The sequence below is a fragment of the Acartia tonsa genome, chromosome 6 (genome assembly GCF_053477335.1).
Source record: "Acartia tonsa isolate MP-2025a chromosome 6, ASM5347733v1, whole genome shotgun sequence".
NCBI lineage: Eukaryota > Metazoa > Arthropoda > Copepoda > Calanoida > Acartiidae > Acartia > Acartia tonsa.
Window position 1 is genome coordinate 41,307,748 of NC_137265.1, and position 121,479 is coordinate 41,429,226.

Consider the following 121,479-nt stretch of genomic DNA (forward strand, 5'->3'; position numbering starts at 1 on the left):
TTATACTAAAACATATTTTTTCTCACGTTTTTTCCCACACTTCCAAAAAATGAAATTCAATGAAAATTAAATGGTTCCCACACTAAAAAAAAGTTCTCACGGGTCCTAAAAATGAAATTAAATGAAAAACATATGTACCATTTAAATGAAAATTAAATGGTTCCCACGCTCAAAAAATTTTCACACGCTTGACATTCTTGAAAAAACCTAATTAATTGAATATTTAAACAAACTGAATATCGCGTTTTTTGCAATGGAATGAATTTTTTGTGAATAAATTTGGAATTAATATTTGTATCACTGTTATCACCAATTTTGATATTTTATCATCTTTATTCTGACATTTTGAGGAAAAGTCTTTTTCAGATTTTTTTTCTTGTTGGTGAAGATAAATCCATTCTGTTCCATTCCACAGTTTTTCTGAACTGTCAGTTTCATCTTGATTTGATATTTTACTTTTATTGTTAAATATAAATAAATATTCTATTGTAAAGATGATTGTTATTGGAATTGCTGACCAATAGTCCAAGTAATTAATTATTAAACTTGTTACAACTGTTCTGAATGTTGTTGATATCACATTCTTTACAAGTTCAGATGAATCATCACATATTTCATACACAGCTGTCAACAGCAATAACAAAGCTACTATAAAGGCTATTATGATAAGGAAACCAAAGCATGCACTTCTACCAAGTTTATCCTCAAAACATGATTTAAATTCTAAGCTGAGATCTACTCTTATTAAGAGAAATATTGTGCACATTATAAAGTAGCTTGTATGTAATATAACTTTGATATTATTCAGATAATCTAGACATTTCTGTAGTCTCAAGTTTTTTAGTTTTCCACATAGAACTGCAATATATAATATTGTTGGTACAATAGGAAACAAAACAAGAACCGCTACTCCATAGAAAATTTGTTTTAATCCATTATCAACATATTTTCTTATCTGTTCAGGAATCATCGAAAGACCAGATATCCATGGAAGTAAAATATATAGTACAGAGTGCATAGTTTTGAAATCACTATCAATATTTTGTTGAATTAACCACACACTCATTGTTATATGACAAAGAAGAAAAATGTTATAGGCAAAAATGTGCAGTAAAAATGTTTTTAAGTATGTTTGCTTTGAAACATGTCTAATACTTATATTATGTACTGTATGATCCATAATGTGTAAACTGTAATGGTCTCTCTTTGTTATTGTACTAAATAATTTGGATCAACCCTAGAGAAGTCTCAATATTAAGTAGAGAGAGAAAGATTCTTCACTTAAAAGAGCCTCCATTTTTCCAATATATAACAAGTGTAAACATATATTTCTGAAAGGATTTCCTTGAAGTTTCCTATTTATAAATACTAAATATATAAAAATTTATTTTAATATTTAAATATGATTTTTTATAAATCATTTTTTATTCTTTGATAGAAATATTTGAAAACATTTAATTACGATTTTTCATTAACTGTCAACATAATATGTAATGTGACATGGGGAAACATAGCACTGGGTGACAGATAATCCAAAGTTATAAAAGAAGTGTTAATCTTCAATTCTTCTTGATTTTCTTTGCCTAATAATATGGAACTATTTGAAAAATTTAACTAAAATGATAAAAAATGAAACATTACAGACAAACTAGGAAGTTAATTGTAAATCAGCCTTCATAAAAAGCAGGGCAATTATAAACAAAAAATTCTGCTAAAAATATATTTGTTTATGTTAAAATTTAGGATATTGGGTAATGGAGCAAATCATAATAAGTTTTTAATATCTTTGCAAGAAAGATTGCTTGAATCACATGTATCTGTAACTAAGTTGTTTTGAAAACATTTTCTAAAGAAAGATATTTTATGAATACAATTTTGGCTTATTTTAATAAAATTGATGAACCAATTTGAACCTCTACAAAATTTTTGTTTTACTGGGTATGAAGTTGAAGTTTGAATAAAAAAAAAATCTTTGTAAAATTTGCATCTACCAAATAATTCTATAGTGTGAGATGAATTTAAACAACAGTAATCAGTAGTAAATGAGTTTTTAGTTTTCATTCCAACATGCTTTAGAGTAAAGTTTTCATTTTTGATACCTATTACATCAGTGTCTATAAATTCACAGTGTTTATACAAAAAATGAATATCATCATCAATTTTTAAACATTTTCTTTGAATAATTTGGTTTCTATTATTTAAAAATATGTGGTCACATTCATCAGAATAATTTTTAGCAGTATTAATGACATTTACATTAGAACATTCTACTACTTGGGTAAGTCTAGCCAAATTTGGCTCAGCAAATGAAATATAAAGAAAATCATAATTTTCAAAATAATTTTTCAATTGAGTAACATTTACCTCTGAATTTGAATAAACAATATTTTCATAAGTTGGTAAAGGCGAACTAGATCTTAAATCTTTAATATGATCTATGATATATATTGAAAATTTTGAATGAGAATTTAGACAATTTGATAATTCCTCACAAAAGATAAGATCATTTTTTCCTATTGATTTTGCTTTCCCATTCCAATTTATATCAGATTTAGAAAATTTCATAATATTGTTAGTGTGTTTAAAGTCATATGTAATAGGAAATGTTTTATATTTCAAAACTATTGTATTATCTGATTCATTAGTTGAAAAGAGACACAAATTTTCTTTTGTATTTAATGATTTTGCATATCCAAATAAAAGCAATGGTAAAATGATAGTAAAAATTAAAATAATTTGTCTTAAGAAAAAAAACTTTTTATCAACACAAACTTGAATTAAAGAAATAACACCATACACAATAATAACAAAAACAACATTTTTAAACATAAAATTATCTAAAATTGTTGGTTCATAATTGAAAGTTAGATTAAAGTTGACCAAATAAAAGATAACACTAATGACAAACAATAAACTTATATTGCCAAAGAGTAATAGTTTAAAATTTAAAGTATTTACGTTAAATATTTGTATAAAACCATCCAAAACTGGAATTAGTTTGTTAACACTTCTACTTTCACTAGTTTGTTTTTTATCTACAATTTCACATGTATCATTATTTGCAAGTGTTACCCACTCAAGCCCACTCCAAACTATTCCATATGGTGAATCTGTAACTGTTTCAATATTTTTCTCAGAAGTATACAAAATAACTGTTTGGCCTGTAATGATTATAGTTGATGGAATGAATGACCAAAAGTCTAGGTAGGTAATAATCAATCCACAAGAAAGAGTTCTAAATATATTGCCAATTGCCATAATAATAAAGTTTTCACTCCAATTCTTTGAATTCAAAAGGTGAATAATTGTGTTGAGAATAAATCCAATGATAACAGATATTATTATTGGGTAAATAATACAAGCACTTCTGCCTAGATCATCAATCAAACATGTTCTTTGGCTTGCTGTTCCAATACCTCTTAAAATATTAAATACAATTGTCAAATTGTATAAAGAAGTGTGTATGATCACTCTATAATTATTAACAAATTGTATCTTAGAAATAATGTGTTGATTAGTTATAACTTCACTTAGAATTAATATGTTTAATGTGATTGATATGACAGGAGAAAAAATAAGACATACAACAATCACTATACAAATAGGAATTTTATTGTTAAAATAATCACTGAAAGTCCTGTGATATAACTCATTTATAACTAACAATCCAGATGATATCCATGGTATTAGAAATATGATACAGGAGTACAAAAATCCTCTTTCACTTGTGTTAAATTGCTGTATTAGAAAGATTCCTATAAATAAGTTCATAAAAAAGAAAATATTTTCTATTATTAAATGTATTATTAAGATATTCATAAATCTTTCCTTTGAAATATTACTTTCCATAATATTTTTATTTTCATTGATTACATTTTCTGTATTTGAAGACATGTTTTTCTCTGTATTACAGTTTAGGTTTGTGAATAATAATTCTGATATATAAAATGTGTATGTGCTGTGTTACCTTTGTCTAAATAGAGACTAAATATTTGGTAGAAAAGGAAAGATTCTTCAATATAAAAAGCCTCCATTTTCCACTCTAAAGATATTGAATACTCCCACTACAATATTTATAATTTTTTATTTATTTTGTATCCCACTTTCTCTTTACTATTTTTGTAATCAATTTTGTAAATTTTTACTTTAAACTTTTCTACTTTTATTAAAAGATACATATGTAGGTAAATTTACAGTAAAAATATTTATGATAGTTGTTTTAACAAATATGCCTAGTATTTTTTAAAATTATTTATATGATGTAAGATAGGTTTTGTTAAAATATATGAATATTCCTAATTTTTAAACTTTAAATATAGAAAATATGTAAAATAAACTTCTTCTATCAAAAATTTTATTTTTCTAATTATACAAAAAAGCTAATTTAGACTAAATAAGTTTTTTTTTATGTTTTTAGAATGTTTAATAATGTAAACAGAACAACCCACAAATGAAATAAAGAAGCAATTCTTAATATTAGCATTTTGAATAAGGATCTACTTAAAGGACGCCTGCAAGAAATACCATGCTTTAACTGCTGAAAGACTGCCACAAGTAGACCCTGTACCCCAAATTTAAAGCCTTCAGCTTCAATAACAAAAAATTTCAAAAAATTTCAAATAGCATATTATGTACAATGAAAATTTTGAAAGATTTCCAATGCTCATAAAACAAAACAATATTAAATTACCTCGCCTAGACACAAAATTATAACCTTACCTTTGTCAGAAATTTAGATTGCCAGTAACTGATTATATTTTTACAATAAAAACACCACATTTCATAGTCAAAATATATGAAAAAAATCTGATTTAAATTGCATTTGTAAACAAAAATCATAGCGGAAACAAAGGAAAAAACTAATACAAGCTCAGCTGTGATTGGTTGCTTAGCTGATTCAGTTTTCTGATTGGCTACAGTACACTTGGTACAACACAAGTTCAACTTAATTTTTTTTCTTGATTTTGACTATAAAAATGGGTATCTTTATTGTAAAAATATAATTAGTTACTGGCAACCTAAATTTATGACAAAAATATTTTGTTTCTAGGCCACATAGTTTAACATCAAAATTTCTAACATTAGCATTGAGATTCTTCCAAAATTTTTATTGTACATAAATGTCATTTTATAATGCCTAGAACTTTTTTGTTATATAAGCTGAAGGCTTCAAATTTGGGGTATTGGGTCTACTTGTGGCAGTCTTTCAGCAGTTAAAGCGTGATATTTCTAGCAGGCTTCCTTTAATGTAATCTTTTATTTGTTTTTGAAATACACTCAATAAATAATATTTGACATAGCCAAAAAATTTTAGAGTTCAGTAGGCACAGCTATATTCAGATCCCATTTTATTATCAAGCTCAGATGTAAATCATGCTTAATTTTAAAGAATTACGGAGTTAGCACAGTATGATAATGTTTCACTATAAAATTTAGCCGCAATCCAGGTATAATATTTAGAGAAAATCATTATTGACACAACCATAAATGTGGCAACAGTTTTTACCCCTTGTCTTCAGCATCTCATTGCTAAAAAAACTGATTTTAATCTGATAATTGTACATTATATTTCAGCAAAAGGCTGTTTATAATACGATGTGAGCTATGGACTTTAGTGCAAAAAAATTAATTTTAGTCTTCTATAAGACATAGAACTATAGAATCTAATTTAAACATAAGCTCTACTTTCTTAAAATATGAAATCTATAAGGCAATAGGGAACTCTATTATCTTTTAATTGATAATTCTTCCACCCCAAAAAATACTTCTGATTTCAAATAGTTATTTGTCAAATCTCTCATTTCCTTCTTAAAGGGCGAATATAGTTTCAATATGATATGAGCTTATATGAAAGGTGCCATTACATACTTTTAAAATATCTATGTTAAATTTAAAAAATCAAAAAAATCCTTAAGTAGATTTTGCAATTTTTGCTTTTACTTCAACATATGATAAATGAGAAAGTCAACAAAATCGTTTATTTTACCCCTTTACAAGACTTTTTTTGACTAGTTTTCTTAAGTTTAATTGATTATTACATTGGCATGCATCTTAATTGATAATTAAAGTGTTTATTTTTTTTATATTATATACTTTTTTATTGATTTTTTAAAAAGCATAAAATAATTTGCGTCAATTTGCGTCCGGAGTAATTACTAGGGTAAATAATACGTTTTAAAGTTGTTTTTTCTGTATAAAGATCAATGATTAATTCTTGATGATATAATTACCCTAGTACGCATTTTTCAACACACACACACAAACGCACCGATCGCCAGATTTTCTCCAGAAAAAAATATAAGAAAAAAAACACTATTCACCTATTATTTTTGTCCTCTTTAAATTAATTATAACAATTACCATATAATTTTCATACTTACATGAAATAAAATTTCTCCTGTAAAGGTTTTTTTTTTAAAATAAAATTCATATACTTTACACTTTGTTGGGGAATATTGTCAAGGAAGAAACAATCCACAATACAAAAAAATTAGATTGATAACTGGTTTCCACTTTTATTACGACTATCATTTAACGAAAGCTTTTTAATTCAACCTTAAACCGAAGCCTTGTGTGATGCTAGGGTGTTTGGAGTTCTTAGGGAACCACACTTATTACATAAATTTATCCTGAGAATGTTCAGGTTCTAAGCTATAACAGACTTATACATTTGGATATGTCAATATCTTAAAGTTACTTATAATCTATGGAATTGCACGTTTTTTTTGAGCCCATATTATATTCAACCTATATTCGCCCTTTAAAATTACTCATTAATTTCATAGACAAGCATTATAAACTAATACTGCTCAATAAAACAAACAAAATGTAAAGCATAATTTTTATGATAAAGTGTTAGTTACAGAGAAAGTGGATAGAAAAGTTTCAGAGAAATGTAGTGGAAAGTTGGAGGTTAATGTGAAGAATCTTTCTTTCTCAACCAAATATTTACACAAATATTGCATTCACTTACAGTTTAGTAACAAAGAGAGACCAGCACGGTGTACACAAAATGGAACATACAATCAGAAATGTAAATATTAGAAATGTTTCAAAGCAAACTTACTTAAAAACATTTCTGTTAAATGTTTTAATTCATAATATTTTTCTTCTGTGTAACCTTATCTTGGCTGTATGGATTTTTCAACAAAGCATTATTGGTGATGTTAAGATAATGCATTCTATTGTATACTTTTTACTGCCATGGATGCCTGGTCTGTTTATGATTCCTGTTCAAATAAAAAAATATATTGATGGTGGGCTAAAACAAATAATCTTTGGGATAACAGTTTTTACGTTGTTCCCTATCTTACCAACAATATTCTTCATTGCAGTTCTTTGTGGACAAATACAAAACTTGAGACTGCATAAAAGTCTAGATTATCTGAATAATATCAAAGTTATGTTACATACCAGCTACTTTATAATGTGCACAATATTTCTCTTAATAAGAGGAGTTCTCAGCTTAGAATATAAATCATGTTTTGAGGATAAACTTGGTAGAAGTGCATGCTCTGGTTTCCTTGTCATAATAACCTTTATATTGGCTTTGTTATTGCTATTGACAGCTGTGTATAAAATATGTGATGATTCATCTCAACTTATCAAGAATGTGATATCAACTATATTCAGAACAGTTGTGACAAGTTTGATGATTAATTATTTGGACTATTGGTCAGCAATTCCATTAATAATCATCTTTACAATAGAATATTTATTTGTATTCAACATTAAAAGTAAAATATTAAACCAAGATGAAACTGACAGTTCAGCTAAACTATGGAATGGAACAGAATGGATTTATCTTCAACAACAAGAAAATAATTGTGAAAGCAACAGAAAGTTAAAAGGCAATAATGACAAGGATGAAATATCAACACTAACTATAACAGTGATACAAATATTGATTCCTAATCTATTTACAAAGAATTCATTAAGTGTTATTGTTTTGAATTGTATTAACTTATTTGTTCTGCTTGTTATTTCTTACCTAGTTAATTTAAATCAAAACTTTAATTATGAATCAAATATTCTGAACAATCAAACCTTCAATATTTTGTCTTTGTTAATTTTCATCTATGGAGTTATTTCTTTAGTTTTAGAGCTTAATATATCAATCCCATGCTTATTAGATAATTTTAAATGTAATGTTATATTCATATCTATTTTTATATTGTTTATACCTGTTGTCATGTTTGTGTTAAATTTATCAAGCAAATCAACTGAACTTAACATTAGTGTTATTCAACAAAATAATGATATCTACAATGTTAAAACATTTTCCACAAAAATGATGAGTGAAAAATTTTTTGAAGATAACTTTATCTCTTTTGATAGTGAAAATATTCAGTGGAATCCAAACAATTTCATCAATATCAAAAACAGTTTAGTATTTTGTGAAAATTACATCAAATGTAACAATGATAATGCAAGGCTTGCCATTATTTTCAAAAATAAATCAAAGAATTTAAGATCTAGCTCACCACAAAACAAAGTAGAGCATAATACAATTTTACTTCAATCTAATTTTTCTTTTCAAGAATTAAAAACTGTTGTAGCAAGAGGATCAAGATTAATTGTATCCAAAAGTCCTCCTAATTTCAATATGCTCTCAAATGTTATTGATTGCAATTCTGACTTAGGAATTCAAATACGTGAAGTTGATTCATCTAATAAAGCTTGTAATCAATTATATATAGATGAAAAGAGTAACATTTACAAACATACCTGCTTAAAATTTGACAATGAAAATAAAATTCTAAAATATTCTATGAAATGCAATACTCTTCCTAATGATTTTTATTTGTTAAAGAATAAAACCAATATAAAGCAAAATTCAATTATATTCAAAAATAATTTAAAAAGCTTCTTTTGTTGTTTAAATGCAAGCCACTCTTTAACAATTTATGGTGACTGCAAAAATAATTATAAATATGAAAATAAGAGCAATCTTAATTTTATTCCAAATAGTAATTGCTATGGTCGCAATTTACAATTTAATTCTTTTGTGAAGGACAGAGACTGTGTTATTCAAATGTCATTTTTTGTTGTATGTACCAAAACAGATGCTTTATATAATGATTGTGATTTCAATAGTCTTTCTTGTTCTTATATCAATGTTTAACTATTAAACTATTTACACGTTTCAAGCTAATAAAGAATCTGAATTTGCCCCTTTTAGTAATTTTAGTCTTTAGACTGAGGAAAGCTTTTCTACAATTATGTCTGTAATTATTTAATATATATAGTCTGATAGACTTAGCCCCAATTATTTAAAAGTAAATAAAAGAGGGAGTTTATCATGTTTGTTTATTACTATAGGTGAAACGTTTATGACATCTCACAGGGGTTATGCATCTGTAAACAAGGACGACAACATCCATAAGTAGCGGAGCATAAAAAATCATCGATAAGAATACTAAAAAAGGATTTAAAGAGTGTTTGTTAGAATCAACAATAAATCACATAAACTTTTTTTATTTTCTAATATTTATATTTTGTTAATGTGTGAAAAACACGAAAGTAGCTAAAAAAACCTGCCTAAAAGCAGTCCGATCGCCATGAATGTTTCTACTTAATTCTGCTCCATATTGATAGGAATGTTGACAAGAAGTTTCATATTTAAATTTTAATGGAGCCGAGAAAATAACATTTTTCTCAAAATTTTTGAGACATACGGACATATCAAATTATAGAGTAGTTTAATGTTAAATTTATGTTAAGAATAAGGCATGGGAGAGGGGGGCAATTAACAAGCACTTTGAGGGAGCTCACCAAAAGTTCCCTTCTTCTCTTGCTAAAAAGTGTGTTAGTGGAACCCTAAAATAAGTTTTTTTGTTTGTCTGTTAAGATCTTGTTAACCACTCAACCAAATGAGTTCTCAATTTTAGGGATGCTTCATATAGATCTTGAGACTGGTTTTCGTAAATTTTCGCTCCTTTCCTCACCCCTGCAAATGCATAGAATTCAGTAGCTTTATGTATAAACAATTATAAAAGAATATGTCTGATGAAAATGACATTTTTTGATAAGACTGAAGGAACACGACACATGTTCAGGAAATTGCAAATTTCTTTGTTGGTCTTAAAATGTATTATCTAAAAGAATATCTTAAAAGAATACATATCTTCTATAATACAAAGTAGCTTGATGTCTGTCCGTCTGGGGCTATAGCACTTACACATCCAGCAAATTTACAGTTGATGTATTTTTGGCAAAATGTTTTCTTCCTTTTTCTCATGCCATAAATACATCCATCACTGGCAAATATACATCTAGATTACTTTATAAGAATATTTATTTACAACTAGATTTTTGTACAGTATGTATAGGTTTTAATTTTTTGCCCAATTTTAGTTACTCTCCCCCTATTTACTTCCCTTTTTTCTCAAGATGCTCCCTAAAAAACATCAATACTTCTTTCCTTTTCAGTTATAACAACAAAATGAACAACTTCGAGTTATATTGAATTATTGTTCTTTATTAGGTTTAGCTTTAAGCATTTTAAGTTTAAACAAATCAAGTTATGCTTTACTACATTATACGTTCTAAATTTTATTTAATTACAATTCAGTTAAATAAGACAAAAATCTTTGAGTATAGAAATAACTAAAGATAAAATAACAGATTCGATTGTTTCAATAAATAAAATACAAACATTCGATAAAATAAATCTTAATTAAAATAAAGTAGATATGACTAAGCCTTGTAAATTTGTAAAATAGGGTTGTTGTAAGATTAAGGTAAGGTGTAAGAAATGGATAAACAGTTTGGAAAACAAAAAGTTTCTATTATGTTCAGAGGAATATATAATAAATTAAAATATAACTATGCAGTGTATTTTTAACACAAGGAGTAATATTCATTGAATGTACATTATGCTTTTAAATAATCAGACCTATATAGCTGTTGCTTAAAATTAGTTTAGAATATGAAAGTAATTTAACTTTTATTTTTAAGAATCCATGGCTGATCGTCCCTAAAGATCTTGGTGGTGGTTATAGGCTATTTTCTTTGGGGGTGGGACACCCCCCCCCCCAGAAACAAAAAATCCCCCCCCCAATTTTTTTTTATTTTTTAAACAAATTTTTGCAAATTCGCGAAAATTTGCAATTCATTCGCTTTTTTCCGATAGGTATTGCGATTAATTCTCTTTTTTTTCCGCTGGGTAGATTATAGTAGATGTAATTATACCTCTTGGGGCGAAGCCGCTAGTATTTTATAAAGTAGTAATCTTTTTTTTCTGTGGCGAAGGATCACGCCACTCACGGACAGATAGACATCGTACTACTTGGTATTATATATATGATGTGAACAGAATGTATTATTATTACTGAAGGAAGCCATCTTTAAAAGTTTTAAGTTGAAGCCTGACCCGCAGCAAATCCTACTCCAGTTACTGGTATCTGATACACCTTAGGTATGCTATTCAAAAAAGGATTACAGTGTAAAGATACAAGAAAATAAAGGAAAGGACAATTGGCGAAAAGTTGATGTACCTCCAATGATGATTGACATGATTATCTCCAGATTCAAGTTATTGGTTGAAAAGTTAGGAAACTGCTAGTTTAAACCAACAAGTCGAGCATTAATAATAGTATCACAAATTTTTAGGCAAACAAATATTTTTGGTTACCAGTACAATTTACAATCCAATGTCCACTTCCTCATGGGTTAAATTTTATACAAAAATTTTATATAATACAAAAAAGAATGATGTCTATCCGTCCGTCCGTCTGTCAGTCCGTCCTATAAGATCTCGGTAACCAATAAAGCAATTGGATTCTACTCTTCAGGGAATATACCTACTTGTCCTGTGGGGGTTTTAGGCTATTTTCTTGGGGGTGGGACACCCCTAACTCCCCCCAAAGATGAAAAATACCCCCCCTAAAAAAATATTTTTCTTTCCTTTTTAAAACTAAAATTAAAATAGTGGGGTCGACTAACCCCCCCAAAAAAAAAAAAAGATTCTCCCTCATCAAAATAATTTTTTTTTATTTTATTTTTTCTTTTAAATCTAAAATACGAAAAAATAGGTTGATCAAAAATCTTGGGGCAAAGCCCCTAGAGGCTAGTGGCGAATACGCTAGTGTTCTAAAAAGGGTCAAGTGATGTACGTACCAAGCAGCCTCAATTTTTCTGAAATATATTTTCAGGAAAGAAAGAAATTGAAGATATTTATTTTAATGTGTTGATCACACCTCCCCCTACTGCAATATGGCTGTAAATCTGTCTTGAACTAATATTAAGCTTCCCTATTAATCTAAGAACCCTTTGGTCATTTGACTCTGAAATCTTACTTTATATGCAGACTTAAATCAAACTACTTTATTACCATATTAACAATCAACAAGCTGCATAAAACTTTGCTCAAATAAAGTTTAAAGGCTTATTTATCAGATAAAATTTTGTTGTTTACACAAATGTTTGAAGTGAATCCTGAAGATTAAAAAACTTATCCTAAGCTGAGCTACTTGTAGATGTTATTTTCCCTTTATGTTCATTGTACAAAAAAACTTATCAAAAATTTTTATATTGTTATTGTATTATCTAAAAGTATAATAGGCTAGTTACAGATTTACATGAAAAATGAGATAAATCACAAGTATTATCCATAATTACATCAGATTGGAAACATCTTGAAAAATAGGATATAGCCAAGATACAATTTTCATTGATTTGGTAAAATGAACTAGATCTAGATAATATTTTACATGGAAAATTATAAAATTGTGTATTAGGTAATTGAGTAAATAGATGGCTTTTATTTATACATTTACCATACATTTCAAGAGCATACGATTCATTTATACAACAAAAGTCATTTAATAAATTAATTGAAAATTTAAATTTGTTTAAGCTCAGAATTTTATTTTTTGACATGAACTTTACATTTTGATTTAAAGAAGAACATTTAGTTTTCATATTTATGATCTTATTTTTAACTTTAGCACATCTTGTTTGATGTATTTCATTGGTATCAGATAAAGAAGCTTGGTTACATAAGGTATTATTGAATTTAGAAGTTACATGAACTATTTCAAAATCATTACAATCAATAATATTTTGTAAAATATGAGAATCAGGATAGTTCTTTGAAATATAAACAATCTGAAAATTATTTAAATTATCTCTAAATTTATTAAAATCAATATTTGGATAAGCAAGAAGAATATTAGATTGATGTTTACTGTAAGGTGAACTTGATCTATAAATATTTTCATGCTTTTTAAAGTTGATAACAAGATTGGCTTGAGAATAATCACATTTACTGTTAATATCACATAAAACAAGCTGATTTCTTTTCCCATACTTAAACTCATTAATACTGATATCATTTGATTCAAATCTTGAAATATTTGCTAATTTATCAATCTTATGGCAATTATGAAGATAAATTTCAGTAATGTTTATTTGTATAGGAGTTACATATGAATCTAAAGTAAACAGATACATTTTTGGTGAAACATTTAAAAACATATTCACTGTCAATGATATTGGCAAAGCTGTAATTACAGTTAGTGTTGAAATTATCATAATAACATTAGAATTCCTAAGAATTTGTTTAAACCTTACAGAAATTAACAAAGAAACTATGCCAAATATAATCAAAATGGAAATGATTGTATCAAAGTTGGAATTATTAATTATATTTGGTTCATAATAAAATGATTCTGAAAAGTTTATTAAATAACTGATTACAAATAAAAGTATCAAATATGAAATATTACAAAGTATATTAGGTAAATTATCAAAGCTGTTTATTGAAAATGTATTTAGAATTGCCATTAACAAACTGTTCACTTCACTATGCATTGAAAAGTCTATTTTATCAGTTGATCTTATTTCCACAACATTTGAGTCATCTTGTTGTAGACTAATCCATTCAAGACCACTCCAGATAATTCCACCAGCTGCATCTGTTTCATCTCCACCTTTATTCATTTGTTTCTTAGAGTACATTTGTGTAGCTGCTGCTATTTGACAGCTAAGTATTATTGTCATAGGGATCACTGACCAAATATCAAGATATATCACAAGCAAGCTAACCACTGAAAATCTAAACAAATTCATTGTTACCAGAATAAAGATGTTCAAAGCATTATGTTCACAATTTTCTAGTCCAGTGATAATCATTAAGATAAATGAAAAGATGAATGAAATGACAATTGGGTAAATTAAACAAGCACTTCTACCAAGATTATCAATCAAACAGGTTGTCTCATCAACATCAATAACTTCTCTGGCTATTAGAAATAAAACTGTTACATTGTAAAGACTAGTATGAATTGTAGTTTGTATATTAGTCATTCTATCAATGTTATTATATACACTTGCTGCAGATTTGCACTTACATAATATCATTGTGTAAAGAATGCTGGACAGTAATGGTGATATTATACACAATATAGGAAAACTCACAAGTTTGGGCCACTTTTCTACAAATTTCAATAGTTTACTTTTAACATAAAACTCATTGATGATAATTGTTATGTTTGAAAGCCAGGGTAGAGATAGTAGCCACAATGAATATCCAAATCTTCTATCAAACACAGTGAATTGAGTAACTAAGTATACACCAAGTCCAATATTGAAGATTAGAAATATGTTACTTGTAATTAGTTTCACAGTCAATGCGTAAAGAAATTTTTCTTTTGATAATATACTTCCATCTAAATAAATATTTTCTACAGTTTGTTTCTGTTTCTGCTCTATACTGTGTTTGTCAGACATTGTGTACAATGTAACTGAGAAAGGACTATTCCTTTGCAAAATATTGAAGAGAAAATCTAAATTTCCAGTTGAGAGAGAAAGATTCTTCACACAGCCTCCATTTTCCATTTCATTTCAACCTAATTTTATTTTACATTTTCTTTCCTTTCCCTAAAATTATTTCTGTATATAATAGATATATGATAAATGTATCTTTTAAACAGTAACAAATACCAAAGAATTATTTTACAAAAACCTATAGTTAAGATTTAACAACCAATTTCAGATTATATGTATAATTTTTAAAATAAATATAATAGTTGTAGAGAAATATTTGATTAAATATCTCTGACTTTTAGTTTAATTCATCCTAATAATAATGAATTAAGATATAAGAATTTTTCATCATTTAGGTGTTTTATACAAATGGTGTAAAAAAATGCCTCCTTTTTAAAAATTGAAATTGCAAAGCTTTTATTAAAAATGGAAAAATTATATCTATACCATTGGAATTTTTAAAAGATCTGGTTTATGGAAATATCAATACAATTTTTTGTACTATTCATTGTTAAGGCACTTCATTGAAGGTTGGAAAATACAAATTTATGTAAATCAAGAAGAGTTTCATCTTGTGCCCAGTTCACAAACAACTTTTATTTGTAGGTCAACCTAAACAAGTACAACTAACAAATACCTATAGAATTGGTCAACCTAAAGCTTCTTTAGGTCACCTAAAATTTCCTATGTCTTTTGTAAACTAGGCTTTGGACAGTTTTTCTCAGTTTAACCTCAGTAGCATTTGAGTTTTCACTTTTTTATTTATTTGTCCTACATCCATCTTACAAAATGAATAATATATTTAAATGATAGAACAATGTACAAAAAGATTTAATTTAATGCAAATCTTTTAGAACTATTTAGAATAATAAATATTATCATAAATAACTCCTGATGGAAGATTCCCCTTAGTTTTTTAATTGATCATCTTGAACATGAAATGAACACCCAAAGATATTAAGTTAAGTAACATCTAACAGACAACCTTTTAAATTGTATTATCAATACTTAAAAAGAAGGAAATTAGCAAGGTACTTAAACTTTAAATTAAACTTAATTTGGTTAGCACCAACCTTTTGGATTGGCTTTATGTGTCAATTGCACTTTTTACTTTCATTATTTTACAAACATATTTAATTTTTTTGTAAAATTAAACTTTGTAACTATCTTTAATCAGGCTAATAAGGTAAAAAATCTTACATTTACATATTTACTTAGTTAGGAATAAAAATAGTTAAGTGGTTGCATAAATCTAAAAATAATTACATAGAGCAGTTTGAAGAAAATAAAGTTTAATAATTTTTTTACATTGCCCAATAGGAATTAACACAAAGCATTTATTCACTTTTGGTTTTAAAGTTTTCTTGATGAATCATTTACAAAAATAATCATACGAAAGACTCTAGTATTATACTGTGAAGAAGGGGACATTCTAGATTAAACTTATTTCTTTTTAAGTAATTCTCATATTTTGGGGTCAGGGTTATCATTGGTCTATACAAAGTAATTAAAACTTTTTCATAATGATAAATTTTTTATCATTATTTATTATTCATTGTTCACTAACCCATCCCTTGAGGTCTGTAAGTGGAACATATCTGTATCAAATGCTTTACAAAATCAAAAATTGTAGGAAATTTTTACAATGCTTTATTTTCTTTGCTTATCATGATTTGAATGAAATATATTAAAGCAAAGGTTTGTCTAGGGAGCATTTAAAAAAGTTTTATTATTTGTGAATTGAAAAACCTTACATACAGTGTAAATATTTGAAAATTACAAACTTAATGTAGATTAAAACATTTTTAGGATAAGATAAGAGTTAAAAGTTTGGGAAAAGTGTTGGAAAATGGAGGCTGTGTGAAGAATCTTTCTTTCTCAACTGGAAATGTAGTTTCTCTCTTAAATATTTTGCAAAGGAAGAGTCCTTTCTCAGTTACATTGTACACAATGTCTGACAAACAAAGTATAGAACAGAAACAGAAAAAAACTGTAGAAAATATGTATTTAGATGGAAGTATATTATCAAAAGAAAAATTTCTTTACACATTAACTGTGAAATTAATTTTAAGTAACATATTTCTACTTTTCAATATTGGACTCGGTGTATACTTAGTTACTCAATTCACTGTGTTTGATAGAAGATTTGGATATTCATTGTGGCTACTATCTCTACCCTGGCTTTCAAACATAACAATTATCATCAATGAGTTTTATGTTGAAAGTAAACTATTGAAATTTGTAGAAAAGTGGCCCAAACTTGTGAGTTTTCCTATAGTGAGCATAATATCACCATTACTGTCTAGCATTCTATACACAATGATATTGTGTAAGTGCAAATCTACAGCAAATGTATTAAAAAATATTGATAGAATGACTAATATACAAACTATAATACATACTAGTCTTTATAACATAACAGTTATATTTCTAATTGCCAGAGAAGTTATTGATGTTGATGAGACAACTTGTTTGATTGATAATCTTGGAAGAAGTGCTTGTTTAATTTACCCAACTGTCTTCTCATTTATCTTTTCATTTATCTTAAATATTATTACTGAACTAGAAAATTGTGAACTTAATGCTTTGAACATCTTTATTCTGGTAACAATGAATTTGTTTAGATCTGTAGTGGTTACCTTGCTTGTGATATATCTTGATATATGGTCAGTGATTCCAATGACAATAATACTTAGCTGTCAAGTAGCAGCAGCTACTCACACATTCTCTAAGAAAAAAGTGAATAAAGATGGAGATGAAACAGATGCAGGTGATGGAATTATCTGGAGTGGTCTTGAATGGATTAGTCTACAACAAGATGACTCAAATGATGTAGTAGAAACAAGTTTAACTGATAAAAGAGACTTTTCACACAGTGAAATAAACAGTTTGATATTTGCTATTTTAAATATATTCTCAATATACAGCTTTGATAATACATCTAATATACTTTGTAATATTTCATATTTAATACTTTTATTTGTAATCAGTTATTTAATCAACTTTTCAGAATCATTCTATTATGAACCAAATATAATTGATAATTCCAACTTCAATATAATCATTTCCATTCTTGTTATATTTGGCATAGTTTCTTTGGCAGTTATTGTAAACTTGAAACAAACTCTTGGGAATTCTAATGTTATTATGATAATTTCAACACTTATTGTAATCATAGCTTTGCCAATATCATTAACAGTGAATAGGTCTTTAAATGATTCTCCAAATGTGTATCTGTTTTCTATGGATTCTTCTGTGACTCTAATACAAATCAATATTACTCAAATTCAACTTCATAATAGACTTAATATTAATGAATTAGCAAATCTTTCAAGATTTGAATCAAGTGATATAAGTATCAATGAGTTTAAGTATGGAAAAAGAAATCAGCTTGTTTTATGTGATATTAGCAGTAAATGTGATTACCCTCAAGCTAATCTTGTTATTAACTTTAAAAATCATGAAAATATTTATAGATCAAGTTCACCTTACAGTGAAGATCAATATAATATACTTTTTGCTTATCCAAATATTGATTTTAATATATTTAGAAATTATGTAAATAATTTTAAGTATGTTTATATTTCAAAGTATTATCCTAATTATAATGTTTTGGAAAGTATCATTGAATGTAATGATTTTAATATTGTTTATATGACATCAAATCATGATATTAACCATTGTAACCAAGCATATTTTTCAGAAGCAAACGAAATATATCAAACCAGATGTGTCAAAATTGATGATGAACTAGTAAAAATTAGATCTAAATGTTCTACCCTACATAAAAATGTCCTATTTAAATCAGAAAATAAAAGATTGAAGTTAAACAAAATGAAGTTTTCAAATTTTGATTCAAACAGTTTTTGTTGCATTAATTCTTCTCATGTTTTTGAATTACTTGGTGATTGCAGTTTGAACTTTTTATCAGTTTATTTAGATAATTTAAATTTTCTTAGAACTTTGCCATGTAGTGTTTTGTCTGAAGTAAAAACATTTATGAAACTTACTTATAATTGTATTTTATCAACCTACTATTTTTCAAGATGTTTTCAACCTAATGTAATTTTGGACAATACATGTGATGTTTCTAGTTTCGCATGTAAATCAGTTACAAGTCTATTTTAGTAATTGTAATTAATAAAATATATACATTTATTCTTTGTAGTTAAACTTTTTTAACCAACAAGAACGAAAATATCCTAATGTACCACATCTAAAAAGATCTTAATCCTTCTGTTGCTGCTCATGAACGTATTTTAATACATCTACATGCTGTACAGTAAACTAAACCTCTTGGAGCACCTAAGGAATGGGTCATGGGGATATCAATACTCCACTTTCAATTATAGCTTGAAAAGAGATAGTAAATAGTTGTTTTCTATGGACGATATATATTTGGAGGGTTGATATACCCTCCTTCATATAAGTTAAAAAAAACTTCCTTTACTCATAAGAAGCTTACTGTAAAGGAGAACTATATCGGTTAAACAATTGCGAAGCTTTTATGACAGATATACACACAGACAAATGTAGATTTCCTGTCATTTTTATATCAGTCTTGCTATATGTATGCGATTTTGCTAAAAAACTCTGCATTAGATCGATCATTTTCTAATTCAGAAAAGTTTGAATTTGATCCATGTATGGTTATAGGCAGATCCTGAAATCATCTGTGGATCTATTTTGTGGTTTCAATCTGTACCAGTAGTTACTGTAATCTTTAGCTACAGAAAAAAACCTTATTTTCTTTTTATAAAAAAGTATATTTATGTATTTTTTAGAAAATAATTTTAAGTTTCTTAAGCGGAGTTGGGAGTTTGCTGAAGAAATTTGGCTGTTTGCTGTTCCGCTAAATAATTTTCCCAATCCATTAATTTAACACAAATGCTCTTTTTCTTTGGTTGGGTTAAATTCAGTATTTTGAAGTCCTTATAGATTTTTTGGTTTAGTAGCAAAATCTATTCCATTTTACTTGAGAAAATGTAGTATACAAAACGATTGATATTAAAAAAGTATAGAAAAAAAGAAGATATTTTGTAGGTTTGACTTCGGCATAGCATTTGACGAAAACGACATTTTACCTTCTCTTCCTTCTTCACAAAGGGAAAGATGAAAAGGGGAAGGGGGCTATTCATTGTTTAAGAAAGATTCTTCATCTAACATTTTGGCCTCGCCCTTCTCTCTCTTATATTGTACATACGGATGTATTTTACTATGACTTATCATGCATTATATTGCAGCAAATTTACATGCAATAAAGTAATTAGATGTCTGACTTGAATGGACATGACATTATCCTGGTTGGTCAATCTAGGAAACTATTTCAGAGCATTTTTAATTCAATATGTATCTGTTCATTTATATCTCTTAAATGTTCAAAATAATCTTTTCTTCTTATCCATAAATATATCACCTTCGCATAAGAGATAAGGCATGGCATGTTAGTAATTTTAATTCTAAAATCAATGCTTGAAAATGAAAAGGTTTTCTGGAAAAAATTACTTTTACTTTTTTTATATTTCTGTTGAACAGAAACAAATATTTTTTCTAATAGCAAAGCTTTCCACAACCAACTCTTTTTGTCAGTTAGTCCGTAATTTATGGAGTGATTGATTTTAGTCTGTTGATATATGGGATAGATACCAGTATAATTACCTCGAAAATAAATATATCTATTTATTTGTTGGTCCGTTAGTTTAACTCTGATTAGTAAGGCTAATATGAATGGATATGTTTATTCTCGGATCTTGTAAAGATTCTCATGACCAATGAGCAACTACTCAGTGAGTTATTAAATATTTGTTTAATCTGTCAATTACCGTCTATAGTATTAGTTTTGCTACTTATGGATGTTGTCATCCTTTTTTCTTGTTTGCCTTTAAACTAAACTAAAATATAAAACTGAAAATTGGCATTTATTCCATATAAATCTTTATTACATATCTTCCCTAAACATTTTATAACACAGAATGAATCAAATCACACGAATATCTATTTAAATTACAATTGTTTACTACAAAAGAATCATAACAATTAGTCACATAGGATGTTTTTAAAATACACATCTTATTTAACAGTTTTAACATGGTAAATCTTCTGAATAATCCCATGGTTAAGCAATTTGATGAGGAGTAAAAATTAAGATTTGAAAATTTGCTAGATAAAGATAAATTTTTTAATTTACAGGTTCCAAATGATTCAATAATTAAAGATGAATTTAAACAACAATTATCATTAGTAATATCATTTTCAAACATAATGACCTGCTTTTTTAACTTTTTGTCTTTTACATAAAAATCTATATCATTTTCAATAGTGTCACAATCTACTATAACTCTTTTAGATACTTTATTTACATTTACACAAATAATCTGCTTTAAACTTTCATTTATATAAAACTTATCATTACAGATAGGATTTTCCGGTAAATCTAAATGAATACTTTTACTGCTAGAACATTTTAAAACATGTTTTAGTGTTTCAATAGTAGGATAGTTTCTAGAAATAATCAAATGTCCACTATTCTCAATACTTTCCTTTAAAACATTTTCATTTAATTTTTTTTCATCAACAAATATAACATTATTATTTAGTGTGTCTTTAGGAGAACTTGATCTCAAACTATGTTCTTGTTTTACAATGTTAAATATGATTGAATCTTTAAGATTTTCATATTTTGTCAGATCTTTACAAAATATTAATTTTGCTTTTGACTGATGTATAAGATTATCAGTCCATAAAATTTCTCTTTTTGATAACTCAAGAACAATAGGAATATTTTCTAGATTATATTCTGATAAAAGCTGAACAGAAAATATATGAACATTGTTGGTATTATTAAAGTTTTCAATTGTAAATAGATAAATTGTTGAGGTTGAGTTTTTAAAAGCCAGTAAGCATAGTAGAATTGGAAAATACATAAAAATTAGAAAACTAAACATAATTTGACAACATTTTTTGACTTTAATCTTATTACAAAACCATATTAAAATATTTGACAATAATCCAGTTATGAGCAATGAAGTTATTAGATAATTAAATACTTTGTTATTTAAAATACTAAACTCATAATTAAACATAATATCACAATTAATCAAATACAAGATAACAAACAAAACTAAAACTAAAATAAGATTTAAAATAATGGCAATTGATTTATCCTGAGGTAAAATCATTTGAAGTACAACTTTAACAATGAAATTATCAGAAGGCTTCTCATTATTAAAAGTTGACATGTTATTTTGACAATTTTCTTGCTCTGGTTGAACTAGAACCCATTCGTTTGCAACCCACATGAGTCCATATTTAGCATCGATATCATCCTTATCATTATCACATTTCCCTTTAGAATTATAACTTAATGCTATTGTAACTAATAGCATTATTGATATTGGAATGCTTGACCAATAATCAAGATAGCTCACTGTAACTGCATAAGATGTTATTCTGAATATAAGATTTGTTGTATATATTAGCAGATTGTCAGTTCCGGAATAGTCACAGGAAGATTTAATTTTAAGAATAAAGCTGATAATGAAAGTAATTCCAACTGGATAAATAATACAAGCACTTCTGCCTAGATCATCTACTATGCAAGTGTTATCAAACTTCAACATTCCTCTGATGGTTACAAAAACTATCACTATGCAAAATATGATTGAGTGTAGCAAAACTTTAATATGTGTTAATTTTAGAAGATTTTTCACAATTGCTGGATTTTTCACTTTGCCCAACAACACCAGTAAGTGTATTAATATACTTATAACAGGAAACAGTATGAAAAAAATAGTTATGACAATGAGCTTAAATATTGCATTCTTTTCAGGTAGGATTTGATTTAATATCTTCCTATTAACAAGGAAAATTGATGGTATCCAAGGCAGGACCAGAATTAGTACAGCGTACAAGAATTTGGGGCTTCCAGTTGTATTTTCCAACAATAAAAGACTCCCAAGCAATAGATTTAGGAATATGAATACACTTTCTAACACAACATGAATCACAAATGTTTTAATGTAATAGATTTTATATTCTAATCTGTTGTCTTTAACATTTGAATCTGAATTTAAATGCATTTTTGCTTATATCAGATTTAACTTCTAATAGTTAGTCTTTGTGTACAAAATAGTAACTTTGCTTTTGTCTCAACTAGCAATATTCCTCTCTTTGTACAGAGAGAAACTAAAAATATTTGGTTGAGAAAGAAAGATTCTTCACAAAAACCTCCAAATTTCCACTCAAAGATTATATATAATTCTTTTCTGGGTTAAATCAACCTTAAACAGAATTTTACTATTTTTTTTGCCTAGGTAAGATTTTGAAATCTGAAAGAATTAGTAGTTTTAAACTTTAAGCTTTCATTTGATCATGATTTGGGGATATTTTATCAAAACTAAATATTTACAAATTCCATGATTTATAGAGAAAGAAGTAAAATTCTAGATTATCAAAACAATCTAATGATATGTCAAAAAAGGATATTTAAACTATGATCAAAAACATTCAACTTATACAACATGATAGTTTCTTCTTCATTGGTTCTTTGGCAATAATTTTTCAAAGTGTCAGGTTATTTTGGATAAATTGTTTTTTTTTTGGTGCTTGCATTCTTGTTTTTCAATTTTGAAATATTAAAAAATTTATCTTTTAAAAAGTTTAATATTTGCATATAAAAAGTAAAAAATATCGGCTAGTGAGAGTCATTTAAAGTTTCCTGGAGATCTGGAAGATACAAAACTGTGGCTTCAACGAGGATGAGGATTTTCAAAATCGAATTCCTCTTATTTTCATGAACTCTAAAACCATATTTATTGTATCAAATACAAATTATTTTATTTTATTATGTTCAAAATTACCAACTTTGGTTTTAATTGTCCATGTATTTGTTTGAACTTTTTGCTTAATATATACTCAAGTCAAATTAGTGTTGTGTAAAATTAATTTTTTAATTTATGATTACTGTAAATAAATTGAGAAAAAGTAATAAGTATATATTATTCATTGAAGTCTGTATGTTCATAAATAAATGGCAAAATGCAAAGGGCAAAGCCTTGAAATGGCTTCAGTATAAACGTGGATATTATGAAAAATTGTCGTCAATTTAGGTTGCTAACATTGACATCACTTATTAGTCAGTTCGTTCATCCATTAGGATGGGAGGGAATGGGGTAAAGAGGATTGATGAGGGGGGATCGTTTTTTTAGCCAGCTACAAGTTTACAATCCATTATCCTTGAGTTTTTAGTTTGGAATCACCTCCTTAGCACAATTTATCCATCTACCTGTACGCTATTAAGATTCCGTCCAATAATTTTATTTTAATGTATGACATAAGCTAATTAAATTTCTTGATCTTTGAAATCTTCATACTTGTTCCATTTGTTCAAATGTCTATCCCTCTTTTAGGAAGACAAATTTTGTTTCACTTCTCGAGTAACTATCAAAATCTTCTTGAGTACCTATTCTTAAATCTCTGTTCTATTAATTCCCATAGATTTAAACATCGCCTCACTGTAATAAGCCTTTTTAAGAAAGATTTTATAGTGAATCAATGGATATTTTACACCATAGAAACCACTTTTTTGATATTATCTTTAGGTAGCACCGCCCGTTTTTTGGTGTTCGATTAAAACAGTGCATTTTTAAAAATGAATGAATTGATTTTGCTAATTATTTTAAGTTAACTTTTGCATTTATAGCTAGTTTGGGGATAAAAGTGATGTAGAATAATTATTTAGTCTCTGTTTGCAATTGCCCAAGCCCCAACCCCCCTCCCTTTTCCAATCTTATTGTTTTAACATATGAAGATAGGTATACAGAATTAAAAGACCACCTTTATATACTAACTAAAAAAATAGAAGCCTAATTCAGAGTAGAATTAATTTATCTAAATGTGGCCTATCCCTATAACCCTGTATTGAAGTAAACATTTATGGACACACTGAAAAATGGACTCAGCAGGATTTATATCTCTCAAGTAACTATTTCAGGGTGACCAACTTACAAATTTGTCCAGGGATGCCAAACTTAAGAATAGTTAGGTTTCATATATATCTCAAACAACAAGATCAGGGTTAACAATTTACAAATTTATTCAAGGATGCCAACAAAAAGAATAGTAATATATTTCTCTCAAATAAGAAATTCAGGGAGACCAACTTATTAATTTGTTCAGGGATGTCAACTTTAAGATTAATAAAGATTTATATCTCTCAAGCAACAATTTCAGGGTGACCAATATATAAATTTGTTTATGGATGCCAAAACTAAATAATCAGAAATTATATATTTAATCAATAATATCAGGGTGACTAACGTCTAAATTTGAGTTTTCCATCTAATTTCAAATTTAAGTCTTGCATAGATTTAAGAGGCTATTTGCTGCCCATCCCTCCTAATCGAATTTTACAGATTCCCGATATGCCAGGGGCGCAGTCGCTAGTGTGAAAAATTACAATTCGGCAACTATGTATATCTGAAAATTTTAGGGTGGAAAACATCCTTACAATTTACAAGAGACAGAAAAAAACAAAAGAGTGAGAGAGAAAGCAGGGAGAGAAGGAACAATAGGATGTTTATTACAATAGTCCCCAAAGTTTCTTTTATTCGTTGACTCAACAACCTTGAGGACTTATATTGAATTTGGATTAGTTAGTTAGTTCATTAAGTTAGGTGTCCAAATGTTTAAACCACAGTTGTAATCTACAATAGAGGTAATTTTGTGAATCATCATTAGAGATAAACATCAATTTATCGGCCATTATCCTATCCCTTTAGATCCCTGGAGAGAGAGAGAGTAAGAGAAAGGAAAAAGCAAGTAAGAAAGATAGAAGGAGACATAAGTAGCTATTAACAGGAATAAAGGAAAATTAAAAGAATTAAAAATTACGTTGGTTCGGTATGTCCGTTATTTACGAATAGTTATTTATTTAGGCCTGTTAAAGTTGTCCTATGTATTTCAAACTTTCCATGACGATTTCTGTAAAATATCAGAAAACGTAGCAACACTATAAACAGAAAGTTTGTATGTTCGTTTTTCAGCTTTTAAAAAAATTGTTTTAGTGAGTTTATTACAAAACTCCTTTTTTGGGAATTTTGTTTCCTACCGGACGTTTATGATAAAAGCGAAGGATTTCTCTAAAATCAGGTCTTAGAATGAAAGTTTGTTCATGAACGTCTGATTTGTTGAGCTTAGCTTTTATGAATGTTGTCAACCTTGTTTAGATATATTTCATTGATTATCAAACCATTTAAATAGCCTATTCAAAATCTACATTATCGTTTGATTTTGATATATTCTTTTATCTATAATAAACTTTTCTCTGACCCCCTGTTAAGAGATAAGATCGACAGGGGAGAAGAAAATTGGATGTTACTACATTACTGCTAATTAAAAAATATATATTAAATAGCGTAAAATAGTATTGGCGTGCATTGTGTAGCAAAACCTTGTAAATAGTTTAGAATTTTTGAAAGATATGAAAAACTTTGTGTTTTAAAAGAATAAAACATGGTTGAACTTGCCATAGTTAACTTCTTTTTTACTATTTTATGTGGTCACCTTAAATTGATTTTTAGTTGAAGTGGTGCATACAAACCAAAATATTTAAAGTAACAGGGTTGGGGGGGGGGGGGGGGGGGGTTAAGATTGATCAACAACCTTGGGAGGTTATAGGTAAAGGTATCCCCCTCTAAAACAGTTTAAACCTTTTCAGGGACCTAAAAGAAGCTTTATAGTAAAGGAGATCCATGTTGGTCCAGTGGTTAGCGAGATCTTTTGCTACATACATTCAGACACACAAGTAAACATTCTGTTAATTTTATATTAGGATAAAATAAAAAAAATCCTATTATATAAAGAAGTAAGCTAATATGTCTGTAGCGAAGGATCTCGCTAGCCGCTGCTGACCCAAAATGGGTCTCCTTTACAGTGAAGCTTCTTATAGGCCCTGAGATTGTTTTAGGCTATTTTCTGACCTTCCATATTTCTTCGAATATAGAACCCTAAGATGATAGGGGCGCAGTAGCTAGTATAAAATAAAATATTAAATTCTAGAGTAGCTTTTTTTCTGATAAAATTTATTAGTATGTATTTGTTTTGTAAATGTATAATCTGTAAAAATCTGCTTTCTATTCATGGTGTGGGATCCTTGAAGCAAAATTCCATTTAAGAAAAGGACGATTACATCGAATAGCAGCGAAGCTAATTAAAAACAACAAGCTAGCATAAATTTCTAGTATGACCTCTTTATTCAGTATCAAAAGCACAATAGTCAAAAATTTGGGAAGTGTTTTCTAACACACGAAAAATTACATAAATTAAGGCAGGATTTTTTACAACTTGTCCTTGAAAAATAATAAAATATTCAATCCTTTTTTAATTTTAGTAAACGAAAAGATGGTTTGTTGTTATCAATGCACATCTCAATTGAAATCGCCTTTTAAGCTCCACTCAACCCCTAATCAAAATTGAAATATTTTTAGATACATCTATACGATCGTGGTCAGGTTTTGTACTTTTTTTTAGAGAGGTAGATGATTTTAAATTGAAAGTTATACTCCAAAGTTTCATAAACAGGTTATCTCATTCGTTTGCTTAAAATCATTGGGGATTTTTCATCACATCTTGGTTAGATTGTTCTCGCTATTAGTGACATAACTTTTTTCTATGATTTAAATTGTACATCTATTTGTTGTAAATTGCCTTATCCCTATAGATCTAAAGTTATTTTGCAAGGAGCAACAGTTGTAAGTGAACTAATAGGGAAACAAGGATGACAACATCCATAAGTAGCGAAGAACAAAAATCATAGATGGGAATACGTACAAGTAGATTTAAAGGGTATTTATTATAATCAAGAATAGATTTATTGGATAGAATAAACACGAAACCTTGTTTTATTTTGTATGATGACGATGGTCAAAGTAAATTACATTAAAGATGCACATAACAATGGGGAAAATTATTTTGATCCTGATATCCCAAAAAAGTTGGATAAAAAAAACAAAGATATGAGAAAATATGTAAAACATATAAAAATAGCCAAAAACCTGATAAAAGGCAATCTGGCCGCTATGGTTGTTTTCTTAAAACGACAGAAAATTAAATTTTTATATCCTTAACTTAAAAAATTTGGAAAATCGGACCATATACACTGAAGATATGGAGAAAAATGTGAAAAATATAAAAATAGCCTAAAACCTGCTAAAAAGGCAGTCTGGCCGTCATGGTTGTTTTCTTTAAAAGACGGGAAATTTAATTTTGATATAAATAATAGAAAAAATTTTGAAAATCGGACCATAAACACTGAAAATATGGAGAAAAATGTGAAAAATATAAAAATAGCCTAAAACCTGCTAAAAAGGCTGTCTGGCCTTCATCGTTGTTTTCTTTAAACGACGGGAAATTTAATTTTGATATCTATAACTAAAAAAATTTTGAAAATCGGACCATAAACACTGAAGATATGGAGAAAAATGTGAAAAATATAAAAATAGCCTAAAACCTGCTAAAAAGCGGTCCGACCGCCAATGATGTTTTATAGTCAATTGTGCTCCTTAATGATGGGAATGTTGTTAAAAAATTTCAGCATTCTATCTTTTATAGGAGCTGAGTAAATCCCATTTCCCCCATAGCGTTACGGACTGACGGACTGACGGACGGACATAGTGAATTATAGAGTAGCTTCGCTACTAAAAAGATAAGTTTAGGTCCTCCCCTGATTTGCTTGTGTTCTTTTAATCTCAGGGAGTAAGGGAGGGGACAATGGGCAATTAATTCAATTTAAGAGGGTTCGCTGAAAAGCAATGAAAACAAGATTTATCAAGAAAATTTTACCAAAATTGTAAAGGGATCATGGTAACATAATTAAGAACAAAATTAGTTCTAAGAAAAAAATCATTTACTTGAAAACTAAATTATCAACACATCACAATGTAGTAAACATTCTTTACAACTACCTCAACCCTTCTGATATATTTATAACCGACCCCTAAACTCAAGCAGTTCTTAGATTATTTAATACATAAATATCACAGTAGAGTTTCTATACATGAAAAGACATTTTCTTGGGAAAAAATATTTGTTAAAACCAGCGATAAATAACAAACTTTTCTGTCTGCATATTCAAAACTAGCTCAGCTAGTTAGCGGGGCATTGATGCGCAAGTCCCCAAAATCAGTAAGAATCCGCTGTATTCGTGCACATTCCCTTTGAGCCAGTCCCCAAAGTCTGAGACTCCTTAAAAATTGAATATTCGATCCATTGTCCCCTCCCTTACTCCCTGTTTTAATCTACAACTGAAATTTCTGGTTGGGGGTTTGTTACCCCCCTCCCCCCCCCAGCCCTATCACGATGCACCTTAGTTTTATGTAGCTAGGGAGGGAACATTGGACTGTAAATTTGTTACCCAATGTTTTATAACAACGTTATACTATTTGTATTTGTTAGCTCAAAACTTTAATTTAATTTTGATTGGTTTGTTCCTCAAAAATAATGTCTAAACTCAACAACAAAAAATTTGAATTATCTTAGGGGATAGATTTGTTTATCAGCATTGTGGATGTATTTTATCAATCTATGGTCTATTGTCTTATCCACTAAGATCCCTAAATATAGCTAAGGAGTGGTGTGCTCTCAATATTTCAAGGATTTGCATAAATTTAGCTTAACACATATGGTGTGACTTTAAATCAACACAATTATAACATTTCGAAATAGATTTGAAGATGATAAATGAAAATTTTTTTAAATGTAAAATAGATAGTTTTCAGATAACATTAAATTAATATAAAACCCACCACCTTCGCACCCCCCCCCCCCCCCCCCAACAGATAAAAAGGGGTGTAGTCCTTTTCGTGACATCGCCTTTTAAGTATTTTCATAGTAGCTTTTGATAGGTTATGTTAGGTGATTTCCCCGCAGGGTTAAGCAATGAGCCCCACAGGGTTAATGACCCCCGCATGAACTAAAAGTAGGAGAAAAACTACTGTGAAAATACGTCTAAGCACCCCTTAAGATGCGTTGTTACTAAAGGGATTAAACCCAAAAAAGCATTAAAGGTTATAGAATAAAGAAAGTTCTGTCCTTGGGAAGCTTGATCAATAATATTAGGGATAGTGTTAATTCTACCCATCACTGTGATTTTAATTGCTAAAATATACCCCAGTCTTTGAATTTTGCAACAGTGCTCAAATAAATCTGCAAATAGAATCATTTTATAAATTGACACCAATTTTTTGTTTCAGAATGAAAAACAAAATTCTCATCAGCCTTTCTTCTGATTTACAATTTTTATTTTTGTCACTAAGTAATATTTTTTTTAATGTAATTTTTGCGAAATTTTTTATAGATCTGATTTTTTGATAATATGAAATGGCACCAAATCTTCCAGGAACAGAGAAGACCATAGTTTATAAATAAATTAAACTCCTTCGTTTTGAACAATATTTAGGTACAGATAATAATTGGTTGAAAGGTTAATTTATCATCCATTATCCTATCCCTGTGTCCTTGAAATTTGCAGGTTCGTGTCTGTGCTCAATTTGGTTCTGGTGAAAAAGTGTAATTTTCTGCCATCATTACAGACTAGGCCAGATTCATACAGATAGAAAATTAGATAGACATATATAATACTGGTAGATAGATAGAGATAGCAAATTATTTAGAAATACAATAAATTGGTAGAGAGATACTGATAGAGATTAGATTTATACAGGTAGAAAATTTGATAGAAAGATACATGTATAAGCTTATAGGTAGACAGAACAAATGAAAGACCTTCAAATAAAATTCAGAAATATAAAATGTTATGTAAAATATTAAAAAATAAAGTTTTTGATAATAAAAATAAAATTAAACAAAAAAATATACCTGTTACCTTCGAAGATTCAAAACATTTTAAATCTAAAAGTTTATTTTTTTTTTTAAAATCTGTATTTAAGAAATATTTTTTTAGTCGCACCCTGTAGAATTAGATGTATAGATAAACAAGAACAACTCTGGTCGATTGCAGCGACTTTAAGAGTATATAAGAAATAGCTAAATAGTATAAATTTGTTGTTTTTGCAACACATAGAGCTATCCGTTACAGGCATCGACAAATGATCCCAAATGTAAAGTGGCCTCGCTCCATAAAAAAAAATTGGAGCTATCCGTTTCGCTGTACGTACAGATTGATAACCCTTAGTGTAGAGTGGATTCACTGTTTAAACTACTTTCACTGCATGGAGTTATACGTTACACTTTACAATGGAATGAAAGACATTAAATGTAGAGTGGATTCGCTGGTAAAAAAGTGTAAATTTGTTGCATGATTGCAAGCTCAAGCGAAGCCTACACTTTTTTTACATTTTCCTAATAACTTGATTTTGTCCATCTATTTTACCCATGTAAAACTAAAACAACAATTTATTTAGGCTTTTTTTGAATAGATTATGGCCTTGTTCAGTAACGAAACTTCTCTACGTATAACTTAAGTCTGATAAAACTCTTCTTTTCCTTCCTTCTTTACTCGCCTGTTTTTCAGTTGACACAAAAATGGCATAAAACCTGCCAAAAACAACACGAAACTTACCTTTTAATTGATGGACGTTTCAGTTATCTTTATTAATCATATTTTATTATGAAGGATAAAAAATCACGGTTTATTTAATGGGGGGTCAAAATGGTACTTCTAGAAAATGGGCATTTTTTTCTGCCTTTTTCTTCGCAAAGTGCAAAATTTTTATGTTTTGCAGAGAATCGTTCTGTCGGCATTGGCAGGGATGGATATTCTGAAGATAATTGAATAGATAAAGAATTAAATTCCGTTAGATATGATTATGACAACTCTTTCAGCGTCAAAACATTCATTTTACTGTTATTATCAAGTGTCTGCCATAGTTGCAGTAGGTTCTATTTATTAAAATCGAACAAGGATGCCAACATCCATAAGAAGCATAGCACAAAAAATCATGGATTGACAAACGGATAAATTATAGAGCAAGCAAATGTTCAGAGGTCATAAGAAACAGAGAAAAGGAAAGTGAAAGAAGTTAATAATAATAGAAGATAGAAAATCACGAAACCTTCATAAAGAAATATTTATAAGTCATTTGTTGCATGGCCGATGGGCCGACAGACTTGGTAAGTTGTACACTGGATGTTTTGGAAAGATGTATCTTAACAAAAACAAAAAAATTAGCAATTTAACTTTGGTAGAAGCCGAGAAAATAACATTTTTCCCATAGCCTTACGGACTGACGGACAGATAGACAAAGAGTATTATGCAGTAGCTTCGCTACTATCAAGACAAATATCTCATAAAATTTATGCTTATCCATATCTCTTTCTCTGAGTTGTGTGAGTTTAGACCTTTCTAGATGTATATCTAGCTCAGGGATATAGGGGATATGACAATACAAGATTTTATATATTTCTAGAAATATATCTAGTACAGGGATATAATGGATATGACAATACAAGATTTATATATTTCTAGATGTATATCTAGTACAGGGATATAATGGATATGACAATACAAGATTTTATATATTTCTAGATGTATATCTAGCTCAGGAATATAGGGGATATGACAATACAAGATTTTATATATTTCTAGATGTATATCTAGTACAGGGATATAATGGATATGACAATACAAGATTTATATATTTCTAGATGTATATCTAGTACAGGGATATAATGGATATGACAATACAAGATTTTATATATTTCTAGATGTATATCTAGCTCAGGAATATAGGGGATATGATAATACAAGATTTTATATATTTCTAGATGTATATCTAGTACAGGGATATAATGGATATGACAATACAAGATTTTATATATTTCTAGATGTATATCTAGTACAGGGATATAATGGATATGACAATACAAGATTTTATATATTTCTAGATGTATATCTAGTACAGGGATATAATGGATATGACAATACAAGATTTATATATTTCTAGATGTATATCTAGTACAGGGATATAATGGATATGACAATACAAGATTTTATATATTTCTAGATGTATATCTAGTACAGGGATATAATGGATATGACAATACAAGATTTATATATTTCTAGATGTATATCTAGTACAGGGATATAATGGATATGACAATACAAGATTTTATATATTTCTAGATGTATATCTAGTACAGGGATATAATGGATATGACAATACAAGATTTTATATATTTCTAGATGTATATCTAGTACAGGGATATAATGGATATGACAATACAAGATTTTATATATTTCTAGATGTATATCTAGCTCAGGAATATAGGGGATATGATAATACAAGATTTTATATATTTCTAGATGTATATCTAGTACAGGGATATAATGGATATGACAATACAAGATTTTATATATTTCTAGATGTATATCTAGTACAGGGATATAATGGATATGACAATACAAGATTTTATATATTTCTAGATGTATATCTAGTACAGGGATATAATGGATATGACAATACAAGATTTATATATTTCTAGATGTATATCTAGTACAGGGATATAATGGATATGACAATACAAGATTTTATATATTTCTAGATGTATATCTAGTACAGGGATATAATGGATATGACAATACAAGATTTATATATTTCTAGATGTATATCTAGTACAGGGATATAATGGATATGACAATACAAGATTTTATATATTTCTAGATGTATATCTAGTACAGGGATATAATGGATATGACAATACAAGATTTTATATATTTCTAGATGTATATCTAGTACAGGAATATAGGGGATATGACAATACAAGATTTTATATATTTCTAGATGTATATCTAGTACAGGGATATAATGGATATGACAATACAAGATTTATATATTTCTAGATGTATATCTAGCTCAGGAATATAGGGGATATGACAATACAAGATTTTATATATTTCTAGATGTATATCTAGCTCAGGGATAAAGGACAATGCAAGATAGATCTATTTACAGGAAACAAAATGTAGATGTTTCTAATTTACAATTTTTGAATTATCGGTTTAAGATGTGTCGACTGATTTTTTTTATATTTATTTGATCAAAAGTAATTTTGAAATAATTGAACTTTCAGTTACTTCTCTATAAATCCAAGAATCACACCAACCCCAATCTTTCTCCACACAATTAAAAAAAATAAGAAGAAAAAAAATCAATTTGATATTTAAAAACACCTACAAAAAATCTCTTTATATCTAGTAAAATCTTATCATTAAAAAATATATTTTCATGTATGAGACAAACTATGAAGCTAAAAATTGTAATTTTTATTTGAAAAGTTTTTTTTATAAATTCAAAATGTTTGATTTTTTTTTACTCTGTAATATTTGTGTTTTTTTTCTATCCAGGAATAATCGAATAAATAAAAGATATAACAGGAATGCCAACATCCATAAGCAAGAATCTACACAAAATATCTATTTTTGATATTTAATGTCTTAATGTTTATTACAGACCGCCCAACAGGTTATTTAGTCATAGAGTAGAGTTATTGTTTAGCAGAATCAACACAAAAAAATAAGTCTTCTATCTAAGATAGAAGCGGCAAAAATAAATTTTTCAAGGTCCTTTTTTAGAAGGTCTAGATATCAAATTGAAATGATAGGTCTACATGCCTTAGCCCCATATAAAAGTTCCCCTAACGGCCTCTAGGGACGTACCCGTTAGAAGATTTTAAAAGCTAAAGACGAAGCACCATGTTCTTAACACTTTAATGTTTCTATCATTTATACAGACATGATCTTGTTTATCGAAAAAATTTGATTTGAAAAATTATTTGTATTAGTTACAATTTGTTTGTAATTTTAAAATTTGCTGAAACTTAAATATTATAAGGAGCAAAGATATTCTGAAAGTCAAACTGTGTTTAGGTTTGTGAAAATGCACTTTAACGGTGTTTTATTTCAGATTCACATACAAAGGCCTATTAATTCTTGAAGTATTTTGATGACATATTATTTAGCTCATATCTCTGACTATAAAAATGAAGAAGGAGGGGGACATTGAACTGTAAATTTTTCTGGCACCCAAGGTTTGAAACACGTTTTTTGATTAGTTGACTGGATCTTTGACTGGTTGGTTCGAACTACTAGTATTGTCCAAGCGATAATCCAAGACCGTTAATTTGAACTGAAACTATTGCTCTAATACCCAAGGATATTAGTTGAAGTAATACCGAATGGACAACCAATTCTTTGTTTTCACGACCCTTTTCTGGAAGTCCTAACTGTACATGGTATTGAGTTGCGAGTGATTACGGACAAAGGCATTCCCCCGAATCTAACAATTAATGTCACGTGCCGGACAAAGTAGCAGTGGGTACCATTTTATACCTATCCCCGACGGCGTGTGGGTTTCACTTATTTCATCTGGCATAATAACTATCAGATGATAAAAATTCATAAGGTTAAATTTTAATGTAAGATCTTTCCTACTATGGACATATTCTTCCTCATTTGTTATTTATTTAAAGTTTTCAATAATTATTTAGAAAGTTATAAAGAAGGTGTATCAACTATTTTTTTTATAGCTAGCCGGTTCTTTTAGTAAGTAGTAGATGTAAAATTTTTCATAGAATTCAGATATGCAATCGGTTTTTTTGTAGACCTCTTATTTTTTAAGTAATTTAAGTTTAAAAAAAAAAAAATTAAGTCGATTTTAAGGTACTAAAATGCAACAAAAAAAAGAAAGAAAATGGTCATTATGAACAAAAATAGTAAGATCTTTAATTTGACACCTTACTTTTTCAATTCTGTCAGGTAATTATTGAAAAAATCGATTTTTTTTAACCCACGAGAATAAAGACTTTGAACTTAATTTTATTATTTCACAAATAAAAAAATATGGGTTCATATATACCTTCAGAATCAGAAAAATATTACGAATCCATTGTAAGCAAAATTGAAAAAAAAAGTTTACAATATAGTATATAAACTACAATAAAAGGAATTATATGAAAATATCATATTATATTGTACAGGCAACGTCTTAATTCTTCAATTGAGTATAAAAATGGGAAGGGGGTAAAGAGGGGGTAAAGAGGGGGTAAAAAAGGGAAGACAATAGTGTTGTCTGAACAAAAAAAATAATTGGCCATTTCTTTAATTTTTTAATTTTTTAATTTTTTTCAATTTTGCTTACAATGGATTCGTAATATTTTTCTGATTCTGAAGGTATATATGAACCCATGTTTTTTATGTCTGTTTGAGAAAATATTTAGGTCTAAAGTTTTTATTATACCGAGGTTAAAAAAATAGATTTTTTCAATAATTACTCAACAGAATTTTAAAAGTAAGGTGTCAAATTAAAGATCTTACTATTTTTGTTCTTACTGGCCATTTTCTTCTTTTATTTTGTTGCGTTTTAGTACCTTAAAACCGACTTAATTATTTTTTTAAAAAACTTAAATTACTTAAAAAATAAGAGGTCTACAAAAAAACCGATTGCATATCTGAATTCTATGAAAAATTTTACATCTACTACTTACTAAAAGAACCGGCTAGCTATAAAAAAAAAAGTTGATACAACTTCTTTAAAGGAATTAAGTTTCAATTGTGTAAATATAAACAAATTTTTGTAGGGTTAGTATGGTTTTACTGTATGAAATACAAAAATGTTGACTTTAAATAAATGGAACAGAGGAATGGGGGAAGAAAGGAATTCCATCAACTTCTTGGTCTAGATCCATTTAAACTAAAGAAGATTAAAGGGACTGTGAACGTAAATTTTTCTCATCTTAATATCAAATCTTAACATTATCTCATTCATAATAGAGCAAAACGCGCTTTTGTTTGCTTAAAAAACGGCTTTTCCGACGATTTTTATAAGGTACAGGGAAAGGAAGAAATTTTCCGTATTATATAAAATGTGCATTAAATTGCTTTTTTCTCCCATTATAGCGAAAATTAAAATTTTTCACATAGTTCTTGATTTTTCCTAACGGTTAAGCTGACTTTTAACATAATCCTTGCTTTAAACCAATGTATAGTTACTTAGAAATTGATAAAATAAGCAATATTTTTTATTGAAAACCAAATACAATAACAAATCTAGAAACAGGTTATTTATTAGTATTCAATTAACTTTAGATGGCCTGTCTCTCGCCCACCTTTAATTACAAAGAAGGTGTATCAACTTTTTTTTTTATAGCTAGCCGGTTCTTTTAGTAAGTAGTAGATGTAAAATTTTTCATAGAATTCAGATATGCAATCGGTTTTTTTGTAGACCTCTTATTTTTTAAGTAATTTAAGTTTTTAAAAAAAATAATTAAGTCGGTTTTAAGGTACTAAAACGCAACAAAATAAAAGAAGAAAATGGCCAGTAAGAACAAAAATAGTAAGATTTTAATTTGACACCTTACTTTTAAAATTCTGTTGAGTAATTATTGAAAAAATCTATTTTTTTAACCTCGGTTTAATAAAAACTTTAGACCTAAATATTTTCTCAAACAGACATAAAAAACATGGGTTCATATATACCTTTAGAATCAGAAAAATATTACGAATCCATTGTAAGCAAAATTGAAAAAAAGTAAAAAAATATAAAAATAAAAAAAAAGCCAATTGTATTTTTTGTTCTGGCAACACTATCGTCTTCCCTTTTTTACCCCCTCTTTACCCCCTCTATACCCCCTTCCCATTTTTATACTCAATTGAAGAGTTAAGACGTTGCCTGTACAATATAATATGATATTTTCATATAATTCCTTTTATTGTAGTTTATATACTATATTGTAAACTTTTTTTTTCAATTTTGCTTACAATGGATTCGTAATATTTTTCTGATTCTAAAGGTATATATGAACCCATATTTTTTTACATGTGAAATGATAAAATTGAGTTCAAAGTTTTTATTCTCGTGGGTTTAAAAAAATCGATTTTTTCAATAATTACCTGACAGAATTGAAAAAGTAAGGTGTCAAATTAAAGATCTTACTATTTTTGTTCATAATGGCCATTTTCTTTCTTTTTTTTGTTGCATTTTAGTACCTTAAAATCGACTTAATTTTTTTTTTTTTAAACTTAAATTACTTAAAAAATAAGAGGTCTACAAAAAAACCGATTGCATATCTGAATTCTATGAAAAATTTTACATCTACTACTTACTAAAAGAACCGGCTAGCTATAAAAAAAAAAGTTGATACAACTTCTTTGTAAATAATAAAGACACAATATTTCTTTATTAACAGTCTGATAAAAGTGTAAACTGATTCTCCAAAGTGGGTTATTTATTGTCCAACACAATAAAAAAGGATATTATTATTTTAAATAACCTATGAAATTCAACCCTTTGTAGACAGTGAGGTATTTTTTTGTCAATAATACGAATTTAAAATAGGTCTTCATTACCTAATTACTACGTTATAAAAAAAACTAATTGGCAATTTTATATCATAAAATAAATCCTTAACAATAAGTAAATTGTTTCAACTATATATGACAAGTTAAATATCCCTACAAACATTATAAGAAACAAAAACGTTTAGATTTTCCATGTTTTTTTCCTTTTTCCATCCCAAAATACCATAAAATCAAGGCATTAATCCTGGATATTTTTGTTAATAGGACGTTTTTGGTTGATCAGTGTAGTGAAATGTGCTTAGAAAATGTTAAGATTTGATAATCAGATGAGAAATTTTTACGTTCACACTCCCTTTAATGGATGTGGAATATACGTGGATATTATGACAGGGTAAAAATTGTCGTCCATTTAAGAATTGATAAATCCCCTGTCATTTATTGGTTATATCGTTCATCCTGTAGGAGGGAAGGGGTTGGGGTAAATGGGTGAATGAAGTGATATATATTTTAGCCAGCTACAAGCTTCACCCTGTTAGAATACATGGTAATCTGGTGTAAGATCCAAGTAATAATTATTCCACTATAATTTATTTGAAATGTAATCATCGACTTTTTGTATCATTCCTAATACTAACTTTATGGCTCGCTTTGATCATAATTAAAACAATATTACAAGGTGGGTTAGCCGCTAATTTTTAAGTTTGGTCGCTAGATTATTAGCTGCTAGAAAGCGAATCAGAGAATGGGATTTAAGAACATCAGACTTAATGTAATATTTATATAGATTTTAAGCTTATAAATAATGTGTAAATATAAGAAAGTTTGCAAAAAATATTCAATATTTCAATAAAACTTTATGAAATTCTTTTTAGATAAGTATACCTCTTAACATAAATCAAAAAGAATTTTAGAAAACTAATTTGATTATTTTATATTTTTTTGACTCTGGGAATTCAAATAGTTCAGAGTTTTTGTCGTCTTTAACATAGCATTTGAAATTTAGCTGCTGTTTAAGATTTAAAAAGTTTGATAAAAAGTTATCAGTTATCAAAATCCTAGCCTTAAACAACAAAAACCTTACTACTTTCTGTAATAGGATAAAGATTTTTTTTTGTTTGAAGCTTAATATCTCAATAATTACTCAACTGATTAGGTTTTCTATTTCAGGTAAGCTTCATATTGGTTCTGTGATGGTTTTAGGCTATTACATTTTCAGAATTAAGCCTTGGGATGGTTTGAAGTTATTTTTTAGCCTCTAGGAATGCAGGACCCCTAGATATTAATAGAATGTGTTAGATAACAGTAACAAGCCCTTTTCACTCCATAGGGGTAGCATAGGCCGCTGACTATTTGTCAGTGTTTCTGTAACAATAAGGCTTTTTTTTTATAGATATGGGATAGGGTTGTCTGCCCTAAGCCCATTGATTGCGGTGTAAAGCGTCCATATGCCCATCAGACAACCAACCCTTTGATTGCACGACCTTTGTCTGAGAAGTCCTAACTGTGCATGGTAGTGAGTTGCGCCTGTTTTGGGCCAAGGCATTCCCCCTACTCTTACTATTTGTGTCACGCACCTGACATAGCGGAAGTAGGAACCATTTTTTACGTCTGTAGTTATGACGCGGTGTCGGACCGAGATTCGAACCTATCACCTTCCCGACGACGACGATGTGTTAGATAGATAGATGAATATTTTTTTTATTCTAGATAAATAGTTATTTAGATGATAGATAGATAGATAGATAAATAGCTCGGTAGAGATGTATTTGTAATATTGGGAAGCAGTTCTTTAAACAATAAAGATAGTTATCTTAAGTTTATAGGTGTCCACTTTTTCTAACCAATTTCTAGAAAAGAATTAATGAAGAATTACAAAAATTTTATTTTCCCAACCCCCATATACTATATCTTCTTTATCATTAGGTAGAGTGTAAACTTATTTTTTGAAAGGGGAGGGGGGGATTTATCCTACCTTCCCAGAGTCATATTTCTTTGGGGGTTTCTGCTACTTGGCTGTCTTAATATTCACAACACTATTGGTCGATTTTCAATGACCCAATTGAGAGTCGGCACAAGGACACTATTATGTGAAGTTATTTAACCCTTTCTCCCTCTAGTGTTTTTCTATAATGACGGACATACTTTTTTTATATTCAAAACACAAAAGCTTATTTTGCTTAAGTGTATCTCATCCCTTTCCATACTTTGAATAGACAAAGCAATAGTCTAAATCAAAATTTAATGCGAAAAGGGATAAATATAGGAAAAGAGTTCAGCTATGAAACAGAAGTTATAAATCCTATTATAAAATATACATTTTATTTGTTTGTACTTAAATATCTCGTTAATCACCGAACCGATTAATTAAGTTCTCCATTTTAGGGATGCTCCACCTATGTATTAGGATTGTTACTGGCTATTTTATCTTTTGAGTATAATTAGTAAATGCACAATGGATAGTCAACATATTTTTTTTGTTTTGAATTGTTAAGGTCCAAGTTTTAGTCGTCCAAGCTTAATTGAGTTTGAATTTGAAAGGGGAAATAGTTATTTCTCGCATCGTATTATAAACGGCTTTCCGCGGATATAGAATGCTGAAGTTTTTTAGCCCCCAGGTGCCGTAGGCACGGGCTAAAAAACTGGTTTTAATCTTATGATTGTACATTTTTATATTTGTAGAAAGCTGGATATAATACGATGCTAGACATAGTTTTTTCGTATGGATGAGAACCGGTTCCTATTCACCGGATTCGAATGAATACGAGAAAAGGTTATTCCCAGGCACCCCTTGTAAAGGTTTTTTATTTTAAGGTTTTCAAATAAGTACAAAATCAAATTAATGAGTGTTTTTGCAACTAAAAAATGCAGACAAAAAGAAATTTAAAAAGATATAATATTTGTTTTTACATATACCCCTGAAAAGACCACCTTAACTTCAGATTTAGCTCTTCTATAATAAACCTAATATATATCAGGAAGGAAGGGGATATTGGACGGTAAATTACACTGGTACAACACTCTATATTATTCGTTGGAACGGGAGCTTTGTGTATTTATAGTATTGATTGGTTCAAACTAGTATTGTATAAACTATTCAACCAATAATTTTAATCTATATGAAGGGCAATTATGTCATCATTAGGGATGTACACAAATTTATCGTCCATTGTCTTATCCCTAAAGATCCCTTAATATATGGATAGGTATGTATTAGTGATTCAGGGATAGACCAATGAATTATAAATTAATCCCCCCCCCCTCCCCACAGTTACAATGAGTTAAATCTGCGTTTGGTAGAATGTCATCTTAGGGGAGAAGAAAAATTTTAATATTTTTATATTGCTATTATCCTTTTCCTCCCTGCTTATGTAAACAAAAGAATGTTAAAACAGTAGCTTTGAAACCAACATAATCTTTTTATTAGTGGAGCTACTCAATAAAAATTCGTGTCCGTCTGGCTGTCTGTCGGTCGGTTATGATAGTCTTGCCAGATTTTTATTAGAAGTTTAGATAATTCCATTAATTATAAAGGATAAAAGACAATGGACGGTATATTACCAATAATGATAAACCAACTAACCCATTTTGTATATTACTCATTTGGTTAAAACTTTTAGTGCTAGTTTGAACCAACCAATCAAAATTTAATAAAAGAACACAAAGTTTAAAGCCAACGAACATCTTTGTAAAACCTTGGGTACCAATAAAGAATACAGACTAATGCCTTCTTCTTGAAATTAAAAAGTCCACTCAAATTAAGGCAATTAAATTAAGATAAGATTAACAACTTTAGAAAACAACAGTCCACTCAACCTCTCTACTGTAACATGTCAGTGTCTGAAATTAATTGATAAGAAAAGTAGGTTAGAATCAGTATTCTCAATTGCCTACTATAAAATAAAGGCTATAAGTAAACAGCGACATCTCAAGCTCCCCATGGTAATGTTGAAATCAGTAGATAGAACTAGATTAGAATCAATAAACAACAGTCTTCTCTTTTTCCCAACTTTTAAATAAAGACTATGTGCCAAAAGTAAACAACAGTCAGCCCAAGCTATTTATAGTAAAATATCCTTATCTGAAATCAGTAAACTAAAATTAGTAAACAACAGTATTTTCAATTGCCCAACTTTAAAATATAGTCTATGCGACACAAGTAAACAACAGACATCTCAAGCTACACACTGTAATTATCCATGTCTGAAATCAGTAGATTAGAATCAGTAAATAACAGTCTGTTTTACTGCCCAACTATAATATAATCACAGACAAACAACAGACGGCTCAAGCTCCCCATTTTAAAATTTCTATATCAAAATCAGTAGATTAGAATCATTATACAACAGTCTGTTCCACTGCCGATCTATAAAATAAACACAGTAAATAAAGTCAACAACAGTTAACCCAAGCTCGTCACTATAAAATGTCCATATCTGAAATCGTGACTCGTGCAACCTTAAGGCAACTCATCTTAAAACATAGACAAAGTATAACTTAGGTTTCAAGATTAACTAGTTTTAATCGGCCGTTTCTCTCAAAGTGCCTACTAGAGCAGAGAATCCCTCTCCCCTAATTTTTTTTTCATTTTCGGGTTATCTGTGCTCGCAAGGCACTTTGAAGGGCAAGCACCATTTAATCTTAAAATCCTAGTATTATTCCAAACAACAAAAAATAAGATTAAGTTTAAAATAGTGAGTTAATAAAGCTTCGTTTTAATTGAAAATGTCCGATCCCGATGTAAGTCGATAGAATTTGTCTATGACTTATTACTGGTGGTTCTTCGCTTTAATTTATAAGGTTTGGAGAAATCAGGAATATAATTAATGGCAAAATAAGAAAAAATGTTTGCATATTAAAAACTGATTTAGTTATTTATCACATCGACAGATTTCCGTGGATATTAAAATAAGAAATTAAGATTTTAAAAAGTTTTGTTAGCCCCTAGTAGTAGCCCAAGATCTGGACTAACAAAACTGGTATTGATTTTCATGATTATTATTTTAATTTTCGTGGAAAATTGTATGGAATTTGATGCTATTGCTGATTTTTCAGAATGGCTGTGAACCGGTTCTAATCCATCTGACATTTATCTGTTTGGAGGCCATATTGGAAAACTGTTCACCAACCTCGCTCACTAATTTATGTCTACAATAATCTTTGGGATGATGTCGACTATATAACATTCTATTTAGGTAGTCATGACTGAAATCATATCGTGATTTCGTCACTCTATGGACATTATATCCCGTCTCACATTGATACAAAAACAGCTTTAAAAGTTAAAAGAGCTACAAATTCATTAATGTCTATAAAAACTGCATTTTTTTACAACCGTTAATAGTTAAAGACCCGATTGACATGTATAGAAATTTACAGAAAATATTGCTACAAAACTAAGATTTATTTATGTAGATGATAGCAATACCCTAATTCCCTGGTATAAATGGAGCCATGAAATAGTAAAATTCTTTTTATTATTTCCATAGTTAAAGGGATAGTACAATTGACGATAAATAAATACTCACACCAATCATATGTGTAAAATCATGCCTTTGGAACTTCTAAAATACATGGAGTAAGATTGATGTGGTGTATATTATAGTCTGTCTCTCCCTCTCTCCCTGATTGTTCAGAACTTTCTTTCTCTTTCTTTGCAAGCTTTTTTTATCATTCCCCAATATCATTTTATCAGGCACTTAGAGACAGGCACTTTTAAATTATAGACAATTAACCTGATGTCTATTTGTCTGAATGTATTGCAGATATGGTTTTTCTTTACAGTGAAGCTACTAATTCAAATTCAAGGAATCGCCCTTATAAAACTGTAAATAAAGGGTCGAATCCCCCCTACCCCCCTTCTGCAATTTGTCTTTAGAGGCTATTAGGGGCGTAACCGCTGGTAGCTATAAATTAAGGCATTGGAAATGGTACCTACTGCTGTTGAATTGTATGCATGATAATATAAATAATGAACATATTGGCTGGAGAACAGGTTCAACTCATATGTATCCCGATTTGGGACTTCCAGAAAAAATTATTTTCAGACGTTGTATTCAAAATCCTTTTTTTTTTAAGGTTTAATTCTATTAATTCATGCATTCTCGTAGGTGTAGGAGCTTCCCATTGAGTATAAAAGTTTGTTGAAAATATAAAGAATATATATATATTACCCTATTCTTTATCTCTGGTTTTTATGTAGTAATTTTATTCACGAAATCTATGTTCACACCTTTTCTTTGCTTCCTTTATTCTTTGTAATGGGGCTTATCTATAAGAAATGTTTGTCAGTGCATACTAATTTAGGTTAAAAAAATATGTCTCCTGTATTGCTTCGAAATCGATTAATATAATCGCTGGATTAGTTCTAAGCCATATCGTGTATCATATCGTTTTATATCCAGTTTAACGAATATGAATAGTTTTGTTAGACCGTGCCTTCAGCATCTTGGGGTTAACACAATTATTTTTAATCTTATAATTGTACATTTTTATATCCGCGGAAAGCGATAAATAACTATTTCAAACCTTTTCTTTAAGCTTCCTTTATTTTTTGTAGTGGAGCTTCTCTATATTAAGTGTCTGTCAGTACGTCTGTCTGTACTAATTTTCAGGGAGGTAGGCTGTTTATTACACTAGTCCCCAAAATTTTATAATAACATTTTCTTATAAATTGGCTTAACAACTATAAAGACTTTAGTGAATTTTGATTGGTTGGTTAATTAAGTTCAGTGTTCAAACGTTTCAACTATTGATTTCAATCTACAGAAGGGATAATTTGTGTATCATCATTCATTGGGGATATACAATATACATCAATTTATCGGCCATTGTATTATCCCTTTAGATCCCTGACTAATTTTGCTTTATAAATCTATATCCAGACCTTTGTATAGGCTTCCTTTTTCATTTTGTTCCTTAAGATATGTGAATTTAAAGTGTAACACTTTTTAGTAGCTAAGCTACTCTATAATTCACTTTGTCTGTCCGTCAGTCCGTCCATAACGCTATGGGGGAAATGAGATTTACTCAGCTCCTATAAAAAGATAGTATGCTGAATTTTTTTGACAACATTCCCATCATTAAGGAGCACAATTGATTACAACACATCAATGGCGGTCGGACGGCTTTTTAGCAGGTTTTAGGCTATTTTTTAATTTTCCACATTTTCCCCATATCTTTGGAGTTTATGGTCCGATTTTCAAAAATATTTCAGTTAAAGATATCAAAATTAAATTTTCCATCGTTTGGAGAAAACAACAATGACGGTCAGACTGCCTTTTTGCAGGTTTTTGGCTATTTTAATATTTTTTACATTTTCCCCCATGTCTTTGGTGTTTATGGTCCGATTTTCAAATTTTTTTCAGTTATAGATATCAAAATTAAATTTCCTGTCGTTTGAAGAAAACAACTATGAAGGTCAGACTGCCTTTTTGCAGGTTTTTTTGCTATATTATATTTTACATTTTCCCCTATTTCTTTTGTGTTTTTAGTCCGATTTTTAACATTTTTTCAGTTAAAGATATCAAAATTAAATTTCCCTTGTTTGAAGAAAACAACAATGACGGTCAGTCCCATCCACGAATTTTTGTGCTTCGCTACTTATAGATGTTGTCATCCTTGTTTTTAAATATCTATTTTTGGGAATACTCTACTTCATAATAATGTTGTGCCGTATCTGTTTAATGTATATTTATTAGTTTTAGAAAGTGGTCGTCCTTGTTTTTAATAGAACCATAATTTCCCTAGAATGATGACAAACATATTGAGATTGTGAAATTTCTTTTATACATTTCTTTTTCAAAAAAAAACTAAAAGGATGTAAACTATTCATAGCTTTAGAACAATACACAGTTTAGTTGCAAAAGAAAGAAACATTTTTAGTTTAAATGTCAAAATAGTTTTTTTTTATGTTTATTATTCTATTAATTGGAGGCCTTATCCTATTTCATAGTATTTTTTTTGTCTGTAGATAAAGATTTTTTTAAAACCGCTACCCCTCTACACAATTTTATTTTACTTTTAAAAAAATCTAAATTAAAAAAATGGGTTTTGGGATTCAACTCACCTCTCTTCAAGTGCCCCCTAAGGCCTCTAGGGGCAAAGGCGTTAGTATTTTATAAATTAGTTTTGTCTGTAGCTTAAGATTTTGATGAAAACATTAAGGTCTTCATTTCAGGGAAGCTTCACAATTATCTTGGGTTGGCTCTAGGCTTTTTTTTTATTTTAGTCTTTATTCATGGTTTGGTATAAAGCTATTTTAGGTGTCTCATTTTTATTAAAAGTAGTGACATAATTTTTTACTAAAAGACATGATATTATTTTGTTTACTCAAAGCCATGACATGATTTTATTTACTCAAAGCCATGACATAATTTTATTTACTAAAAGCCATTACATAATTTTGAGAATAATTCAATGACTCTATATTATAAAACTGTGATGTTTTCCTGACAGTTTAATTAACTCTCATTTCATTTATTAACAGCAACAAGATCAAATATTCCCAAAGCAATATAATGTAATATGATCGATTAAAACTATTGAATACATATATCCTTTTACCTATTGGAAAAGTTTCTTGATTTTGTATAATTATGATTCAAACATGTTTATTGTTTATTTACCCTGAGAGGTTTTGTTGACTTTTTTCTATCAAGGGGCATGGTCCTCCATATTAATATAAAAATTATATATTACCATTGTTTGGTAAAAAGATTCATATAATCATGATTAAAATAGTCTTTTTTACATGGAGAAGTATCATAGATTTCCTTATTGATTGGTTTCCTGTGCCCATATTCTTTGTTTTGTCCTTGTTGGCAATACAATTCTAGAGTAGCATTGCTTGTTAAAAAGTTTTATGATTTAAATCTAAATAGTCTTATTTTTCTGGAGAGGTTTTGTTGAATATTTTAATGTTTGTTTTTAAGTTTCTCTATCCCTTGTCTATATTCCTTTAACAGGATATAATCGTTCCTGTTAATATTGAAACTATAGACCAGCATGGTTTGATAAAAAGTTTCATGATTTTGTGTAAATATGATCCAAATATGCTTATTTACGTGGAGAGGTTTTGTTGAATTTCTTAATGTTTGTTTTTCAGTTTCCCAGTTGTCTGTTTATATTCAATAGGACATAATCATCAGTATTAATATCAGAATTATCATTATCATTTATTATCAAAATTATGGTATGAGAATGGTTTGATTTTAAAATTTCGTGTAATCATGTTCAAAATAGGCTTATTTTACATGGAGAGGTTTTGTTGATTTTCTTAAAGTTTGTTTTTAAGTTTCATTATCCCTTGTCTATATTCGTTTAACCAGACATAATCGTTCCTGGTAATATTGAAAATCTAGAGCAGCATGGTTTGATAAAAAGTTTCATGATTTTGTGTAAATATGATCCAAATATGATTATTTACGTGGAGAGGTTTTGTTGAATTTCTTAAAGTTTGTTTTTAAGTTTCTCTATCCCTTGTCCATATTCGTTTAACCAGACAAAATCGTTCCTGTAAATATTGAAACTATAGAGCAGCATGGTTTGATAAAAAGTTTCATGATTTCGTGTAATTATGATCCAAATAACAAACTTTTAAGTTTCAACAACGAAGAATAGGATTTGTATGTAGACAAAAAATTTGTAAATTTTATAATAAAATAGGTATATCAGACATGAGGGGCCGAAGGCCCTGGCTTACAAATTTGGGATTAATTTCATAGTTTTTAATTTGATATTCTTGGAAAATTGCCTGTAATACAATGCTATACATGATTTTTTAGTATGTCTAAGAACCGATTCTAATCCAGCGGATATTGATAGGTTTTGAAGCCAAACTGGAATAACCATTTGTATTACGTTTTAATCTTATACTGTTTTAAATTTAAAACAGTATAACTAACCAAGTTGAAATACATTAATTGTTAGTGCTCGAAGCGCACAGAAATATTTAAAGTAAATAGAAACCACTTACTTATTCCTATATTTGTGACTCCTTTACACCCTTTTTTCCTTTCAATCAAAAACTTTACATTGTTTTATTTTATATCAACTAAACAATATTTTTACAAGGAACGAAGCTATTCTTTAAGCTTTAGGTGTACGTCTGTTAGAATCAAGTATTGCTTTCCCTCGTCCAAATTAACCAACCTGAAACCTTGCCTCTGGGATAATTTAGGCTATATCCCTGCAGGATTCTATTTCTATGGGTTCCCTAAACGCTTGCTTAACCTAACCAAATTTAAAAAGTATAAAAATTTAATTTTTTTCCCAAAAAACTATGTTTTTCGTTTTTATGCTATTTTAGCAAAACTACTAAATAAGATAGAGAGAAAAAAAGTAAAAATAAAGACAGTGAGAGAAAGAAAAATAAGAGAACATAAGAAATAGTATAAAAAAGAAAAGAAAAATAAGTAGAGAAAAAGAGAAAAGAAACTTAAGAAATATGATACAAAATAAGAAAATAAAGACAAAAGAAAAATAGAGATTTGATTTTTAATTAGAGAGATTAAAATATATAGAGAATATATACAGGAGAGAGGGAACAGTGGGCTGATAATTACATTAGTTCCCAAAGTTTATAACAACGATTTCCTATTAGTTGGCTCAATAACTTTGGGTACTTGTATAAAATTTGATAGGCTTGTTCACTAAGTTGAGTGTCCAAAAGTTTCAACCACTAATTGTAATCTAGAGAAGGAGTAATGTTGTGTATCACCATTGGGGATGTTATTTATTGGCCATTGTCTTATCCCTTTAGATCCCTGGTAGATATATAATATATATAGAGAGAAACAGATAGGGGAGATAAGAAAAACGATTTTGCGGCAAATAATTAGTCACAGGAATTTCTTTTAAGATTGTTGTTGTTAAAATGATTTATTTTTATAAAAAAAATCATACATAATGAAATAAGTAAAATACGAAATAAAAATTAGATATGTGTTAGTAGGTTAAGGGTTAGCTGTTATACATATAAAATATCAATAACTAACATAAAGGCTAACTACACAATTAAATTAATAATGTTTAAATTGGTTTGGTGTTTCAGTTTCAGTTTGATGGGGTTGGTTGGTTTGATTGATAGCAAGCAGTTTGGGCAGGAGTAGATTATGGAGTTGGGGGGTCCCAGTTTCAGCTTACTGGGCTCTTTTGGGGGTCTTACAAAATTGATGAAAAGTCAAAATCGTAAGGCAGTCCTATAATAATAAAGACTGCAAAGGTTCTTGTCAAAGATTTCTTAAAATTCACAAAAAGTGACCTGCCCCTTGACATATGCAGGTAAAAATAACCCCATGATATGGGGGAGAATGCACCAGAATAAAAGGGAAATGTATTTCCCTTATCGCACACAATAAATAGAATAGTAATAAAACACAGACATCACGCGGGAAAAAGAGGTAGAACAGGTGTAGCAGAAGGGGTGATGACAGGAGTTGGAGGGGAGGGAGGTAGGTGAAACTGTTGTTGATAAGGCGGGATTACTTGCGGCCATCTCGTCTCGGCTTGGTTTCAGATTTCAAAACAATATTTCCAGCACAAAAAATGGATATATAATAACCGAAAAAAACTTGAAGCGGGAAAAAAGTAGGCAGACAGAAAACTGATTCTTCTCCAGTGATGGTAGAAATCGTCTGTGTCCGAATACCAACAATATCTTCACAGCACCTATCGGAAAACAACGAAGATTTTGTTATCAAACAAATAACAAAGAATGTTGACACAAATAATGTGTGCAGCGGTTAGAGTAGCACACATGATGTGTGTTACCCGCCCCGCGTCCCAGCGCATACTGAAATTTCTTTTAAGATAAAAATCAAAACAGTTTGACGATTTGCTCAACATACATTTGTAAAAATTTCAGGGGTTTCAAGGGATAAGACAATGTGTGATGATTATATTAAAATCAACAAGCATTATAAACAAAATTACACTTACTGAAAAAAATATTAATGGAATACATTAGACGATGAAAGTTGGTACAACCCATAATAAAGATGTGTTAAAAGTCCCCAAAGTTTTAAAGCCAAATGAGAGGACTAATTAACAAATAATTTACGGTTTAATGTTCCCTTCTATATCATCAAAGAAATCTCCTAAGTCATAAAACTTTAATTCAATTAGCAACAATTAAAAATATAATATCCTTAGAAAAAGAATGTCGATAATTTAGCAAAAAAAAATAGTTGTTACAATCCTATCATAAAAAAATAGAAGTTTTTTTTTGTCTGAAGCTTAGGATTTCAATAACTACTAAACTGATTGGGTTCTCTATTTAAGTAAGCTTCACATATGTCCTGTAATAAATCTAGGCTATGGCTACCATGACCTGAATATCTTTATAATGCCAACAGTTTGGACAAGGCAAAAAGATAACATAAACTAGCGACAGAATTAAAAAATTAGCAACCATTCCGATTCCGTCTACTAAATATATTGTGTCAAAAGAAAGGTTGAAAAAAAAGCAGGCATACTCTTAAAACTCCTTATTTTCTTCTTTTAAGTAAAATTCTTGACCCCAGGATGTACAAAATGGGTCGGTAGTTACCCGCCATAATTTAAGGGTGCTCCATCACAACCGCGAAAAAATTACAACTTAACAAATAATTACGCAACTTTTACATTACTTAGTGTTGGACATTCACATTTATTGGCCTACAAACTTATTTATTATACCTTTATTATACAAACTTAAAAAGTCTTTTGGTTTTCACCAATAATTTTAGTTAACAGAAGGGGCAATTTTGTTTTTCATAATTAGTTGTGTGCATAAAGCTATACGTCCATTGTCTTTTCGCTTAAGACTCTGCGCCAGCATCATCTAGCAACTCTGTATATAAACAGGTAAGAAGGGGGCTGAAATGTAGTCTGAAACTATCTCAAGGCTTTAATCTAAAAATTAAATTAACAAAGACCATCCCAAGACAATATCTAAAAAATCTTTTAAAAAAAGGACTCAATCAGTTTGGTAGTTTTTGAAATCTAAGCATCAGACAAAAAAAATACATTTTATAATAGAAAATAAAATGCTTCTTAAAGTTAGAAACAGGTCCTTTTGCAGATTTGATTCAACCATTTTTGGGGTGTATTGTTTTCAAATGAAAAGGGCAACAAAATACTTTATAGGACACTCTAAAACTTATTTTAAAGTAGCGCAGCTACTCTACATTTGCTTGTTTGTGAATATGCCCGTCCGTCATAGACAAGTGTCGGTTGCTTAATATCATCATTTTACCTTTATTAATAATGTTGAAATTAAATTGTGTTCTTTTTTTTGTCTGCAGCTTAAGATTTCCACTAACTACTAAACCGATTGAGTTTTATATTTGGGAAATCTACACATTGTTCAATCCCCAGGGATGGTTTACGACTATTGTTCTGTCAATCCCTCTTTAAAAACAGATGCTAGGGGCGCAACCACCAGTTAGCAAATAGTAATACTTATGTTTTATAAACTTTAATGGGATTCTTTCTATATATTGAACCAATTCCTATAAATCCTAGCTACCCTAGGAGTTAGGGTTTCCTTAGACACTGGTATTAAGATTAATGTAAGACTGTAAGGAAATCCTTGGCTGGCCTAAGAAATTTTAAAGGCTTTTTCTCATTGTAAAATCGAAAAGTTAGGTAATGTCCTTTTAAGGCCCCCCGGAGGGTCATTTTTCTCAGGGGAAAAATTTCAACTATACAAAATTTTTTAGGAAGGTTGGGTTTGTTAAGGGTTAATAATTATAAAAGAGTCTTAGATTTTTATTTAAGATAGTAATATGAATTTATTAATTATCATTTCTTTATTATTTGAAATGTAAATTTAGTTATTATTATACATTTTGAAAATAAAATGAAAAGGAATTTATTTAGTTAGGTTTATTTTTTTTAAAGTTTTCTTATTGCTTAATGAACTTGATTTCCATTTTTAGTTAAGCTGATCTGCTCAGGGCATTTATAATAGACTTAACATAGTTAGAGACTCACTCTAAGATTTTCAGTGTATTAAAGGTGCTCTCTAATTCAGGTATGTCCTTACGTACGTGCATAAGATTTCGCGATTGCTTTAAATCCAAAACATATTTATCAGGTTATTGTTTCACCACTATTTACCAATGTTTCACAAAAGGTAGGTAAAATAGAAAAGTATTAAATCATCCCACTAGTATAAATATTATTTTTGTAGACATATTTTTGATTCTCACAGATTTTCTTCTGTTGTACTATCTCTAAAAAACTGAAGAACTAAATGGGGGATGAAAAATTGAGAAAAGAAGAATTTTGGAGGTGTTCAAATTTTTCCGCCAAAAGTTATGACAAAATTACAGTAAAAAATTCTAAAAGTAGTGCAGTTTTTACATTACTTCGTTCGAATAAATCAACTACGTCTCTCTTGTTTATTAATGGATTATTTATCCATATTCAGTGATACAATTCCTGCCAAATCTTGACAATTGTGACTGAAATTATTTCTTATATAAAATTAAAAACAGGAATTACTCAAAAAACTTACTGTGTGAACTTTACTGTTCTTTTTTAGATTGGCTTATTTTGCTTCACTTTTATTTATTCATTTATTACAGATCAAAATCATTGCTGTTTTAGTTTATTTTAAATTTTTGTTTTAATGTTTGAACGTCAAATTTTTGTCAAATTCTCATCTTTCAACGGTGACAGAAAGACTAAACACAGATTTTTGCAGGGATATCAAGGGATAAGACAATAAACTGATGCATGAACATGTCCAATTATGATTAACAAAATTACCTCATCTGTAGATTTAGATTATTGGTTGAAAAGTTTAAACACTGCTAGTAAAAAAACAAACAATCAAAATTCAATAAAAGTAACTAAAGTATAAGCTATAAATCATAAAATAGGTTTATAAAACTTTGGGTACCAGTATAATTTACAGTCTAGTTAAGCTATCAAAGACAAATTTTACATCCAAGGATGAGGAAAAGATTGATTTTATAACCCGAAACCCATCCCTGTATCTTGTGACATAGTTCTATCATGGACATTAGGGAGTCACAATGATATAATAAAAGATCAGAAAGAAAAATTTCAAAATAACTACTTATATATTTTCTTTAGCCCTTTTGACATTTAACTATGTGACTCCTAAACGCAATAAAAGAGTGAAATCGGGTACAAAAGTAAGAATAGTTATTTCTCGCATCGTATTATAAACGGCTTTCCGCGGATATAGAATGCACAATTATAATCTTATGATCGTACATTTTTATATTCGTAGAAAACTGGATATAATACGATGATAGACATAGTTTTTTCGTATGGATGAGAACCGGTTCCTATACACCGGATTCGAATGAATACGAGAAAAGGTAATTATTCTAGGTTCATATTAATTATTTCTACAACAATTTTTAGATCTTGATGTGATCAGGTGAAAAAAAAAATATCAAACCTCGGTTTTAAATCTAAATGTTTATTAGCAATCCTCACATCCCTGATATTTTTTAGCAAATTTACATTTTTGGCGGGAGAAGTTTGAATTAGCTCACAGCAGGGGTTTTACACAGAGGTTGGGGGCTGGAGAGTTATCTTTTCATCATTTTGATGGAGGGATGGGACATTGGATTATAAATTGCACTGGTACCCAAAGTTTTATTGCTTATTTGCTGATTCAAAAGCTTTAGGTTTTTTTGTTGATTTTTTTTTAAAAATATTTTTATCTAAATAAGGGATAATTTTGTTTTTCATCATTGTGGATCATCAATTTAATTATACCTTATTACCCCAAAGATGCACGCCAAACAGACAAAACAATTTATAGAGCAGCTTTACTACTTAAAATACAATATATTTTTGAATTTAATATAATTTATTTGTAAAAAAGGGGTCTGGTACAAAACTAACTATCTTTCTTCGTTGTAAAGTTCTAATAATTTCATTTTTAACAATATATGGTACATATAGAATTAAATCATCACAAAAAATTCTTATTCATTATTTTTCTCTTTTTAAAGAGAGATTATTTCAAGAGATCATTTTAAAGTTCCATATAATTTTTTTCTACAAATTCTAAATTTAACGCTGAACTGAATTGTATATGGCACGTAAATAATTTAATTACATTTTGCCGCTCAAATTAACCAATCACGTTAATCCTTTTTAACAGATCTTCCAATAAGATGCTTGTATTTTTACAAGAAGACACGTTATTGGTTCATTTCAGCGGCAGTTTAGAAATTCAAAGTTGTGTCTTCCACATGAAATGAAGATCCTATAGTCATTTATTTACAGAAAGTGCACAGTAAAAGTATGAAAGAATCCAAACCTAAACATGCTGTAATTTTCTAAAAAATGAATAAGACTAAGCCATTCTGGAATCTCTAAGTTACTCACGTTTTAATTTGATGATTATTATAGGGCACCAAAATATTATACATTTTACTTAGGACACAAAAGCAAAATATTGTAATAATATAGACTATTATGTAGAATGTTCTGCCTATTTTTACAATAATGTAGTTGGCCTGTTATTGTCAATAGGTAAATCTACTAAATAGGTTCAGAAAAGTAAAAATGTACATTTTCTTAGTGCCTAATGTTAATCATCTTTTAAACAACCATCATAGAGAGCAAAAAAGAATTAAGGGGTTTAGACGAAACAGTATTTTGTCATTGCAGTTGATTTATTGACAATTAATATCATTTGTTGAAGCTGGAATACTGTATTGACTTAAAATCTAAATATATGTCGACTAAATGGCATTTTTTTAAATGGTTAATATTAACATATCATCAATATCTGATATTTACGTCCAACATTATGTACGTCTTTTAGAAACCTAGATTTCCTATAATATGTAAAAAATTTAATAACAAAAAATAAATTGTAAGAGTTTTGTACTTCAATGTATGAACTTTCTATATAGTTTGGAAAAATACTTACAAAGAGCTAAATTTGGATGTATGGGAATTTTTTCATTATTTTTCGAGGATTTTTAAGGTAGGGGGTTTAGGGAAAAAAACCTTTAAATAAAATCTAAAATGGTCGATTGAAAAAAAGGATTTGTTAAAAAATTTGTTTCCCATTTGTAGCATTAAATCTAAACTTAGATATTAAATAGATATAAAAGTTACATATTTATTTAAATGTCTTAAATTTTCATTTATTTTTCCACTGTTTAAGTTAAAAGGAGAGGTAGTGAAAAAAAAGAAATTAACATAAAAAAGAAGAATAAAAAATGCCTCCTATTCATCCATCCATACATCCCCCTTTTTTCTATACATGGCACCAGAAATGAAATAGAGGAGTAAAACAAGGATGAAAAAGTTCATTGGTAATAAATCTATCTAAATACATAAAAAGGTAATAAGCCGTTTTCCTCAAAATGACTGTCGAGCACTAACCCCCACTTCTTATTATTTTGATGAAATTGAAATAAAAAGGAGGGGGGTTTAGTCTTTCCTGTTTGTGTATTACTTTAGAGGAGGTTGGATTAGATTATAAAGGAGACTAGGTAGCCCAACAGGGTCAAGCCCGCCTAATTTACACATATTCTATACTATTCAGAATCCTTACTGGGTAAATAAGTAAATTACAAAGAGAGAATAAGAATTATAGAGGTACTACAATCCTAAAAAGTGTAAATAGGTGGGGAAAGGTGTTAACCTAATCAAGGAAATTTAAATTAAATAACAACCAAACCTGTTATCTGTTAATTAAGTATTTTAGTTAAGTGTGCATGATAAGATTGTATTTAAAAGAATCACTTTGTTAATGATTAATATTGTAAAATAGACGCTTCTAACCCTGCAAACACTATAAACCCCACGAGGCCCAAAACTGATACACTGGTAGTTTTGTTAAAACACCAAGTCATTGTATTCAGGTTCTAAAGCCCATTCAAAGATGTTTCTACAAAGCCGTAGAAAATTTAAGCATATTGGCAGTTTATTTGTCAATGGCTATCAGAACTTATTACTACAGCATAACATAAAATCTTTAAAATAAAACTACCTACTATTCATATAATAAAATTTACCTCTCATCGTTAAACACTTACCTAACTTAACAATTTTATTTACTTCATAAGGAAATGTAAAACTTTGTATGTCTTAAACTAACGGAATCATTTTTAAGGAACACCCATAAATTTAAAACAGCTGTATCCAAAGATACTTTTGGTTTTTATATCACATGAGACTTTCAACCTATTTCAGTACAAATTTTTATGTCATGTTTGAAATTAAATAATTTTAAAACTAATCTTAAACTCATACAAAACGGTGTTAAATCAAAATTGCATACGTTTCCAAATGTTACAATAGCCAAGTATAACTCAATAGTAATTTATTAATTAAAAGTTACTACATTAAAAATTAAATCTAATAATGAATCCTATGTTAAGAATACTATATTGTAACAGCATATCTATAATATGTCAATTGTGACCACTTTTGCTATTGCAATAAAGTCGACATAATTTATTAAATTTTTTTGTCAGCAAAATAGTTCCAGTTGAACAATGAATTAAAAACTGTTTCGACTTTCTTTCTTTAAAACACATTTTGAATTAAAAATCAACAAAATATTAAATTTAGATAGGGGTAGAGTACAATTATATACATATCACTTTTATAAAGGGGTATATTACAATATTCATATCACTTTTAGGGTACACTCAGAAAGAATTTTCACATGCATAAACAAATAAGTTTTTTATTCACTTTTACGCTTCACCCGTAATTTTAAGGCAATTTTTGCTTTGTGTCGATGACGTCACGTGATCAAAAGATCGTTTTGTAGACGTCACAGTTGTCGACGTAATTATTGAAGTGTTGTTTATTGTCGACACAATTTTTCTTTGGTTGTTAGCTGGCCCACTAGAGCTGGTGTTAACCTGGATGATTATATGGTTACTAAACGGATGGAAAGGTATATTTTGATAGGAATGCTTTGTAGAAGAAAGATACATTAATTTTGAAGATAGATATTTATATATTTAAGATATTTATACTTCTAGAACTTTTAAAATTTTTCATATCTAGCCATTTAGTAACCATGCCTGTGAAATTGCCCGAATATTTGTAATCAGTCTTGTAATTGTGTCCTGGTCAATCTGACCGTTGTTGACCAGTGTCTGCTGGAGCCGGGTCAGTCCTGCCAGCCTGGTTCGAAGGTTCTCCGCCTGGCTCCGCTGGCTGAGGATCTCGGCGGCCAGCTGGCTGTTGCGGTTTATTAGTTCTGCCTTTTCTGTCTCACAGTCTGTAAAAAAGACTTTCTTGAAAAAATCCAATTAAGTACATATATTTTAGATTATAAAGAACATTAAGATTAAAGAAGGCAACAATGTAGAAACTGTAATGAAAGACTAGAGAGAAACTTCACTACTGAGTAGATATTGTATCAAGGAGATACGGAAAATGTCATGTGTGACGTCATAAAAATACGTCTAAAAAAGAAAGATGAAAAGAATAGTGGGAAAGGAAACCCCTAAAAATTAGATGGATTTAGACATAATTTTATGACGTCACACGTATCTCCTTTTATCAACTATCTTTGAGTTAGAATTTATAAAAAAAAAGAGTAGCTATGCTACTATAAAAAGATTATTACCTTGTTGATATTTCTTGTAGGACTGGACCATTGCCTCAATACCTGGCCACACAGGTACAGAACTTCCGCTGGAACAATCACCCTGAGATCCGGTGGACGCCGTAATGCGCCGTCTTTTACACGGCGGCGGCGGTGAACTGAACTGATAATCAGTGGAGTCAAGACTTTCCTCATAATCCTCGCGGATATTCAGCACAGGTACTTCGTCATCGCTTTCATTGATATGATCATTGGCAGCAGAATCTGTTGAATAACCGTTGACTTTAGCAAACATGGATGCATGCGGGTCGGTTCCAAAGACATCACTATCACCGTTCAGCATTGATAGTGCTGTACTAAGGGGGATGGTTAATTGAGAGTCTTCACTTTTAACATGATCTGACAATGATAAATTTGATGGGGAGTGTGCTAAATGTATTGATGAAGGTGCTGAAATTCGCGGTGAGGTTGAATGATGCAGTCGTAGATCAGGTACAGTTACAATGCTATCAGCTGACCACTGGTGTGAAGGTTGTGGCGGGAAAAATAATGGCAACGACGACATTTCAACGTTAGCTGATTCCATTTTTGGTTCTGGAAAAATATCCTCCTCTTTTGGTGGTAGCAGGGAAGGATGGAGGAAGGGAGCAGAATAGCGGCGTTTGGCACGAATAACAATTTCTTCAGCCACGGCCGAGCACTGTTTATAATACTGGTTAACAGTGGTCTGATCGCGGCCATGGTTGACTCTATTGTCCAGGACCGCTGACCAGATTATCTCATCTGCAGTCTTTTGTTCCTCGCTTTGCCGGCAGAGGCCCAGCGTGGACAGGTACATGCTTTTGGCAGGGCTGTCTGACAGAACTGCGGGTATCACAAAATCGCCATCCATATGGCTGGTCTGTAGGTCATCAGAATAGGATAGAATGGGGAGGGTGGAGGGGGAAGGGCAGCGGGGTTCTGTTGGAGGTGGCGGGGAGGGAGACCTGTCCCGAAGAAGTTCCTTGCGGCGCTCCAATTTGGCGATTTCAATATCTAAAACAAAAATCATGTTAGGAGTTGGGATATATAGATTTTAAAAAATTAGTATAAAATCTCTAAATTTATTTATATGACTTTAAGAAGTAAACTTTGTAATTTGAAGTCAATGCATTTAAGATACCCACTCATAAAAAAAGTTATTGCACACAAAACTACAAAAAAAAGGAACGATTTTGTCCAATAGTAACAAAGCTTTAAGAACAGATATAGTGGAATACTAAAAGTATAAGCAATCGAATCCTGAGAAATTGTTTATAAAAAAAATATTTTAGTATAGTTTTAAAACCAATTAATATCTGTGGATTAGAACCGGTTCTCAACCAAACTGAAAAATCATGCATCGTATCACAGACAATTTCCCACAAATATAAAGTAATAAAAATAAAGTTAATACCAGTTTTATTATCTCGGGGCTTTGGCACCTCAGAGCTCACAAAACTGGTTGTAATCTTATAATTTTTATAATCTGTAATACGATGCGATAAATATCTATTCCAAAATTTAGTGTATTTGCTTATGTTTAAAATTTGTTTGATTTTAAGAGCACTCCAGTTAATGATAAGATTTAATCTATTTAATTAGTCTAGTTTGAATCAGGGATAAAGGTTCAGGATAATTGTATTGATAATTTAGGGTTCTTGATTCTTAAGTGATTTTCCCTCTTTTGTTTACATAACACATTTTTACCCTAGGGAGCTATTAGCTAAAAAAATGAGACTAAGGCCAATGTCCTGCTATGTATGTTTTTGTTTTTGTTTAAGATCCATTATGATCTCTCTAATTAATGTACATATTGAGTTATCAATTTTAGGGATGCTTTTCTTAGCTACTGGGAATGTTTTACGCTGTTTTATCATCCTTATAATACAAAGTAGAACGATGTCTGTCTGTTTGTGTGTTTGTTTGTTTGTGTGTTTGTCTGTTTGTTTGTAGCGAAGGATCTCGCTAACCGCTGAGCCGATCGGGTTCTCCTTTATAAGGTTTATAACTATTTTCTCGGGGGGTGGGACACCCCCAACCCCCCAAAAGATGAAAAATAACCCCCCCCCAAAAAAATTTTCATTTTAAAACTAAAATTAAAATAGTGGGGTCGACTAACCCCTCCCCCCCCAAAAAAAAAAAAAAAATTACCCCCCCAAAAAATTTTTTTTTTTTAGTTTTTATTTTAAATCTAAAATACGAAAAATTGGTTTGATGAAACCTCTTGGGGCAAAGCCCCTAGCCGCTAGTCCTTATAATAAAGTAACAGGATGGCTGTTTGTTACTTGTTAGTCTGTACCGAAAGATCTCGCTTACTGCTGAACCGATCGGGTTCTCCTTTACAGTGTAGCTTCTCATAGGCCCCGGGAGGGTTTAAAACTGTTGGGGGATGGTACCACCACCCTTCCAAGAGAAATCATAAAAAAATGTTCTAAATGTTTGTAGACTTAAACGTTACATAGACAATTATTTCTCAAATCATATATTTGAAATAATAAAAAAAAACATTTAAAGTGCCACTAGAGGCCTTAAATAAAAGTCTTGGGATGGTTTTAGACTATCTTTCTATACCTTCCAATACAGAGTCTCTAGATGCTAGAGGCCTACAATATAATATTTTTCTTATTCCTATATCTCTGGCTCAAATAAACATACAATGTGTGAAAAGGAACCGGGATAAATATATTTCATTAGTGTTAAAAATCGGGGATGTATATTCCAAGAGACGGTAGAATATCTCCCCCCACCTTCACACAAGAATTTTACTAAAAACTGACAAAAACATTAGGGTTTTCAATTGCCAAGTTTCAAATTTAAATTACCTAGCCCAAATCTTTCATCCATGATTCTAATCTAGGATGGAAGGGGACAATGGGCTGTTTATTACACTAGTCCCCAAAGTTTTCTTATTCGTTGACTTCACAACTTTTATTGAATTTTAAATGGTTGGTTCATTAAATTGAGTGTCCCAACATTTCAAGCACTAATCTACAGAAAGGGTATCATCATTGGGGACCTACATCAATTTATCGGCCATTGTCTTATCCCTATAAAACCCTGATTATCATCTTTACCCTACTATCTATGAGAAATGAAAACTTATTTACATGAATAAACATTTCTTACTAATCAAGTAACCAAACTCGTTAAATACACCTCATTGAACTTTCCCTTTCTTGATTAAATGACCACAAAATAATGAAACCATAAAGGGTGGATTTAAAGCTACTTTATATCGTTATGTAACAGTTGAATTTCAGGGCATAAACGTCTAATTATGTATTGTTACATTAGGGTTGCAATGTGATTCTAGAAACCAACTTAAGTGGGGAATATTAGTGTGCACGCACTTCCGTATTTCGTCAAAACATATGAACTGCATATTATTACAACTGCGCAAAATCCCCCCCCCCCTCTTTTGCCCTAAAAATATTTTTAAGTTGATAACATTTGTCATTGTGTCTTTTTGCTATTATAAAACAAAGGTGGAAGCGGAGGTCTATGAACACCGGGGAATATCTATAAAACAGAACTTTGATTTTAGGTATATATATAGTGAAAGGTTTAGTTAAGACACCTTTACTTTTCAGGAAAGTTTCTTTATTTCCTTGACTTAGTTGGAGTTAAATATGAATACAATACCCAAAAAAGTTTTTTGTCTTGGTGAATTTAAGTATGGTTAAATAAAATAGGTTACGCCATAAATTAAGCAACAATAACATTTATATCCTTGAAAAAACCTTTTTTAAAACCTTGAATGAGTTGATAATGTATTATGGCTAAGGCTTATATCCCTTTCTTGTTGTTACCGATTCATATTATTTAATATTATATACAGGGTGAGTGTGGAAAATTATGTTGGTTCTTAAAATATAAATTATATTTATAAATAGAATTAAAAACCTTTTAAAAATTCTAATATTGCTTCAATAAAAGTATTTTTTTTTTGTAGATTATGTAATATTCCATTATAATTTTTTTAGTCCTCTATTCGATAAAAATCAAATGCTTTTTTGAGGTCTAAACTACATCAACTATCTTTGCGCTCTGTAATGTCTACAAGATAACTTTTATTATTTTAATTAACGACTGACTTACTTTTAAACCACCCTGTATGTAAAACATAAAAAAGACTATTATTACATTTTACATTTTAATGTAAAGGATTCCCCCAAGTAAATGAAATATTCATATCAGGGGCCATAATAAAAATAATTCTTTTGTGGTCATAGAATTTAAACATACAGCTTTAGCGTAAAATGTAATGATTTGCTACAGCGATCTAATGGGATAAAACAATAGCTGATAAATTGATGTATATCCCTAATGATTATACACAAAATTACCCTTCTGTAGATTACAATTAGTGGTTGAAACGTTTGGATACTTAACTAAATGAACCAAATAATTAAAAATTCAATAAATGTCCCCAAGATTGTTAAGCCAACGAATATAAAAAAAAAGTTATAAGACTTTGGAGACTAGTGTAATAAGTCAATCCATAATAACTTGTATTAACAACGTAAAAAAGTACCTACTTCTGCTAGTTGCGAATATGAATATTAAAAAACTTAAATCAAAAAAGTTTCTTTTAAAATAAAACAATTAAACACGTCTATTTAAAAAAATGATTTTTTGGGTTACATTGTTATGATCAAGCTTTTATAAAATTTGCAAAAGTGTAAAAACACTGTTACGGATGTCTTTTGGGAGGGGTGAAGCATTTTGTCTTAGGGATGGAACAAACGACGGAGGGGTGTAACGAAAGCAGGGAGGGAGGGGACATTGGACTGTAATCTACATTTCTTTATTTGTTTGGTCAAAACTTATAGTGTCCAAACTTTTAAACAAATAATTTTAATCTACATAAATGGTAATTTTGTTTATAAATATTGGGGTTATACATCAATATATTGTCCATTGTCTTATCCCTTAGAATCCCTGAACGGAAGTTTGGCGGGGAATTTGTTAAGAATAATAACAAGATAACAGGAACTACAGGGATAACAAACTTGAATTATTATCAATCTTAGATTTATCTTTGACCTTGTCGTCCTAGGAATGTTGTGATCTTTAAACTTTTTCCGCCAGTGAAAACTAACAAATCTAGAAACTTTCTTTGATGACTACATTTTTTATTTTAGGATTTTTGGAGGCAAAATTATTTTTCTCTAGGTGATGCTTTAATCCCTTGGCTAGTTTCAAATATAAGGACACAGACAGATTTTACTTATATTGATCAGTTATGTCGCAGCAATGGTGGAGTGTGGATCTAACCGACAATTTCCAATGAAAGCTGAGTTTTTTCAGTATTTCTTATGCAGTCAGCTCAAAGTTGATATGGGTTGAATACATGTATAAGAGCCCAGTGAAGCATAGAGTTGTGAGACTTTTTAAACCACCAAGAAGAAATTTCCACATACCAAAACCATTCAATGAACGTCAGCTTTAGTTAAAATGCTATCATTTTCTCAAAAAAATCCTTGTTTCCAACCTGAGAAGGGATTAAATATTCCCCTTACAGAAATACTCTACCTTCCCTTACACCCCTCAATCAGAGCCTACTCTCCTCCTCTCCAGCCTGACCTACGCGCAATTAAAGTTGGCGTGCAATTTGAAACCAAGCATCATAACACTACAACTCACACAATGGGTAAATCTTGGACATTTAAAATAAATTAGGTTGGAGATGACTAATTTATTTTGACATAACTCCTGATTTTTCAGTATGAATCTCTTGGTTACATCCATGCCAGGCGTCAGCCGTTTTTATTTATGGATGAAGGGTTTCTTAATTGAAACTTTGGCGTCTTGCTGTCGACGAGTTGCAGTTTCCTGACACCTTCCTCTTCAAATTTCAAGTCATGGTAATACTGCAGAAGAAATCAGCACCAAGAAGCAATGACATTTGTCTTTGTGGATTATGTATATAGTGTAAAAAGTGACAATAGTAAACTTCATTTGTCAGTGGATAAATATCTACAATAAATGAGGAAATTTGAATCTAGCTGCTAAAACTTTAACCTCTATCATCCAATAACTATTATATCATGATATTAACCATATTATAACCTATGTGTCATTATATTATATATGTTATAACATTATGTTGCTAATAATCTCATAACTAACTTATCATATTTATCGTTTTTGAACCTATCTAACTCACTGTGAGATTGTTAAACATTGTTCTTAATTTACTGTACTAATGATTATTTGCTATCTGTGTATCATTTTGTTAGTTAATTGTTTGTATTTTTTCTATTATTTTTTTCCATAAGTTGAATAAATCATTTTAACAACAACTTATATTGATCTACAACCCTTTCTTCCTCCAAATAATTAGAATCTACGAAAGAAAGAATTTTTTAAAGGATAAAACAATGACCGATAAATCAATGTACATTCCCATTGATAACACACAAAATTACTCCTTCTATTAGTTGTTGAAACGTTTGAACACTTAATGAATCAACCAATCAAAATTCAATTAAAGTTTCTATTGTTGTTAAGCCAACAAATAAGATAACATTATTGTAAAACCTTGGGGACTAGTGTAATAAACTGTCTAATGTCCCCCCCCCACCCTGGAATATTATAGTATTGGGGAGAGATTTATTTATCCTCCATTTTATTATCCCTGTATGAATCAATTTTTAGAGTATATATCACTCCTTGATTAGGAATGTTTAATGATTAGATTAGATAAGTGTTACGGGGGGGATTCTTATTTTTGAGTAGGGGGCGAAACATACTACGCCTTTAATACTTGAGAAATAGATAGATAGATAGATAGATGGATAGATAGATAGATAGATAGATAGATAGATAGATAGATAGATAGATAGATAGATAGATAGATAGATAGATAGATAAATAGATAGATAGATAGATAGATAGATAGATAGATAGATAGATAGATAGATAGATAGATAGATAGATAGATAGATAGATAGATAGATAGATAGATAGATAGATAGATAGATAGATAGATAGATAGATAGATAGATAGATAGATAGATAGATAGATAGATAGATAGATAGATAGATAGATAGATAGATAGATAGATAGATAGATAGATAGATAGATAGATAGATAGATAGATAGATAGATAGATAGATAGATAGATAGATAGATAGATAGATAGATAGATAGATAAATAGATAGATAGATAAATAGATAGATAGATAGATAGATAGATAGATAGATAGATAGATAGATAGATAAATAGATAGATAGATAGATAGATAGATAGATAGATAGATAGATAGATAGATAGATAGATAGATAGATAGATAGATAGATAGATAGATAGATAGATAGATAGATAGATAGATAGATAGATAGATAGATAGATAGATAGATAGATAGATAGATAGATAGATAGATAGATAGATAGATAGATAGATAGATAGATAAATAGATAGATAGATAAATAGATAGATAGATAGATAGATAGATAGATAGATAGATAGATAGATAGATAAATAGATAGATAGATAGATAGATAGATAGATAGATAGATAGATAGATAGATAGATAGATAGATAGATAGATAGATAGATAGATAGATAGATAGATAGATAGATAGATAGATAGATAGATAGATAGATAGATAGATAGATAGATAGATAGATAGATAGATAGATAGATAGATAGATAGATAGATAGATAGATAGATAGATAGATAGATAGATAGATAGATAGATAGATAGATAATGGATGGATGGATAGATTAATAGACAGATGATTTTATAGAAAGGTAGATTATTAAATAAAAAGGTAGATGGATATATGAACAAATAGATAGATTAAAGATAGATAGACAGAAAGCTAGATTGTTCGACTAGGGAAAAAATATGGATAGATAAAAAGATAGCAATTTAAAGGTTGGGGCAAAATAAATTTTCTTTTTATGGAATATCCCTGCCTTTCCTGGTGTGACAATGGTTAACGTATATTTTTACTCATTTCCAGAGGATTTCCTTTTTATCAATATTTGGACAAAAAATAAATGGAAAAAATCTGGGTTTGTCACTCACAGGGAAATATATCATGTAACATAATAAAATAACAGAATGTCTGTGTGTTTGTGTGTTTGTGCCAAAGGATCTCGTTAACCGCTGAACCGATATTGTTCTCCTTTACAGGGTAGCTTCTCATAGGTCCTGGGAAGGTTTATAACTACCACCATCCCAAGATAAATCGCCCCACCTTAAGTGCAAATAGAGGCATATCCGCTAGTGGGAAGGTTTATAACTATTTTGGGGGAGGGTACCACCACCATCCCAAGAGAAATCCTTAAGTGCCACTAGAGGGGTACATAAAGTATTAAGATGTCTATGGATATAAAAGTTTCTGACTGAGAAAGTTTGTCCAATAGGATCTCAAAAACAGCTTAACCTTAAGGCTTGTATTTTTATTGTATGTTGTAATATGTCAGTTATGGCTACTTTTTTTCGAAATTATAAAGTTGACATAAACCATTGATCTTCTACTTCGAAAATAAGCAGAGTAGTGGACTTGTAAGGCTTTAGGCTATTTTATTTCTTTTTCAAAATGCTTTTCCCTGTTCTTAGCGACACGTGTCATACTTATTATTCAAAGTTATCTATACAAGTAGGCTTGTAGTCTAAGATCTCTGTTTTTTTTTGGCAGATTTGTATAATAGGATATAAGGCATTCCCGAAAAGCAAAGCCATTATTAACATCTTAGATTAAATTGCATAGTTAGACATACAACTGCCTTGCTTTAAAAATATAAAAAAATGGCTTTTTGCTTTTCAGAGAAATTTTATTAGGTCATTTCTGGCTATTTTGTGATCCTCCCTTCTTGAGCAAAGCCTTTAAAACAATTTAGAATTCCTTAACCACAGCTAAAGTTTTATTTTCTTTCATATACAGAATTTGAGACTTTAGGCAAACAATGATCTAGAAAAAAACAGGGATAATAACATCCAAAGAAAGAGATTGGGTAACAGAGGAAATAATTAGGAGGATGGACAATCAGAAAAAGTTAATTTCAATTGACAGGCTCCCCATTTTAGAGAATCAATATAAATACGCGACAGAATTATTTTACAAACACTGGACAGACTGACAAACAAGTGCAATTGTAGAGAAGCTTTGCTACTACAAAGGGGACATTCTGGTCAATATGATGATATATTAATCAGGAATTTAGGGATAGGACAATGGGAGATAGATTAATCTTTTAGATCTGTTTATTTGAGAAGGATTTATTGAATTTAAGAAAAATGAGGTGTTAAATACCTTATCCCTGTAGATAAAGAGATAAAAAGTATTGTTAGTTTTCAAGGGAGTGTATAATCCCACATATTAATTTAGACCCCCCCCCCCCCGGCCCCCCATCCATATTTTTTTGTCAAGCCCTTCAACGCTACTAAACCTTTCCTAACCTAAAATAAAGCATGAGAAAAAAAAATTTCTTAAATCAACAATAAAAGATGTAGGGTTGGGAGTTATAGATGGTCCATTACCGACAAGAAGGAATTTAAGGGAGAAAGATAAAAGGATAAAGGGGAATTTTAACACAAGTGGGATTAGTTTTTATTTGCCCAATAATATAGAAATCGGATAAAAGATGGCGAATTTATGTTATTTCGATTTTTGATTTAGTTTATTTATCAATGTATTCAAAACCAATCCCAATTTCACCAGCCAATCAACGCTATTTATGCTATTTATAGATATAATAGTTTGAAACTTTAATGTCTAGACTCGAACCTAACACCAAGCTGACAAAAATCTAAGGACTTACCATTCTTTTTGCTGTGTGTGGTGAGGTTGAGGTAACCAAGGTACGACAGCTTCTCCCTCCTTGATGGCCCCATAATGATGTCAGCTGTTTGGATTTCTGGTGGAGTAGTAACCTCTTTGCACTCAGTTGATGGATTAATAGACTCTTTGCAATATTCTTGCATAGACTCTTTGGATCTTAAAGATTTAGTCTCTTTGCATAAATGTTGTTTTGACTTTTTGTATGATAAAGAGTTAATTTCTTTGCTCTCATCTTGAAAGTCATAAATTTCAGCACATTGTAATGGCTTTTTATCTTTGCTTGTTAAAGAAATTGACTCTTGCGGCTCATTTGTTACTTTCGGTGTTGAAGAGTTGGACTCTTTGCATATTTCAGGTACATCATTAGACTCTATGATTGATGACATATCTGACTCTATTTGTAATGTTGTGACCTCTTTGCATGGTGCATTATCAAGCTTCTGACGTTTGCTAGGTAATCCACTGGGCATACTTGATTCATCAGCTAATTGGCTGGTTTCTATATTTTCAGATAATGATTTTCTCTTTTCTTTACATCCTGTTGTTATTGACTTACTATTAATCTCTTTGGGCATATCATTGATCTCTGTGCTTTCAGAAGTTGTTGCTTTAATCTCATTTTGTTCTGCAGATATATCATTGCGCTCTTCACTTTTACTAGGAAGTTTTTTAATATCTTCTTGGTCTGAAGACACATCTGTGATCTCTTTGTCAGATTCATGTGAATTAATAATTTCTTTGCATTCTTCAACAGGCTGTTCAATCTCTTTAGTTTTAGCTTTTGGAGTATCATCAGCATTTTCAACATCAGTTTCATCAACAATAAGACATTTAATGCTAGTCTTGTCATCCAGGACTTTAGTATCAGGCTTTTCTGTGATGTCATTGTCATCATGACCTTTAGTATCAGGCTTTTCTGTGATGTCATTATCACTATGACCTTTAGTATCAGGCTTTTCTGTGGTGCCATTGTCATTAGGTTCTTTTGTATCAGGTTTTTCAATCTCGCACACAGGGTCAGGTATTAGGAGTCCTATTTTACAAAGTTCTTTAGATTTAATGTGACAATTTATAGTTGATTTTTTGTGTCAAATGTTAGCTAGTTAGCTATGTTGATATTTAAGAAATTTAATAACACAATAAAAATAAGAGCAGCTAGCTTGATGTTAGTATATGATAAACATGTGCCAATTGCCCATTTAATAAGCAGCTAATCAGATCACTATTATGTGAAGGATACATACTTGCAGATGTAGAACTAAATATACAGTTCTTTTTTTGGTATGATAACTTTTAATCAAGCAAATCTAAAACCCATATTATTGCACAATAGAATATTTGAGATCAAATATTTCTTATGTTTATTAGTAAATGATGTAACATTACAGCAGTAGTATAGCTTCAGCAAGAACAATACTGTTATTCTATAGAAATAAATGTTCCTAAGAACCACTAAACAAATAAACATATACCAAAGAGTTTGTTATCAAAAGTATGAAAATAAAACATAAAAAAGGAGAAAGGGATCTATCTACTATTTTGACAAGGAAATGGGATCTTACAAAAAGACCCCTCCTTCCCCTAAGAATAAGTATTGAATGTTAACTTTTGGAAAGAAAGCGAATGGAAAAGACAGGCTATGTCTGTTTTAAATGCAAATTCAACAGCTAATAGTTATTTATTGCATCGTATTAAAGGCAGCTTTCTGCGGATTTTAAAATGAAAATTTATAAGATTAAATCAAGTTTTGTTAGCTCTGAGTCTTGAGAAGCCGAAGGCCCGGCCAACAAAACTATTATTAATTTTAAGACTTTTAATTCAATATTTGACGAAAATTGTCTGTAATACGATGCTATGCATGAATTTCAGCATAGATGAAAACTGGTTCTAATCCAGCAGATATTTATCGATTTCGAAGCCATTCTGGAAAACAAATTAAAGAGGTGCAACGAAAAAAAGTTCGGTTAGACTAAAAAAAAATTATTTCATAAATACAAATTAGGGAATATATAGAAAAAAATAACTTGTTTAAGCGCATAACTTTTAATGCTAGATACTTTCTTGGACTGCAAGTATTAATCCTTAAATATACATACGCATACCAACGGCGTGCCCTCAATTTAGCAGATTTTTAAATATAAATTGTGTTTTTTATATTTACAAAATATGTTATAGCAAATACATAAAAATTCTTAATGATAGTCAGACAAAGGGGTAGATAGGGTCAATAAATGCTATCCTATCTATAATACAAAGTAGCTTGATGTCTATCCGTCTGTCTGTCCGTCTGAAGCCTAAGATCTCAGTAACTGCTGAACAAATTGGGCTCTACTCTTCTGGGTATATACCTACTGGTCATCTGGTGGTTTAAGGCTAGGAGGGTGGGACACCCCAACCCCCCTAAAAATAAAAAAATCCACATTTCCAAATTTTATTTTTTTTTTATTTTGTAAACAAAAACCAGTAATTGGGTTGGGGGAACCCCACTGCATCATGGGGCGAAGCCCCCATGACCCCCCCCCCAAAAAAAAAAAAAAAATTTCACCAAAAAGATTTCAGGGCTTTTTGTAACTTTTAAAAATTTACATCTTTAAAAAGTTGTTGCAATTATAGGTATTAAATAAAATTTACAGAGGAGAGATTTCAATTTTTGTGTATATGTGGTCCAATCAGTGGGACTATCGGAGCTTGCGCCGCATACAGGGTACTCGCTTATGCTCACCCCGTACGAGATATACGGTGAACAACCTGGGTTTAATTTTTACGAATTGAAGTTTTTGTGCATACGGCAAACAACCTGGGTTTAATTTTACCAAAGAGTAATTCGGCAAAGAATAACTTTTTTGAAAAAATAACTATAAATTTATTCTGGAGGGTTGACTTTCCATTACCTTATGGGGCGAAGCACCTAGAGGCTAGGGGCGAAGCCACTAGTTATATTTATAAAGTACTAAGGTTTATTGTTTAGTAGCTTAAGAATTAATTAACTGCTCAACTGATTGGGTTTTCCACTTTAATAAATGTTCAAATAGATTCTGAGATGGTTGTAGGCTATTTTTCTTCCTATAACATCACCTTTGATTACAGAGCCCTTTGATGCTTGGGGCGCAGCCGATATTTTTAAATCGAATAAAGACTTATTCTTGTGTTGCTGTAATCAGCAGTTCTGATTTTTTAGTAATGTGATTCATGTGCGTAAGTGAGTTCACATATTTACAAACATACATAAGCATATTATTGTAGCATACCAATGCTACAACCAAAAGAAAAATTTTTGAGTGGTTAGTTAGCCTGTGCATTACTTAAGATATCCAAAACGGCTGGAATAATAGGTTTACAATTTTTAGGGAAGCTTTGGATTGGTCATTGGCAAATTAAATTGATACAGCATCCTACCTAAACCCTTTAAAATAAAATTGCTTTATGCAAATGTTGCCGGCAACCAATGCAATGCTACAACCAAAAGAAAATTTTTGAGTGGTTAGTTAGCCTGTGCATTACTTAAGATATCGAAAACGGCTGGAATAATAGGTTTACAATTTTTAGGGAAGCTTTGTATTGGTCATTGGCAAATTTAATTGATACAGCATCCAACCTAAACCCTTTAAAATAAAATTGCTTTATGCATATGTTGCCGGCAACCAGGAAAGTCAAACATTGGTGGCTCAAGAAATATTTCTTGTAATGCTAGATCCAGGAACCTTGTAATAATCCCAAAAAGCAAGAAGCATTCGTTACTAGCAATATTTCACCATTTTTAAAAAAAATTTCTTAAAAGCCTATTCTATAGAGCTGTAACTTTGAGTCAAATATTTTCACAGCTTTGTTACTCTTAATAATATCTTTTGTTAAACACAATAAAATTGTGGACAATATATGTAAATTGACAAAATTTATGTACACATTTCAAATTGCCCAGTTAAACTTTATGCTGTTATTATATCAACATAAGAATATAAAAAAGTATAATTGTTGGTGTTGCACTTCATGTATAATGTTAATTTTTATAAATTTGTATATGCTGTATAAAACGCTAAATATTTCTTTGTTGTCTAAAAAGGCAGAGAACATTTTTGCGTTGACCCAAGCAAAAAGAATACTTAGGGAGTTCATACAATATATCTCATTTTTTACAATACCAATTCAAGAGGTCTTAAATGACAAGCAAAATGTTATTATAATTTTTAAACACAACTAAATTTTTAGATGCAGATGTACAATAAGATGCAGTAATAGTTATATATCTCATCGTATAATAGACAGCTTTCAGCGGATATTAAAATGGAAATTTATCAGAAATCCAGTTTTGTAAGACCTGAAGGGCTGAAGTCCAAAATTATCAAAATTGGTATTAACTTAATGATTTTTATTTTAATATTCGTGGAAAATTGTTTTTTTTTATACAGGATTTTTCAGTACAACTGAGAACCGGTTTTAATCCAGCGGTTATTAATCGGTTTTGAGGCCATACTGGAAAACAATTAGTTTTGTCTGAATAATGATTGTTTTGTAGAAACACTGGAATCGAGGACATGACAGTATTAAGATAGAATTTTGCATTTTTACAACAAAAAATTCAAGGTTTTTTAAAATCTAAAGTTGGTAAATAATTACTAATTTATTGCGTAATCTTAAGACAGGGTAGGCTACTAAAAAATGAGGTGGGGAAAGATTAATCTAAACCCCTCTCCCCCCTAAAAAATATTATGGAAAAACTACCAAGCTGAACAATTATCTATAATAAATAATCACCATTTTTGACACATACAAGTAAATTATCCTGGGAAGAAATAAAAAGGGCGCCACAGGAATTTTTAAAAGAGGGGAGGGGGGGGGGGGCGATCGGTGCGTTTTTCATTAAACTAGAATTTATATCACCTATTAGAAAAATTTAGTGTTAACCCCCCCCCCCCTCCACTCAAAAAAGTCCTTAAAAAGGAAATAAGGGGGGGGGGGGCATTCTCCTTTTATCCTCCCTATGGCAACGCCCATGCTAAATAATTTGCACACCTTGCTTAATGCTCAGTTTAAAATGCAAAAGACAGTTGCAAAATATGCCCCGGTTATCAAATTGTCATACTCCTTATCAGTTGATTCGCACCTAGCCTCTAATTCAGGGGAGGTCAGAAACTAGCCGGAAACCATTTCTTGCTTTCCTAAAAAGTACGATCAAATGAGGCAAGCATTTTCCGAGAACTGTAGCTTAAAAAAAACTTTATATCATATATAAAATTTCCTAGCCAGCTAAGAATCAATTGTTGATCAGTCCGTGTGTCTGTAACGCTAGTTCTCTTCAAATATTTCTGTCATTTCTAATATAGACGTCTAAACTGCCTTTAAATCTTGAAGAAATCAAATCATGAGCAAACTTTGTCTTTCACCTTGAAATTATTGGTTCGAAACACAGCATACAAATAAAACATTTTTTCCCAAATAAAGTTTTTACTATGGGGGATTTTCACGCCCTTTCTTGCAAATAACTAAAATTTTTCAGCTTCTGCCAAAAAAGGAGCAAAGTATATTTTTGCAGATAAAACAGTTTTTATTAGTATTTTAAATACATAAAACATATGTATATTTGAAAGCAGGGATTGGGGGAGGTGAAACGGGAAATATTTTGTGTTTTTGTTTCCCTCCTGATCGAATGGGGGGGGGGGGGGGGGTTGCATTGTAATGTAAATCACAGTGATTTTCCATATTTTTCCTATTCCTTGTCTGATCAAACTAGCTGTGTCCAAACTTTTAATCTACAGCAAGGGTAATATTGTTTATAATTTGGAATGTACATTAAAATATCGTCAATTGTCACAGAATTAAAATCATTACAGATAACACTGACACCCACCTACACACACACACACACACAAACACAGAATTAAAATCTCGACACAGATAACACTGACACCCACCCACATACACACACACACACAAAATTAAAATCTCTACACAGATAACACTGACACCCACCTACACACAAACCTTAATAGATGTTGTTGTTATAATTAAAGTATTGGTAAAGGTCCCATTATTGTTTTAGGCTATTTTATTGCAATCCTTCCCATAGGAGCTAGTTGCACAACCGCTTTTATGAAAATAAGACTCCAGTAATAATTTTCATAAGTATAACCAAATGGATGTAGAATATACGTAGATATTGTGACAGGGGAAAATATATCGTCAATTTAGCTTGTGATTTCCCCTTACATTTAATGGTCGGGCGGCTTATCCAGTAGGAGGGAAGGGGATGGGGTAAAGGAGATCGTTATTTTAGCCTGGTACATGGTTCCCTTAACTAGAAAACATGACAATCTGGTGTAAGATCCAAGTAATATATGTATATATTCATGAATAACCATAAGTCACATATTATAACCTTTTGAATTATGTGTCAACTTTATTCTTCGAGGTTTAACAGGGCTTACACAAAACACACACACACACATACTAACACCCACACACAGACAAACAGACAGACACGCGCTCATAAAATTTTTGCATTACTCTTTGCAAAGTTGTTTAAAGTTTATGTTGGGAGAATTTCAAATTACAAAATTTTAAACAGAATTAAGGGATTGGTAAATAGCGTTTAAAGTCAACAAGGATGATTACGTCCAAAATTTAGATAGTTGTTTATCGCATCATATTATAGACAGCTTTCCACGGATTTAAAAATGGAAAATTATAAGATTTAATGCTAGCCCCGAGGGAACGAAAGCCCGGACTAAGAAAATTGCTTTTAATTTTATGATTTTTGTTTTAATATTCAGGAAAATTTGTCTGTAATATAATGCTATACATGATTTTTCAGTATGGCTGAAAACCGGTTCTAATCCAGTGGATATTAATCGGTTTTGAAGCCATACTGGAAAGATTCGTACATTGATGCAATTCTAATGCTATTAAATTCTAGATAAACAACAATACATTTGATTGCAAGTCCTTTATTTGGAAGTCCTAGCCTGAAAGTGTTACATTTTAGACTAGGGCCGCCTTGGTCGATCCCAACCTCCCTGAAAAGTTTGTAAAATGTACAGGGTTGCCATGTGGCAATAAAAGTAAGTTGCCAATTTAAATCATCCTTAATATTTTTTTTTACAAATTTTCTAATTTTTTAAAGACCTAATAGAGACATTTTAACAGATTTAAATGATTTTCTTTCATCTCATTTTTGTTGACATCCTTGCTTATAAAATTACACACTCTCTAACTTTATATTCTCTCTCTCTCTCTCATCCTCTCTCTTTATTTCACCCTCTCTCTCTCACACATCCTTTTATACAAAATTCAGAAAATAAGTTTTAACTTTAAAAGAGGAGGTGTTCGTCCCATAAAAACAAAAGTAAAAAATTATCAGCAAAAAGACAATCCTTTTCTTTATTCTCGTGTAAAAAAATATTACAAGCTTTAATTGGTAAAGGTACCATACTGGATAAGACAATAGACGACAAATTTAAGTTAATCCTTAAAACCAAACATAAAACCAAATCAATACAAATTAACATTTATTTAAAGTCCCAAAGGTTTAAACCAAATATTAGTCAAAATCTATTAACTTCTAACCAAAAACCTTATAGAGTCCAAAAATCTTGATCTGCCTGTTCTATTCCTTTATCAGGTTAAACAATACTAGATAATTTTTTTTGGCTGTTTTAGAGAAACATAATGTTAGCAAAAGAGGTTATATCATGGAAAATAGGAAAAATAAAAATCCCCAATTATTCCAAATTTGTTTTACACGCTATTGATAACAATTGCAGCATGATAATTATACTATGTGATATTTTTTTCTTTTTAACTTCCAAAGATGAGACAAAACAGTACTTCTCAATGTACCATATAAATCAAAACCTTTGGATAGGACTCGAACTCGATTCCAAGTTATGATAATGGATTTTTATTACTTGGAACTTACACCAGATTATCATATAATATAACTTTTAGCTGGATAAAATAACGATCCCCCCATCCACCTACTTTACCATATACCCTTCATTCCAACTGGTTGAACAAACTGACCAATAAGTAAAGTCCATGGTAGCAACCTAAATTGACCATAATTTTCTCCTGTCATAATATCCACGTATATTTTATACCCATTGTTATATATTTTCGTTTATTCCTGATCTTTTATACAATCAGGTGAATCTGATGGGGTGTGCACAGAGTTTTTATACGGGGGGTGATGAGCAATTATATTAAAAATGGACCCCTAGAGATTTACATTGTGTAAAAAACACTCACATTTCAAAAAAAAATTTGGTAGCTATTAAGTATTCTTACTTATTTATTCTATTTTAATGGTGAAAACTCTTGTTGGTCAAATCTGTATTTGACCCCCCCCCCCCCCCGGCCCCCCCTGATAGTTATTGTTTCAGGGGTGTAAACACCCTCCTAAACCCCTTTTTGCACGCATCTGGTGCAAATTTAAAAGTAGGGGTTTGATGTTCGAGTATATTGGTTGTAGACCGAACAAAATTTTAATTAATTTTCTTGCTAATAAGATTTTTGAATAGCAGGAGGGAAGGGGTATTGGAATATGAATTATACTGAGCTGGATCTTTAAATCACTTTAGTGGTAAGCCAGATCGGGGTGAGCCAACTTTCCACCAATGAGAGCACAGCATTTTATGAAATGCCGTGCTGTGATTGGCTAAAATTCTGCTCACCCCGATCTGGCTCACCACTAAAATGATTTAAAAATCCAGCTCTGGTTCCTAAAGTTTTATAAACAAGCATTCTCCTTCTCTGGCTTAAAAACTTTTGTTATTTTTATTAGATATTGATTGGTTGGTTCAAATTATAAATTTACAGAATGTGGAGTTTTCTTTATCAACATTTGTGGTGTTAATCAATTTATCATTCATTGTCTTATCCCTTAAGATCCCAGGATATAAAAAACCTGTGAAAATTCTAGGTAAACTCTCATGTTTTATATCATTTGAGAGGTTGGTTATATAAGGGACTGATACATTTATCCTTAAAACTTATAAAGTAAAGTAGATGGATGTGTGTCTCATAAGATCTCTTTACCGGCTGGACCTTTAATAAAATTTTATCAATTTTTGGAAATGAGATTTTTCCGATAGCCTTTCAATGATATTTATTAAAAAAAGGGTTTTAGTCATATAAGTTTACATAGGATGATTAGAATTGGCTTACTTATAATTACTAAGAGTAGCGGTGCTACTTTCTTTTATGGAATTGTTTTCGCTACCCGTGGATAATATATTCTTTTAGAAATAGGCAAGTTCTAGAGTTGCTTTCATACAATTAGTCACATTTATATATTTGACTTAACTATGTTACATTAATACGTTGAGAAATTGTGGTGTACCTGTCCTCTAATCCAGGTTCAGGTACACATGGGCAATAACTTGTTGTGTATCTGTCTTCTAAAGGTATTCCTGGTTTACGAACACTAAAATAAGACCTTGTAGTGTACCTATCTTCTAGAACTAATCCTGGTTCAGGTACACTAAAACAAGACCTTTTGGTGTACCTATCTTCTACAGTTAATCCAAGTTTAGGTACACCAAAATAAGACCTTGTGGTGTACCTATCTTCTACAGTTAATCCAGGTTTAGGTACACTAAATTAAGACCTTATGGTGTACCTATCTTCTAGAGTTAATCCAGGTTTAGGTACACCAAAATAAGACCTTGTGGTGTACCTATCTTCTACAGTTAATCCAGGGTTAGGTACACCAAAATAAGACCTTGTGGTGTACCTATCTTCTACAGTTAATCCAGGTTTAGGTACACCACAATAAGACCTTGTGGTGTACCTATATTCTACAGTTAATCCAGGTTTAGGTACACCAAAATAAACCTTGTGATGTAAAAAAACTGTATTAAAACACTCTAGAACCAAGGTAGAGAGAGATAGGTAGTTTCCGTTTTAGAAAGGTTCACAACACAAAATTTAAATCAGGATTTAAAAATTAGATTTCAGCTCTTTCTGCTAGAGATATATCTTTTAGAAGATTATGTAATATATAAACAAATCATTAGGTAAAAAGAGCTTCAAAATAAAAAAATCAATAAGTAAAAATGGTAGGTACACATCTAAAAATCATTAGAAAAGAAAAAGACAGAATAAAGAAGGGAAAGTTTCAAACTTTTAACTTGTATAAAAAAAGGGGAAAAGAAAAGAAATTTAATTGAAAAAAAGTTTTTTTCATCACTTTCCATCTGAAATTTACATATTTTACTCCTAGATTCTTTTCTTGCCATTAATCAACTTTTTTTTAGAGGCAAAACTTGCTCTACAAGGTTTTACTTCCCTAAATCTAAGAAATAAAAATGGAGAAAAAAACGGTTTTGTAAGGTTTTGTCTAAAGAACTTTCCTGAAGTTGGACACAATGTCATTCCCTCCATGCACACAGCATCCTCAATTTTAGATGCATTACCGACCACACTTAAATCATGGCCGGAATCATCAGCTGATTCAGCCTTTCCCGCCAAATTTTCTGGCCCTAATGTCGTCGTTGATTCGGACAAACTATCCCGCTTGATGCTGCTGCCCTCAATCTTGGGCGTGATTGCTGATGTGCTGTGATCACTAGACATTGATTCATAATCACTATCTTGGTCTTCAACTTTGCCCCCAGTCTCGCCGCCCTCAGGCAGCTCTAATTTAGAGCATGTTTGGTAGGGCGGCAGGGAGTGGCTTGTTGAAGTTAGCGTAGATATGGCCAATGATCCTTTTAAATCACTTGCAACGGGTTTAGTATCAATTGGCGATGATACTAAAGAAACATTTATTAAAGTAGATATTGGCAATTCACTAGAAGCAGATCTTAACAATTCCGCTGAGCTAGATCTTATTGTATCAATTCGGGTTGATCTTAGCTCACTCACTTTTGTTGATTTTACAACAACATCTGTTGGTAACTTTACTTTGTTATTCACAGAAGACAAAACATTTGAGGATAGGTTTATCATAGAATTGCTACTGCTCACTACTAATGGTTGGAAAGTTGACGATATCACTATAGGTGCAGTTGACGGTGATGTCATTATTATTGAGGAAACTGCTGTTGACGTCACTGATACACTTGCCACAGAAACATTAGTGGGAGATTTACTGTTGGGCCTGGCTGCTATTGGGGAATAGCTGTCCTCAAAAGGCCGGACAAACAGACACTTTGGCGTGGAGCTACGCATTTGATTTGACTCTGGCTTATTATTAGGAGTGCCAGCAACTGATTTTATACTTGTCACTGGTAATGGCACTGATTTATTCACATTTGAAACACTAGATGTAACAAATCTAGGAGCACTTAAAGCACTAGTTGTATATACACTGGAAGCACTTGACAAAGTGCTTGATATCACGGAGGACGTTAATTTTGATGATGATAACATTGTTATTGGTTGAGAAGTGGATACAGAACTGAATCAATGAGGTTATTCAATATACTAGTTTAAATAAATCAAATTAATGCATTCTTATAACAGTAAATATAAGGCATGTTTTTATTGCCTCAAAATGCCAATGTAGCACTGAACTCCTTTTCATATTTTTTTTAAATATATTGACATTAAGGGGAGTGCCACTTTTTTTTAACACCTTCTGGGGTCCTAACCCTTCGAGGCTCAGCAGTACCCAAAATAACCTAACCTAATATAATAAGCTTAAAGATATTTTGTATCTGTAAGATTTGTAAAAGGAAATAACACAAACATAGAAATATGAAAGGGGAATGCTGCCAGACAATCTACCTGTACTATTTCAGTATCTTTTTTAGAAGAAAAATAATATAATTTATCATATTAAATAACCTTGACACTGGAGATGCTATCGAATATTTTGACAATGACGTTGTTGTTGCACTTTTAGATACAACTGTTGAGAGCGGCAACTTTGACACAACGGGTGATGGCAGCAAACTAGCCAGGCCTTGTGGGAATTGCTGCGGCTGCGATATTACATTTTTCTTAACTTCATGCACTACTTTGATTTCATCCGGATCTATAACATCAATTGGATCTTCTCGTGTGCCCGTTGACGAGTTTGGCGGGGTATTCAACTGCATACGTACCCCTGGTACTTTTAGATTGCTGCCAGCGGCTAGCCGCTGCTTGGCGGCCGATGAATTTTCTATATTTTGTTGGTGAGAGGTTGAATTGTACTGCGGAGATATAAAGCTGTTTCCAATAGTTGAGGGTGGGCGTATCTGACTCTGTGATACTACCAGCTGATGTGAGGGATGTTGTTGCAAGGGGGAGGAAACTGCGAGGGAGTGGGGAGGCAGGGGGAGCCGGCTGACCGCTGCCGCGTTGGCTGTCATGGCTGCATAGTGGTGCAGCTGGGCTAGGTACACTGCGTCCAGCTCACTTCTGAAATAGAAAAAAAATTAATAACAATAAAAAGTATCTGGATACCTGTCTTTGAGACCCTTAAAGATATCAACAACTACAGAAACATTAGGACAATTTCAGGGAAGCTTTATTTGTAAGATAAAAAAAAACTCTAGTAATTTGGCAACTATGGTCTTAAAAATGGGCGTGTGTATGTGTATGTATATATTCATTGAAATGTGCATAAATTTAGAGAAAAAGGGATAAGAAAAAAAGACCTAAACATTTTGTTTTTATTTTCTTTACTGCCAATAATTAAGAACTAACATATTTAAAATCTTTTTTAAAACGAATTATGATCATATTTCTTTTGATTAAGTTCTTCTACACGATAATTTGCTATTGGGATATGTGCTTCTTTGAAAGAAGTAGAAAATTTGTGGTCTTATAATATGTTTTCTTTTATTTGAGGGATGTCTATGCTCCCACTCGCTCCCCTCCCTCAAGGATAATTTTCGGCGTTCTTCCTAATATTGTATTAGAACCAAAAAGAACTTTCTTTTTAAACGTAATTTGTATGCTTATTTTATCTACGGTTAGGTTAAGTGAAAGAGCTCCGCAAGGAGTGTCATGTAGGGTGGTCAAGAACACAGTTTGAGTGCAAGCACCTACTTTTCCAATTTTTACTAAAGATTTACTTTTAACAAAAAAATACACATTTTTTTTTGGTTTTGGAAACCCTGTTCATGTTGTAAAATATGTATACATAAATTATTGTAATGCATTTAATAAGACTTTTTTATAGGTAGCCAACTCAAACATTTTATAAAAACAACCAATTTTGATGTTAGCTAAACATCTTTGCTGGCCATTTAAATTTTGATAAAAATATGTAACTTTTCTATATTTAGCTGAAAAAATCTTTTTATTAGGAGTAAAATTATTTTTTTGCTGTACCTAGTTGTACAAAAGCAAAAGAATGCTATAAGTTAGTTGATTTACAAAATTATACAATATTTTTAAAATGGTTATATAATATTCGTGGAAATGATGACAGGGGGAAAATTGTAGTCAATTTAAGTTGCTAACATGGACATCTCTAATTGGTCAGTTTGTTCATCCAGTAGGAGGGGAGTCGTTTTTTGTTAAGCTACACGTTTCACTTCAGTAGAGTACATGATAATAGCTGGTGCAATAATAAATCAATTATTTAAAAGAATGTAGTACTTTTGAATGGTTGAAAAGTTAAAACAAAAAATATCTTTTTCACATTATTGTAGGAACATTGTTAACTCCCTTAAAGGCCACCTTGGATAGCCTGATATCTAGTTGCCGAATGTGTACGCAGTTTCCTGAGTGTTTCCTCATCCTAGCTCAATATTTACTACTAGCTACAAATCTTCAAACTTCCCTTAAAAAAATCAAAATTTGAATGTGTAAACGATTTATACAATATACATTATAAATTTGAATTTTTTAAATTTTGATTTTTTTTTTTTGAAGTTTGAAGCTTTTTTAGCTAGTAGTAAATATTGAGCTAGGATGAGGAAACACTCAGGAAACTGCGTACACATTCGGCAACTAGATATCAGGCTATCCCACCTTGAGTTTTGGTGTTCATAAAAAAAAGAAAGAAAAAAATGAAAATAAATTGATTTTAAAATTCTGTATTTTTAAAAATACCAATTACCTATTCATTTAATGACAATTACTGCGAGCTTTCGTAACCAATACTACCTAACCTAACCTTATATAAGGATAAAAACAGACATTAATTTAGATTTTTTATTTAGTTTTAAGTAAAGTTGCAAGAAATCTATCTTTTTAAATAAATCCTTTGTAAGATTTTTTACAATTTAGATTTATAAGATTATAAAGCATTGTCGCCTACTATGATAATGTAGCCTAAAATTGCTAATAAATAATTTAGACCATTTTCTGGAAAAAAATCCTCAACAATTTTTTTAAAGATTTATTTAACCATGCCCTTCCCCCTGATTTTAACCCATTGGCTATGGCGCTGATTAGGTTAGGATTTTATCTATTTAAAATATATTAAACATACACTCTGCGCTTTTCTTTTATTTATAAAATAGTAGAAAAATAGCTAAACTCAGGCACCTAAGGGACATGACAATAGATAATAAATTATTATTGACAAAATTATTCCTTTTGTAGATTAAATTGTTAGTTGAAAAGATTTGAAAAGCAACCAATCAAAATAAAATAAAAGTACATAAAGCGAACCGAAGCTATTCATTACATGAAATCTAACTAGATATAAAATAATTTTATTCTCAAGTATCCTCTTAAATTTTTGTGTATTATAAACTAATGTAGAACCCCACCCTAACCTAACAATAGAATTCTAATTACAGACTTATATGGTAGCACTGGATATATTATTACTTGGTGCTTACACCAGATTTTTCATGTTTTCTAATAAAGTGAAACGCGTAGCGGACTAAGATAACAATTCATTTCTTTAGCCTATCCCTCCCTTCCTACTGGATGAACAAATCAACCAATACATTATAGGGAAAATAGCAACCTAAAATTGATGACAATTTTTTCCCCCCTGTCATAATATCCACGTATATTCTACATCCATAATGGTAGCAAATCTTTAACATACATGTTATTGTAAAAGCTTATTTTGAAACCAGTATAACGCTATTATAATAATATCCAAGGTTTAGTAGATTTATGTTATGAAAATGATACAACGTTCAACAAGGATGACAGCATTTATAATAGCGAATTTCAACAAATCAGACAGAAGGAAAAGCGAACATTATTACGTATAGTGTAATGATTAAACAATTGCTAAATTTTCTTATTTGTACTTAACACTTACAGGAATCATCCTGCAACGTTATATTTTGTTAGAAAGACATGCTTAAAAGAGCTATCCATAACGGACATACGGGCCGACACTGCATGTAGAAAACTTCGCTTTTTAAAAATCTCCAGCTGTTCAAATATTTATTCCATTTGTGAAGAGACGGAAAACTGACAAATTGACAGATTTTTATCAGGGAAGGTATTTCTTGGTTACAAGAGGAAAAATCCAGGGATTAAGGGATTGAACAATGGTCTTTCAAAAAGTGTAATTTATAATATTCTGCTTTTAATTGCTGATAAGTTTTTTTTTGGGGGGGGGGGGAGTAGTTGTAATTGTAAATAAATTGATCAAACTATTATCCCCAAACTAGAAATATTATTTTTTTAAAGCAAAGCTTTTCTAAAATTAGGATCGGTCCTTCCCGTACGTCCTATCGATTTCACACTTTAATTAGGGACGATTTAATACTTTTAAAAAAACTTTTTAACACCAATTTTTTATTATACATATTATAAATTATCCTATGTATCTAATTTTTGTAATAATGATTCCTAAGATAACAAGGTACAATATTATATGCGAGGCATCTCTATAATCAAATCATGAAAATGTGTTCTTTCTTTTACTGTATCTTTCCTTCTGATTTTATAGCTTCGCTTTTATGAATGTTGTCATCCTTGTTTAAGTCGCAAAGCTACTCAATAAATCAGCCGTTTATAATTAAGTGTCTGTCTCTCTAAAACCCATAAAATTAGACATAAATATATCATTGTTTTAGTCATGAACACTTTTAGCTAATCTAATAAATTTTAAAAACGATATGTCGGTAATTTGTCAGAAATGGCCACTTTTATACATATTCATTAATGTATTATTGACATCAACCATTGAAATTGCATGTCGACATAATACCAGTTTTGACAGGGGTCCACCAACCTTTACTTACCCAAGAGCCAGGGAGGGAGGAGAGGATATTGGACTGTAAATTATAATAGTATCCAAACTTTTAAAACACGTTATCTCATTCGTTTTTGATAAAACTCTGAGTAGTTTTGATCAAATTGCCAGTGTCCACACTTTTCCACCAATGATTTTAGTCAACAGAAGGGGGTAATTTTGTTTAACAATATTTAGGATAAATTTGTATGTCCCTTAAGATCCCTGACAAAGAACAAATTTAGCACTCAGCACCCCAATAAAATTTAAATGGAGGTGGGGGGGTTATTTCATAAAAATGTAAATTTTATTTCCAGTAAAAAAACGTGTAAAATAAAATAAAGTTTTGAAATTGTATATGCTTTTTATATTTTAGGGTGTATCCGTCTGTGTGTAAAGAAAATCCATGTTATAACCATCCTACCCATTTCAAACCTTGTGATCAATAATAATTACCATATCTTTGAATCTCTTGCTCTTTAACTTACTTTGTCCGTTTGTCAATCCATGACTGTTTAGTACTTTCCTGTTATGAATGTTGTCATCCTTGTTTTTTTTAAATATCACCTTTAAGATTAAAATGACCTAACCAACAGTTATTAAATGCAATAAAAATCACAAGGAAGCTTACAAATCAAAGCAAATAATCATTTAATTAACCAGCTGTAGTTAGCTATTAATAGCCCAAAACCTGCCCAAAAGAACTCTACAATGGAAATCAAAGGAAATATTTATTTTATCAATCTGTACCTATCTATTGTGCTTGTAAAATTTTAGATAATTACACAAGAGCTTTGCAACTAAAAGCAATATTGTGATTTCATAATGCAGGGAAGGAGAGCAAATTGACTGTAAATAATTATGGGACCTAAAGTTTTATAAACACGCTATCTCGTTCTCTTGCTTAACTTTATTTTATTGAAACTTGATTGGTTTGTTTAAACTCGTCGTGTCCCTAATTTTCAAATATAAGTTTTAATCTACAGTGTGAAAGGTGAGTTTGTTTACTATCATTGGGGATATACATCTATTAATCGCATATTGATTTATCCCTTTAGCTCCCTGGGGATAATTAGCCATTGGAATGATATAATGAAATGACAATATTCTAAAAAAACAAGGATGACAACATCCACAGGAAGCGTAACACAGCAATAAAATAACACATTTCAGAAAGAAGAAAATCCGCTGATTACCGCCGAAATCCGCCAATAAAAATTGATTTATCCCTTTAGCTCCCTGGGGATAATTAGTCATTGGAATGATATAATGAAATGACAATATTCTAAAAAAACAAGGATGACAACATCCACAGGAAGCGTAACACAGCAATAAAATAACACATTTCAGAAAGAAGAAAATCCGCTGATTACCGCCGAAATCCGTCAATAAAAATCTCCATTGTTATGAGACACAATAATATAATATGTATATACATACAATATATTTGTTGAGTATTAAATCTACAATAGTTTATTTTGTATAATTTTAACCAGTTAGGGTACTGGAAGAGTAAAATTCAAACCTAAAAATACCTAATGATAGAAATTGGAATTGATTTTCGGAACCCTCAAAGGGTTAGAGCTTTATGCAGATAATAAAATGTATAGATTTCCATTTTAATTACAAACCTTCTGATTTGTGATTAAGTGTATTACACACAAGCATAATAACACAGATAAAACAATAAAAATTAAGGGGTTTAAACTAATAAATTTGTTTTATATTTCATTTATGTACAAATACATTTTAACTGAAAGATTTTTGAAACCCTAACTGTTGGAAATGTATGTGTGTTTCTTTGTGAGTACGTGTTCAGGTTAGCAAAAGAGGGGTGTAGTTACATAATATCTAAACACTTTTTTTTATCTTTTAAAACTTCCTGAATTCATCCAGTTCATGTTTATGTATTGGGAAAAAAGACAATCAATTTTGGTTGCAAGAGTTAAAAGTAATCAGATGTATGACTGTCTGAGCATGTAATAAGTATTCAAGTTAGCATAAGAAAGTCAAGATTACATTATATCAAGTTACTTTTGTTTATGTTTCAGAACTTCCTAAATTCATCCAGTTCATGCTTATTTATTTGGAAAATAAAACAGACTAACATTTCAGAGTTTGCCTTTCCTGGAATTAAAGAGTTAAAAAGTAATCAGATGTATGTAACATGCGTTCAGGCTAGCAAAAGGAGGCGTTACTATGTCTATGTATTTTTCTTCAACATATTCAAAAGAAATATTGGGAAGAATTCAAATAATCAAATATTGATTATTGCATATGCAGAATTTTTGGTATAGACAGTTGCTTATTCCGATAGATAAAGTAGAAAGGTTTTTTTTGCCAAAATAAAAAAAATTGCTGTAATTTCCAGGGAAGCCTAATAAATGCCTTAGGGTGGTTTTAGACTATTTACTGAAGCTCCCAGCTGAGGAGGAAGCAGCTTGTGCATTAATTTTGTACCGATGACAAAATAAAAGTTTCGAATAGGTATGTATGACTATGTACGGAAGGAGTATGCATTGAATTGAATAGTAAGTGACAGAGGGATAATTGAACGTATATTGCATTGTTCTTTTGGCAAAATGTCATTTGACAAAATGTAGGTTTGCCACTGTCAAAGAGTAGAGTAGGGCCAAGGATTTCTCATCCATACTAAAAGTTTTTCCATAGATTAAAACCAGTTATAGATAGGTCATTTACATCCAATGGTTTTTGCTCTTTTGTTGCTATTTAGTCAAGAACAAAGATGTTTTGTCAAAAAGTTTCTTGGCAGATTTTGTAGATAAAAAGAACATTAAACTAAAATAAAGAATTCTTATGATGAATTCAGTAAATGTATTGTTCTATCAAAAACAAGAATAACAAGAATGTATCTGTAAAAAACATACGGACGGACGAACATATTCTAGTTATAGAGTAGCTGTGCTATGAAAAATCTATTTTCACATTGATCTATGATAGGAACCAAATTAGATTTCCTCAGATTCAAATGGGGGAAGGAAAGTGGGAGGAAAGAGGGGAGGGGGACAGATAAGAAGTTTTAAGAGAAGGTGGATTTAAAAAGGGAAAGGTAACAGGAAGAGAATGGGTAAAGGATGGGGAAGTGGAGGGAAAATTGTTGCACAAAGTAGATCTTGGAAAAAGGGGAACCATATGTTTGCTCTTAAGAAGTTGGGATATGCTTTTTTATAACAAGAACGATTATGTCCAATAGTATCGAAAGATAGCTCAATATCAGAGAGGGAAGGGGTAAATTATACTAGTACCCGAAGTTTTATAACCATGTTAATTTAAAAACTTTGAGGACTTATATTAAGTATTTTAAAAAGTAGTAGTGTCTTAACTTTTCAATCAATAATTTAACTCTACAGAATGGGTTATTAGTTTATTAACATTGGGTATGTAAATCAATCTATCTTCTATTGTCTTATCCCTTAAGATCCCTGGCAAATGTTATAGAATTATTTTAATTAAACAAGCTTAAACTGAGAACTCATAATTCGTGATTTTTTGACAATACCTACAAAACATTGAATTTTATCGTAAATTATTGCTGCCCAATTTATGGACATAATTATCCTTATTTCCTAACCATCATTCCCATCCTTGATTAAAACATAAAAAAATGGAGAAGTGTTTTACAAAGGATTTCAGGAGGGAGGGGGGGGGCGTGGTAGTTTCTTTGGGAAGGGTTGAGAGAAAAAACTGTTCTCGTGAAACAACCTAAAAAACGCATTAAAGATGAAATGTTCCAAAAAGGAATTTAACTGATGCTTTTTCAGAGGAGTGATAATAATTTAGGATTACAGTTCAACGATTAAATGGTTGGTTGTCTGATGAGGATTTTTTTACCCAGCTCAAACCCTTGGTTGTTGGTTCTGACTTTATAGGAGAATTAACACGGCAATTTTATTTAAAAAAGAACCAAGTTATGTAAATTTTGCTTAGAAAAAGCTGAATTTTTAAAACACCGAAAAAAAGTATTTTTTCTAAAAGATAAGAATGAGAACGGATGTGGTAATTTTTATGCCTTTTTGTAGCATGGCTAATCTATAATTCATTTGGTTTTTTGTGTCTGTATGTCCGTTGGTTAGTAACTAAGCTTTAGGGATAAGACAAATTTATTTACATTCACAATGTACAATATTACCCCTAAGGTAGATTAAGATTGTTTCAACCAACTTTTTGAGTTTTAACAAAAGTATCCAAAATTTTAATCCAAAAAATGAGAGAAAGTAAATGTAATATTTTGGGTACCAGTAAAAATTACATTCCCAATGTCCCTTTCCTTCCTGATTTCAACTAGAAATGATTTTTTCATCCTTGTTTTCGCTTGTATGTTTCCAGAGACTATCTCTCATGCTATCTATTTCTCTATCTGTCTTTTTTATCACTACTTTTTTATATTTCATAATCTAATATATGGATGAACAAAGCTTCTCTGAAAATTATAGACCTAACTGTTTTTCAGATTTTATCTTGAGTAAAACTTTTTAGTTCATATATAAAAAAAATTAAGATGCTTTATATAAAAGTGCCTAGCATATTCAGAAAACCCTACACGCCCCCTTTTTTTCAATTATTTTTCATTGAGCCTTATCACTGCGGGGGTTCAAAACCCTGTGGGGCTACATTTTACCCAATATAACCTGACCTGACCAACAATTAACACCAGAAACACTAGCCCTCCCATTATTTTCAATTTATTTTCAAATTTGTAAGGGGTAATTGAAGGGAAACCGCCATAAATTATTTGTATATTGCAGCAAACTGTAACCATATATGTAAGAAATGAAGACGCGTAAAGTCGCTCAATGTGACGTCATAAAAATGAGGGACTTTCAGCGTCTTTGTCAGAAATATAAACAAATATCTGTAAAAATCTTACCCGTAAGGCATAAGTCCAGCCGCCAGTACACCACCAGGACTTGCCAAGTTCATAGCCGCTGCACTTGGCAGTCCATAAGCTGCCAGGTACCCGGGATGAAGACCTGTGGCCGCCAGGCTGGATGATATTTGAGCCTGATGAAGTCCTGTGGCCGCCAAGCTTGTAACAGGCAATGTTGGTTGGTGCAGTCCAGCGGCCGCAAGGCTGACGGAGGGAAGTTGCGGCTGATTCAGTCCAGATGCCGCAATACTGGGTACAGAAAGCTGCGGCTGGGTTAATGAAGATACAGACAGACCTTAAACAATTTATGATTATCTACTTGATTCATTGTTAATTTGGATGGAGACTGGCCCAATGCTACCAAAAAATATAGAATAGAAGTATGAAGTCAAGATTGGAGCAGTTTTATCTTATAATATGGATATAAAAAAAACTGCGCTTGTTCTAACCAATAATATGGACGGATTGTTACTATAATTTGTTCTTCTTATTGGTCCATTTACTGATTAGGGATCTAAATCTACTATATTTAATAAAAAATCATTGTTAACAATGGATCCTTTCCCTTTTATTAAACTTGTTGATCTAACCCTGCGGTGGATCTAACCCTGTAGGACAGGTGGTTTAATTTTACCTGAACCAGTTGACTTGTAGGGCTTAAAGCTAGACTCTGGTTTGGGTGCACTATGACTACTGCTGCTACTGGTGGCTGTTATGTGAGAATTAGTGAGTGTAACATGACCACTAGAGGTCAGGCTTGATGGCATAGTCTTGGAGGACGTTGACAAGGATGACAAGGATTTGTGGGGCGTGGCGGAGATACTTGGGGAGGGCTTGTGCTCTACAACACCTCCGAAACCCTGAAAATATTGAATCAAATTTATTTCTATTTTAATAAGCTTTATCCTACTATATAAAGTAGAAAGGTTTTTTATTTGAAGTTTAGAATTTTGACAACAACAACACTGATTAAATTCTACCTTTTAGGGAAGTTTCACATAAATCCTAGGATTGTTTTAGGCTATTTTAGTTTTATGATATATTTCTGTTCCTCTTATCCCCTTTAAGACAGAGTCCCTAAGTGCTAGGGCTTAACCGCTGTTTCTTTATTTCAGAATATAATTAAAGGAAAAATTTTTTTGTAAGAAGAAATATGAATATTCACTAGATTTTTGGTATCTATGGAATCATTTTCTACACGATTTTTCACCAATGAAAAAAAGAGTATACAGACTAGGATCTTTTTGCACATTAGCATGCGGTTGTATAATAAACAAAAGAACTAATAATATTCTTTCTCGTATTCATTCGAATCCAGTGGATAGGAACCGGTTCTCATCCATACGAAAAAACTATGTCTAGCATCGTATTATATCCAGTTTTCTACGAATATAGAAATGTACAATCATAAGATTAAAACTAGTTTTTTTAGCCGGTGCCTTCGGCACCACGGGGCTAAAAAACTAGTTTTAATCTTATAATTGTACATTCTATATCCGCGGAAAGCCGTTTATAATACGATACGAGAAATAACTATTAAGATTTCTTTAGTTTTTTAAATGATGACTTATCCCAATTTCTGTATAAATATGTAGGCTTTTAGGCAAAAAATTTCAAATATTTTAAGAAGTTGAATTAAACTGTTTTTTGTTTTGTTTAGGCATAGCAACTCTGTAAAAGTAATACAGCATAGGTCTGTAAGTTTAAATAAAGTGCAATATCGAGTCTTTAACAGACTCCTCAAAAAATAGTGAAAATATAACTAAATTCAAATAAATATCTACAACTTTTTTTTTGTAGATAACAATTTGATCTTATAAGGTAAAGAACAAATATTTAAATGAAAAATAAAAAGTAACTTTCCAGAATACATTAATATTTGCTTGTTTCATAGTAATCCGGCTGCAGATGGCCTTTATTATGTTCTGTAAGGTATCGTAGATCATATAATTGTGGATTTTCCGCGGATAGTAACTTATAAATCTAATAATAAAATTTATTGACCCCGACGGGCTGTTCATTTTAGGATTTTTATTTTATGTTTTTGTAGAAAATTTTCAATAATACTAGTTATGAGATATTAAAGTATTAGCGATCATATATTTTTGCATTTCAAATCGCTATCACTGACATATAGGGGCAAAAAGATAGAACAAAAAGAAGTAGCGTTAAATATAAATTACTCAATAAAATGTAATCACATTAAGGGCCAATATATAAGACAGAAAAGTTCAATAGCGTTGCAGGATCTTAAGGGATAAGACAATCGAATAAATTGATGTACATCCCCGATGATTATCAACAAAATTACCCTTTCTTTAGTAACAATTTTAGTAAAAAGTTTGGACACTGCTAGTTTAAACCAACCAATCAAAGTTTAATTAAAATGCCCGAATAGATTTTTGAAAATATCAAAAAAAAATCAAATGTTCCAAAAGCTTAATTAAACATCTTCTTTTAGTAGTTTTGTATTGCAACTGAGATTGAATATGTTTAAAAATGCTAAGAATTTTTTTATTTCCTCGCATTGTCGTTTCTACCACGGTTTAACAGATAGGCAAAGCACAATTATATTTAGTAGCAAAGCTACTCTATAACTCACTTTCTTCTAACTGTTTTCTAAGTTTAAGTAGTATTTTTATCTTCTTACTATGGACAAAATAGTATGTCCGTTAGTTCCTCTAAGGGGATATGTGATTTTCTCAGCTTCTATTTAAGATAGACTGTTTATTTTTGGTGAAGATATCCCTTACAAAAAGAGTTTTTTTGTAATTCGCTACTTTGGATGTTGTCATTCTTTTTTGAAACTTAATTACCTATTCAATTCTAACAAAAAAAACTTAAAATATTGAGCAATAATTTGATGGAGGAAAGAATAATATTCACTGTCCTATGCTTGCATAACTGCTGTAATACACAGAGGAGACGATAATAATTGGGATGAAGATTAATTTATTTTCCATTAACCTTCCCCTATACCCCTGCACTAAAACACAGAGAGGACAATTCAGACGACAATAATTGTCAAATAAAACTTTTTACCTATGTGATTTATCTTTCTATCAATTTATCTATCTATCTATCTTTCTTTCCATCTATCTTTCCATCTATCTTTTAATCTAATTTTTAATCTATCTTACAATCTATTTTTCAATATATCTATCAATCTTTCTATCAATCCATCTGGCTTATTAATTTATCATATCACAATCTACTTTTTTCTTTGAATCTATCTCTGTGTCTGTCTGTCAGTCTGTCTCTCTCTTTCTATCAATGTCTCTTTATCTCTGTCTCTGTCTGTCTGCCTATCTACTTTTGTCTCTCTGTCTCTTCCTCTCGCTGTCTATCTGACCCTATTTCTTTATTGCAATCAATTTTTGCATAGGTATGCCAGTGCGGACAAAAATATTTAATCTCACCTTTCTTAGGTCAAGATGATTAGGCGAAGGATTTGCCGGCGAAACTGCCGCCTTTTGTGAGCCGCCAATTCTTGCAATTCCACCGCCGCTAGGACTTCGCAAACTACTGGAATTTTTCATCTGGCTCTTAACACCGCCGTTTAATGCAGAATTTGGCGATATTCCAACGCCCACGGCGATTGGTGGTAGGGGAGGGGCTATAGGTGGTGGTAATAACGATGAAATACTGCCGGTATTAACGGAAGGTGTACCGCTAATGCTTGAGGAAACTCCTCCAGGCGGTAGTAACGGTGGATAAGCGGCGAGACCGAGATGATTTGGCGGGGCAAGGCCTGCATGGGCGGCCAGTAGGCTGTTGGTAGCGGCTCCTGGTGGATAAAAGCTGCTGCTAGCAGCTGCAGCTTTCCTAAAATACGAAATTTCAGTTATTTATTAAAATGTTATCATTTCATTGATCTAATTTTGGGCCAAAAATTAAAAAGTGAATAAAATTCAAAACATTCCTTTTCCAGAATTTTGATTGGGTTAGATTTTTTCTCTCAATGCTAGAAATCTTAAATTAATAATTATAAAGTTGCTAAGCTAAATAAAATACAATAGAAAAATTATCACCTTAATTCCGCTTCGCCGGCATTCTTGGCTAGATCCCGAAGCACGGCGGCAAAACTTGAGGTTCCCGCCGTTGAATTTGCCGCCGAAACCGTCGGCGAGGTTAATGAGTGGTGGAGAGAGGTGGGTAGGGGGGAGCTTGACGATAAGGGTACTCCTGAAATAGATAAATAGATATACAGATATATATAGATATAGATAGATAGATAGATAGATAGATAGATAGATAGATTGATAGATAGATAGATAGATAGATAGATAGATAGATAGATAGATAGATAGATAGATAGATAGATAGATAGATAGATAGATAGATAGATAGATAAATAGATAGATAGATAGATAGATAGATAGATAGATAGATAGATAGATAGATAGATAGGATAGATAGATAGATATCTATTAGTTAATTTGTATGGAGACCAAGTATAAGAAGTTGTCGAGCAAGTCACTTGGTGTTTATACCAAAGAGCCAAATAATGTGTTTTTAATAGCAACCTTGCTTTTTAGAAGCACAGCAATAACAAGCATACGAAATTTATTATGGAGAAAGGAATAGTTATTAAGGGACTTATAAAAAGGAATCCTATATAAATGTTTAATTTTCTAGAGAAAAAAAATATATTCTATTACTATGAAATGATATGACTTACGGACGTACGTACATAACTACTTGTAGAGTGGCAATTCAAAAATAATTTAGGTAATGTAAGTTAATAGAAACATACAAAGTTGGGGGTGTTAAAAAAGGAGTGGTGCGCTTTTCTGACACCTATTTTTATACAGTGTTCTGTCAATTGAACAAGGTTTTTTTTAATAAAGCTATTTATAGTAAAACATGAAATAAGTACAGATTAGAAAGATGATGGGACAGCGTAAAGTATTTTTATGACGTCACACATGACATTTTCCGCTGTAATTCATTTAAATTTTAGTTAATTTCACCGAGTTAGGAAAGTCAAGCTTTTTAGAATCTAATTTGTATATCAAAACTGATATACACACTGACAATTGTGACTTTAAAGCAGCTCTGCTACTAAAAACTACTGTATTGAATGTAAATGTTGTTTTTAAAGAATGTTTTAGTGCTGAAATGGATGTAGTATATATGTAGATAATATGACAGGGTAAAATTTAGCTTGCTAACATGGAACTCATTTACAGTTCAGTTCGTTTATCCAGTAGGACTGGAGGAGATGGGGTAAATGGACCGCTACAAGTTTCACTTTATTAGAGAACATGAAAATCTGGTGTAATATCCAAGTAATAATATATCCATTACGGCTGCCGTTGTTCTAATGAGTTGAATGATTAGGTATGATATGAATAGATAACAAAGTGTACAATCACTTCCGCGAAATAAAATTAGAATATAACTAGCTGCTGCAACCATAGCTTCTAGGATAGACCATCCGTCTCAAAAGGGTAGATTGGGGACAGTCCAAACCCATCCCAAGGATTATATCTATAATCAAAATAGCCTATAACTATCCCTTGACATTTAAAAAGCTTTCCTGTAAAGCATACATAATCAGTTTAGTACTGAAATCTAAAGCTTCAGACAAAAACACCTTAGTTCTTTATATAAAAGGATAGATGATATTCTAAGCTCTAATAAATCTAAAAAGCTAGGTCTAATTATGATATGCTACATATGGATAAAAATTTTTTCTTCTTTTTTTTTTTTTTCAACGGCAAAGATCTTTTAATATTGAACAAGCTTTAGCCTCTAAAATAACTTTTTATCATAGTATTTTTGACGGTTGAAAAGAAGTTTAAGATTTTTTTGTGTTTTTGTGTGTTTGTATGTGTTTGTTTATTTATGTGGGCGGAAAGAAAACTTTTTTTTTGAAGCACAGCTCCTCTTAGAAGTGCTTATTGTAGGTTTCTTCTTTACTTCTGTGCGTGTTGAATTATTGGTTGAAAAGTTTGGACACTCTTGTTTTGAACCAACAAATTAAGATTTTTAAAAAGTAAACAAAAATTTGAGTTAAAGATTAAGACAATATGTTTATAAAAGTTTGGGTACATGTATAAATTACAATTCAATGTCTCCTCCTTCCCACTTTCATTTACCTTACATTTTGCAATTTTTGTGTTTGGATTTGTGTGTCGTTGATCAATTTTTTCGATTATTGCAACCAAAAATTATATACAATTTTTTTTTAAAATGTCAAATTAACTTGTAACTCCTTTATTTTAATTTGGTTAAATTATCTATATGTACATCTGTTCGTCCAATAAAATCTCATAAATGGCTAAATCGATAGTTACATAGTCTTGATATTTGAGCTATATAAGAACATTTTTTTAAAATCTTCCGACTATTTGGACTAAAATTATTCTTTTTTCTTGTGCATTTATATACATGATACAATCTAAACATTTATTATACCAACTTTTTTAGTAGCGAATCTACTTTAAAACTTACTTCTTAAAGTTAGTTTTATGGCGTTTGAATTAAATAATCACATACACAGTCAAGATAAAAATGTTAGATTTAGCTATCATAATATAAGTATAAACATTATAAAGATATCATATCTATAGTAAAGATGTACATACAGATAACTAACTCCTCCCCTTTTTCGTCTGCTAGCAATTTGTTTTCTGCTACTTGGCTGTGTTAACATTCCCGTTATTATTGGTTGATTTTCAAAGACCCAATTGAGAGTCGGCAAAAGGTCATTGCGATAGGGAAATACAGTTATTTAACCCTTTCTCCCTCTAGTGTTTTATCTAGGCTAGCTATGCTATACATTGATAAATCGTCCTTATTATATTTAATGCAATACAATAGGCCTTATATGTCATATTAAAAGTTTTTACCAACAAAAATTATTTCCAAACTATTCAATTATGTTACATTGTTGCAAGGGTAAAAAAAGTGTTTGGTAGCATAGATATCTTAAAGAATAAGACAAAAGCTGATAAATGGTTGTACATCCCAAAATGATGATAAAAAATACCCCTTCTGTAGAATTAATTTATTGGTTGAAATGTTTTGACATTGCTACTTTGGACCAATCAATTAAGATTTAATAAAAGTACCCAAAGTTTTAGGTCAACAAAATGTTCATAAAACTTTGGTTATCATTTTAATTTACAGTACAATGTCCCACCCTCCTTGAATTTTTTCAAATAATATTTAATATATCATATTACGCTATCATCATTTTAATTGACATAAAAAAATAATAGTTAAAATAGCTTATCTTAAGGTAAAATATCCTTTACTGCGTAGAAGAAACATCTTTCTTGTAATTGATTAGGGATAAAGGAATATGTACAAAAATTTACATAAACAGAATGACAACATTTATAAAAGAGAAGAACATCAAACCAGACGGTCAGACAAACGAACGTTAACAGATTTATATTAACAACAAATTTAATTAATTCAACATTTATCAAAAATCTATCCTAAAATTGCTGAATTATAGGATGCTTAATGTAGACATTATTACATTCTAAGATATAAAATGAAGTATATAAAGAATTGCAAATACTCAAATAGAATTTTTTTTAAATATACCTTCTTATTCTTATAGAAGTATTCAAATTATCTCTATAGTATAGCTCTCAAAAGTGTCAATATAAGTTATATGCAATATGTATATTCATATTGTATAATAAGATATATAAGTTTTCCGGAATTTTACCGTTAGGGGGAAATGCATTTTAAGTTAATTAATTTTGACCAATAGGATAGGTGGATTTTAAACTACCTGCGCTCTAATTAGTTGAATGATGTACGCCATCCAATCAGAGCGCAGATTTTTTAAATCCACCAATCACAGATGCCAAAATTAATTAACTTAAATTACATTTCCGCTTTTAGATAAAGAATTATATAAAAAACGAATTTTATAAAAAAAACCTCAAAATTTGGTGCAGATTTCAAAACTTTAAAATTCCGGAAAACTTATATATCTTAATGTATAATGCATATAGATGGATATAATATTACTTGAATGTTGTATCAAAATTTCATGTACTCTGATAAAGTAATCCTCGAAGTTGGCTAAAATAACGATATCCCCGCATCAACCCCCTTTACCCCATCCCTTTACTCTCCTACTGGATGAAGGAACTGGCCACTAAATGAGGTCATATTAGCAAGCTAAATTGCTGACAAATTTTCGACTTGTCATTATATCCACGTATATCTTATATCCATTTATACATACATGTTTGACTGTTTCCATATAGTCACTATCCCACATTTTCTTTTAAGCAGTAAAAAACCACCCTCCTGCTTCTAATGTAGTTACTATTTTCCAGGGATATGTGTTAAGATAATGGACGTTAAATTGATTTAAATCCCAATAATGATAAACAAAATTACCCCTTTTTTTAGATTAACTAATTTGTTAAAAAGTTTTGACACGACTAAGTAATATTAATCAACCAGTAAAGGTTTCAGAAAAGTACTCAAAGCTTTTAAGACAACAAACGAGAAAACGTGCATATATAACTTTGGGTACCAGGAAAAATTCTACAAGCTTTCAATTTTTAGTATACGAAAGATGGGGGGAGGGGATGTATTAATGATAAATTAATAGAATACTGTATGCATATTGATTAGTATTAAGACTAGTGCCAAACTTTCTGGGAAGGAGGGAGGGGATAATAGCAGATAAAATAATCTACACATTAATCTAACCCCTATTTCTTAGCTGTTAAAGGCTGAATTTTGGGAATTTTGGTTTTTAGTGGATTTATTTGTTTTTGATTGTCATTTTCCTTTGTCCCTGTAAACTTTTCATATGTATACAAATGAGACAAATTCATATCATATATAAGTATAGTGATGCTTTTCTATACATATTAAGAGTCTGTCTGTCGTGTCTGTTTCTCTGTAATGCCCAGCTGATTTTAATTTTTAGATGTGCTAATTTACATTTATAAATTGTCCAGTTCAGACATAACTTATAGATACAATCGTAAATTAGATATGATATAAGATTATTGAATACAAATAAAAATCTTGCATAAAGATTCCTGTTACATTAAGGTATAGTCATTAAAGTGTAGCTCCTTTTGATCATCACCAAATAATACCTAACATGACAAATCTTGATGTTTTATGTATAGAGTTTATCAATAAATCTTTTTGTGTTTGTGTGTGTTTTAATCTTTGTTTTATGGATCAAATTATCCTTTTTAAAACTCGCCAATAATTATTTTCAAGAATACTGTACCATCCCTTTCTAGGGGATGGTGGATATGGTTAATTCATTGAATACGAAATTATATCGGTGTCCCATCCCTACCGTAAAATGTATCATATCATCAAATACTCAGGGCCAAAAATTCGTAACTACATAATTACATACATCCTACTATTTTAGCTGAAAGAATCCAATTTCTGACTAGTAAGATTAGAGTATTTTTTCTAATGATTTTACCCCTTCCAAAAAATAAAAAGCCAAACAAAACCAATATGCCGATTTCTAAACGGTGGGACAAGCAACAAACAAACTTTTTGGAAAATATTGTCTTATAGGTCCTTGGAACAATTTACAAGACGAGATAGCGTCAAAAAGATTTTGATTTGATGGCAAAACTTAAAACTTTCTGATTTTACTTTAAAAGGGCATACAAAAACCTTGAAAACCTCTCTTTTCCTCGAAGATCTTTAGAGTTAAGGTAGATAAATCAATATCACCTAAAATGATGATAACATAATTACCCCTTAGCTTCGGTAATAAAAAATCACTTTGCTAATGTAAAAACTGCGGTAGTGATAGCACAACAATTATATCTTCTTCTCATGAATATGCCAGAGTGTTCAAACAAATCCACAAAAAAGTACAATGACAAAAGTTGATAACTAATGTAATGAATAAGGAGTAAACTTTCAAGCAAGTTCTGACAAAAAGAAAACGAAAATCAATGATATTTTGTTGATTTAGATAGTAAAAGAATTTGCCATATCGAACGTAGAAAAACAATCATATTTTATGGAACTAAACAAAAGTCCCTTTCTTGATAATTTTTAAAGAAATGTATTTCGATGAACATGGCACCGTCTTTAGTCTAATGCAGTTAAGCTGGATGTTACTTTTTATGTAAAAGCAAAGCATTTATCATAAAAATAAAATGTTAGTCTTTAATTTATATATTATAGGTCAAATCATTTTCTTTATTGAAGACAAATACAGCCTTCTATTGTACAGAAAGACAGTAAAACAATAAGTTTTATTACAATTATATTTGGTAGAAAAATTTATATATAATATTTCTCCATATAAATAAGTATCTAAAAATTTCTTTTAAGAAAATTTTGTATATTTTTAAGAAACATCTTATTTGCCCTCCCTCCTTAAGGCAAAGAATGGGGGGGTGGGGGAATGGGGCAACAGGAGGGCAGGGGTCAGGCCACAGAGGTTAAAAGGTGGCGGGGTCGCGCCCCCCTTGACAGCAATTCTTGTTCAAACCAATACAGGTTGCCATTAAAAGTATTTATTTTTCATTTTGGGAAAGTTTCCATTTAGGTTTTCGTGTGATACAAAGCTTCCCAGAAAATTGAAGACTAAGTAGCTTAAAACTGCAATTAACCATATAAGTTTAGTCTTAGTTGTTAATTTAAATGACAAATATTTCAAGCAAAATTGTCGTTTTTTTAGGTGATACATACCTTTCTTGGTGAATCTATGGTAAGGCTGAGCTTCGCTACTTTTGGACGTTATCATCCCTGTTTACTTTAATATTGGAATCCATGTTTGAATAAGAATATATAATGCTTGTTCAATGGTTTTAGGTTTTCATAGAATAATATTATGTAGAATAATACGGTATTGGAATTGAATAGAATACCTAATTGATAAGTAGTTTTGTTTTTCAAAGAAACCTGTGATATCTTAACATATTGAGTTCACCATTTAAGGAAAGCTTCACAAAGGTCCAGCATCTCCCCTCTCACTTTGAATACAGACGCAGCCGGTAGTAACAGTATTGGTTATTTAAAACCACCTTAATTGATTTGTAAAACTTCATGGAAAGAAAAAAACCAAAATAATCAAAGACTTCAAAATCTGTTAACGAGGAAAAAACATTATACTTTATACTTTAGTATAAAAACCTCCTAAATGTTCTTAGAATTTTTTTCTATGTTTATTTAACATGATATATGATGCTTATACATTTATGGTAGAGTTTTAAACCCATCCCCTTTTTTATAACCCAAAAATTTCCCCAGTGCACTTTAGGGCAAATCAAGAAAAAATAGCATCTATTTTAGTGTTATAGCAGATTTAAGATTTTTAGAACTCATTTTTTAACTTCTTCCAAAACCTGGAGCTGTATTTTATACAACTCAAAAAAAAAACAATTTATCTGTAAATTAGAAAAAAAGTGTTCTCCTGTTTAAATTAAATCTTGTTTTTAATATTTTTCTTGTGTATTTTTTCTTCTCAAACAATGAAAGTTGCCATTTGGAAAGATAATTTTGGCATATTTTTCAAATTCTAACATATTCAGAAATCGGCTGTGGTGAACCTAAATTTAGATTTCTAACCCGCGGCGAACTGCAAAAGAATCTTTTAGTCAGAGATCTAAATGGATAAGACAATGACCGATAAATTGATGTACATCGCCAATGATGATTCACGAGTACCCCTCCTTCTGCAGATCACAAATAGTGATTGTAACGTATTGACACTCAACTTAATGAATCAACCAATCAAAATACAATGAAAGTCTCCAAAGTTTTTAAATCAGCGCATAAGAAAACATTTTTTAAAACTTTGGGGACTAGTGCAATAAACAGCCCCTCCTCCCTGTCTTTTATTCCTGTCTTTGCCCCACTGTGAGGTGCAGTGTTGTAATAGGTGAAAAATTAGTGTAATAACACAGCCGCGGATTTTTAGAAACTATCAATAGGACAATAATATGTCATCCATAAGTAGCGCAGTAAGAAGCTAAATATAAATCATATTTGAAAAGAACAGCAAACTGTAATATTTAAACAGTAGACTGGGGAGATACTGTAGGATTAAGGGTGTAGACTGCATGGAGACTGTTTTCATTCAGATCAATGAGACAATTGCAGGGATCTAAAGGGATAAGACAATGGCCGATAAATTGATGTACCACCCAATGATGTTTCACAAATTACCCCTCCGGTACATTTAAATTAGTGGTGAAAACGTTTAGACACTCAACTTAATGAACTAACAAATCAAAATTCAATTAAAGTTCCCAAAGTTGTGAATCAAACGAATATGAAAACCTTTATTAAAAACTTTGGGGACTTGTGGAATAAACAGCTCAATGTGACAATTGGACAAATGAGATCTAATTATAAGAAATATTTATTTGCAAAAACGATATAACACCAAATATTAACCTTTTGGGTTAAGGTAATGTTTACCAATCTATTATTTAAACACGTTTATAGCATAATATTAAACCAACTATTTTGATATGCATGTATGGGCGTTTTTAGGGAGGGGGTGGCTGTAAATTATACTGGTACCCAAAGTTTTATAAGCAATTTCTCGCGCTCGTCAGCTCAAAAATTTGGGTACTTATAGAAATCTCGATTAATCAATTCAAACTAGCAATTTTTTCCAAAGTATCAATTTATCATCATTGGGGGGTGTATATTAATTTATCGTCCTTTGTCTTATCACTTAAGATCCCTGGGCGTTTCCATGGCCTGGATTGGATAAAAGTGGGTATCGCAGATAATTAACTATGTTTGTACGTGTTTCTGTCTGTCACTTAGGATTAAGAAATGTTGTGCGTTTAAAATTTACTTTGACTATTGCAATTCCATTTTCTAAATATGCCGAAAATTTAAATTGTGTCACCCCGATCATACTTATGGACATTAATTTACTTGTTATTCAATAATATTTCAATGTTGTATAACATTGTAAAAACAATAATTTCTACTATGTTATTTTTTGTAAAATAAAATAAAGTAAGCTGTTAAATATTTATAGCATTGTAAAATCGCAAGCAAAGATGTAAAATTTATATTAAACTAGAACAAGTATGTCATAAAATGGCGAAGCTAATTGAAATTTTAATAGTTTTTGTCGATCAGTTGGAAAGCTTATCTGGCTATTATTAAGCAATGTTACTCGAGACCAATATCTACAATGCATGCATAACAGCAGACAGACAAACTAATAATTAGGACTTAAAGAGAACCTATGCAAAAAAAATCTAAAAGATATACAATATATATTGAAAAATTATTTCATTTTATTTACTCCTATACACATAGTAAAATTCAAATAAAAATCTAACAAATGCATTTTTAGACATTTGTAAGTTTTAAAACATGGAATCTTTTTTATTTATAATAGTTATTAGTTATTTATCGTATTATAGACAGCTTTTCGCGGACATTAGATTAAGATTATAAGAAGGCTCGGATCAGCAAAACTGTTATTTATTTTGAGATTTTTATTTTCATATTCGAGGAAATTATCTATAATACGATGCTACACATGATTTTTCAGTATGGTTAAGAACCAATTCTAATCCTACTGATATTAAGCGGTTTTAAGCAATACTGGAAAATAAATTAACATGTAAGAAGTTTAAGTATGCAGTTAAGCTATTTTTTCCTATTAGAAAACTATTTGCCTTCTACTTTCTAAAAGTTTCTTTGATAATCGCATTATTTTAGTTGTTTATTACTAATTTTATCATTTTGTTATAAACTTACTTTTAACTAATGAATATACTCTGTTTTGATAATTATCATTTTTAACAATAGGAAAATTGGCGCAAAAATATTTTCTTCAAATGAATTATACTGTCCTACATACATGAAGTATATTGGTTTTCCTAGGTTTTTAAGTAAACATATTATAAACAGAAAAAGCTAAAGTTTTTGAAAGAGAGGTTATAATCCTTTAATTGGACAAAATGACACCCCCCCCCCCCTTTTATGAAAATTACGTGTTTCTTCCTCTTTTAATACCTACCTAATAGATCTATGTAAAAATCTATCTATAATACAAAGTAGAACGATGTCTGTCTGTCCGTCTGTCTGTCCCTTAAGATCTCGGTGACCACTGAACCGATCGGATTCTACTCTTCAGGGTATATACCTATTGGTCCTGTGGTAGTTTTTAACCTATTTTCTTGGGGGGTGGGACACCCCCAACCCCCAAAAAACAAAAAAATCCCCCCCCCATTTTTTTTTTTTTTTTTTTTTTTTACTGAAGATTTCCTTGGTCCTTTAACGAATTTCACCTTAATTTTTTTTATCACCTCTAGGGGCAAAGCCCCTAGAGGCTAGGGGCGAAGCCGCTAGTACTTTACATAAAAGAGCAAACTTTAAAACATATTAAGAAGGGTGGTGAGGGTCTTTTAGTAGGAATAAGGGATTTTAAACTTTTTTTTGCTGTGGCAAAAAACTGTTACACTTTTTGCTGAAGTCAAAGTACATAATAACTAATGTATTTCTGAAAAGCACAGAAAAACCAAATACTTAATAATGTAATAGAAATATTTGCCAGTGGGAGGTCGTATTGGTCAATTTGAAAATTATAGACAAAGGTGTTCGTTCAATTAGGAAAAATAAACATTTTGTGAGAAATTATTTTTAATGTTGTATGGTATAACCATAATTTTAAACCATCAAAGTCCGACGGTTGTTAAGAAAATTTTATTCATACAATAAATATATTACTGCTTTAAATTTTATAATTTGAATTTTTTTGGTCCAAGGATTTATAATTGGAAAATAAAACAGATTTATTTGATGACTTTACTGGACACCAATAATATATTGTGATTATAATAATTATGATTGTGGGTGTGTCTTCAGTTCCGCACAAATGTTACAATAACAGATCATTAACAGAGCCCAAACTAAGTAAATCAGAAACATAATGATTAAATAGATCTATAAATTACATTTAAAAGTAAGAGCAGTTGTTTACAAAAAAATCAGCTGGGCCGTGCTTGACATTTATTCTATTTATGGCGATTTCTCTTGAGATGTAGGCGGTACCCTCCCCCAAAATAGCTTTAAATCTTCCCAGGACCTATGAGAAGCTACACTGTAAGAGGAACCATATCGGTTAAGTGGTTAACGGGATTCTCCGGTACAGACAGACAGACAAATATCCTTTTACTTTATTATAAGGATTGTAAAATAATTGAGAATGTGTGAATACTCGCAGATGTGGTATTGAAGGCACACCGTATTATGGATAATTAATCAAAATGTAAGGCTAAGCTTCATTATTATTTCATTTATAATTGTATTATATTATTCATATAAACTAAAATCATATTCATAAGCTCAAAAGATTGACCAAATAATTTCAAAACTAGTAAAATATTCTTAATATTTAATTTCAATATGCAATATAGGGCTTTGGTAATATTAATCAACAGACCTTATTTCCACTTAATATTAGCCAGCAATAGGACTTGACAAACATCAGGGACTAGGGAATGTGATTCAGACAAACATCAGGGACTAGGTAATGTGATTCAGACAAACATCAGTGACTAGGGAATGTGATTCAGACAAACATCAGTGACTAGGGAATGTGATTCAGACAAACATCAGTGACTAGGGAATGTGATTCAGACAAACATCAGGGACTAGGGAATGTGATTCAGACAAACATCAGAGACTAGGGAATGTGATTCAGACAAACATCAGTGACTAGGGAATGTGATTCAGACAAACATCAGTGACTAGGGAATGTGATTCAGACAAACATCAGTGACTAGGGAATGTGATTCAGACAAACATCAGTGAATAGGGAATGTGATTCAGACAAACATCAGAGACTAGGTAATGTGATTCAGACAAACATCAGTAACTAGGGAATGTGATTCAGACAAACATAAGGGACTAGGGAATGTGATTCAGACAAACAACTTTAAGTGAAAATTTCCCCACAACCCTCTTCCCTTAATTTTCTCCTTCGTACTCACTTCCTTCAGCTACATCAAAAAACAGATTTTACGCCAACTCTACGCCAACAAAATATTTTTTTTTTGGTAATTTCTAATGGAATTAATTGGCTGATTGGCAGCCCCTGACAAACATAAATCATTAAGAAGGTTATTAATCATTGTCCAATCCCTGTATTCCTGCTATATTTGAAGATTTTTTTAAAATAGGTTTTTCGAATAAAGGGGGTGGGGTGGGGAGGGGAGCGAATTTTAACTAATTGGTCAATTACCTATTTTTTAGCCTTTCTTCTTTTAGAACCAACAATTTTAAAACGTGTAAAATGTAATTAGGGATGAGGAAAAGGTACTTTTTAATTTCAGAAACAAAAGGTTGTCATCTTTATATCCCTTAGAATGTGTGACCTCCCTGCAATTCCCCATTTAATGGCCTAAAACCAGCCCTTTGTTATTACTAAGAGTTCCTTCTAAGATTTCTTGGAGTGATCAATTCAGTGGTTTCCAAGATCTTACTTGACTTACATACAGAAAAACTTACATCCAGATACTTTAGATTAATAGGTTAAATTTTAAACTTGGTTTTCTATGCCTTTATTTTTGAAAATTAGAGGAGGGGGGGGGGGAGGTGTGTGGACAAAAGCAGGGAGGGAGGGGATAATGGGCTGTTTATTACACTAGTCCCCAAAGTCCCCAAAGTTTTATAATAGAGTTTTCTTATTCTTTGGCAAAACAACATTGGGGGATTTTTATTGAATTTTGATTTGTTGGTTAATTAAGTTGAGTGTCCAAACATTTCAACCACTATTTATAATATACAGAAGGGGTAATTTTGTGCATCCTCATTGGGGATGTACATCAATTTATCAGCCATTGTCTTATCCCTTTATATCCCTGGTTTAAAAGGGTATTATTATGGTGTGACCAGGCTACAATTAAACCATTCCTTAAATTATAGTCTTTATGCAAGTGTGTGGTTTGTGTGTGAGTGTGTGTTTAGGGGTATGTGTGTTTGTGTGTATATATGTGTGTGTGTGTGTGTGTGTGTGTGTGTGTGTGTGTGGTCTAATGGCACAAACAATTATTAAATTAACACCCATTCAAAGGAAACTCTCAATTTTTACTCATGATGATATAAAAAGTTCTAAAAACACATATTTTCTTGTTCGTTGGTTTAAAACTTTGGGTACTTTTATTAAATCTCCATAGGTTGGTACAAAGTATTTGTGTCCAAACTTTTCAACCAATAATTTTGATCCACAAAGAAGGCATTATTTTCTCTGTCATGATTAAACTTTTAAATCAATTTATTGTGTTCATTGCATTATCCATTAAGATTCTAGAACTTATGCAGACCACGTATTTTTTTAAAGCGAAAAATGGATAGGACATAATGTATACCTTAATCCTATTATATAAATTTGTAAGGTTTTTTGTCCGTAGCTTGAACTTTCGATAACTAATGAACCAATTTGGTTTTACATTATAGAGAAGTTGCACATATGTCTCGGGTTGGTTATAGGCTATTCCATTTTTAGATATAAGTCTTGGAATGGTTTTTGGCTATTTATTTGGCCTTCCCCTTTCCTTCAAATATTTAGTTTTCTATAATATTTTGCGGAAACTGCGGAAGTGATTGCACCCCCTCCCCGTTTAGGACACAATAAAGTTATTTTGTTAAAGAATGTGTATAAAATTAAATAATTTGCTGACACCCTACAAAATTTATTAGATTTATATACTGTCCAGCGATATAAGGAATGCGTAAATAAGACCCAAATTCTTCATATACCTACCATTTAAACCAATAATTTTAATCTACGGAAGGGGTAATTTTGTATATCATGGACATCAATTTATAGGCCATTGTCTTATCCCCTGAGATCCCTGCTTTTAAACCTAGCAATCTTAAGGGTTAAGACAATAGACGATAAATTGATGTACATCCCCAATGAAGTTTAACAAAATTATTAGTGCAAAATTTTGGACAATGCTATATATCAACGAATCAAGATTTTATGATATTGACTGAATATCATAAAATGGCAGAAAAATATTCGACTCAAATGATTAGAACTTGAACCAATTGCTATATCCCTGTCCAAAACCCCATAAATTTAAACCTCAGTTAATCTGAAAGTCTTACGATTAAATTGCTTTAAAAGTAGCTCCCGTTTTTTATACTACAATGTTTATATCTTTTTTTTTCTTTCTCTCTCTCTCTCTCTCTCTCTCTCTCTCTCTCTCTCTCTCTCTCTCTCTCTCTCTCTCTCTCTCTCTCTCTCTCCCCCTCTCTCTCACTCTCCCTCTCTTTCATTTCTATTGATCTAAAACCCTTGGAGCAATATTTTTCCATCTCTATATATCAGAGTGGTAGAGAATTTTTCTAAAAAATAATTTAAAACACCATAGCTAAACTTTAAGCATAAAATTGATATGAAAATAAAATGATAAGTGTCGACAGAATGTCTTCTACATACTTTTATATTACATTTGCAAGCTTATATCAGGGATCCTAAGGGATAAGACAATGGGCGGTACAGTATACATACATTGCTAGTTTGAAACATCTTATCAAAACTTATTTAATACACGTGTACTTTGGGTACCAGTAATATTTGACAGTAGTTTAATGTCCATCCCATCCATATCTTAAAGTAATGATGCTTTATTTGTTTCACAGAATAACTGTCTCTAATTTCCATCAAATTATCAAATTAATGTCCCTCCATCTCCGTGCAAGTTTTACATTAACACATTCAAAAAAACATTCCTTCTCTAGATTATAATTAGTGGTTGAAACGTTTAGACACTTTACTTTTCCTCCCTAAGTTTCCACCCTTTCCAATATATTTCCTAATATTTCGCAATTATGAAGCAGGGAATATGCGGATGTGAACGCACACCCAAATTATCAATTTTCTCGTTCTCGTTCGGATCTTACGGAATGGATGATAAATTAATGTACATCTCCAATGATGATTAAGAAAATTATCCCATTTGTACATTAAAATCATCAATCTAAAACTTCGTACTTTGCTAGTTTTTACTTATCTATCAAGATTTAGTAAAAGTGCCTTAAGTATTTAATACAATTTTGAGGTCCAGTATAACTCAAATGCCCCCTCCGTCCCTGGCATTCCCCCATTCCCATTCGATTATTTTAATTTTCAACTTTCAAAAGTGTTCTGCAAAACAAATTTTCTAGAGTGAAGAATATTTCGCAAATAAAAAAATGATTATGCCTCTACAACATGTCCTACAGATAATAGTTATTTCTCGCATCGTATTATCCGCGGATATAGAATGTACAATTATAAGATTAAAACTAATTTTTTCAGCCCCGAGGTGCCGAAGGCACCGGCTAAAAAACTGGTTTTAATCTTATGATTGTACATTTTTATATTCGTAGAAAGCTGGATATAATACGATGCAAGACATAGTTTTTTCGTATGGATGAGAACTGGTTCCTATCCACCGGATTCGAATGAATACGAGAAAAATCATTGAGGTAAAGTACTATTTGTCCTTTAAGATCTCGTTAACCAAAACAATAATATTTAAAAGAAAACAAATTTTGACTGGCAGAAATGTTGGAAAAATGTTTTTTTTAAATATTTTTATACATGTCTTTTTCCCAACAATTTAACCAGACGTCAAAATCAGAAACTTTTAGTTTGGTTCAGAGCAAGAATAAGTATATTCAAAATTATCGAAGGTTTTGTCATAAATGGAAGAAAACATACCAACTGTCGTCTGTTGATGGAGGGCATATATGTTTTATTATCATGTATGGTAATTTACATCAATTTATATTCCATTGTCGGGAATAGTCCCTTTCGTGGCAACTCCCCTTAAGGGGCGATTCATCGTATTTTTAAAATGGCTTTGGATAGATTATTTTAGGTTAGGTTATATTGGGTTAGGTGATTGCGCCATAGGGTTAGGCAATTGATCCCGCAGGGTTAGAGCTCCCGCAGGGGCTAGAAATAGGAGAAAAGCTACTGTGAAAAAAAACCGAAGAATTAAGGAGCGTTGCCACGAAAGGGACTATACCCCCATTGTCTTATCCCTTTATTGATATAGCAGCAATAGTTGCAGTTTGAAACCTCTAAAACTGCTACATGTACTTTAAGGAAAATTTTAAAATATATATTAAAATAAATTGTTTTTGCTTCGTTTCATTGAATTTTGTCAACATTGTTAATGTTGCTTAACAAATGAGCAAATTTTAAAATGAATTGCTGCATAGGTTAAAGATGAACAAATTAAAGCTTGAAACACAGGCGCGTGCAAAGTAATGAAAGGGAAAAATGGGCATAACATTACCCCCCCCCCCCACTACCCACACACACAAAATAAAATTACAAATAAAAAATAAAAGCGAAGCTTTTCTATAATATGATAGGTCCGTCTGTTCTTATTTTGACAATGATATCTAAGACCATTAAGGTATAACGTTATAAGCATAGCATCTCTAATGTTAATGTTCTGTTAATGTTCGTTTGTTTAACCTCTGATTTGTTTAAAAGCTTCGCTTCTATGGATGTTGTCATCCTTGTTTTTCTTATAAAGCTAGTGCATACAACAAAACATCCTCAAAAAATGAGCTTCGCTACCCCCTGACAAATATCACTGCACACCCCTATTAGAATAGCCGGTGCTCTTAACTTAAAATTGGCAAATTTGAGCTCAGGAAGAGATATATATGTTGGAAAATAAAGTCAGATAAAGACTTTAAATGTCCGGGATGGCGTGAACATTGGGCTGTTTAATACACTAGTCCCCAAATTAGTTTTGATTGGTTGGTTGATTAAGTTGTGTGTTCAAACGTTTACCAAAATTATTTTTTCACGTTTCTCTTTCGTTGATTCATTGATTTAAAATAATTCTTCAAAATATCAATCTTTTCTGAAGATGTTTAAACTACAGGTGACCATTTAATTTATGTCTTTATTCTAAGATTTACTTAATTTGTTAAAAAAAAGGATGAATGCATCCATAAATGCGAAGCCAATTTGAGACAAGAAAATTTAGGGCATTTCAGAACTTTTTAATATAAAAAATAGAATACATGTTTTTGGAACACAGTAATAGTGTCTGACTGATTATGACGTAACAAAAAAAATTAGCCAATGAGAGGCCGTTATTGACCAATGGTAAAATTTATAGTGGCCTCTCATTGGCTAATTTTTTTTGTTACGTCATAATCAGTCAGACACTATTAATGTGTTCTTGTTTTTGTTTATTGATATCAGGGAGGAAGGGATTGTTGGACTGTAAGTTACACTTGTACCCAAAGTTTTATAAACTCTTCTCTAATTCCTGGGCTTAAAAACTTTCCACCCAATAATTTTAATCTACAGTAGGGTAATTTTGTTTATCATCACAGGGAACACAACAATTATAGAGAAGCGTTGCATGCAAAAATTCTCAAGTAAAATAATGTTCAATTGTGAACCCAATCCGACTTTGCAAAAATCAGGGCGTTAAGGATAGGACAATGTACGATAAATTTATCTTACCCCCAACCTGATATTAACAGCCTGTTAATTTAGGGGGTAAAGAAGTGTTTTTTTTTTATAAAAATATTTAACAATAATTTTCCTTTGATTTACTATAGCAAAAAACTTGCCAAAATACATGCAAACTTTAAAAGCTGAGAATTTTACACATTTTAGTGTGTGCGAATTTTTGTGTATGCGAGTGTGTATGTATGTGTATGTAGAAAGACAGAAAAAATGTATCAAAAAGATAGTTCCTTTATATACAAACCAGCGGTTACGCCCCATAGAAGGGGTACTTGAAGTGGGGGGAGGGTTGACGACCAATACCCATTTTTAATTGTAGTTATAGAAAGAAAAAGAAAATAATTTTTTTTTCTTTTGGGGGGGGGGATGTTTTTTTTTTCTAGATGCGATTACTCCTGTCATAAACGTTTCCAGGACATATGAGAAGCTGTATTGTAAATGAGAACCATATCGGTTCGGTGCTTAGCAACATTCTTCGGCATAGACAGACCTGCAGACATTTTATTACTTTTATAATTACTAAAAGGCGAATAAAGTATGATTATGTAGCAGTTTTGCTACAAAAAAAAGCCAAATTGTTGACCAGATTGAATATGCATTTTTCTACAGTGTTACAGGGAAACGTAAATATTTTTTCAAATACTTGATTTTTCAAAAAAATGTTTCATCAGAAAATCAGAGTAATAAGTGGGCATTATAGTTTTTCTGTTTGAAATTTTTTATTTTTATTTTGTCATTAATTGAATCCTTTATCCCTGATTAAGTACACATTCTGACATCTTTAAGAAATACAGGGATAAGACAATGGGTTTGGATATAAATAAGTATTAAAATGAAAATAAGTTGAAAGGGCTGCATTATTCATTTAATTATCATTTGTATATTGATTTAATAACCATTATCGGTCCTATGACAAACGCAGGAGTCCCAAACGTCGGAGTGGACAAACGCAGGAGTGAAAACTAAACCTAACCTAACCTATTTTGGACCATCGTATAGGTTTTTTAAATGCCTAACCCCTGCGCGGGGCTTATTTGTACATTCATATCTTAACTTAACCTAAACTGTATAGAAATACTTAATTAAATCAATATTTTAACACTCCTGCGTTTGTCCACTCCGACGTTTGGGACTCCTGCGTTTGTCCTGGAACCCCATTAGCCTCTTCCTCCAATGATAACTTATACCCAACAATATGGAATCGGGGCCAACAAATCAGGAGTTAATCTTATATTTTTTCATTTTATTATTCGCGTAAAATTATCTATAATACAATACGATACATGATTTTTCAGTATGGCTAAAACCGGATCTAATTCAGTGCATATTAAGGTTTTCAAAGCCATACCGCTATAAGACAATTAAACAAAGATCATTAATCTTCATTTTGCGTATTTTCAATTCTTTGACATGCATACATTTTATACCAATCCCTTACTCCCTGGTGCATACATTTTATGTGTGTGCTTTTGCATAATTTTATCACGCATAAAAAATAGGAAAATGTCCCAATAAAAAAGGTATGCTTGTCTGTATTTTTTTGTTAAAGAAACTCGCCAATTGCTGAAACAATTTAATTCTCCTATGTAGGAAAGCTTAAATTGATAATTTCTAAGGGATGTATTGTCCATTGCCCCATAGTAAAAAACCCTAAAGGCTAGAGATGGAGGCAATACTTTTTTCAAGTATAATTTTAAGTATCTTTTCAAATATCTTTATTTCGATCTGTTTTTTTTGCACACAGACTTACACACACAGACACACAAAAGTGTGTTATACACACAAAGACACACAGATAATGTGCACATAAATGCATAGGAACAAGGAGGGTAAAATTCAGTGGTTTAATGCAGAGAGAGAAGGGACTACACTAGTCCCCATAGTTTAATATAACGTTTTCTTATTTGTTTGCTTAACAACGTTGGGAACTTTTACTCAATTTTAATTGATTGGTTTATTAAGTTGAGTGTTTACTTTAAACGTTTCAACCACTAATTCAAACCATAGAAGGGGTAATGTTTTTAGTGTCATCATTGGGGATGTACATCAATTTATCGGACATCGTCTTATCCGTTTAGATCCCTGGGTTAAAAGCAACATAAAAGACAATAGGAGGGCAATAAATATAGTAGATCTAGATCCCTTCTTAGTAACTTGGACCAATAAGAACGCAATGCAGGAAAAATCCGGCCATGTTATTGGTTAGAACGTATACACATTTTGGTACAAAAAGAACAGTTGCTTTCTAAATTTCATCCACTTAAATAAGTCAACTATAACATAATGTTCGTCTGCTAGTAATTTCTTTTTAATTTGGACGAATTATTGTGTCTGACAGCATATCTAGGATTATACATCTATTAGGAGGGCAAAATATTCTTTCATATATAACTAACTTTTGGATTTCACAACCATATAATATATATATTTTATGCCTTTTAATTGGTAAAGACATTCCCCCAAAGGTTTTCTTTAATCACACACCTGATAAAGTAGCATTAATACCCAATTATAAAATTACTGAACTGTGAGTATAAACAAAGCCATATAAAAGTAGATATGCAAATCCTTAGATAGAATGTAATAAATTTTAATATTTCTATGGATGGGGGAAGATATTGCTTTTAGAAAATCTTTGCATTTAAAAATCTACAAACTTTTTAGAGAAGCTATCAGGGGGCAGAGACGATCTGGGGGAAAGGGGGGGGGGATTTGCAGTATCCAAAAGGGGGAGAAAAGAGAGAGGAGACAAAATAGATAAGGGGGGGAGATAAGGATTGCCGAAGGGGTGAAAAAAGTTTTGGAGGCCTAATTGAAAACTGCACCAAAATGATCGACAATTTCTGTGCGACTTTATTTGGTACTCTTATAGAGACCAGCTTTCCGTGTTTTTGAGGGACAAGCTAATGATAAACAAAATTACCCCTATGGTTAAGCTTTATTGAAATTAGTAGATCAGTGGAAAATTTTAGACATTTGCTTATTTGTACCAGCAGTGAAGATTTTATAAAAGTACCCAAAGTTAAAGCAAAAAATTAGTGAACTTTTAGAATTTGGGTACCAGTATAATCTAGGGTCCAATGTCATCTCCCTCCCTTCATTAAAAGTAAAAAATATAATTTCTACTAGATTGCAATGTTGTTTTTTTGGATAGGGGGGGGGGGGGGGGTTGCCCTTTTTAAAGTAAAAGAAATTTACCCAAATGATCGTTATAAATGCAAAGGCGTATTTAGAACTTTTTGGGATGTTAAAAACCCAATTTACACCACATTTTAAAACAGTAGCGGTTTCGCCCCTAGGACTTCAAAAAAGAACAAAATATCATCAAACCCAACTAAAGACTTTTTTCAATTATACATAGCATGAAACAATCCATGTACTTATATAAAGCTTTCTTTAAAAGTAGAACTAATTGAGTTCAATATAAAGACTCAATTATCTTTCTTTAATGTATGACTGACAATCAGACAAAGTGAATTAAATAGTAGCTTTGCTACTAAAATCAGAAGAATGATATATATATTAATATACACAGATATGTATATAATATAGATAAATAGATATTATGTGAGATAGAGAATCAGAGATAAGAGGATAAATAAACAGCAATATAAAAAGTATTCTAGCACGTCTATACTGTATACCTATATGATCTCTCTCTCACTCTGTCTTTCTCTCTAACTATCTTTCTATCGATCTCTCTCTCTCTCTTTTCCCCCAACTATCTATCCTTCTCTTTCTCTCTCTCTCTCTCATTTTCTTATTTTATTACTCTCTCTTTGTCTATCTTTCTTTCTTTCTCTCACTTTCTCTTTCCCCCCTCTCAACTCTCTTTCTCTCTCTCTTTCCAACAATTTTTCTACTATAAGACGAAATCGTCCTTGTCCTTTTTATATTTCATTTACTTATCCCTACAGTTATGATGGTAACAGACTTAGATTAGCTATGCTTTTTATTAAGATTCTTTATCATTTTTATATCTATCTATTCTTATATAGAATAGAGGGATAGGACAATTAATCATAAATTTTATCTCCTCAAAACTTATGTGTAAAATATTAAAGTAAAAGAATAGAGACGAGATGGCATGGGCTATGTAACTCCACCCACGGGGTAAGGACCGAGTGCCGACTTTCAATCGGGCCTTTAAAAATCAGCCAATAGTGTAGGAAACATTAACACAGCCAATTCGCTTCAAAAGAGCAGAAAGCAAATTCATAGGAGACGAAAAAGGTCACCACCACTTGGACCAGGTAGACAGTTGTCTGAGTTATACATCTACTTTTATACATTTATTAGTGAAATTCTGCAGGAAAATATTTGGGACAGAAAAGGATGTACACCGGTGTCCTGGATAAGAAACAGGTTTTTTTTGAGTTACGTATGACAAGACCTATATTTCTATGACCGGGCGTGTATGACAGTTCAGCACATAACTTTCATTAAATCACAGCTGATCATTTATGTAGATTTTTTTGAAAATTAAATTTTTACCCAAATTTTCATAGTTTTTCCAAAAAAAACACAATGTTCTCATATTTACAGCTTAGTTAATCTAAATTTATTTAAAGAAAAGTATAAAAGATGACAGCTGAACCAAAGATTTTGTTATCATCAATAACAAGATCTTTCAGAATCAATTGACTAATCTAAGATTTGTAGTCTAGAAGTTGGGTAAGAGTTATTTGAATTAATGTCTAAAGAGTTAAACAAAACTTAAGTTTGTTTTGGTAGTCAACACAAAAAATACTTACTTTTCATGTCCCTCATGCATGCCTCATGAATTGTTATAGCATAGTTCCTGGCTGTAATAAGATGTCCCTCTGAGGTTCCACCAATGAAGTTTAAACTAACATGCTTCAGAATCAGCAATGATTCTGTATAAAGTTTTCCTTGTAATATTGACAAGTTATCTTGCTCAATATTGATTCCTTGCTGACTTGATGTCTAAATAGTTCCTCTTTTATTGTTTGTTGCTGCTCATCATGATTGGAAACAGTCAGTTTCAGTGGCTACTTTCGAAGGTCTCTAGGTGCTGATGGGTTGTAATTGCAGTTGAAATTATGGTGGTTGTGTGAAATTCTTGCCAGTGTCAGACACAAACTGCACCTGATTCTTGTTTACTCTGGCCTTTAAGGTATGGACTTGATGTCTAAATAGTTCCTCTGTTATTGTTTATTGCTGCTCATCATGAATGGAAACAGTCAGTTTCAGTGGCTACTTTTGAAGGTCTCTAGGTGCTGATGGGTTGTGGTTGCAGTTGAAATGATGGTGGTTGTGTGAAATTCTTGCCAGTGTCAGAAACAAACTGCACCTGATTCTTGTTTACTCTGGCCTTTAAGGTATTCAGGTAACATTGTAACCTGGAAGTGTTGGGCAAGGGGTGTTTTAGCTGTTCTGGGTAATGAGTTTTCATGTTTCTGATGGCTGGGGCTGGTATGTTTAGAACTTTATTGTCATTTTGGTTTCTGTTGGTATTTCTGACAGATTCTGTGTCTCCTTGAGTCTGGATCTGTAGGTCTGTAGACAGATCTAGTTGGGAATTTCTGTTTTTTTTCTCTGCCTTAAAGTGTTTAGAGGGTGGTGGGACCAGATTTGTCATGTATAGGTGATTTTGTGTTATTGTTGACAGGATAAACGTGCTTGCTAAGCATCTGTTAATGGTATATTACTGGCATAATCTTGGTTTTTGCATGTAGTTTTTCAATGATGGTCATGATGTGACAGTAGATAGCTGTTCTCAGAGCAGCTTTTCCAGCAAACAGGAGGCTGTCCCAGCTGGCATTACAAAATATGGGACTGCAGTAGATTATCAGGGACTGGCAAATTACTTTTCTTTTCCTCTGTTGGAAAGAGCTTCAAGCATTTTGTTTTTAGAGTTTAGTTTGTTTCTAGGCTCCTTAACAAGATGGTCGATATAGAAAAGATTGTCACATAACATAAGAACTTAGGATGTGTGCCTTATGGTACTGTTTCAACATTGACCTTTACAATGATGACAGTGCCTGCTTCATTCTAAAAGGTGGTAAAGACTATTGTAAATGATATGGCTGGAGAAATAAATAAGTTCTGGCTTTTTAACCAATCATCAAGAACTGCTAAGTAAGCTTTTATGTCCTTGACATAAGGATCAATAAGGGGACCTATGCTGTTGGAGTTATCAGCACAGGGAACAAGATGTAATTAGAGTGAAGTGTTGGCATTGATGAAATTTACAGATTGAAGAGTACAGGGTATAGGACCCCTCCTTGTAGGACAGCCTGTTTAGATCCTCTGATAACAACAAATTGTTGTCTACCTCTAAGGAATACACATGAAAACGTTTCAAGTACTCATTCAAGTTTAGTGTATAATATTATGCAGCAGAACTTCATTGTTTACAGTGTCAAAAGCCTTTGAAAGATAAATGGAACTGGCACTGTTCTGAAAACTGGTTTCTTATTGTTTAGGCTGTTGTTGATTAACCTTTTAGTGCCGAGCACCACTTTTATGGACCGATCAAGCTGAAAATTTCAGGGAGGCTTTGTTATGGTAAAAACGGAATTCCAATTTTTTGTTTTGCTCTAGTGGCGTGCACAGGAAAGTTGCAATAAAACCCGGTTTGGCGTGAGTAAAGAAACCGTTCGGCATATATAACCGCTTTTGGCGTTTTTTGGTGCTTTCCCCCAGCATTCAAGCCCGGTTTTGTCCTAAATACCTGGTTATTTGGCCCAAAAAATTAAAAATGTCCAAAGTGAGTTGTAGAGTAGCTAATACTACGATACAATCCGTAATTGAAAACTACATAACCTCTTGTAATTGATAGAGCTACAAGTAAATTACAAAACGATTTATATTACATTTAGTGTTTTTGCTATAGTTGCCACCCTTTTCAGTTAAAAAAGCCCATTTCCTAGAAGTTTTAAAACTTTGATATTGTATGTGGACGGGTATCTTTACTCGCGCCAAGCAGGGCAATAAAACTAGCAGGTATCTTTACTCGCGTCGAGCCGGAGCTATATAGAACGTAAAAAAACGATAAAAAAATAATAATTTGAATAAAACGAATTCACAAATGAATGTAGTTGCCAATAAACTTTAAATTTCACAAAAAATCACTAACTTTACTTCATAAACAAAAAAGTTAGGAGGGGTATTTTAAAATCACCTTGTTTTTCTTGGTTTTAAAATTTTGTTGAGCTATACCGGCAAACGGAAGTAAGCAAAACTGCCTGCTCCAGGGGGAAATGAAAACCAGGGTAGTAGAGGGGGGATTCATACTGAGAATGATGCAATCCTAAAACTGAGAACCGTTTTTTTTTGGCATTTTCTGGAACTGGGCATTAAAAGCCGGTTCGTCACTAATGGGTTAAGGTATTATTACTCTGTAAGGCAGTTGTAGTGAACCTGCCTGTGTGAAAGCCATAATATTGGTCTGCAAGTTTAACAGCATCATTCAGGTTGGGACGAATCATGCAGGCAGGATAAAGAAGTAAGACAGGGCAGTAGCTGGAACCCTGATTGTCAGGTTTCCCTGGTTTAAGTAATGAAATAAATTTACCAATCCTCCACATGCTTGGTATCTAGAAGTGATTTACTTGTCAATACTGCAATGAAAACATTGTACAAAATCATTGCTGATTCTGATTTGTTTAAACTTCTTTGGTGGAACCTCAGAGGAACCTTTTATCACATCCAGGATCTATGTTTTACCTTCAAATCTTAGAATAGTCAATTGAGGTTATTGATCTTGTTATAGCTGTCATCTATTATACTTTTTTTCATGAATTTAGAATAACTAAGCTAAAAATGTGAGAATATAGTGATTTTTTGAGGGAAAAACTATGAAAATTTGGGTAAAAAAGTAATTTTCAAAAAAATCCACAAAAATGATCAGCTGTGATTTAATGAAAGTTTTGTGCTGAACTGTCATACATGCCTGGTCATAGAAATATAGGTCTTGTCATACGTAACTCAAAAAAAACCTGTTTCCTATCCAGGACACCGGTGTGTAAATTTATTTAATTACCATTGTTCTCTCCCTCCCTGACTTTATCTCCTTTTATCTTTATGCTTTTTATCATTTTTCTCTCGGACTCTCTCTCTCTTTCTAACCCTCTCTTTTTTTCTCTGAAAAAGTTTTCTTGTTCTTTTTTTGTCCGCCCTCTCTCTCCCTCTCTCTCTATCGTTACTCTCTCTCTTTTTTTTGTAGCGAAGACACTCTATAACTATAACTAGTATGTATGTCCATCCAGAAGTCCTTCCGTCCGGAATGCTTTCCAATGCAATGTAAGAATTGTAACATTCAACATAAAATTGAAAAAGTTGTGTTTATTTGTCTACTAAGATCTCTTAAATGACTGACCCCTTTAGATTAAAATTTTCAGGGAATATTCGTTATTATGCTGACTCGCTTAGAGGTTTTACTCATTTTTTTGGTTTGTTAGTTTCATCCCCCCACGATAAAAACAATCATCCCTTGGGAAAGTTTTTTACCCTAAAATTAACGATATGTATGAAAGATTCCACTTAATGTCTCTTAATGTAGAATTACCCTCCTCCAAAATAGTTTGAAACCTGCCCTGAACCTTCAGTGTATGGCTTCGGTGTATAGAAAGATTGTTCGCTACAGACAGACAAACATAGTGCTACTTTTATACAAGGACATAAGTCCTAACATTTTGATGGTTTTCATAAATCTCTACCTAATGCAGAATGGTGGATTGATTTAGGCACACTACCAGCCAAAGGCGGTTGTATTGAGCCGCCGATTCCGGGCGGTAAAGGCGGTATTCCAGGCGCACCCACTAACGGCGGTTGCGGCGGTAGACCGAGCCCAAATGGGCTTCGAAACTCCATTTTTTCACAATTTTCTTAGAATTTCTAATTCTATATGTATATTTTTTTATTTCTAATCACATATTTTTTAAATTTAACAATTTTTAGTAGCGGAGCTACTCTATAACTGAAGTTATAATACAAATTATTTGTAAATATTATTATTTCTTAGAAATTTCAAAAATTATTTTTGATTTTTTTCTCACTTTTTCATTTCATTTTTGTATATTTCACTGTGTATGGTAATTTTTATTAACTTTATTTATTGGAAAAATTTTACATTCTTCCGCAAAAATTTCGTGGCCTTTGTCCGCTTCTGGCTCTCGAAATACTGGGAGATTTTCATATTATTAGCGTACAGTGTCGCCATAAATTTACTTTATTATCGAGCATCATAAATCTGCCATTTTACCGCCTAAATAACCACTTTTTATCTTCATTTCTTTTCTAAAATTATCACACATGCCGTAGAAATGAATTTTTGCAAAAAGTTTCAATTTTTAATGGCTATTTTCATAAAAATTTAGTATTATATATTTTTTCTTTGGTGTAAAGTTCTTCTGGCAACAATGTTCACTGCAGCATTAGGGAAGGCAAGGGTAGGGAAGAGGGGCAAGGAACATCTTAACCCCCTTATCTACGCAAATTCCTTCCTTTTCACAAATTTCCCCTCCCCCATAAATTGTAAGGAAGTGACCCATAGAAAAAAATAAGATAGAAAATCTACCAAAAGTTTTTTTAAATAAAAAAAATCGCCAATTGTAAGTTTAGCTCTACTTCAAGATATCTTTAATTAGTTACATAAATGTACTTTTTAGGGAAGCTTTGTAATCAAATTATAATTCCCCTGAATTTAATATAAAATTTTCTGTATCATTGGAGGGAGAAGTTTATTTTATATCCAAATGTTTCATCAATGTATTCGGGGGAATTGGAAATGTTCTATTATTTTTATTTTTCTATGGATTGAGGTTTGAAAATGGGAGATAGCCATTGATATCAGAGACCGGGGGGGGGGGGGGGATAACCGGGGAAGAAGAGAGCGAAAATTAAGTGGGGAAATTCTACGTAATACTTAAAGAAGGGGGGAATTAATTTTCCCTATATGGACATATGATAGGTGGATCATTTATGGGAAGGGGTGGGGGTGGTGTTTGGGGAATTGGGAATTCCCCCCCCCCCTTACCCCAAACCTCTTAAGTTGAGATTTAAGCAACTCCTTTCCCCTAAAGCACTCAAAAAGTGGTTTCTACAGACTTTTTCGTCATCTGTTGAATTACATTTTCTTAGGAGGACATTTAAGGAAGAAAATATGGTGTTATAGATTAATACTGGGAACCTCTGGGAACACAAAAAGATACACACTTATACAGGGTGTGAAAAATTAGCACAACTTAGGACAAGCAAGAAATTATCAAATATTTCTTTTTCAATAATTATAGTACAGCTTAGGTTTTATTATTTTTCATTTTATTGCATGAAGAATCATTGCAGTATATACTGAAATCTTTCTCTAACATATTGACAAAAATTTAATCTCAAATTTAAAAAAATATCAAAAAAGTTAACAATGACCATCATCTAAATAACTTACTTTGACCGTTGGTCGGAGAGTCATGCCAAAAAAGGACATTTTTCTTTTTCGTTGTATATTATGTTTCGAGATATGCATTTTTTTCTTTCTTTTTCTTCTTATTTTTTATGACAATTGAACATCTACTCTATGACCTAGTTAATTTGTTTGTTAATTAACAACTTTGCAAAAAAAATTACCGGATCTTTTTATTGCCACCCCTGTAACTCTATAAAATATATATGTGCAAATGTATGTGAGTTTTTTGCAAACCACAAAAAAAGATGTTTATAAAAATTATAGCATTTCAGCAAATAAATGATAAATTCAAGATTTAGAGCAGATCAATTTATAAAATATTCAAGAAAAATATCTTAAGGCATTATAGAGTAGATTTCATATGAAAGAGAGAGAGACGGAAAAATAGGATAGAGATAAAAAGAAAGAAAGATAGACAAGGATAGATAGATACAAAGAGGGACAGATGAAAAGGGAAAAATAATACAAAAGGGGAAAAGAATTTTATGCGTGATAAAGAGAAGTCCATGGAATTTGGTGTTTTTGCTTTTCTGCGAAAAAAAGTTAAAACCTGTGTGTAAACACCGAGCTAATAGGAAATTTCAAAGGTTTATATCTACTGTTTGTATATGATAAAAGTATACTTTTAGAAAAAAATAATGTTCTAAATTGTTAATTTTTCAAGCTTTTCTAGAAGAAAACCTATTTGAAGTTACTTAAACAATCCTATAATTAGAAAATTTAATTGTTACATCAATCTACACAAAATATTTAATTTATTTTCGCTATTATTTTTTCTGTATGTTTGTTTAAACACCCCAAATTCCGCGGAGGAAATCTTCACATCGGGTGGTAAATTTTAGAGTGACCTCACAAAGCAACAAAAAAAATAACCTAAAAAAATACTTTTTTTAAAATAATGAAAGGGATTGTATGTACACCTAGGAATTGCATGCAGGGATAAGACAATAGAAGTTAATACGATGATAAATTGCTGCATTTCCTTACATTTACAAAAAATAGTAAGAGAAAAAACATATATTAAATTTTAGTTTTATTGAAAAAATACCAATCCTAAGGTAATATAGAAAAAGAGAGGGGAACATATTGTACTTTTTGGGGTGGAGGGTTAGATAATATATTCAAGACGGTGGACGGGATAATAAAACAACCGTCAT

The 121,479-nt window shown here is 30.9% G+C and overlaps 1 protein-coding gene across 1 annotated transcript; it reads right to left on the reverse strand.

Moving 5' to 3' along the window:
- Positions 1-56,547: 56,547 nt before the first annotated feature.
- Positions 56,548-118,841, reverse strand: LOC145323110 (uncharacterized). Its single transcript, XM_080165496.1, has 12 exons — positions 118,578-118,841; positions 92,465-92,618; positions 91,853-92,258; positions 89,068-89,293; positions 88,434-88,728; positions 79,246-79,803; positions 77,804-78,856; positions 76,776-76,879; positions 67,442-68,494; positions 57,660-58,673; positions 57,109-57,308; positions 56,548-56,943 (listed from the first exon to the last, which is right to left on the reverse strand). The coding sequence occupies exons 1-12, from the start codon at positions 118,729-118,731 to the stop codon at positions 56,773-56,775; spliced, it is 5,388 nt and encodes a 1,795-aa protein (XP_080021622.1). The 5' UTR covers positions 118,732-118,841; the 3' UTR covers positions 56,548-56,772.
- Positions 118,842-121,479: the final 2,638 nt, after the last annotated feature.

What these genes read in the sequence shown, in the direction of transcription:
- LOC145323110 (XM_080165496.1), bottom strand. Translation starts at nt 118,731, where the DNA reads ATGGAGTTTCGAAGCCCATTTGGGCTCGGTCTACCGCCGCAACCGCCG. An exon ending in CTACAAGTCAACTGGTTCAG is followed by an intron (nt 88,729 to 89,067) that starts GTAAAATTAAAC and finishes AAATTGTTTAAG; the next exon opens with GTCTGTCTGTATCTTCATTA. An exon ending in CTACAAGAAATATCAACAAG is followed by an intron (nt 57,309 to 57,659) that starts GTAATAATCTTT and finishes TCTTTTTTACAG; the next exon opens with ACTGTGAGACAGAAAAGGCA.